The 144,179-nt window shown below is 31.6% G+C and overlaps 11 protein-coding genes and 2 pseudogenes across 18 annotated transcripts; 8 read left to right on the top strand and 5 right to left on the bottom strand.

The window, feature by feature from the left end:
- Positions 1–8,952: 8,952 nt before the first annotated feature.
- On the bottom strand, positions 8,953–10,229 carry LOC148572598 (uncharacterized). The gene is made up of 3 exons (XM_088507623.1): positions 9,885–10,229; positions 9,229–9,776; positions 8,953–9,022 (listed from the first exon to the last, which is right to left on the bottom strand). Exons 1-3 carry the CDS (start codon positions 10,227–10,229, stop codon positions 8,953–8,955), a joined length of 963 nt encoding a protein of 320 aa, XP_088363749.1.
- Positions 10,230–33,972: 23,743 nt separating this feature from the next.
- On the top strand, positions 33,973–34,761 carry LOC107633974 (uncharacterized). The gene has a single exon (XM_016337560.1). It carries the CDS (start codon positions 33,973–33,975, stop codon positions 34,759–34,761), a length of 789 nt encoding a protein of 262 aa, XP_016193046.1.
- A 6,609-nt stretch (positions 34,762–41,370) lies between these two features.
- LOC110270404 (DEAD-box ATP-dependent RNA helicase 17-like) lies at positions 41,371–44,907 on the top strand (annotated as a pseudogene).
- A 2,542-nt stretch (positions 44,908–47,449) lies between these two features.
- LOC107631914 (DEAD-box ATP-dependent RNA helicase 17-like) lies at positions 47,450–52,569 on the top strand (annotated as a pseudogene).
- Positions 52,570–58,954: 6,385 nt separating this feature from the next.
- Positions 58,955–60,205, bottom strand: LOC148572597 (uncharacterized). Its single transcript, XM_088507621.1, has 2 exons — positions 59,899–60,205; positions 58,955–59,046 (listed from the first exon to the last, which is right to left on the bottom strand). Exons 1-2 carry the CDS (start codon positions 60,203–60,205, stop codon positions 58,955–58,957), a joined length of 399 nt encoding a protein of 132 aa, XP_088363747.1.
- A 10,187-nt stretch (positions 60,206–70,392) lies between these two features.
- Positions 70,393–77,492, top strand: LOC107631913 (DEAD-box ATP-dependent RNA helicase 17). Of its 4 annotated transcripts, XR_015907247.1 has the most exons (13): positions 70,415–70,966; positions 71,050–71,199; positions 72,074–72,272; positions 72,443–72,515; positions 72,623–72,732; positions 73,412–73,555; positions 73,797–73,905; positions 74,047–74,399; positions 74,503–74,576; positions 74,957–75,261; positions 75,838–76,084; positions 76,450–76,616; positions 77,129–77,492. XR_015907247.1 is itself a non-coding variant. In XM_016335502.3 (12 exons), exons 3-12 carry the CDS (start codon positions 72,098–72,100, stop codon positions 77,375–77,377), a joined length of 1,839 nt encoding a protein of 612 aa, XP_016190988.2. In that variant the 5' UTR covers positions 70,415–70,966; positions 71,050–71,199; positions 72,074–72,097; the 3' UTR covers positions 77,378–77,492. The 4 variants fall into 4 exon arrangements, 2 of the variants coding, with proteins under 2 accessions (XP_016190986.2, XP_016190988.2); XR_015907246.1 differs by lacking the exon at positions 71,050–71,199 and having other exon boundaries at positions 70,412–70,966; XM_016335502.3 differs by lacking the exon at positions 76,450–76,616.
- A 6,682-nt stretch (positions 77,493–84,174) lies between these two features.
- On the bottom strand, positions 84,175–88,296 carry LOC107631915 (mitotic checkpoint serine/threonine-protein kinase BUB1). 4 transcript variants are annotated; one of them, XR_015907540.1, is made up of 12 exons: positions 88,195–88,296; positions 87,729–87,839; positions 87,549–87,636; positions 86,841–86,944; positions 86,687–86,758; positions 86,492–86,581; positions 86,255–86,412; positions 85,398–85,452; positions 85,180–85,314; positions 84,968–85,089; positions 84,512–84,603; positions 84,175–84,396 (listed from the first exon to the last, which is right to left on the bottom strand). XR_015907540.1 is itself a non-coding variant. In XM_088509526.1 (11 exons), exons 1-11 carry the CDS (start codon positions 88,294–88,296, stop codon positions 84,655–84,657), a joined length of 1,227 nt encoding a protein of 408 aa, XP_088365652.1. In that variant the 3' UTR covers positions 84,175–84,654. The 4 variants fall into 4 exon arrangements, 3 of the variants coding, with proteins under 3 accessions (XP_088365652.1, XP_088365653.1, XP_088365654.1); XM_088509526.1 differs by having other exon boundaries at positions 84,175–84,844; XM_088509527.1 differs by having other exon boundaries at positions 84,175–84,603.
- Positions 88,297–93,436: 5,140 nt separating this feature from the next.
- On the top strand, positions 93,437–99,297 carry LOC107633976 (putative protein NRT1/ PTR FAMILY 2.14). 2 transcript variants are annotated; one of them, XM_016337563.3, is made up of 5 exons: positions 93,437–93,583; positions 96,509–96,597; positions 96,716–96,933; positions 97,179–97,750; positions 98,268–99,248. In XM_016337563.3, the coding sequence occupies exons 1-5, from the start codon at positions 93,528–93,530 to the stop codon at positions 99,097–99,099; spliced, it is 1,767 nt and encodes a 588-aa protein (XP_016193049.2). In that variant the 5' UTR covers positions 93,437–93,527; the 3' UTR covers positions 99,100–99,248. The 2 variants fall into 2 exon arrangements, with proteins under 2 accessions (XP_016193049.2, XP_088365776.1); XM_088509650.1 differs by lacking the exon at positions 93,437–93,583 and having other exon boundaries at positions 96,138–96,597; positions 98,268–99,297.
- Positions 99,298–108,522: 9,225 nt separating this feature from the next.
- LOC107631916 (protein NRT1/ PTR FAMILY 2.13) lies at positions 108,523–114,814 on the top strand. Its single transcript, XM_016335505.3, has 4 exons — positions 108,523–108,921; positions 109,996–110,213; positions 112,753–113,339; positions 113,774–114,814. The coding sequence occupies exons 1-4, from the start codon at positions 108,834–108,836 to the stop codon at positions 114,642–114,644; spliced, it is 1,764 nt and encodes a 587-aa protein (XP_016190991.1). The 5' UTR covers positions 108,523–108,833; the 3' UTR covers positions 114,645–114,814.
- A 2,254-nt stretch (positions 114,815–117,068) lies between these two features.
- LOC107631917 (putative AMP deaminase) lies at positions 117,069–125,297 on the top strand. The gene is made up of 19 exons (XM_016335506.3): positions 117,069–117,794; positions 118,093–118,277; positions 118,786–118,999; positions 119,115–119,272; positions 119,409–119,460; positions 119,568–119,695; positions 119,780–119,959; positions 120,292–120,359; positions 120,475–120,617; positions 120,740–120,801; positions 120,892–121,005; positions 122,145–122,285; positions 122,987–123,139; positions 123,241–123,294; positions 123,380–123,490; positions 123,625–123,798; positions 123,907–123,987; positions 124,615–124,713; positions 124,798–125,297. The coding sequence occupies exons 1-19, from the start codon at positions 117,302–117,304 to the stop codon at positions 124,864–124,866; spliced, it is 2,679 nt and encodes an 892-aa protein (XP_016190992.1). The 5' UTR covers positions 117,069–117,301; the 3' UTR covers positions 124,867–125,297.
- Positions 125,298–129,048: 3,751 nt separating this feature from the next.
- Positions 129,049–130,047, bottom strand: LOC107634796 (thioredoxin H2). Its single transcript, XM_016338214.3, has 3 exons — positions 129,797–130,047; positions 129,531–129,653; positions 129,049–129,417 (listed from the first exon to the last, which is right to left on the bottom strand). The coding sequence occupies exons 1-3, from the start codon at positions 129,938–129,940 to the stop codon at positions 129,286–129,288; spliced, it is 399 nt and encodes a 132-aa protein (XP_016193700.1). The 5' UTR covers positions 129,941–130,047; the 3' UTR covers positions 129,049–129,285.
- A 5,808-nt stretch (positions 130,048–135,855) lies between these two features.
- LOC107633977 (uncharacterized) lies at positions 135,856–138,817 on the top strand. The gene is made up of 11 exons (XM_088510074.1): positions 135,856–135,959; positions 136,447–136,576; positions 136,696–137,184; positions 137,314–137,535; positions 137,626–137,726; positions 137,804–137,888; positions 137,989–138,066; positions 138,147–138,233; positions 138,339–138,476; positions 138,561–138,681; positions 138,777–138,817. Coding segments are annotated over exons 1-11 (1,494 nt in total). The 5' UTR covers positions 135,856–135,957.
- A 1,133-nt stretch (positions 138,818–139,950) lies between these two features.
- On the bottom strand, positions 139,951–142,967 carry LOC107633978 (protein FAR1-RELATED SEQUENCE 5-like). Its single transcript, XM_016337565.3, has 3 exons — positions 142,896–142,967; positions 140,158–142,515; positions 139,951–140,058 (listed from the first exon to the last, which is right to left on the bottom strand). Exons 1-3 carry the CDS (start codon positions 142,965–142,967, stop codon positions 139,951–139,953), a joined length of 2,538 nt encoding a protein of 845 aa, XP_016193051.1.
- Positions 142,968–144,179: the final 1,212 nt, after the last annotated feature.

Below are 144,179 nucleotides of genomic sequence, written 5' to 3'. Positions count from 1 at the left end.
ATGACGTTGCCGATCAAAGTGATGTCTCGTCTCTATGGGGTAAGGATTTTCCTTTTATGGTTGTGGCTGACGAAGTTTACCAATCGTCGGCAGATGTATCTTTGGCGAATGAGGTCGGGGATGTCGCCATTGACCAATATATGCAGGTATTTATTTGGTTGTGGATTGGGATTTTGTATTTAGTTTTTTTTTTATCGTTGTTTGTCTGGCTGTGTTAGGTGGTTGGTTTGCATTTGGCGAGCCTAGGGAGAAGCCAAGAAAGTAAGCATCAGAAACTTGCCGAGTAGAAGGAAGATCTGAAATTGAAAGAGGAGTTTGATTTAAAGAATGCTAGGGTAACCGAATTGGAAACCAAGTTGTCTGAGAGTGAGAAAGAGTTGAAGCTGATGAAAGAAAATTATGCAAAGGAGGTAGAGAATCTGAAGGAAAAGAAGCTGACCTTTCTAGTATGAGTGCTCAGATGATTGAAGTGACAACGAAGTTGAAGGAGATGGAGAAGAGTAAGGAAGCAGAGATTCTAGACTCCTTCGTTGAAGGTTTTGAACGAGCTTCGCTGCAAGCGAAGTTTCTAGCCCCTGAATTTGAGTTCTCCCAGATGGATCCAGGGAAGATTATCTGAGATGGAGCTATGGTGGAGGATGATGGCACGGCTGAAGAAAAAGATGAGAATTTTGAGTAATTTATATTTTTTTATGGGATTTGTATATTTGTTTCAACTGAATTATTTTGTTTGTTTGGAAGTTGGTGTGCTCTTGATGGAGCTATTGGGAACTTTATATTATTTTGATGCCTAAACATAATGTGAAGGTTTAGATGCGTTTGTGAAAATTGTCTTTGGTTGATGTGTGTCCGGTAAAGGCGTTTGCATGATCTGCCTGATAGTAGTACGTTTGAACGTATGTGTATTTGCTTGACCTTAGTCAATAGTTTGTTTGATTGTTATACCTTAGAAAGATATAATTAAGATAATAGGATTGTTTAACATAGATTAACATTTTGTAATTTAATCGGTGAAATCCGAGTATTATGATTTTGAATAGAAGTCGGTAGGATAACAACTTGAATTCGAAAGAAATTAAAGATGCTCAAAGCAAGATAGAGTTAATTAAAAATATAGGATTCTATATATATTGATAGACCTTTGATTACAAAGGTGCAGGTAAGCAAGCTTTGTTAAAACCTCTCCAAGCAAAATCCTTTTTAGGAAAAATCTTGTAAGTAGGAAAAAGAGTACCTGCCTGGCCCTGACTTTTAACTAAAATACTGTTTTAAGGAGGAAACATTCCAGGAGAGGGGTAAATTTGTACCGCCCAGAGATTAGAGCCGATAAGCTCCATTACTGAGCACTTCAACAACTCGAAAAGGGCCTTCCCAGTTTGCGACGAGCTTCCCATGTGTAGGTGGTTTTCTTGCTTGCTCTGTTTTTCGGAGCACCAAGTTGTAACATCCTAATTACCCTAAGTCTTACCTCTAGCCGTAAAGCAAAGCTTTATCAAAGGTTACAATAATTCTAAGACTTATACATATATATAGAAAGAAATAATATATTCTAGAAACCCAATGAAGGAGTAAAGCTCAAAGTCGCGTAAAGTAGAATTACGAAAACGTGAAGCGTTCACACACGAATACTAAACACGTAGGTACGAACGGAACAAGACATGATATATATAAAATCTTGTAGATAACTCTAGGATACACAAGGCGATACTCAAATTAACAAGATATATATATATATATATATATATATATATATATATATATATCTTGTTAAAAAGAACTAGTCACAACCTGCGAAGTTCAGGCCGACTAGTCAAAACTGAATACAATAGAGTTTGAAGTTTAAAACAGCAATAACCTATCTCTCAAAGTTTTTAGAAAATAAAGCCTCTAAGGCATCAAAGTTAAATATACAAAAGGTGAGAGAATACTACGACAAAAGTAAAATAGAAATAAACAAGGAAAGAATCATACTCCGCTCTATCACCATGTCCGTAATTTCACCAAGGTGAATTACGACTTGCATCTGAAAATCAACAACAAAGTATGGAATGAGGATCGGAGGTTCTCAGTATGGTAACAGTGCCCAATAATGTAAGATGCAAGGTTTTGGGACGCCGAAGGCAATCCTGAACTTCACACCAAACAGATATTCAAGCTTAACATAAATAAATAAATTAAATCATAAACCATAAGCAGGGTTATCTAAATTTAGGGGGGGTTTCTAACTAGAACTAGTCACACTGCTGTGTCCCACAGCCTTCACCAACCTAACCTCCGTGCGATCCCATCGCCACCGCCTACCTAACCTCCTCAGCAGCAGACAATCATAGATAATGCAAGCAAGTAAAACACAGGTAGTATTCATATATAAAAAGTAATTCAAGAAACAAGTAAGCATATTATATAATTAGGCAAAACCAAGTAATCAAAGCAAACAAGCACATAAGAGATGCATATGATGAATGCCTGTCCTATTGGCTCGTGATATCACTTGTCGGTCCGTAAATGCCAACCCGACACATCCTTCTGGATGTAGCTTTGCTGCCATGCCCACGGATATAGTGCCGGGCACACTCGTATGCGTAACCCAAGGATATAGTGCCTGGCACACTCTTGCAGCAGAAAAGGTTATTAATCATAATCCAACCCCAGGGACATAATACCCTGCACACTATCATACTTAACCCAAGGATATAGTGTCTGACACGCTTTCCACATTTAACAAGATCATCCTTCCTCTCTAAGTTCTCATCATACTTAACCAAAGGATATAGTGCGTGGCACACTCTCCACATTCAATAAGATCATCCTTCTTCTCTGAGTTCTCATCGTGCTTAACCCAAGGATATAGTGCCTGGCACACTCTCAACATTCAACAAGTTCATCATTCTTTTCCGAGTCCTCAACTCATCATAACCATCCTCAATTCATAATTTCCATTCCGAACTCATTAGTTCATCAATTTCTCAATTCGTTGTCAGTAATCACCAAGTTCACTACTCTTCCTTCTCTCTCAACCAACTCATATTCAATACACCAGAAACTTAAACCTCCATTCTCTAACTTTTCAAGGTAATACCCAAATAATTCCACCCAAGACATTCTCTATGTTCAACATCCAAAAACAAGCCAAAAAGTATTAAATAGGTGTCACAGAAGTTTACAAGCTTGTTGGGAAGGTGAAACAGTTAAAAACAAGATTTTAATTGAAAAACAGGGCATGTGCGTATGCACAAGGGTGTGCATGTGCACGCCCAAGAGGATTTTCAAGATGTGTGCGTACGCATAGAGGTGTACGTACGCACAGAAGTAAAAATTTCCAACTCTGCTCATTCGCACAATGCGTGCGAACGCCCTCAACAGAGTGCACCTTCCAACGTGTGCATGCGCACAGCTTGCAAAACTTCACTGGTTGTGTGCGCATGCATAGAGCGTGCTAGCGCTCCCAACAGCAGCCATATCCCTGTGTGTGCGTGCGCACAGTTTCAAAAATACACAAGGTGTGCATGCGCACAAGGCTGTGCGTGCGCACACAAACCAGAAATCACAAATTCTGCAGCATTCACAAAATTCAGATTTCGAACACCAACTTTCAACAATCTTTTCTTTCTCTACAAGATTCAGATTTCTACAAAATTGATATCGTTTTAAATCTTTTTGAATTATCTTTATTTTGATACAAAAATCATTCAATTTCAAAAACTGTAGCTCAAGATATGATCTGTCAAAGTTCACCAAAAATCCATTTTCACCAAAAATCTTAAAACCTTAATTTTACCAAAACTCCCAATTCAAAACTAGACTAATCACAACCCAAACAATACCAAAATAACATAAAAGTCCATACCATTCCTCTCCCAACTCAACCATCCATAATATCCCAATTACACCATTTAACACCATCAAAACCCTTAATCATCAACACCCAAAACCATCATAAACACTCATAATCATCATCAACCAACAACAAAATCAACAACCACTACAAATCCTCATCCATTTCAATAATCATCACCAAACAATATCTAACATTAACCAAATCAATCTAAATGTTTATTCCTCACATTATCCTCTTAAAACTCACATCCTTCACCAATTGTCATCAAAATCAATATTCATATTACCACAATCAATATACACACTCATCAACATCAACCAACATCATAATATATCATTAACACTAATAACCCTCATACCCCTTATCAACCTCCCACTCATCATCAATATCATAAAACCCTCATCAACAACAATAAATCACAACACTTATCATCCACTTCCATACAACTTATCATCAAGCATCAAATTTATATACAATTAAACATACATACAAACATTCAATCCTATCTTAAGGTCAACTAGCCTAAGAATCCAGAAACATTAGATATTACATAAAGGAAACCAAAACCAAACCTTGACCGATTTCCAATATGCGCAAAACACCAAAAGCTTGATTCCAACAAGATCAACAAGCCTCAAGCACCAACACCACTTCCAAGACTCACCAACTATCAAGCCATACACATATAACATACCAACATCAAGTTTAAGGTTCACAAAAACAACTAAACACAAGGGTTTAGTGAAATCTTACCTTACACAACGAGATTAGAAGGAAAATCCAATAATACTCAAATGCTAGATCACCCCTAAATAAACAAAATCACAAAATCTACTCAAAAACCAAACACAAAAATGTAGATATGTTAGGGCAGGAAATTGGAGCGTGAGCTTAGAGTTCTTATCAGGTTTTCTTAGATAGAAATGAAGAGCTTGATGAGAGCTTTGCGTGGCTGCAAACGACTCGTCAATCGGAGTTTTGTAGCTCAAGTTATGGCTCCCGCCAGGTGATGATAAATAGTAACATCACCTCTTCTCCCCTCTTCTCTCAAACCGCGCCTCTCTCTCTCTCTCTTTGTGATGAAAAATGAGCTCAAAGCTCATTAGTTAAGGCATATATATGTTGGACTTGGGTCCGGTCCAACCCGCTAAGTGTTTTTGGTCCGTTTGGCCCACTTTAGGCCAAAACCTTTAAGATTAGCGTCCAGTTTTCAATTCTAAATTATTTTTGTCCTTTCAAAACAATAAATTTAATTTTCCAAAATCTTATTTTCCAAAGTACGCGGTACTGGACAGACTAGAGCCGGTACTGCCAGCTTAAGCGCCAGTACGTATTTTTACAAAAACGTTTCGAAAAAAGATACATTTTCCAACTCAGAAAAATTTATTGAAATCAAATTTCACCTGTATATTTTCAAATTAAAACTTCTAAATTTCGAATCTACTCCGGGCACTTAAAAATTATTATTTTTACTAAAGCGATTAAGCCAGTTCCTACACAAGTCGTTTACTTGGAAGGATCTTGGGTGAAGCTTCTGGTTGTATCACCGAGCTATATGTTGTTGCATAGCTCGGCGTGTTATTGCTGCTAAAGATCAAGTTTCTTCGATTGTATCTAGATCATGTTGCCGAGCTATATCTGTTGTGCTATGATCGGTAAATTGTGTTCGGAGTGAGGCTTGGGAGACCTCGACAGGTATCATTGCGTCCGAACCATATACTAGACGGAAAGGTGTTTCCTTTGTTATTGGGTGGATGGTTGTGTTGTACCCCCCATATGACTTCCGATATTAATTCGGCCCAGAGACCCTTGGCATCGTCAAGCTTCTTTTGCAAAGCATGTAAGATAATTTTGTTTTCAGCCTCAGCCAAGCCATTCTTTTGTGGGTGTTCTACCGATGAAAAATGTTGTCTGATCTTTAAGTCCTGCAAAAAGGAGGTAAATTTATGATCGGCAAACTGGCGACCATTATCAGTGATAATGTGCTGAGGTATGTCAAATCTACAGATGATATTCTTCCATACAAAGGAGACCATTTGTTGTGATGTGATCTTTGCTAGGGGCTGTGCCTCAATCCATTTAGAGAAATAGTCAATTGCTACGATTAAAAATTTTACCTGTCCTGCCGCCAAAGAAAAAGGGCCGAGGATATCAAGCCCTCATTTATTGAAGGGCCAACTTACCTCAGAATTGTGAAGGACTTCGACTGGTAGGTGTGTAATCGGGCTGTGCTTTTGGCAATTGTCACAGCTTTTTAACTTTGTTTTACAGTCTTGTTGCAATGTCGGCCAAAAGAAACCAGCTTGGAGTATTTTTTAGGACAAACTTCGGGCTGCGAGGTGTGTTCCACATATTCCTTCGTGTGCCTTGGCAAATGCAATTTCGGCTTCTGATCTGGAAAGACATTTAAGCAGAGGACGAGAGAATCCTCATCTATATAGACAGTTGTTATATATGGTAAAAAATGAAGCTTGTCGGTGAAATTGCCGAGTATTATCAATGTTGTCTGGTATGATGCCAGTCCTGAGATATTTTATATAGGATGTACGCCAATCCGCATCCTGTGTTACACTTAGAACTTCGGTTAGATCTATGCTTGGTTTGAGCAATGTAAATTGGTGTAAGGAAGAAGTTGGTGTTTGTGTGCTGGCGAGCTTTGATAAAATATCAGCTCGGTGGTTATTTTCCCGGGGTATGTGATGTATTTCACATTTGGAAAACTTTGAAATTAGGGCTTTAACAATATCAAGGTACTTTGATAATAAAGGATCTTTTACCAGATAGAAGTTATTTACCTGTTGCACGACAAGCAAGGAGTCACAATATACCTTTAGTTCGGTAATATTTAGGTCGGCCACGAGTTTTAGTCCGGTGATTAGGGCTTCGTATTCAGTTTGATTGTTGCTCGCTTTGAAAGAAAGGTGTAAGGATTGCTCTATGACGTACCCATTACCATCCTCGAGTAAAACTCCAGCACCACATCCTTGAGGATTAGATGCCCTATCTACATACAAAGCCCATTGAGTTGAATCGTTAATGGAAATTGGGACCGTGAATTTAGCAATGAAATCTGCCAAATATTGAGACTTTATGGGACCTCGCCCCTAGTATCTGATGTCAAATTCGGATAACTCAACCTACCATTTTACTAGTCGGCCAGCTAATTCTAGTTTTTGGAGAACTTGTCGTAAATGTTGATCTGTGCGGACATAGATGACATGGCTTTAAAAATATGGCCGAAGACGCCGGGCTGAGAACACCAAAGCTAAGGCTAACTTCTCTATATTAGGATATCGAAGTTTGGCATGTTGCAGAGTCTTGCTAATAAAATAGATCGGTTGTTCTTGTTTCTGTCTTTCTGCAATAAGAACAAAGCTTATGTTCCAGTCAATAATAGATAAATATAAGTAGAGTGGTTTCCCTTGAAGGGGTGTTTGTAAAATAGGTGGTTTTGAAAGAGTATTTTTTTATAATTGTGAAAATATTTTCACATTCATCAGTCCAATAAAAATCTTTTTTCTCTTTTAGTGTTTGGAAAAAACAGAAAGATTTAGAAGCTAAAAAAGGCAGGAATCTAGAGAGTGCAGCAAGTCTCTCTGTTAACTGTTGGACTTCTTTGATTGTTTGTGGGCTCGCCATGTCCAACACAACTCGACATTTTTTTGGATTGGCTTCGATCCCACAGTTGGTGAGCATGAAACTGAGGAATTTGCCTCCTCGTACACCAAAGGCACACTTCTCAGGGTTAAGTCGTATATTGTATTTTTGTATTTGGTTGAATATTTCTGCAAGGTCGTCAAGATGATTGTCGCCGAGCTTTGTTTTGACTACCATGTCATCAACATAAACTTCTAGGTTTCTGCCAATCTGTGCTACAAATACCTTGTCCATAAGGCGTTGATATGTTGCTCCTGCATTCTTAAGTTCAAATGGTATAACTTTATAGCAGTAATTTTCGTATTTAGTAATAAATGCAGTTTTACTTTGATCAGATGGATGCATTAGAATTTGGTTATAGCCAAAATATGCATCCATGAAACTCACTTTTTATAACCTGAAGCATTGTCTACTAAGCAATCAATAGATGGTAAAGGATAGGAATTTTTTGGGCATGCTTTGTTGAGATCGGTTAAATCAACACACATGCACCATTTACTGTTATGTTTCTTTACCATGACGACGTTTGCCAACCATGTTGTGAATCTGATTTCTTGTATGAAGCCAGCACTGATTAGCTTCTTAGTCTCTTCCAAAGAAGCTTGCTTTCTTTCAAGGCCTAGGTTTCGCTTCTTCTGTGTTATAGGTCAGACAGAAGGGTCCAATGCCAGCTTATGAGAGATGACTGATGGGTCAATGCCAGATTGCCAGGCATGTCGGCAGGTGTCCAGGAAAATAAGTTGGCATTCTGTTGTAGGAATGTTTGAAATGAGGATTTCTGTTCCGAGCTAAGTGTAGTTCCTACATAAGTGAATTTTTTCGAGCGATCTGCAAAATAGATTTGAGAACATTTGAGAACATCCGCCCTTGGGTCAAGGTCGGCCAAAACTGGGAGTTTGTTCTGACTGCGGATGTTGTTTACTTGGACATTGACACCTCGGTTGGGTCTCTTCATACTATTGTTGTAACATTGTCAGGCGTCACGGGTGTCCCTGTGAATTGTCGCAATAGTATCATCCTGCACAGGGAACTTAACACAAAGATGAATTGTGGATACTATAGCGCCAAACTTATTCAAGAAAGGTCAGCCAAGTATCAAATTGTAAGGGCTAAAACATTCAACAACTAAATATTGAACATCTAAAGTTTTTTGTAAGGGAGTCTCACCGAGTGTGGTTTGTAACCACACAGATCCCAAAACCGGGACCCTTTCACCTGAAAATCCGACCAGGTTTTCATGGGAAGGTTGTAGTATGTTGTTACTTAATTTCATATTCTGGAATGTTGAATAGAAAAGAACATCAGCACTGCTTCCCAGATCCAGTAGTACATTTTTAATCAAAAGATCTCTTAACTGGATGGAGATTACAATGCGGACATCTAGATTTGTTGTGGTTGTATTGAAGTCGGAGGCTTGAAACATCATCTGAGGAAAATGTGAAGGCAATTGGATATTGTTAAGACTGGCCTCTGTCGATAACATAGCTCGGTAAGAGCGTTTTCTTGCCGAGCTTGTAGCGCCTCCACCTGCAAAACCTCAAGAAATACAGTTAATAACTCCTTTTGGTTGTTTATGATGACTTGTAGTCGCCCTTTCCTTGTCTCGGCTGTGCTGTCCTGCCGAGTTATGGTCATCAGAGGGAGGGGCACGCCTTTGTATATGGCCACCGATGTATTTATCTAAATGGCCTTGCCGAGCTAGTCACTCTAAGAGGTCTTTGGCAATGACTCACTTATCAGTGGTATGTCCATATTTCTGGTGAAAGGAGCAATACTTTGATTTGTCTACACCCTTTGAATCTGGATAGTTGCCGGCCTTCCGTGGTGGCTTGATTAATTTAGAATTCAGAATTTCCTTGATGATGTCGTCCTGCTTGGTATTGAACTGAATATAGGATTCATAGCAGGGGGTTAGTTTAAAACTTTTCTTAATATCCCGTGGTTTATCCTCTTCTTTGTGTTGGGGTTTTTCTGCTTTCCGAGCTTGTCGGAGTTCTTCAATATCGATCTGACCCTTTGCTTTCTTGCGAAATTTGGCCAAGCTCTTCAGCTTGGCGACAGCAATAGCCTCTTGAAATTGTCCTGGTCGGAGTCCGCTTTTGATGGCGTGCAGATGCACCTCGGGGTAGAGGTCGAGTATACTCATTGCCACCTTTGTGAAACGAGTCATGTAGTCTTTGAGGCTTTCATTCTGACCTTGTTTAATTGTGTTCAAGTAGTCAGAGTCGTGCAGGTAGATAGCTGAGCCAGCAAAATGCTCCTCAAAAAGCTTCGCTAGTTCCTGAAAACGAGAAATAGAATCTTCAGGCAAAGAAAAAAACCAATCAAGTGCAAGACCGTCTAAATAAGATGGAAAACGTCATAAAATTTTATCTGATGCACCGTTTACTATCATTATAGATTTGAACTTCTTGATATATTTCTTCGGATCTCCTAACCCGCCGTAGGGGATTAACGTAGTTGGTAAGGTGAACCTTCTGGGGAGCTTGAAATTCATCACCTCGGCCGTGAATGGCCCAGTAGAGTTGTCAGGCTCAGCATTTTCATTTTCTGGCGGAGCTTTTTCGTTTTGTTGAGGTTGGCCTTCTTCATTTCGAGCAGTTTTGGACACCTGTGTTGGACCATATTGGTGCTCGGCTTCTTCTGTTTGTTCGTAACGACTGTCATTGTTTTCAATCCGAGCATTAGTTAGCTCAGCAATTTGGTTCGCCATTCTTTGATTCTCCTCCGCCATGGTCAAAAGTGGAAGCGCTGAGGCCGATAAAAAGGAAAAGAATTATATCTTCGACCCCACGGTGGGCGCCAATTGTTCTTGTGTACGTAACCTGGACGTAACTCGGCTTCTAAGAGTCGACGCCGAGCTGTTTCCTTCAACGCCGAGCTACAGACTTGAAAGATCCGAGGTTTTTGTCTAGAGAGATATCACGTCGTGGAGAGTGTGAGCAAAGGGAGAGTATACCTGCAAAAGGCACTCCGATGCTTAAGTTAGTATTGGAAATTCAGTGTCCTTTGAGGATAAAATGTCATACCTTTATAGGCGAGGTAAAATAGGTTAGTTACGTTTCTATCGATTATCTGAATTGAGCAGTTATTAGATTTTAGTGGGTGATAATGTCTGGTGGGACGTTTTTATTCCAGAATGTAGTCCGTTAAGTCTGATTGTAACACATAGTGCCGAGCTATAACGTATATAGCCGAGTTATGGTGCATAATGTCGAGTTATGACTTCGGATTTGTAACAGCCGTATCAGTTGTAATTTACGTACCTCTAGCTATTATCAATAAAATTTTTTATTTAATTTGAAACTTTCAATTTTTGAATCACTAAATCAGATAGAATTAAAATGTGTTTGTTTTTGTTGTGTAATCAGAATTGGGGACCCAAACTTTATAAAGTTTATGATCAATCATATTCTTTCCATTAAAAAACATAGACCAATTGTCAATATAATTAATTAATAATTACAACACCACTCAAATTAATTTCTATATTAACAAATTTGATCACAATTAGAATAAAAATTCTAACACAGAACACTAAAAATATGTCCAAAAATCGTGGATCACCATTTATAATACCACGCAAAACAATTTCGTAAGTTATGATTTTCTTAGAAGATAAATAATAATGTCTTTACTTGTAAGTTTTTTAATAATAATAATAATAATAATAATAATAATAATAATAATCTCTTAACCGTAAACTTTTTTATAATAAACAATAACAATAATCATGATTGAAATAATACCTTTTAATAATAACAATAACAATATTAGTTAACTAAATAATAATAATAATAATAATAATAATAATAATAATAATAATAACTTGACCGTAACAGCTTTGTTCCAAAAAGCAATATTAATAACAAAGATAATAAATCTAAATAATAATAATAATAATAATAATAATAATAATAATAATAATAATATTTCATAAAAAAATAAAAAAACTATTAAAAATAATTAAAATAAATTAAGATGAGTGAGTGAGAGAGAATCGAGGATGAGAGGTAAAAGAGAATTAAAATAAGTGAGTGAAAATGAGATGAATCAATAATTGGAGGTGAGAGAAAATGAGTATTGGATAGGCATAGCTCCCTTCCCGTGTGAGGATAGAGGATAACTAATGCAATCAAACTTTGGCAAATATTTATTTTTTGGGTGGTATAGGACTTGGCATTTTTATTATTCCTATCTGTTGGAGTATAATGGAGCTAAAGAGAATAAGACTACTCTTCGTACACTTGAGTATGTAATCTCTAAATTTTAATATTCAATCAGATGGGATTCATTTTGCTTAGTTGGTATAAAACCCAACAATATCTTAAAGTGAGCTAATGATTTTTTAGATCATCTAGTAGAATAAAATGGTTTGTAAGGTATTGTTGGAGTGTTCAATGTTGGGTTTCAGGGAGAAGCTCCAACTACGTGTTTTTCTTTTTTATTATTATTTGCAAAAAATAGGGAGATTCAAATTGACAATTTTTAAATGAATATGAGAAGATTATGTCATTTAAGTTATAGTTTATTGGCAAGCTCCAACTACGATTAAAGCACACAAAATAAGAACGAACATTTCTTTAGTGAAAGTGAAGATTATAACTAATTTTTTAAAAAGAATATGTATTATATGTAATGTTTTTTTTTTTTAAATTATTCTTTACTCTTCATTAAAAAACCCTATTTACTAGTCATTATAGTATTATTTAATAAAAAAAAATACTGCATGCAGTTGAAAATCTAAAAATATTAAAATTTTTAATTTCTCATTTTATATATATTCACTTCTTTGTTTTTTTATTTTTGATGTGAGACTATTTTATTTTTCTCTATCACACTAATCCACATGTAATAACTAGTTTTTTCAAAAGTATTATAGAACATTTTCCTCTAATAAGATATACAAACACTAAATTGATACTAACATCCGGATGATAATATGTTAAACTATTATTATGCAATCATTATTTTCTTTTATCCAGACACCTATTTTTTTTTTTTTCAAATTACACCCTCAAACACGCACTCTTTTTTTTATGGATCGGATTCCATATATCAATTTTTTAGTGATGGCTAAAATTCGAACTGCATGTATTTTTTGACAAGACAAACATAATTATCATTGGATCAGGCTTTGCAGTGAGTCACCTATGTTAGTTGAAGGGGAGTCACCTATATATATTTTATTGGAAATTATAATTTCGAAGTGTAATTGAACAAACTACTTATTATTTTAGTAATTAAATTTAGAAAGTTTAATGATCACCTTAAATTAGACATAGAAAATTTTAGAAGTTGAGACTAATTAACCCATCAAATTAAAGTATATCTATAGCCAACCAAAAATTAATTGTCATGTTAGACATGTATACCATTTCCATAATCGCTATCCAAAGAAAACTTATTAGAACTTAATTAATTAATGTATTATAATTGTACTCACGGAATAAATAAAGAGAAAGTTTTGAGATTAGCATTTTTATTAAAATTTAATAAGTATTTAGTCAAACAAAAAGATGTGAATAATTTCACACTATTAAATATAATCTCATATCATTAAAAATATTAATAATAGTTAATTAATTATTACAAATTATAAAATTTATTAGTCTCTTAACACTCGTCATAAATAAATATATAGAATACCCAATTTTATTTCTTTCTTTGTCCACATATATTTTTTAATTATATAAAATAATTAATTATTAAATTAATTATATATACAAAATATTAAAATTTAAAATATATATTAAAAAATAAAAAAATATATATAAATATATTGTAATTAATTTGATGATTTATTTTTATAATTTTTTTTAAAAAAATCTTAAAAAATAAAATTTTTTACATTTATTTTATATTTGAATTAAGGCTAACTATTTTTTTTATTAAAAATATTAATTTTCTAATCATGTTTTATTTTATCTGTCCCTGGCCAGTCCCACCACCAACATTTCGATTCAGGAAAACGACAATTGCCACGTGTCCATCATGCCGTAGCCATCCACGTGTCAGATGCAGCCAGGTTCGAGAATCTTGACATGGAGAGGGGCCCATCATCTTCCGTTTTACGTGGCGGAATCTGGTGGAGGTAGTGGGCCCAAGCGACAATGAATGTGACCGTGAGGGCGACATGGGCCATGGGCTTTTTTTGATATGACACACGCGTCCATCTCGTTGTGTAAATGTTACTAGCAGAGTCAGGTTTATCTTGTTGGGTCCATGAATCACGTGCATAGCACGTGTGAATGTTCTTTTACTTTTTTGAGTTGTCAATTCTTGTTTCCCCAAAAAAACAACGAAACCTCACATTTGTTCCTGAGTTAAACGTCCCACCTAGATCAAATATTTAAGCGTGAAAATTGCGAGTGTAGTCTTATTCAGTATATAAAACTCATTCTTTAATTTTGGGTAACAAAATATTTAAGTAACCAACAAGATATAACTCAAATAATATAATTTTTCTATTCACATCTAGAGATTTTGGATTCCAGTCTTATTAGTCACTAATGAGATGTATCTGCAAAGATTTCAACGTTCAAATTAGACCCACAAGAGGTACTAGGTTACTAAAAGAATGGATGACAATTTCGTATCTTCTACTCTAATTTATAATTTTGTCCAGATAATTCTTATATTCGAAGGGTGTTGCTACTCAACAAGTGGCAAATTGAATTTGCCTCTACTAATGTTTGCCTTTTGTATTTGGACCAATTAATTGAACCATGATTCCATATAGGATAAGTTATCATTGTGGGCTTAGATAGTAGATTTACACTTACAAGTCCACCGTCACTTGCTTTGGCTGGGGTATTGAGTTAATTTGGGCTTTCATACAAAGAGAAAATGTTTTAACCTAAAACATGAAAAAAAACACGGAGGCTCAATAAAAGCCTTGGTTGCCAAAAATTGAACATAAAAGGAGGGAATGGCAGCTGAGGAATGGCATATTGGAGGAATTGTTGGCCTTCTAGAGAGCTGCATATGAATTCGAATCCTAGTTAACATCAGAAAGGTAGTATTTAGAAGAGAAATAGAAATGTGAAAGATTGAAATTGAAGATAAAGATTGAGAGATAGAAACTAAAATAAGTCTCAGTATTATATTTAGTATAAAGTGAAAGATAAAAGTTGAAATAAGAATAAAGTTCTAATTTAATTTGTATAAAGAATAAAGTTAAAATTAATTAATTAAAATAGAATATTTTAGATATAAAATATTATTAATATTTCAGTTTTCATTTTTAAAAATTTCAGTCACTTATATTTCTACTTTTTAGAAATACTGAAATATTAAAATTTTAAATTTTAGTATATGTATCAATCTCTAGACTAATAAATATGATACTAAATTTTAATCTTTTAGTATCTATCTCAATATTTCAAAACAAGAAGCTTTCTTAGATAAAGAAAGTATAATCTAAATCTTGATGGACCAAAGAATAAATACAAATAGTCAAAATTCAAGGACCAGTTTGTAAATAGTAAAATTTACTATATTTTTTTTTTGTCTATTATTATTATTATTATTATTATTATTATTATTATTATTATTATTATTATTATTATTATTATTATTATTGTAATAATAATATTATTATTATTACAATAATAATAATAATAATAATAATAATAATAATAATAATAATAATAATAATAATAATAGGACAGATTATAGGCCTAACAAAAATAATTTTAAAAAATTAAAATAAAAAACTGTATTTTAAGCCATAATTTAAAGACATATATTTAAATTTTTTTAATAAAAAATTGTTAATTTTATTATAATATGCTTATTATTTCCTTGATTGTTATATATTTATCTATTTAGCCAATATATTTAGAGCGGCTTTTAATTAAGATTCTTAAAGGATTAGTTTTCTTCTTATAATTACTATTTTGTTTCAAAACAAAATTAATTAATTTATTATTCACTATTATTTATTATTATTTCATTCCTTATTTTACTTAATTTAAAATAATTATAAAATCCTACTTAAAATTTTTGCAGATTTAATCATGTTTGATTATATTATACATTATAATTTTAATTTGAGTTTTAAAAAGGCTAAAATTTTAATTTTACTACAAAATGATAAAATATTCTTTAAGCATTCAAATAAAAATACTAAATTATCTATTTCAATGGTCATATTTTTATATGTATTATTTATATATATAATTTAATAAATAAAATTTATTAATGTTCATCTAAGATTATTATATAATTTTATTAATTTTTAAAAAAATAATGCTATATATCCAACTTTTTTTATGAATTAAGTTTAATCAAATTAAATAATAAAACTAGGAATAATGCTAGTCATAATTTATTTTTATTATGTTAGACTAATTTAATTAAAGTTGATTAAAAAAAATTTAATATGTAGTATTAATCTTATTAAAATTATCTAGTTATATTTATACAACTTAAACTTTTAGAAGAGATTATTAATAACATGTTATTGGCCAAAAACCTTATTATAATGACTCTAGAGTCTAGATAACTTGACGTGAATATATTTTTTTTTACATTAACTTTAGATAAAAAAAATTAGTTCTGTCATATAATTGAAAACTTAAAATACAATTAATAAGAAAATTTTATCTATAAAAAGAATTATTAATGAGATCTAATCTAGATATAATAAAAAATAAATCATATAAATAGAAATTTTGTATAAAATAGATAGAGTTAGATGCAAAATTAACAATATTTTTTAATTAATTTTTTAATTTATTCAATAATAATAATAATAATAATAATAATAATAATAATAATAATAATAATAATATATTTGTCTAACTTAATTTACAATATCTCTATGCATGTTAGTCATTCTATTCATAATTATATTATTAGATAAGTCACAAAAAAATTATATTATTAATAATTATTGTAAAATATTTAACAAAAAAATATATTAAACTTTCAAACAGGCATTGAATGTTTTTAATTCAGTATATTTCTTAGAAAAAATTTTTAAATACCATAAATAATAGTACGGCATCATTTTTCACCACTAATATGGAATCTGTAGCTTACTTTTTAAAGGTCCAATTTTTACTCTTCCCATTATAGACAATTCCTCAAAATAAATGCTATAATGTGTGTGTGTTGTAGACTAAAAAACAGGGTTAATGATCAAATTTGTTTCTGAAGATCACGTGATCTTCACTTTCGTTCTCGAATGATTTTTTAATCAAATTAGTCCCTAAAAAATAAACTGTAAGTCAAATTAGTCCTTCCGTCAGTTGGATGATAACGTGTTACGTTAAGTGCCACGTGGTACGCCACGTGGCAAGTCAGTGACACGTGACATCACTTAACATGTAAAAAAAATTTTTATTAGTCAAAATAGTTCTTAAAAATTCAGACATAAGTCATTTTCATTCCTCAAATTTAAAAAATTAGTTAAACTAGTCCTTATATAATTGACGATCTGACCCAAGGGGAGAAGACAAAACATTAACTGAGGAGTGGAGATATTAGTTTAGAAGTTTTTTTTATATACACACAACAGTAAAAAAAATTATATTATAAACTAATTCAATTTATTTATTTAAATAAATGTTCAACAAGTGTAAAATAAGTTGTTTTTGTTGTATTGATTATTAAATATTTAGGCAAAAATATTTTACATTATTAATATATTAAAATTAAATATAATTTTTATTTTCATTGATTTGGAAAAAAAATTTACGTAAATAAATTAAAAAATACATCTTATTACCAGATTCTCTTTAAGCAATTTTTGTTACACAATTTTTCTCTTTTTTATGTAAATCGTTACAAAATACAAGTTTAAAGCTATTAAAATTTATACACAATTACCTAATACGGTACAGTGATTTAGTAGTATGAATTGTTTGTGGATTGCTCTACCAAATTGCTACGGCGTTAATGATATTAATTTCCTTACTAAAACCCTGAGACCCACCAATAGTTTAGTAAGAAATGACCAAAAAACTTACAGTTTAAGATCCAACAGTGATTTGGTGGGAGAAGAACTAAACTAACTAAAATATTTATCAGGGATCATACAACCTGAGCTTTATTATAGTTTTGTCATTAACAAAAGTAGAATTGTAAAAAATATTTATAAAAACATTTGTATTAAGTCTCATGTGAAAAATAGAAGAAAATTTAATATATTTTAAAATATCAAAAATTTTAAATTTATGAAAAAAATGAGAAAAATTAATCTAAAGACTAATTTGATATGCATCTTTTAATTTTAAGGACTAAAATATTACGAGTAAAAATTAAATCACTTATAACAATGTTATGGATCGGAGATGATATATAGATAATAATTATATTAGATGCACATTAAAATTAATTATTAGTATAAAATATATATTAAAAATAAGTTAAGCAATATATATTTGTATATAAATATATAGTGCTGTAGATGATTTTAGTGTAAAATAGTATTTTTATATAATAAAATCATATCGCACAGACACACACCACATATTTAGGCCAGCAACCAATTTTTAAAAAAATAGAAACCATTAAAATCACAATGCCAATAAAGGTTTGGCTAGTTTTCATAAGCGGTATTATTTTGGAAAAGTTTAGGAGTCAGCAATTTTTTCAAATTCTAGCCAGTATGTAACCAGCAAAAAATAGTGAGTCATCGAATGAAATTTCACACTATTAAAATCATCATTGATAACTATTTAATGACTACAAATCACAAAAATTGCTGTCCCTCTAACACTCTTCTTTATAAAAATGTGTCATGGGGACGGGCTCTAGAATATGTTCTTAATATAATATGTAGAGACATATGGAGAGAATTTTTTTTATTTGTTTATTTATTTTGAGCTTCATCATTTCTAATTCCAAGACAGCATCTATTATTAGCTTTTAGGAAGAAACTAACAGATACGGAGAAAAAAGAACAACGTCTAAGGGTAACGTACGAGCTGAGTGAGCTTGCCAACCCCGAAAGTGGATGGAGGAAAAGAACACAGAAAGATTGGGGGGACAGGCCAACATTCCCATAAGATAATATTCGATATCTACTTAATATACTAAAACTGGTTTTTTCCCAATTACTAAAGGTGACATGTCGATTTCTCATGCCTCCGTTTTCCCTCCAAAACGAATAAATTTTTTTTTCTATTCTAAATTATTTTATTGTAATTATATTATAATTAATACTAAATGAATAATATATGATTATACTAATTTAACAACATATCTTCATTATAATTATATCAAATCAATATTTAATACACTATTAAACTATTTATCAATTATCAATTAAAAATACTTTTAATAATTTTAATGATAATAATAATATCAATACTAGTATTAATAATAATAAAAAATCTTTGTTACCCGTGATGTATATCAAATAATTTTTTTAAATTATTTTATAAAAAATATCTTTAATATAATTATATTGTAATTAATATTTAATGAATAATATATAATTATACTAATTTAAAAACATATCTTCATTATAATTGTATCAAATCAAAATTTAATACATTATTAAAAAATTACCTTAATAATAGGTAATTTACATATTTATTTTTGTTTTACTAAAGTCTATATATAGTATTTTTCTGTGCTACATGAATCTAAATTTGAGAGTCAATTCATAATTTTATATTTAGTGTTTTTTTTTTACTACTTCATAGAATAAGAATGTATTCTTCGTTTTTTATTGAAGTTGATCCTTTTAAGGTACAATTTATAATTTTTTATAATATTTTTCATATACTCATTCTATTATATTATTCTTTTGATACTTTTTTATTTGTTATTACTCTAAGTTATTCTTATCGTCTAATGTTCCAATTCGATTGTCTTTTGCCACAATCATTTACAATACATCACATCCATGAAATACCTCATCGAGTTGTCTTCACTGATTCGGGTTCCAACTACATGGATGTAAGCGTTCAAAGAAGAGGCAATAGTCTCTACTTTACCGAAGGATGGTTGGATCTACTCACCTATTATGACCAACCCAATGGAATGTGGTTAAAGTTAGATTTCTTAGGAGGAGCTCGATTTTTTATTGAGGAATTGCATCCACGGAACTTTATAGGGCAAGTTCAAGTTCCATCCCCTCCATGCTTTTTACGTCTGCCCGAAAATCTTCGAAGTGGAGCATATAATGAAATTGAATTCCCTCAGTTTCAATTTAGTTTTGCTAAATTCGTGACAAATTCAGATATGTAATTTCAACGATTGGCAATTCTATACCTTGCCGCATTGCATGAATAGCGGATGATGAAGCTTATCTAACAAGAGGATGGTCTGATTTTGCACGAATTCTAAATATTGAAACTTACGATGTTATTTCAATTGGTTGTCGTTACAAGAATGATTCTATACTATACGTGACTAAGGACTAGAATAGATTCAATATTGTTTAGGTAATTTGGTTTTACTATTAGCATTTAATTAAATTATAATTATAAAATTTTAAATTATTGCCTCAATTTATATATTACGATTATTTTTTGTGGATGTGCTATTTTTAAATAATTTAATAAAATGAAGTAGTGTCAAGATATTATTAAGTTTATTTTTATCCTTTATTTTTTTATTTGTATTTTTATTATATTTGACAAAAAATGAACCTACACATATATTAAATCGTTGACCTAAAGAAAATTTATTTGCCAATAGAAACAGATTTTATTTATAATTGGAATAAAATTTATTTGCCAATAATCGGTGGATAAAATTAAAATTACACCCGTGTCATATAATTATAATTGATTAATTGGTATAAAATGAAATTATACCCGTGCCATGAGTAATAATCTAAATAATTATATCTTAACAAAATATAATTTGAAATAATTTATAAATAATTTTCTTAACAAAAATAATTATTTAATAATTTATTTAAAAATCAATGCAAAAAATAATTATTAATAATAGTATTATTAACTGGATAAATAACATAATTTTAAATTATTACTTGAAATATAAATAATATATGGAAATCTATTGAGTAAATCAATGATTTTGCACCTTAATAATTTGACAATTATTACTCAATTAACCAGTTAATTGAATTAGTAATAACAATTTTCAATTTCAAATTTTGTATATTAAGTAGTTATTAAAAACTGGGTAATAACGATTTACACGGGAAAATCAGTGATAAATTCAATCAACCATATAAAAGATAATATACTAACAGTTTTAGTATATTATTTATGGCAAGCGAAATTATTTCCTCAGATTTTCTATTAAAATTGAAATTAGTAATAGTTTAAAAAAAGGTTTATTAATAAAATTATTAATAGTCACATTTTTATACACAGGATATATGTTTTCTATATATTATTTAAAAAATATAATGAAACATGAATAATGAATGAGTATGTTATTTCTTCGACTAGCTAATTAATGCAAAATCGAGTACCTTTTTTATTCAATTGAGGTCATATTCTGTTTGGTGAAAGTTTCAATCACCTTAATTAAATCCTGTCTTTTTTTTTTTTTTTTTTGGTGACTCATTAAATCCTGTCTTTGTACCTTAACTTATACAGGTAGTAATATGTTACATATTATTTGGTATATCTAAGTATTTATTTCCCATAACGGAGATGTAAAAAATCATATTAAGGTTTATTGTCAAATAATTAGTGGATGAATAATAGTAGATTATATTATTTTGAAAAAGTATTTTCATTATAATTATATCAAATCAATATTTAATTATGATAAAATATGTTAATTATAATTATATCATAGAATTATAATAATTACGATATTTATGTTATATATTTTAATCATTTATGTACGTAAATAATTAGAAATCAATTAAATCAAATTATCACGATAAATAATATGTTGTATATTATTACGGGAAATAATCCGTAGATAAAATTGAAATTACACCCGTGTCATATAATTATAATTGATTAATTGGTATAAAATGAAATTATACCCGTGTCATGAGTAATAATCTAAATAATTATATCTTAACAAAATATAATTTGAAATAATTTATAAACAATTATCTTAACAAAAATAATTATTTAATAATTGATTTAAAAATTAATGCAAAAAATAATTTTTAATAATAGTATTATTAACTGGGTAAATAATATAATTTTAAATTATTACTTGAAATATAAATAATATATGGAAATCAATTGAGTAAATCAATGATTTTGTACCTTAATAATTTGACAATTATTACTCAATTAACCAGTTAATTGAATTAGTAATAACAATTTTCAATTTCAAATTTTGTATATTAAGTAATTATTAAAAATTGGATAATAACTATTTAATGGAAAAATCATTGATAAATTTAATTAACCATAAAAAAAATAATATACTAACAGTTTTAGTATATTATTTATGGCAAAGAAAATTATTTTCTCAAATTAAATTTTATATAATTATAGTAAGTTTCTATAATTAAAGCAATATAAAACTGCTTCATATATAGCAATAATATTATATATATTTATATATCTCTTCTTTTATCTCTTTTTTTAAAATATTAGCATATAATTAATGTAAAAAATATATAATATTAAACTGTTTTGTTATGCATATATATGAATTTATATAATAACCCGTATAATTTATACGTATGTCATAATACATATGTCAAAAAAAGACTCCATAATTTTTTAAAATCACTGTTTTGTTATATGAAATTAAAATTGAAATTAAATAATTTCTATTTATATAATTTTTTTCTATTAGTATCAAGTATCTCCATTAAAAATTCATATCGTTTGTAATTAGTGTGTGTATATATATATATATAAGTCGTAATAGTCAATTGTTTCAATTATTTTTCATCTACAAAATTCGTACCTTATTCGTATTTCTTTTTCTCTTTATTATTTTTCATACCTAATGGCTACAAGCTATGATTCTATCAACAGTATTACCTGTAGTAGATTATGTAATGAAAAGGTTTGGAAAATAAAGGCAAGGATTATAAGGTTATGGAAAATTTCATCCAAATTTGACAAGAGTAAGACAGCTTATCTAGAAATGGTTCTCATGGATGATAAGGTAGGTTGATTATTCTACATGATTTCTTCGAGTGATGCTAAGTCCAGTTTATATATATTTACTGTTCACATTTTAACTTTATTTTGTGAGTAAACTTTTGGAGGAATCAACTACAGTGCGATTTAATAGAGTTGTAAGTGCTAATAGTCTTCGTTTTTAATTTATTTTATAGTGTGATAAAATTCATTATTCAGTGAAGAATTATTTGGCAAAGATATTTGAGAATGATCTGATCGAGGGGAAAGTTTATGTCTTCTCAAATTTTCTGATTGAAGAATCAAGCGAAATTTATCTTCCGACTACACATGTGTGTAGAATAACCTTTAAGAAGGAGTCACGTATAGTAAATACGATCGATGATCGTAACATTCCTGACAATCATTTCAATTTTCTCGATCATGCTGATATATTGAGACAAACAAATGAAAAAGCTAACTTATTTGGTGCGTAGTTAATTTGTATTATTATTATTATTATTATTATTATTATTATTATTATTATTATTATTATTATTTTGTTGTTTCATTTATTTGTCTTTAATTTCATGTTTTTAATTCGTCTTTTTTTTTTTAAATTAGATGTTATTGGACTCTTAACCGGAAAAGGAGAACTTATATCATGGTCAAAAGCAGGAAAAAGTGGCCATTACATTGTGGTTGATCTCCATGATTTGCAGTATGTGAAGATTTAAAATGTCACAATTTGTTTTGTAACAATTGTCTATTCATATGCAAATTTTTTTTATTATATATTATTACTTATTTGTTCTAATTTCCGTCTTTATTTAGAAATGAGGAAAAAATTAGATGCACACTATGGGATCAATTTGTAACTCAACTACTCAATTATTTACGTGATCACCAGGCAACCGAATATATAGTTATTATCCAATTTGCTGCACTTTTGTTGCCTAATGGAAGAACTGTACTTTCAAGGTTTAAAATTTCTTTGGCCATAAATGAGGATTTTTTGTGTAGCATTAAACAGGAAAGTCCTCTTGCAAGGTTAATATCTAAGGCCAAATTAATCATATGGGATGAAGCTCCAATGATAAGTAAGTATTGTTACGAAGCTTTAGACAAATGCCTCAGAGACATCTTAAGGTGCTCAGATTCGTATAATTCTCATTTGCCATTTGGAGGTAAAGTTGTTGTTCTCGGAGGAGATTTTAGACAAATTTTACCTGTGATTTCCAGAGGCTCAAGGCAAGATATAATTCAGTCTTTTATTAATTCTTCATATTTGTGGCATAACTGTAAGGTTTTGAAGCTTACAAAAAACATGAGATTGTCACTAGGTGAAAACAATAACATACAAGAACTCAGAAATTTTGCAGAATGGCTACTCAAAATTGGTGATGGTTTGGCTGGTGATACAACAGATGGTGAATCGATCGTTCATATACCATCTGACATTTTGATTAAGAACTCTGAGACAGCTTTGGATGACCTCATTGATTTCGTGTATCCAGATATGTTATCCAATTTATCCGTTAAAAATTATTTCAAGGATAGAGCAATTCTTGTACCAACTTTGGATTGTGTCACTGATGTCAACAACAAGATGACTACAGGGTTACCTGGACAAGAAAGAGTCTACTTAAGTTCAGACTCTGTGTGTGCTGAAGAGGGAAATATGGAATTTGAGTTAGATGCTTTCTCGCCGGAGATTCTAAATGGAATAAATTGTTCAGGTCTACCACCACACAAGTTGGTTCTGAAGGTTGGCGCTCCTGTTATGTTGCTGCGGAATATAAACCAAACTAATGGTTTGTGCAATGGAACGAGGATGCAAGTTAGAAGAATGGGAAATCATGTGATGGAATGCAAGACTTTAACTGGTAACAAAGCTGGAAGTATTGTTCTTATCCCAAGACTAAATCTAATTCCAAATAATGAAATATTGCCGGTCAAGTTTCAAAGAAGACAATTCCCAATTATCATGTCATTTGCAATGATAATAAATAAGTCCCAGGGACAAACTCTATCGAAAGTTGGAATTTACCTTCCAAGGCCAGTTTTCACCCATGGTCAATTGTATGTTGCGTTATCAAGGGTAACGAGTAAAGATGGTTTGCGAGTGCTGTTGCAAGATCATGGACACTTGGAAGATAACTGCACGATGAATGTGGTATATAGAGAAGTTTTTGAGAGCCTATAATAAAAAGGTAATAACAAAATGTCTTACTAAATCTATTTATTTATTAAAATTTATTACTATCACTTAAAAAAATTTAGAAATTCTAGGAACTAATAGATGAATTCTTATTGTACATTAATAGTTTGAGAATATTAAAATTATCATAAAAATTCGTATAATTTTATTCTCTTGACAAACAATTTTATTAATTACGTTAATCATATAATTTTATATACAAATATTGATACAGTGTTGTTTCATGTATATATTTTGCAAGTATCAAAGGATAGCATTGAATTGTTATTTAGTAGGTTTAAATTATTTATTGTTTATTACAAAACTTTCTGCATTAGGCTTCTCTATTAATTTGTTCTTCATTTTGAGCTGATTTTGATATTTTCTTAGTTCACAATAAACCAACATATAAAACTTTGTTGGTAGATTTAAGTATTACTAGATTATTTATGGTCATATTGAGTATATATGCCTGATTTATTGAAAAAAGTAGATTAAATAACTATTTTATAGTTAATATAATTAACGCTATATTAAGAAAAGAAAAACAACGCATACAAATTATTTTTTTATTAATTAAATTATTATAATTAAAATGAAATTTAATATAACAACTTAAAATTATAATTTCAATCTTATCAAACACGGGTGATTAAACTTGTTTAAAGGGATAAAGTTGGAAAGCAAATGTATAAAGGTAATTAGCCATTATTCTCCCTGTTTCAAAATATGCGTTGGTTTTTGCTTTTTGGATTATTAAAAAATATTATCTATCTATTCTATTATATAAAAATCGGATTTCTGCATTTAATGATGGAGTTGACGTGGCATGCTTTGGAGAGTGTTTCCCGATTTAATTATTTTAACTCATTCAATATAATTTATTGCAATAACTTAATTATTTCAACTAATTGATTTGATTAAATATTTAAATATAAATATAAATATAATTTATTATAATTTATATTACTTAATTAATTATACTACATTAATTGTAATTCGTTATATTAGTGAATTGGTTTTTTTCTTTATGAAGTCTAAAATAAAATAAATAATTTATTATTTATTCTAATTAAATTCATTAAATTTAATTATATATTATATATGAATTAATGTTAATTTATAAATTATTTTAGATTATAATATTCAATCAAATAAATTATAAATTACTTTAAATTATATACACACGGGAAAATGGATTTAAATGTGGTTTATATAGTATAGATAGTATTTAATTAAGAATGGTGTATTTTTAAATATTTTGATATGACTTAATTATATCAGCTAATTGATTTGATTAGATATTTAAATATCAATGTAATTTATTATGGTATATAATACTTGATTAATTTTACTACATTAATTGTAATTCCTTATATTGGTTAATTGGTTTATTCATTTCTAAAGTCTGAAATAAAATAAATAATTTATTGTTTATTCTAATTGAATTCATTAAATTTAATTATATTATATATAAATTAAAGATAATTTATAAATTATCTTATTTTCTTTTCTTTTTATATTCCGTGGATTGTTAAGTTTTAAGTTTTATATTTCTATAAGCAAAAGTAATATAAGGCAAAACTTTCTTCATTTTAAACGGAATTATTCTATGTATTATTAACTAATATCATTAGATTTGATTTATTAACAATCAGGGACAGATCCAGGAATCTAAGAGTGGAGGGGTCGAAAATTAAAATCTTGTATAATCAAATATAATGCTATATATTTAATAATAGATATAATTATAATTAATTTTTTGATTAAAAAAATTAATATATACTTGTCAAATAAAAGAATTATCTCAGTTTTTATAATTGTTTTTATAATTTTTCATAATTTTTTACATCTAATAAAATATAAAATTATATATTTTTAAATATTTTATTAATTAATTTATTTTATTAAGTATTTATGTGGTAGTAAGTTATATTTTTATATTTTATATCATTAAAAAATATAACATAAAATAATATAAGTTAATTGCACTAATAATTTTGTTACGTGAATTTAAAATATATTAAAGTATTTTTATATAATAATAGGGATAAAAATTAATTAAAAAATAATAAAAAAGAAACAACTAAATAAAATTAGAAAAAAATAATATTATCATAAATAATATTAAAGTATTTTTTATATGATTATAAATGTTAAAATTAATCTTAAAAAATATATAAAAATTCTAAATTAAATAAAAAATATAAATAATATAAATATATGTAGAAAAATTTAAACCCTAATACATAAAGAATAATAACTCTTTTTACTATCACTGCACTATTAAATTTTACTCTATACAATACATATATTATAATAGTATATGAGCTTTCAAAATTTGTTGGGGGGACCAAGGCCACTACTTGCCCCCCTTGAGTCCGTCCCTGTTAACAATATAAAATAATTTTATATAACAAATTATTAATTAAACTCATTCTAAAACGTAAGCAAAATAAATTAATTTCCTAGGCGGCCATGTAGATCCATGATTTATACAACAACTAGACAAAGCATAGAACTTGTGAATTGTGATAAAAAGGGAATAAAAAAGTAGGGCCCACATCATGTTGGCTTACTTGCCTCCATTGCATCTTAACAAAACATGGACCTACGGAGACTAATCCCAATTCCAAGTTGGGCAGATAGAAAACCTATCCGAATCTTATGCAATTAATTTCAACCTGCACCCAAAGTTCTCTTTTAGTCTTTTTGGGTCTTCTCTCTCCCAGCAAGCAAGCATATATGCCAGCAATGGAGAACGGCGTATATGCTTTTAAATTTTTGTTTTTAAATTTTAGAGTGTGATACTACATGTCGTGGAATCAAAAATATAAGTACTGTGTTTTGTGTTTTAATACTTTTGATCATGTGGAATTACAAGTGAAATTATAGAAAACAATAATAACAATTCTAGCAAATGGCTGGCATTCTAAAAATTAAAATTTGAAGTGATAAAAAATATTATTATATACACGTGGATAAATTGTATCACCAGGGATCATCCTTAAGTCCATACCTTTTCACATTAGTCTTGGAAGTACTCACAGAGCACATCCAAGAGCCTGTGCCATGGTGCATGCTTTTTGCCGATGATATCGTCCTTATGGGAGAGTCAAGGGAAGACCTAAATAAGAAGTTGGAGTTATGGAGAGAAGCTCTAGAAGTGTATGGTCTGCGCATAAGCCGTAGCAAGACGGAATATATGGAATGTAAGTTCAGTCTGAGAAGGAAAAATCCCAATATAGAGGTGAAGATTGGAGAAAACATCCTACGAAAAGTTAAAGTTTTAAGTATCTTGGGTGCATAATACAGGATAATGGAGAGATTGAACAGGATGTAAATCATAGGATCCAAGCAGGTTGGTCAAAATGGCGGAGTGCATCTGGTTTTATATGGGACAAAAAAGTACCTTTAAAACTTAAAGGTAAATTCTATCGAACCGCTATAAGACCGGCTATGCTGTATGGTACGGAGTGTTGGGCGGCTAAAGGGGAGCATGAACATAAGCTGAGTGTGGCAGAGATGAAGATGTTGAGATGGATGAGTGGTCATACGCGATTGGATAAAATAAGGAATGAAGATATAAGGGAGAGAGTTGGAGTAGCACCCATTGTGGAAAAGATGGTTGAATCGCGTCTCAGGTGGTTTGGATATGTGAGAAGAAGACCGATAGAACATCCAGTCAGGAGGGTGGATGAGATGGAAGATGGACAAAGGGCGAAAGACAGAGGAAGACCTAAGAAGACCATCCATGAGATGGTCAAACGAGATCTACATGTAAACGGTCTCTCTATAGACATGATACATGACAGAGTACAATGGCGTCGTTTGATTCATGTAGCCGACCCCAGTTAGTGGGACAATGCTTTGTTGTTGTTGTAGATTCTATGTTGAATTACTGAACAATTAATTAATCAATATATAATTTCAAGCTATATTTTTGTTATTATATAATACTTTTTATTATTTTATATTTGCAATAAATATTTTTTGTATAGCTCATTGCTAAAATAAAAAATTTTACTAATTAATTAGGTTCATAGTAGATTATAGTTATTTTTTTAAATCTAAGGACACTTTTTGTTAATTTCCATTCGATAATTTTTCTATCATGTATAATTATACAACTCATTTAAGCAATGATTATTGTACACAGGTACCAATATTTTACAGAACATTATGTATGGTACTAGACTCTTGATAAATCTAGATGTTCCTGAGGCTGTGATGCTTCGAAAAAGGTATTGTACTAATATTATGAATTATTTATGGTTGTGCATATTGACTATAATTTTATGGCGTTATAATTGATAAGTAGCATGTACTATAGAGAGATCTCGCAGTACCTGTCTGTGCTTTCTGGCAAATCGGCGTATGTTAATGAAGATGAAGTTTTATATTCCACTGAGACAATAAAGGAGTTACGTGCGGCTGCAGATGTGAGTGCCTTATAGAAAACTACTTTTTTATGTTTGGTTCATTGTTTGTTTTTTTGACTTTCAAACCGTTCATATGTAAGTTGGATTCTATGTTGTTCTGGCCACTGATGTTGAACCTGTTCTAAGTTGGTGGTATAAATCTTGTGTTTGCAGCGTGAAGGCAGAAGCTAATGCGGATACATACTTCTGCGATGGCTGTAATAAGGACGTGAATAATGTGGTTAATAGGTATGACTCTAATTAGACTTATTTGTGCAATCTTTTCATAAAAAAGCAATATAGTTATGTAATTGATTATGTCTCTTTTTAATTTATTTAGGAATATCTAGCTTAATACTAACAATTAGTAGACAATAAGAGAACAATTTATTAAAAACAAAAACTTCTTTGATTGATGGAAATATTGTCAATCCACAAAAAAAATGGCAAAATAAGATAGAGTGCATATAAAAAATTCATATACCTACAACAATTTTATACCAAAGTCTCTTCTGCTAGACCAAAATCTAGAAAACTGATAAGCCTAAAAATTTGTGTTTGAGCATTTAAATTGTGTTGAATATAATTTTTATGATTTTATTGTAACTAAAGGGTGACAGGCCAAGTGTTAATTGATGTTTTTGAATAAAAAAATAGGTATAAGTTGAATTTGTTGGTTTTTGATGATACTACTACAACAACTTTTGTTGTGTTCGATAAGGAAGCCACAGCTCTATTCGGACGGACCTGTACTGAGATGGTGAAAGAGTTGAATGTATGTGGTTTCTGCTGTTGAAACCATTTGAATGGTTATGATGATTCAATATTGGATGTGAATATAGAAGATAATTTTATACCATCTTCAGAAACTTTAGACGGTATGTAAAAATTTTATCTGTATGTTTATTTGCATCTTTGTGTACATCATGGACTAAATTGCATAGGTATGACAACTGAGTATCTAAAGAGAGTTTATTCGGCAGATGTGTGGGATATAGAAAATTCTATTTATCAATGTCAACACTGTAAAGCATGGATGTGGTCTGAAGAAAGGCTTGCTAAATTCAAATAGTCGCCCAAACCCAAGTTTTTATTATGTTGTATGGAAGGAAATATCAAGCTTTCTCTATTTTCTGTGCCTCCTGATGAGCTCATTCAGCTTCATACTAGAGGAGATCAAAGAAGTATTCATTTCCTAAAAAATATAAGGGCATTTAATTCAATACTTTGTTTTACATCAATGGCCAGAAAAATTGATCGTGGGGTGAACAATGGGACTGCTCCTCCAATTTTTAAGCCTGGGTTCAAAACTAGCATAGCATTGGTAGCTTACTTCCTCCGAATAGTCTCTGACCAACATTTGTCCAGCTATATATCTATGACACAGAAAATGAGATTGATAATTGGATAGGCACACTTCGGTAATTTTCATGCAACCAGTCAAATATTTTAGTTATTTTTTATCTGTGAGAGAAAATAACATAAAATTTATTGTGTTTTTTTTTTTTTTGTGTGTGCAGTTCCAATGAAGCTATAAATGAGCGGGATAAGAAAATTGTGGCAATATTAAGAAACATGCTAGACAAATATAATAGTTTGGCAAAGAGTTTTTGCTATGCGAGAGATAGGTACCAACAGAAAAATTGCACAAATATAAATCTTAAGTTGATTAGTAAAAGGACTACAGATAGCAGGACATACAACTTGCCATCTGCATCTGAAGTGGATGCATTGATTATTGGCGATGTCGAACAACTAAGCAAAGATAGAGATATTATTATAAAGAGTCAAACTAGAAAGCTCCGACAGATTGATATTTTTCACCCATCTTATTTAGCCTTGCAATATCCATTGTTATTTCCATATGGGGAGGATGTATTTCGTTTGGGTATTGCAACATCAGATTCTATCTCTGCTATGCCTACAAAGAAAAACAAAACAATCACTTTGTGATAATTCTTTGCTTTTCAACTACGTACAGAAAAGGACGGGTGAATCTCCGTTAATTCTGAGATCAAAGAGATTATTCCAACAGTTTCTGGTAGATGCCTACATAATGGTGAAATCAGAGAGGTTAAAATCCTTTAGGTATAAACAACCATAGTTGAGGGTTAATAAATACAAATGTCTGTATGAAAGTCTTATAAACGGGATGTAGATGCTGCAACGCTTGGCAAAAGAATCATTCTTTTCAGTACTTTTACCGGTGGACCTAGGTACATGATGAATAATTGTAAAGATACATGTGCAATTTGCAGATATTCAGGATATTCTAGCTATTTTATCACTATGACCTGTAACCCTGAATGGGATGAGATAAAAAGAGAAGTGACTCCCATTGGATTAAAGGCAAAAGATCGCCCTGATATATTGTGTCGAGTTTTCAAGATCAAACTTGATGGTTTGATTGATGACCTAAAAGAGGAAAAAATCTTTGGCAAAATTTTGGGATATAAGTCTGTGTTTATGCAACACCTTATTAAAATCTTATGTTGTAATGTTTTGCTCATTTGTCTTTTTCAATTTTCAGATGTTTGCACTATAGAGTTTCAAAAGAGAGGGCTTCCACATGCACATGCACTTTTATTCATGAGTAACGAGTTCAAGCCACAAACACCAGATGACATAGACAAACATATAACAGTTGAGATTCCTGATGAAAATGAAAGGCCAAATCTACATGGAACTGTTCAAAATTACATGGTACATGGTCCATGTAGTCCGTACAATAAGAATTCACCTTGCGTGAAGAATGGATGATGTTCAAAGTTTATCCCAAAGAGTTTAGACAACGAACACTCATTGATGAAGCTAGATTTCCCAAATATAGGCATACTGATAACGGTCGAACAGTGAAGAAAAGAAAATGTGTACTAGACAATAAGTTCATTGTTCCTTATAATCCAGAATTGTTGCTCATGTTCGGGTGTCACATAAATATGGAATACACATGCCAAATAAGTTCTATTAAGTATTTGTTTAAGTATGTACACAAAGGCAATGACCGTGTAACAACTACCCTATATAACACTGGTGATCCGTTAGAAGCCACACAAGTTGGTGACAAAATTAGGAATTACTACGATTGTAGGTACATTTCGGTATGTGAGGCAGTCTGGTTTATTTAGATATGAAATCCAAGAGAAAGAACCATCTGTGATTAGACTTCCATTCCATTTGGAGGATGAGAAACCCATGGTTTATAGTGAAACTTCTAATGTGAATGATATCGTCGAAAGAGCAATATCTCAAGTCCATGTTTTTGGGATGGATGGCGGCGAACATGTCATATCCCTATGCTCGAAGTCTGACTTATGCTGAATTTCTAACCAAGTTTGTTTGGAAGGACGATGCTTTAAAGTGATTTCCTTGAAAGCAAGGCTTCGCAATTGGAAGGTTGACTCATGTACCTGCAGGTAATGATAAGTTTATATTCAATTTTGATCTTATTTATTTGATGATTTAAATTTAAAATCTTAACAGCATGTACCCCACGCCCATTTTATTCAATTTATCTATACTAGAAAACAAATGTTCAAATAATTTTCAGCAGTTATAATCTCTAGATTATACAATTTTAGAATTGTTCTATATTTTTTAGAAAAATTAATCTTGTGCGGATGTGTAGCTACATAATAATTGAAATCGCATAGCCTAATCCATTTAGCAATTTAAAAGTGGGATTTTAACCAAGTTTTTTGCAGCAAATACCGAAGAATATTACCAACGACTTCTCTTGAATACTCAAAGAGGATGTATGAATATTTGAGATATAAGAATAGTACGAGGAACAATTTATGCTATGTATAGAGATGCATGCTTCGTCCTTGGACTCTTGCAAGATGACAGAGAATTCATGGATGCAATTAAGGAAGCAAGCTCGTGGGCCTCAGGATCATATGTTAGAAGGTTATTTGTCATTCTATTAACATCCAACAATATCTCAAGACCAGAACATATCTGGGATAGATGTTGGCATGAACTCTTAGATAATATTTTGTATCGATAGAGAACCATGATGAACATGAGGGGTAAGTTTTTATAATTGCAATTATAAAAGTTCTTCATTATTGATCATTTTTAGTTTGGTTGAATTTTTATAGTATCCTATAATATAGAGAGTTAACCATATCAGATGATGAAATTAATCAGTTGTGCTTAATAGATATAGACAAGATCTTACATTCCTATGGTAAAACCTTGAAAGACTATCCTCTTATGCCTTTAGCAACTGAAGTTGATAGTTATTTGTTAACCGAAAGGGTTATTAGGGAAGAGCTAAACTTTAACAGGGATGATTTAAAGAAAAATACCTCAGACATGTTAGCCATCGCAACACCTGAGCAGAAATATGCATTCGATAAAATTGTTACAGCTGTGTATTATGATGAAGGGGTTTTTTCTTTGTGTATGGTCATAGGGGTACTGGAAAAATATTTCTCTGGAACCTTATGTCTGCTGAGATTCACTCAAAGGGTGATGTTGTGTTAAACATTGCTTCAAGTGGTATTGCATCTTTACTTCTTTCCAATGGAAGAACAGCACACTCAAGGTTTAAAATACCACTGAATATAACTAAGGATTCTGTATGTAACATCAAACCAGGTTCCCCTCAAGCAATGCTGTTGTTGAAAGCCAAACTTATAATTTGGGATGAGGCTCCAATGGTTAGTAGGTACTGTTATGAAGCACTTGATAAATTCTTAGGTGATATCATGAGGTTTTCTCCAACATATAACAAAGATTTTCCCTTTGGAGGAAAAGTGGTTGTACTAGGGGAGACTTTAGACAAATTCTTTCTATCATTTTACAAGGATTGAGACAAATTAGTCTTACCTTTGGAAGTTTTGTCAGGTGCTCAAACTAATAAAAAATATGAGACTCTTTGTAGGGACGACTGCTTCAGATCAAGATGAGACAGAGAAATTTGGTGAGTGCTTATTGAAAGTTTGTGATGGTCTAATATGTGACAATATGGATGGTGAATCTGAGATATGTCTTCCAAGAGATATTGTTATTCCTTCTTCGAACCAGGCATTTGATGAGTTCGTTCATTTTTCTTATCAAAATATTTTGGATAACATGTCCTTAAAGGATTTTTTCAAAGCAAGAACTATACTGGCTCCCTCGCTGGACATCGTTGAAGAGATCAACGACCATCTGATGGCTGTCATTTCTGGAGGAAAAAAATTATATCTTAGTTCGGATTCGATTTGTATGAATGAAGGGAATATGGAGAGTCAAATAGATCTCTATGCTCTTGAATTACTGAATAGCATAAATTGCTCTGGTTTGCCTCCACATAAATTAATACTTAAAGTTGGTGTTCTGGTGATGTTATTGAGGAATATTGACCAATCCAGTGGTCTTTGTAATGGTACAAGGCTACAAGTTAGGATACTTGAAAATCATGTCATAGAATGTGAAGTCTTAACGGGTAACAATGTTGGTCATATTGCTTTGATTCCAAGAATGAATATGGTACCAACAAATGAAACCGTCCGAGTTAGATTCCAACGAAGACAGTTTCCCATAATAGTATCATTTGCCATGACAATTAATAAGTCTCAAGGACAAACTTTATCTCATGTTGGATTGTACTTGCCCAAACCAGTTTTTATACACGGCCAACTATATGTGGCACTTTCAAGAGTTAAGAGTTAGAGAGGTTTACAAGTTTTACTTATGAATCACGTAGGAATATCTGCAAATTCAACTATCAATGTTGTTTATAGAGAAGTTTTTGAAAAAATAGGATTCTAATATAAATATTTTAATTTTATTTTAAATATTGTATCAATGTATAATTATTTTACTTAAAAAAAGTGTAAAATAATTATTACTCACTATTTTTAAGTTAAACTTTGATTTTGATAATAATTTTATAAATTTTTAACATAATAATTATTTAGTGTTTTTTTGAAAAATATCTAAACATATAAATTTTTTTTTTACTTTTATAAATTTTTTCCGTGCTGAGCACGGGTTCATACACTAGTTATATCTAAAAAGTGAAGAGTATCCAATATTCAATATGATTGTAGATATGTAAATTCTATATAAATTTTTTTCTCAAACAAAAATGATTTTGATATAGAGTAGTTAATGTTTGTTATAAGATCTGATGTTTCGACAATTATATATCCTCTTTATTATGTTTGGTTTTCATAATTAAGGTTTTGAAAATCAAATGGGTCATTAAACTGTATTAGCTATTAATTTATTGATTTATTTAGTTTAATTGAAATAATTATTTTATAATAAAATAATAAATAGAATATAAATAAATATATTACAATATAATTATATTCTAACATAAATCTTAAAATATTATCCAAATTAAAAATATTACATCACTCAAAGTGTTATAATTAATCTCATTTAAATACAAACTAAATAAATATCAAAATATTAAAGATAAATATTAAAATTTGTTATTAATCATCAAAATCAAAAGAGAAGAACCATATTAAAAATCTTCAACTACTTATTGGAGTACACACTCTCAAATGTGATTTATTCATTTTTCTTAAACATCTCTTTTAACTTTGTTAAGAACAATTCTTTAATTAAATAGTCAAAGCACAATACAAAGAATGCAAAAAATTAAGCTACACAAAGCATAAGAATGCGAAAACAGCATAAAAAACAGCAACACAGCTTCCGTATACATATTCAAAATAGTTTTGAGCTGATAAAATTCTTTCTCACTATCTTTGGAGAAAATTATACAATCATCCACAAAGAAGAGGTCTGAGACAGCTGGTGCAGTAGGGGCAATTTTAACTCTAAAAATTCTGCCCTCTTTTCTAGCCTTGTCCATAAGGATGGGGAAAACCTCAGCCGCTATGATAAAAAGGTATGGCGATAAGGAATCCCCCTGCCCAAGTTCCCTCTGCGGCACAACGTTCCTTGACAAAAGTCTATTAATTTTAATCTTATAACTGACTTGTCTCACACACTTCATTATTATCTTGACCCAATGCGGGTTGAACCCAAAGGTCTTTAGAGTTGCTTCTAGGAATGACCACTCCAACCTATCATAAGCTTTATTCATGTCAACCTTAATGGCTAAATTCCTGGAAGCATTTGTTCCTTTTTTTTTTATTTAAAGCATGGAATATTTTTTACACAATTACCATGTTATCTTGAATCAGGCGTCCCCCCACAAAAGTATTTTGGATGGTGATATAATTTTATCTATTATTCTTCTAAGCCTAATAACCATCACCCTAGAGATAATCTTGTAAATGAAGTTGTAACAGCTAATCGGCCTAAGCTGATTAAGGGTTTTCGGGTAGTTAGTTTTAGGGACCAATACCAAAAAGGTTTCTCTAATACTGCTTGGTAAATTTCTGTCATGAAAAAAGCTATTAACAACTTCATAAACCTCTTTCTCAACAACTGTCCAATGCTTTTGAAAGAACAGACCATTTAATCCATCTGGTCCTAGTGCCTTGAGACTTCCAAGGCTAAAGGTAGCCTCTTTGATCTCCTGATCAGTAACCTCCTTCATGAGCTCCCCATTCATATCTTCAGTCACTCTAATAGGAATATTACTTATGCATTCAGTCATATTTAAATTCTCTGAAGCCTTAAAAAGATTTTGAAAAATATCTGCTGCCAACTTAAGAATATCATTCTCCCTACATACCCATTCTCCTCTGGAATCCTTTAATATGTCTATCCTATTTCTATCCCTTCTTTGGATGGTAGAGGCATGAAAAAAGATGTATTCTTGTCCCCAAATTTCAACCATTTCACCCTCGACCTTTGACCCCAATATTTTTCCTCTTGTCTCCATAATCTAGTAATCTCCATTTTTAGTCTGTTGATCTCCTGTTGCTGTGTCTCTGTACATTCTCCTTCTTGCGCTTGCTTGAGGCTGTACTTCAGTTTTTCTATTTCAACATATGCCCTCTTAAAATTTTCCCTACTTCATTTGATCATTTCCTTCTTACAATTTTGTATCCTTCGATATAAATTTGTCTAATGATTAACTCCACTATTACAATAAGAACTACTCCATCCCCTCATTATAATAGTGTCACAGTCGGCATGGTCAGCCCAATAGGCCTCAAATTTAAAACTTTTACTCCTCTTTCCTTACGGTTCAACATTGAGAACTAGAGGAGTATGATCCGAGCTTATAGCTGGTAAGGCTGAAAGCGTGGCATGTTGGAAATCTCTTCTCCATTCCCAATTAACGAGTACTCTATCTATCCTCTCTTTAGTAACAAAATCATTCCTTAGGTTAATAAACCACGTGTATTTCATCCCTTGTAGTTCCAAGTTCATGAGTGCATTTTCATCTACAAAAGTCCTAAAAGTTTCAATCTGACTAGTCGATTTTGGGTGCAATCCTACTTTTCTCCTCTTGGGAAATTACATCATTAAAGTTCCCAATAAACATTTTTGGCTCTTCCAAATTTTGATTAGCACAAGTTAACTCCTTTCATAACTCCTTTCTTCTCTTGTGATTTAGATGGCCATAAACAAAAGTTGCTTTCCAATCCTTATCATTGCCACTACTGATTTTAGTTTTTATAAAGTTGTCAAACCAAGCATAAACATGAATATTTACATTATTCTTCCAAAATAAACACAATCCCCCGGACAGCCCCTAGGATTCCACACAAAATATGTTGTCAAAACTTAACTTTCTCCTAATTTTATCACAACTTAGTTTGCTAGCTTTGGTCCCCATAAGGAACAAAAAGGACGGCCTGAAAGATTTATAGACACTTTTTAATTCATACACTATCGAGGGGGCCGCCATCCCTCGACAGTTCCAGCTGACGACAATCATGGCTGTTGGTGGGGCATGTCAAGGCCCGCCTCCTCGGCCGTGATTGTTCCATATTCTTTTTGAACTTCTTACTTGGTTCTTGCATACAAAGGTCTTTTGCTTCTTTCATATTTGCTTCATAATCTACCTTGTTGCTTATATCTCTTTTTCTTTTAAGGTTCAGAGTTATCCCTATGTTATAAGCCAACTCCAAAGCCCACTGATGATCATTCCTCTATTGTGGCATTGCAATATTATCCTCTTCCATTTCTAGCTGATCCTCAGCTAGTTCGACGTAATACTCATCCCCATTCTCCATTCTCTGAATCATGGTTCTGCTCTGCCACCTGTAGTAACAATTATTTTCATTTTTGGTTTTCTTCTGTAACTCCACAGCTACCCTGCATTATGCCTTATGATTTCTGTCTCCTTCTCTGCTTGTTTCAGCATTTCCTTGTTGTCATGTTGAATTTGTTAGGTATCCTTCTTGCCAAAAAACTTTTCTAGCTCTTCCCTTATTGTTAGACACATGTCACTCCCTGTCACCTTTCTCTACTTGCTGGTTTTTTGTTTGGCCCTCAGTTTCCTTCAGTCCAACTAGCTATAACTCATTCAACGTTGATTTCGTAGCGAAAGTTTGGGCATCGTTATTATCCATAACTTATATATAGTCCTCTTGCCCCCTCCTTGTCATCCTGATTTTGCACGGTCTAGATACTTCTTGATTCAAAGAGAAAATTACATTGGGCCTGGAAGCCCAATTCTCCTATTCTAATTCTTGAAGCCTATCTTTTCCTTTTCTCATCCTATTTATAAAGTCTGCTCTTTTCTCACCCATTCTTAATTCTTTCCTTTCTGAAATAACACACATGTTTAATAGATTTTCTGAAACCTCCTCGATTTGCTCTCTTGATCATTGGCTCTCCCTACCTCGAACCTTTTGTTGCTCTGAGTCAGCTTCGAAAGTTCTCTAAATCCCTCCTCCTACTCTCTTGCCTGTACCACTCTCTTTTGCTCGTTGCTCCCTTCATAGTGTCCATTGTTGCATGCTCTCCCTCACACGTTTGTTTATTGTCTATCCACTCCCTATTTTCGTCTTTCTCTTGCTACTCTGTTCCCCTGGCTAAAAGGGGCTTAGCTCTATTAACCCCTAATCTCAGTCCATATCTTGGTTTCATCGAGTCCCAGCTTGCTGTAGCCATTGGATTTTTACATTCCTTCTTACTATGACCAAGGATTCCATAGTTTAGATAGTAGCTATCCTGAATCCTTTCATATTTGAAATAAACCCAAAAAGTTTGATGATTTTCTATTGCTAGCCAGAAGCCAGTAGATAAAGGTTTAGTGATGTTCAACGTTACCTCCACCCTGAAAAAAGTTCTCTGTAGTATGTTATTCAATCGTGGATTCTCCATTTCTATCACGACTCCTATTTTCTTACCGATAGTCTCAACCGTTTTCCTTGTTATGTAATTAAGTGGAAGCCCATATGTTTGTACCCATAATTCCATATATTTGTGGTCCACATCGTATACTAACTGTCTTCCATTCCATATCTGTAGGTTAACAAGATTTTCTGCCGACATCCGAGATCGCTACTCCTTTCGGATTCTCCCAGATTCCCAAAAGTACCGCTTTGCAAGTCTTGAAGCTAACCTCTTTGTCCGAGAGAATCTTCCCTACCATAAGCAAATTTTCTTCAATAAATCTCTCATCATCCTCTGGTTTGATATGGACAACTTCACCTTCAACAGATTGTTCCTCTTTATGAACCATGTCTAGAATTGCAGAGTTAAAAGGAAAAAGTATACAGAAGAGTAAAGTATTATTTTTGTCCCCAACGTTTGGGATAAGTCCCAAAGTTGTCCTTAACATTTCAATCGTCCTATTTAAGTCCCTGACGTTTCAAAATTGACTCAATATTTTCTAGCCGTTAGGGATCCGTTAACAGAATTGACGGCGGGATAAAATTAAGACACTTTTGAAATGTTAGGGACTTAAATAGGACGAAAACATTGGGGACAAAAACGATACATAAAAATAAATTTTAATTTTATCTTTTAATAGTATCAACTTTTTATTGTACATAGTATTCAATTATTTTTTAATCACATCTAAGTAAGTTACATTTAATCACATTACTTTCATTCTAAATAAATAATGTAATCAGTGGCGGATCTTGAAAAAAATCACGCCTTTCTCCTAACGTGAACTACAATTGAGGAGAGAAACCAGCTAAGGTGTTTCGAGCTGTGAAGCGGTGAAGCCAGGCAAACTGCCGCCGCGTCAGTGCTCCCTCACCGTCGCCACCGCTAGTGAATGCACCACTACTTTGGTGCATTAACCGCCCCTTCTTTTGTGCGTGACTTCTCCCAAGAGGTAAGTTTTATGATCTTTTATATTTGTGCTCTTTATGGTGCAATTTGCTTGTGATTTTTTATTTCATGGTTCTCTTGAATTGGCTATTACATTACATTCTTACTTATGGTACCATAGCAGTTAATGTTATTAGCTTATTCTTCTTGAATCAATATCTACAGTAGTAATTGGTCTTTGTGTTGAATTCTCTTTTGCCAATATGTTTCATGCAGCACCTTTTGTGACTGAGCATCGAAGTCCTTTTCATGTTCGTTTTTCAACCAAAAAAAAAATAGAGAGTTTGTTATTGATGTTTGTCTTTGCCATATGGCTGATATATATAGCATATTTTTATTAAAATGAAAGATTTTTTTTTACAATTAAAAAAAATGGAACTGTCAATATGATAATCAATGAGGCATAATATGAAAATTATACTAATACTTGTGTTTGTTGCAGCTTCTATTGTAAACTATAATTGAGAATAAATTCACGAGTTGTATTAGGTCTCTACCAAGCTTTATGCTGTTTTGTCATCTGAGTTGGTATGGCATTGGATAAGGGTTTAGGGTTTTAGAGTTTGTAGAATTGCTTATTGAGACATTCTAGTTTTGATGATGGTGTGGCTCTTGAATCAAATATTGTTTGTTCTTTTACTATTCTCTAGTCAATAATGCACAACTCCTACATCGCAATTAAAGGATCTAAGAGGGGAGTGTATTATTTTTTAGTTATTATTGGATTCTGAACAAGGATAACTATAGGAATCCTGATTATTATTATTGTTGTTGTTGTTGTTGTTATTGTTGTTGTTGTGGCTCTTGAATCAAATATTGTTTGTTCTTTTACTATTCTATAGTCAATAATGCACAACTACTACAGTGCAATTAAAGAATCTAAGAGAGGAGTGTATTATTTTTTAGTTATTATTAGATTCTGAATAATGATAACTGTAGGAATCCTGATTATTGTTGTTGTTGTTGTTGTTGTTGTTATTATTGTTGTTGTTGTTATTGTAATTATTATTATTATTTTTATTATTATTGTTGTTGTTGTTATTGTTGTTGTTGTTGTTGTTATTGTTGTTGTTGTTGTTGTTGTTGTTGTTGTTGTTGTTATTATTGTTGTTATCGTTATTGTACACAAAATTGTGCTGAATAATTTTTTATGAAGCTGATAGGTATGGCTTGCATCTATTGATGCTATAGAAATTATCATGTGTTGGCATAGTAAATGTGATAATGATTCTACATATAGTTTTTTTTTTTGCCAAGTATTTTTTTTAAAAGTGTTAGCTGGATGTATGGTTTTTCTGCAGGATTTTGGAATTAGGATTTGGACAAGATATACAGGAAATACTACATCTTTTGGGTTCAAGGAAAGCAGAAAATGATAACAAGGACAGTACAGTTCCAAGAAATTCTGAATTTCAAAGGCAGAATTTACTTTTTTCTGCCACCTTAAATGAGAAAGTGAACCATCTTGCTAAATTAAGTTTACACAATCAAGTGATTATTGGTCTTGAGGGTAAAACAAGAAAACCAATATCAACAATTGAAAGCATTAATCCTTCAGAGTCTGATGAAGAAGACGAAGTCAAGTATTCCAGTAAAATACCAACAGCTGTAGATTATAAAATCCCCACACAGTTAATTCAAAGATACGTGAAAGGTACGTGAGAATCAGTTTCTTTTTTATCTTTCCTTCACTGCATTTTGCAGTTAATATTCTCAAGATGCTGAGTACCTAATTGGAATACAATTTTGCTAAGCAGTGCCTTGTGGTTCTCGGCTTGCTGTTTTTCTTTCAATTCTAAAGCATCTTTTTGAAAGAGACACTTCGCAAAAGGTTAGGCGTCACTTGCTCTAAAGATACTTTCCTTATCTATATTATATGTAGGTTGTTGGAGTTAGAAGATTTTTAACTCTCCGCATTCTCTCTTGCTTTTAGTAGCTGTATTTCTTATCATTGGCAAATATTGACATGACCGTAAACAATTTAATATTTCTAGTGTACTTGTGAAGTATTATGTGATGGGGACAACAAAAGCTTGTCGATATCCCTTGAAAATAGTTGACAAATGGAAGGCATTATTTTTTATTTATGCGACTGGAACTTATATTTGGCATGCATCGATCCTTAACTTTATTTTCCCCTTACCAATTGAACATGCTGTTATTCAAATATTATGCTTTAAGATTCACATAATTGACCTAGTGATTTTACAAGTTGTGGTATTCTTTTCGACATGTGATGCGGTAGACTTTCACCATTCGCTACTAAGTGAGTTCCACTTATCGACTGATCCTCAAAAAAAAGAAAGGGTCATACAGATGTTTCTTGGATGCCAAACTTTTCGATTGCATGGTAATATGGAACATGAAGACCGGAGATCTACTTTTCAGGCTTTTAAAACTGAGAAATATGCTTTGCTTTTGTCCACTGATGATTTTGCTAGAGGCTTGGATTTTCCAAAGGTTCGATGCATCATACAATATGATTCTCCTGGGGAAGCTACTGAATATGTGCACAGGTATGTATACCTATTTTTTGTTTTGGCTTCTTTTCCCATGTTTTTAGGGGTGGTTATGTGGAAGGCATTTTTTTCTGATTTTAATTCTAGTTTTTTATGCTAATTGTAGTCCAAACAAACCTCCCCGGACCATTTTATATCGATTGTATAACGTTATTTTATTTGATCTTTTATTTATAAAACAAGTGATCTCCGAGCTTCAATTAGTTAGATCAATGCTGTTAATGGAGAACTTTGTCACTCGTAAATATTCAGGGGCTAACAGCTATGCCACTCTAGCATCTTAAGAATGTCTTATCCATTCCATGAGGGATTTTAAAATCAATTAATATTATGAATAACTAAATGATTGTCATATCATTGTATCCAAATTTGCTGCAATAAATAGCCCTAGAAGGACCCACTTTGAAAATGAAAACATACATGATGTAATATCTATCAGGAAGTGGAATTTGTTTCATGGATATCTCTTCTTCTAGATTCAAAAGGATCCTCCCATGCTGTCTTTTATGTAATGTTAAAGTCTTAAAGCATGATGTTAATACTATGATTTGTGATCCTTGATGAATTCATGATGCAGAGTTGGTAGAACTGCTTGTCTGGGTGAAAGGGGAGAGTCCTTGTTATTTCTGCAACCAGTTGAAATAGATTATTTACAGGACTTGGAGAAACATGGTGTTTCACTAGCAGAGTATCCTCTTCTCAAAGTGATGGATAATTTTACATTACACGGACAGAACAAACAAGTAAAGAAGTCTATTTTCATGGACTTGCATCCTTGGGTCCTTTGTCTCCAGAAGGCACTTGAATCATTCATCATTTTCAAGGTGATACACTGCTGATCTTTCTGAATTCTGGTTTAATATAGATACTCCATTTCCATCTAAATGAATAATACATGAGAAACCTATATTTTAACATGTTAATCCTATTTTGATTTGGAAAAATGTGCCCAAATTTAACTCTAGAGTCATTATTGTTGTTTGGCTTAGAGCTTTTACAACAATGGAACATTTGGAGTTGCCAGTGTTGGTTTTATGCATATGCTAAGCAAGAGGACTTATGAACCGCTGACAATCTAAATTAATGCCAGATAGGTTTGAGTGAAAGGAAATGGAGGGTCTGACAGAGAAATGGGTCATGGTTCTCAAAATCACATGTCAACTCATAATGTTCTATGATTTCTGCTAGACTCTTCAATCCTAATCACAGCCACCAACTTGGTTTGGTGGAATTGATAAGGGAACTTTTTGAAGTGGTGGGATTGAATGATCCCTGTTGCTGTTGAGTCATTATTTATGGTGGCAGAATCTGGAGAAAATCCAACCTACTCCAAAACGATTAGACTTAGATAACGGTAACTATAAACAACTCTTCATCTATTTCCCCATATTATGTCTTTTTTCAAATCTCTGCATTGGCCTTGTTTTCCTTTGATCATCATTTGTGCTGAATGCCACCAAAAAAGGCCTTTGTGTTGCATCTTAGTTGTTCATGTGAGGTGAGCTGCTCTAGATAGGATGTTTGATCATTCACTATGCCTCGTTTTCCTGGGTGGTTATACATCTAATGTATTGACAGAGGTTAAATTAGACTTGCAGTTTGATCTTATGACTTGTAATAGTAAACATCAATAAAGAAGTTGTACTCTTGATATGTCAACTTGTCAAGTATACAAATACTTTTACTCTCAAATTGAGCCATTGAAATCATGTTACATCTAATAACGAAGAGGGGTGATGATTTTTGAAGCGCAATCATCCTTATTCCTCATGATTTCACTGACAATTTTTGTCTACAAATACGATTCTATATAGGGATCTTAGTTTCTGTGTATCATAAGCTAACTGTTGTGTTGTCATTTTTTCAGCCCAAGATGAATGAACTTGCTAGGAAGGGATTTTGCTCTTGGGTCCGTGCTTACACAGCACATCGTGGTGAGCTGAAAAGAATATTTATGATCAAGAAACTTCACTTGGGGCACGTGGCCGAAAGCTTTGCATTGAAACAACAACCATCCTTAGTTGGACAATCCTTCCAAAAGCAAAATAAGAAGAGAAAGAGATTTGAGAAGAAAAGTGGGCTATTGAAAAAGAGAAAAGTTGCTAGAGTGACTTAATGCAAACCATGACAATGGCTGATGATGCAGTTTTGATGAAGCAAATGATAATGAAAATGACAACTATGGATGGATACCGACATACTGTGTCACGGGAATCTGGATCATTATCCCCTAAAGCCATAGGATTCGATACAAAGCTGACACTAAGTGATCCGAGATAAAGTATCGTAAGGAGTCCTTCTTCCATTGGGGCACTGTTCTGTTGTCGACATGAGCTGAGTAAAGCTTTATATGCTTGATGCTTGGTACTTCCGTTGTGTATCATTTAACTTGTACTATATAATATACGGTAATTATGTAATTCAACTCATAGTATTGGGGCTAAAATAACTTTATTACAATTACACGTATGAGTTATCACATCGCTACATAGCCAGTCTTTTTGCATTGTCCTTACCGTAGTTTAATTCTTCTTTCGTGGACTTTTAGGGTATTACACAGCACACTAAACAACAATACTTTTATTGGCAACCGTCTATATATGGTATATTGTTACTCTAATAAAGTAGCTGAAACATGTGAAAATTTCTCTATCCTTTTGTGTTTAGAATTTCGCTTTTATGTTTTGAAATGTCAAAACATCCTTGTCTAAACTATAATATTCCAGAGTTGCTATTTTCTCTATATAACCCTATTTCTTTATCACGCCTTTCTCCTAACGTGAACTGCAACTGAGGAGAGAGACCAGCTGAGGTATTTCGAGCTGTGAAGCGGTGAAGCCAACCAAACTACCACCGCGTCAGTGCTCCCTCACCGTCGCCGCCGCTAGTGAATGCACCACTGCTTCGGTGCATTAACCGCCCCTTCTTTCGTGCGTGACTTCTCCCAATAGGTAAGTTTTGTGATCTTTTATATTTGTGCTCTTTATGGTGCAATTTGCTTGTGATTTTTTATTTCATGGTTCTCTTGAATTGGCTATTACATTACATTCTTACTTATGGTACCATAGCAGTTAATGTTATTAGCTTATACTTCTTGAATCAATATATACAGTAGTAATTAATCTTTGTGTTGAATTCTCTTTTGCCAATATGTTTCATGCAGCACCTTTTGTGACTGAGCATCGAAGTCCTTTTCATGTTCGTTTTTCAACCAAAAAAAAAAAGAAAAACAGAGAGTTTGTTATTGATGTTTGTCTTTGTCATATGGCTGGTATATATATATATATATATATATATATATATATATATATATATATATATATATATATATATATATATATATATATATATATAGCATATTTTTATTAAAATGAAAGCTTTTTTTTACAATTAAAAAAATGGAACTGTCAATATGATAATCAAGGAGGCATAATAAAAAATTTATACTAATACTTGTGTTTGTTGCAGCTTCGATTGTAAACTATAATTGAGAATAAATTCACGAGTTGTATTAGGTCTCTACCAAGCTTTATGCTGTTTTGTCATCTAAGTTGGTATGGCATTGGATAAAGGTTTAGGGTTTTAGAGTTTGTAGAATTGCTTGTTGAGTCATTCTAGTTTTGATGATGGCGTGACTCTTGAATCAAATATTGTTTGTTCTTTTACTATTCTCTAGTCAATAATACACAACTCCTACATCGCAATTAAAGAATCTAAGAGAGGAGTGTATTATTTTTTAGTTATTATTGGATTCTGAACAAGGATAACTGTAGGAATCCTGATTATTATTATTATTATTGTTGTTGTTGTTGTTGTTGTTGAGGTTGTTGTTGTTATTGTTATTATTATTCTTATTGTTGTTGTTGTTGTGGCTCTTGAATCAAATATTGTTTGTTCTTTTACTATTCTCTAGTCAATAAAGCACAACTACTACAGCGCAATTAAAGAATCTAAGAGGGGAGTGTATTATTTTTTAGTTATTATTGGATTCTGAACAATGATAATTGTAGGAATGCTGATTCTTATTATTATTGTTGTTGTTGTTGTTGTTGTTATTATTGTTATTATTGTTATTGTTATTGTTTATTGTTATTGTTCTTCTTCTTATTATTATTATTATTATTATTATTGTTGTTGTTGTTGTTGTTGTTGTTGTTATTGTATTGTTATTGTTATTGTTATTGTTGTTGTTGTTGTTCTTGTTATTGTTGTTGTCATTGTTGTTGCTGTTGTTATTGTTGTTCTTGTCATTGTTGTTGTTATTGTTGTTCTTGTCATTGTTGTTGTTGTTGTTCTAGTTATTGTTGTTGTTGTTGTTATTATTGTTGTTGTTGTTGTTGTTAAAGTCAAATAATCTATTGCAATATCTGTCATCTCTAATTTTTGTTAAACCCTTGGTGTAATAGTGCTATAGAGTTGAGAATTTGAAAGAAAAAAACGGGGATGAAGAAGAGCGAAAAAGGCAGCAAGAAAGTGATGGAAAATAAGATGAGAAGAAAGATATTGGCAGTGCTGCCAGCGATGCAACCATAGGGTATTTCCTCTCTTGCTCTCCCGCTTTCTTTGATTTTTATTTCTTTCATAAATTTTTATTCCTAGTGTCACAGAAGCATGCCTGGTTAGAATTGAGCTAAAGAGTAACCTACAATTTCCCCCTTTTTTTGTTTCAAATGGGAAAAGAGTTTATATGTTTTTTGTTGATAGAAAAATTGGGATTCGAGGTTCCAACTCTGGTGCAAGCTCAAGCCATTCCTGTTATTCTCGCTGGCCGTCATGCGTATCCTTTTTTTCTTTTCTCTGGATTTAGAAATCTTCCTTCATCTTCTTTTCTTTAGCACATGCTATATCTTCTTATTTCTGGGTTCCTTAATGATAAAATTTTAGACTTATTAATGCTGCCACAGGCACAGGGAAGACAGTTGCCTACTTAGCTCCACTTATTCATCACTTGCAGAATTATGATACTTGCATACAACGCTCTGATGGAACATTTGGTAAGTCTTTTTTTATACCTATTTGTTCAATTTCTCTCCATTTATTTGTCACAGACAAATAACAATTATGCATGCTTGTTGCTGTGTATCATGTCATATTGCCCTGGATTTGAGTATACTGCTATAGCTTGAAATAATGCTTTCAAATGGAAAAAGGTGAACATAGAAAGTTTCTCTTTTGGTTGGAGCACAATTGTCGCACCTTAAATTTAGACAAGCAAGTTTTATGGGATAAGATTAGACCTTCTAGCATCTATTTTGTATAAAGCTCATAATATAAGTCTTTCTCTCCCAGACATGTTGAGAGATTTTAAAGCTACACTACATCAATAGCTCTCCTTTGGATTGTTTTTGCTCTTATATGGAGGATCTCTTACCCTCCATCTTATAAATATTCTTCTCTCTGTCTCAATGATATTCTTCGTGATATAAATCTTGCTCGTAAGTTTTTGATACTTCATTGAATATAGAGTTTTTGCCCCTACTGCCTTTTCCTCCCCAATAATGTGTTGTGTGTTACTTCTATTGAGGAGCACATATGTGAAGTTTAATGATAATGCATCATCTGAAAGATTTGTGTTAATTTTTTATGGGAATATTATACTGACCGTTTGTTTTCCCCTTTTTGTAACACAAAATAGTATTGCATTTCTTTCTTTAATTTAGTCTGAATCAGTTACAGATTTAATTGATTTGTTGGAAATAGCGTTGTTCTTGTATCGACGTGTGAGCTATGTCTGCAGGTTTATGAAATTCGATTCCATTGGATTGTTCCAGGGTATGTTATGGGTGGTGAAAATAGATCAAAGGAGAAAGCTAGGCTACGCAAAGGTAGAAATCAAGTATATTTATCAATAACATTTTTAATAGGGAAAAAAAGAACAGCATTCCTATTATCTTTTCATATTTAAGATTTTGTCCCTTTTTAATCTTTTTCTTTTGTTCATGCGATGGAATTATCAAACTGATAGCAACAACATTATGAAATAAAGCTGTTTCATGATAACATTATTTAAAATATGCTTTAGCTTGTCAGAGGAACAAGATTGGACATTCATTGTACATGGTCAAATTTGTAACCTGTGGTTATTATTTTAGGCATATCAGTTCTTATAGCAACACCTGGGCGCCTTTTAGATCATTTGAAGAATACATCATCATTCTTGTACACAAAATTGTGTTGGATAATTTTTGATGAAGCTGATAGGTATGGCTTGCATCTATTGATGCTATAGACATTATCATGTGTTGGCATGGTAAATGTGATAATGATTATGCATATAGTTTTTTTTTACCAAGTATTTTTTTTAAAAGGGTTAGCTGGATGTATGGTTTTTCTGCAAGATTTTGGAATTAGGATTTGGACAAGATATACAGGAAATAATACATCTTTTGGGTTCAAGGAAAGTAGCAAATGATAACAAGGAGAGTACAGTTCCAAGAAACTATGAATTTCAAAGGCATAATTTGCTTTTTTTGCCACCTTAAATGAGAAAGTGAACCATCTTGCTAAAATAAGTTTACACAATCCAGTTATGATTGGTCTTGAGGGTAAAACAAGAAAACCAGTATCAACAATTGAAAGCATTGATCCTTTAGAGTCTGATGAAGAAGACGAAGTCAAGTATTCTAGTAAAATACCAACAGCTGTAGATTATAAAATCCCCACACAATTAATTCAGAGATACGTGAAAGGTATGTGATAATTAGTTTCTTTTTAATCTTTCCTTCACTGCATTTCCCAGTTAATATTCTCAAGATGCTGAGTACCTAATTGGAATACAATTTTGCTAAGCAGTGCCTTGTGGTTCTCGGCTTGCTGTTCTTCCTTCAATTCTAAAGCATTTTTTTGAAAGAGACACTTCACAAAAGGTTAGGCGTCACTTGCTCTAAAGATACTTTCCATATCTATATTATATGTAAGTTGTTGGAGTTAGAAGATTTTTAACTCTCCGCATTCTCTCTTGCTTTTAGTAGCTGTATTTCTTATCATTGGCAAATATTGACATGACCGTGAACAATTTAATATTTCTGGTGTACTTATGAAGAATTATGTGATGGGGACAACAAAAGCTTGTTGATATCCCTTGAAAACAGTTGACAAATGGAAGGCATTATATTTTTTTTATGCGACTGAAACTTATATTTGGCATGCATCGATCCTTAACTTTATTTCCCCCTTGCCAATTGAACATGTTGTTATTCAAATATTATGCTTTAAGATTCACATAATTGACCTAGTGATTTTACAGGTTGTGGTATTCTTTTCGACATGTGATGCGGTAGACTTTCACCATTCGCTACTAAGTGAGTTCCACTTCTCGACTGATCCTCAAACAAAAGAAAGGGTCATACAGTTGTTTTTTGGATGCCAAACTTTTCGATTGCATGGTAATATGGAACATGAAGACCGGAGATCTACTTTTCAGGCTTTTAAAACTGAGAAATCTGCTTTGCTTTTGTCCACTGATGTTTCTGCTAGAGGCCTGGATTTTCCTAAGGTTTGATGCATCATACAGTATGATTCTCCTGGTGAAGCTAATGAATATGTGCACAGGTATGTATATCTATTTTTTGTTTTGGCTTCTTTTACCATGTTTTTAGGGGTGGTTATGTGGAAGGCATTTTTTTCTGATTTTAATTCTAGTTTTTTATGCTAATTGCAGTCCAAACAAACCTCCCCGGACCATTTTATATCGATTGTATAACTTTATTTTATTTGATCTTTTATTTATAAAACAAGTGATCTCCGAGCTTCAATTAGTTAGATCAATGCTGTTAATGGAGAACTTTGTCACTCGTAAATATTCAGGGGCTAACAGCTATGCCACTCTAGCATCTTAAGAATGTCTTATCCATTCCATGAGGGATTTTAAAATCAATTAATATTATGAATGACTAAATGATTGTCATATCATTGTATCCAAATTTGCTGCAATAAATAGCCCTAGAAGGACCCACTTTGAAAATGAAAACATACATGATGTAATATCTATCAGGAAGTGGAATTTGTTTCATGGATATCTCTTCTTCTAGATTCAAAAGGATCCTCCCATGCTGTCTTTTATGTAATGTTAAAGTCTTAAAGCATGATGTTAAGACTATGATTTGTGATCCTTGATGAATTCATGATGCAGAGTTGGTAGAACTGCTCGTCTGGGTGAAAGGGGAGAGTCCTTGTTATTTCTGCAACCAGTTGAAATAGATTATTTATAGGACTTGGAGAAACATGGTGTTTCACTAGCAGAGTATCCTCTTCTCAAAGTGTTGGATAATTTTACATTACACAGACAAAACAAACAAGTAAAGAAGTCTGTTTTCATTGACTTACATCCTTGGGTCCTTTGTCTCCAGAAGGCACTTGAATCATTCATCATTTCCAAGGTGATACACTGCTGATCTTTCTGAATTCTGGTTTAATATAGATACTCCATTTCCATCTAACTGAATGATACATGAGAAACTTGTATTTTAACATGTTAATCCTATTTTGATTTGGAAAAATGTGCCCAAATTTAACTCTAGAGCCATTATTGTTGTTTGGCTTAGAGCTTTTACAACAATGAAACATTTGGAGTTGCCAGTGTTGGTTTTATGCATATGCTAAGCAAGAGGACTTATGAACCGCTGACAATCTAAATTAATGCCAGATAGGTTTGAGTGAAGGAAATGGAGGGTCTGACAGGGAAATGGGTCATGGTTGTCAAAATCACATGTCAACTCATAATATTCTATGATTTCTGCTAGGCTCTTCAATCCTAATCACAGCCACCAACTTGGTTTGGTGGAATTGATAAGGGAACTTTTTGAAGTGGTAGGATTGGATGATCCCTGCTGCTGTTGAGTCATTGTTTATGGTGGCAGAATCTGGAGAAAAATCCAACCTATTCCAAAATGACTAGACTTAGATAACGGTAACTATAAACCACTTTTCATCTATTTTCCCATATTTATGTCTCCTCCCAAATCTCTGCATTGGCCTTGTTTCCCTTTGATCATCATTTGTGCTGAATGCCACCAAAAAGGGCCTTTGTGCTGCATCTTAGTTGTTCATGTGAGGTGAGTTACTCTAGGTAAGATGTTTGATCATTCACTATGCCTCGTTTACCTGGGTGGTTATAGATTTAATGTATTGACAGAGGTTAAATTAGACTTGCAGGTTGATCTTATGACTTGTAATAGTAAACAGCAATAAAGAAGTTGTACTCTTGATATGTCAACTTGTCAAGTATACAAATACTATTTCTCTCGAAATTGAGCCATTGAAATCATGTTACATCTAATAACGAAGAGGGATGATGATTTTCGAAGCGCAATCATCCTTATTCCTCATGATTTCACTGACAATTTTTGTCTACAAATACGATTCTATATAGGGATCTTAGTTTCTGTGTATCATCAGCTAACTGTTGCGTTGTCATTTTTTTAGCCGAAGATGGATGAACTTGCTTGGAAGGGATTTTGCTCTTGGGTCCGTGCTTACACAGCACATCGTGGTGAGCTGAAAAGAATATTTATGATCAAGAAACTTCACTTGGGGCACGTGGCCAAAAGCTTTGCGTTGAAACAACAACCGTCTTTAGTTGGACAATCCTTCCAAAAGTAAAATAAGAAGAGCAAGAGATTTGAGAAGAAAAGTGGGCTATCGAAAAAGAGAAAAGTTGCTAGAGTGACTTAATGCAAACCATGACAATGGCTGATGATGCAGTTTTGATGAAGCAAATGATAATGAAAATGACAACTATGGATGGATACCGACATACTATGTCATGCAAATTTGGATCATTATCCCCTAAAACCATAGGATTCGATACAAAGCTGACACCAAGTGATCCGAGATAAAGTATCGTAAGGAGTCCTTCCTCCATTGGGGCACTGTTCTGTTGTCAACATGAGCTGAACAAAGCTTTATATGCTTGATGCTTGGTACTTCTGTTGTGTATCATTTAACTTGTACTATATAATATACGGTAATTATGTAATTCAACTTATAGCATTGAAGGAAAGTTTGAAAGGTGATGAAATGTATTCTTTTATTGGATCAATTTGGGATAAATTCCAAGAACTCAACAAGAATGAGGCTGATCATGTGGACTACAAACTGCTTTCTGGAAATGTAAGATATATAGGATTAAGTACTATTTTAGTCTCTAATGTTGAGGTCGAAATCTAATGTTTCAAACGTTCTATTTCAATTTCAAAATGTTTCAAACGGATTTAATGTTATCCTACCGTTAAATTTGATTTGAATAATTAACAAAAAAGTTTACATTAGTAATTATTGATGGGTCAATTTTATTTCTGTATTGAAATCAAACGTTATATTAGTTTTTAAATGTTAAATTTTTTTATGTTAAGTTTAATTGTAGGATAATATTGAACCCGTTTAAAACTTTTTTAGATTGAAATAAGACATTTACAATATTATGGACTAAATAAAAATCTGACTCAAATATTGGGACTAAAATAATACTTTATCCATATATATATTTTCTCATACTAATACCTTGTCTCATATTATTTGCGATTTGGACATTTGTCATTTGGTGTCCGAGAGTTTTTTGGCCAAAAAATTCTGATATGAAAATACTTTTGGAGTTATGCCCCGAGATAGGGCCGGAGGGTGTTATGTCTGGGTGTGGTGGTCTACTGGTCTTGGCCTTTTCATTCATCGCCAAAAGATTTAATATAATTTTTTGTTTGAATTTAACTTATCTGGCATAGAGTGAGATACATTTTTTTTAATTTTAAAATCCTTTTTTTAATTACAAGATGATTTTTAGGTGTTTTTTCTTTTTTTTTTAATTGTAAATTTTTTTTCCAATAACAAGATGCTTTTTAGGTGTTTTTTTAATTAAAAACACAACTTTTTAGTTGCAAAAAGTTAGAAGAAGGTATTTTTCGCAAAAGTGACTATGCACAACGATTCACAAAGAAAGAGAAACACTCTTTAGCAGATTAATTTGACAATTTTAGTTTCTAGTTGTATGTGAAATAGTAATAATATAATATTATTTGTAACTAAAGTTGACTATTTTATAGTAAAAACATTTTTTCTTTCTATATAAAATAGATAACCCAACAGATGAGAGGCATTCATACTTTTTTTTCTCTCATAATTGTGTTTTTCACCATTTCTTTCTTTTAACTTCAATGTCTCGGATATTTTTAGTTTTGACAGGTGTAACAAAATTTTCGTCAGAGTAATGGAAGGCAATGTGAGTTTATTAGTATATTTTGATGGTGACGTTATATCATATACAGCTGAAGGTGTAAAATTTATTTGTCGGAATCTGATAAATCTATATTTTATGATGTTTTTGAATTGAAAAGAGTAGAATTTATTAACTTGCACATATTCCTTGTGAATTCATGCTTTTGTGAATTTTCTCCTAGTTATGCTTAATTAATTGAAACATGCTTTTTAGGCCTTTAGAATTATCAAATAAATTCTACTTTTATTCTATTCAATTTCTTGGTATGTTTGTTTACGTTGTGTGAGGTTTAGGAGACAAGAACTTGGAAAGATGGAAGAAAAGCATACAAAAATGACGATTTCATGAAGAAATAAAGAATTGGCAAAGCTGCTGAGATGCGTACGCATGAGGTGTGATGCACCACATTTAGCACATGCCTCATTTAAAATGGCACGTGACTCGCAATTTGGGACCATTTGGCCTATTTCAAACCACTTTAAAACCATATTTGAAATAAGTCTTGAGGGGAACACACAACACACTCATTTTTTCTTTTTCTTTCTTTTTTAGGATTTAGGACCTTGAATTCTAGACAAAGAAGTTCCAACTTTTTTCTAGAATTCAAGGGTTTCTTGTGAATTTATCTCTTGTTTTTAGGTTTTAGTTTGTTTAATTGTAGTTCTTAGTTTATAATATCTTATTTTGCTACTGTAGTTTCTTAGAATTTCTTGTTACTTTTTCTAGTTTGCTATTTTAGTTTATGAACTCTAGTTGAATTTTCAATTCTCTTTAATGAATTTGATGTTTTATGCCACTAGCAAAAAAAATCATTTTTAGCAGCCATTTATTTTGTTTTTAGCAGCAATAAAAATAGCCGCTAATATATTTACCGGCAATTAAACATTAGTTGTCTTATGCTTCGTCGCTAAAAGATTTTAGCGGCAATTATAACATTTGCTGGTAAATATCTTTTTAATGGCCGCAAAAAGTATATAACTATTAGCGGCCATTTTCTTGGCAATTTATATGGCCACCAAAAGTAATTCCAAAATTGCAATTTTATTCATTTTAGCAACCATTACTATTGCCGCCAAAACTCATTTTACCGTCAATTTATATGACCACTAAAAATAATTCTAAAATTGGAATGTTATTTACTTTTAGTTGCTATTACTTTTAGTTATATTATACTCATTTTCTTAGAAGCAACGAATTTTCATTTTTTTTTTCTAAAATCTCAATTATTTGTGCCAACAATTATTATTATTATGCATAATATAAATATACTGAAATTAATTTCTACAAAATGAGATATTTCATTAAACTCAAAATATTAATACATAAATTTTTCTTGAAAAATAATAAATCATGTTACAAATCTAAACATAAAATGCTACAAGCCTATAACTATGTTACATCAAGTTAGACTATAAACCAATCCCAATGAAAGATCACAAGAAGCATTGCCATGATATGAGGGGTTGTTGCAAGCATTCCCAACCAGCAGTATCATTAATCTTAGAAAATTAAGAATGTGTTGAATCAGAGAGCAAAGTGATTTGCTTCTGCTAGGATTTTGCATGGTTGTGTTTGGTGCTTTAAGAGTTGCCAATGAGCTCTCTATTTATTGTTTTGCTACTATTTGCTACTACTCCATTCACCACCATCGACGTGGTACTATTTTCCTATTGATTGCTTTTATCCTCTTCAGCTGCAACCTTTGCCTCATCTTGCTTACTTTCAATAAGGTCCTCTTCAGCAGGGAGAATATCCGCATCTTGTTTAAGCTCAAGCTCTTCATTGACCTTAGCCTTTGATCCGTTACTGCTATATAAAGATTCACGAATTCTGACGTATATAATGGATCCCCCAATGCCTTGCTCAATTCTTCTTCACCATGGCTCATCATAGAAGCCATAGTCTGCATCAAAATGAAGGTAATGATGATGATAATTAAAGAATCCACAGGGTAGATGATTTGGTCATAGAATATATTAGATGATACACATTTTATTAACTTATACTTCTTTGTTATAGAATGAACTACTATGGATAACATAAAGTAGTAACAAAGTAAATATCAGTCCAATCCAAAATAAAAGAAATTGATATCTGGAGAAACTCTACGACCTTCTTGTAAAGCCTGAAACCATTGCCAATCAACTGCCTCGAAATGAAGTTTATGAGAGATGGAGGCACAAAATCCAGCTTTATGTCCATATTTGCTGCTAATTGTTATTGTCCTGCAAAATTTGAAGTCTTTCAATCAGGTTTCCTTAATTAAAAATACATTTTCATTTCGGTAGTTTCCTTAAACCAATTAGATAACAAGGCAAGTTTAACATTCAAATTTCTACTATAAAGTACTAAAGTTGGAAACAAAAGCAAGCTACGAACAGGAACCAATGGCATCACTTAAATTAAGTAATTTCTTATGTTTGAGCATATTTAAAACTCACCGAAAGTAACTTTTTTCTGATGTCACCTTCTGCAATGCAAATCCTCCTTTGCTTCAGGAATCACCTCATTCAAACCGTTGATGATCGAATTGACACCATTTGACTCAGGAACCTGAAACCAAAGTAAGTACAAATTCCTTAAAGCTTAGAACTAGTTTAGAATTAACATTTTCCAAAAGAAGTGAAAAAGAAGAAGAGCTAGTTAGTTGCCTACTGAATTTGTAAGAACGACTATTAAGTCATCTTGAAAGTACTCAAACAGATAGTAGTGCGCTATAGCCTCCCTCATAGACAGTGGCCAAGAAACCTTCATCCTTTCTTCCAAAATTCAGAATAAAATCAACATTCGAAAGTGAAGCTTTTCGTCACAGTAAAGGGAAATTAAAATGGCTAATCGTGACAAACCTCACTAGTGATATTTGTTCCCCAATTTGGACCTTGTGCAAACATTCACATGCTAGGATTTTGAAAGTTGGAACAATAGATTGAGGCCACCTGATGAATGAAATTTGCGAAAAAAATAAAGTATTAGTTAGATTTGTATACTGATTACATTACTCAGATTTGAGAGAAAGCATTCTGGAGTATAAAAAACAACCCCCCATATCTAGCTCATAACAAAAAATCGATACTAGTGCTGACTGTTGCATTGAGACTAACACAAAGAAAACTAGAGGCACATATTACAATAATATGCCTCATGAGTCATGATTTATGGTTTCTTTTTCAAATAAGTCCTTACAGCCAGAAAAGAAACATAGATGAATAGAAATGATAGAAAGAAACAAGTACCAACTGTTGAGGAGTGAAGATCCACTTGGCACGGTGGGTAGAGGTTAGAAAATTCGTCATATCCAATTAGAAAATTGTTGGCCAAATGCTTTAGTATGCATATTTATGATATTAGTAAGCACATTTATAAGGGGAAAAAACCATAAATTATGTTAGTGATAGACAAAAAACATCAATAAAAGAAATAGTAGCCATGATTTTCCCTAATAACGGCATCTAGGTTCAAGTGTAGCAATGGTTCCTTGATGTACTGATCATTATAAATGTGTTTGCATAAATAAAGAATTTTAAAATTTGAGAGAATTTTAAATGCTATTAAATTTAATTCATCAATTGAACTTGCTTCATTTACAAAGTTCCATTTCCCAAAAATTACACCTAGTAAACATAAACAAGGAGAAAACTATAAAATTCAAAGAACTTATATTCCTTGGAGGCATTTCATCAAACACCTTTATTACACAAAAACATTCCTTCCTCACAATCCCTTCACACTACATCTTTAAACTATCAATCAAGTAGAAAGTCTAAGGGTTAATGCTAGAAGTAGTAAGCAAATTGATTTAGCATATTTGACATCTCAAATAAACACTTTCCTTTCTGATATAAGCACATTACATTCACAGAAACATGAACTAGAAGAGCAGAGAATTTTAACAAATAGTGAAGATTTATATATATCAAAAATCACCATAATGAAACTTGATTCATAATTTCTAAAGGCATACATTTTGTAGGATTTTGAATTTATTATTAGTACCCTTAATCTGCCACATACACAAGTATAGAATCATTACAGGAAAGACGAGAAAACAATTCAAATTTTGATACAAAAGTTTAAGCTACTGCATAGAGATGCATACATGGTTGAAAATGTTAATGTCGAATGAAGTAAAGAGGAAGATAGCATACCCCTTGAAGCTCCTGCAAACACTTGTTTTCTCTATCTACAGCCTCGTCATACCTTAGCCTTCACTCAGCAGATTTGTCCATTGCTTCCCCGTTAGCAATGTCAAACTGTCGCCTGCAAACATCATGAATTGGCAAACAAAACAAGGGGATATTATGATCACAAATCTATCTGCTCTATCAAACTAGAACCGCAAATTACAATCAAAGTGCCATAAATCTTAAATTATGAGAAAGGGGTTAGAAGGTAAGCTTAGGAGGTCAGAGTCATCAGAGAAGATGCTATAGTGAATGGCCCAAAGCCTGAAATAGACAGCAACGCCCATTAACATTAGAAAACCCAAGCTTGCTATGATTCTTCTTCTCTTCATTCTTACCATAACCATATCACACACTCTTTCTTCTGAAAAAGAGTGCAGTGAGAGAGAGAGAGAGAGAGGGTTTCTTATTGATTTCACATTTTGAGGTCTCATACACACCTTATGGTACTATCTTAGTTCACCATGGCAGTTCATCATCGATATATCATTCTTCTTTGTTCTTCATCACTGAAAACAGAGAGAGCAAGTAAGGTAGAGTGAGATAGAGATAACAAGCGAGAAAGAGCGTATTGAATGTAGAATCAACAAACCCTAACAAATCTCAAATAAGATTTATTACTAAGAAAAAACTTCGATTTCATCTTGATCTGCCAGATTGATTAGGATCAAGCAAGCAAACAGAGAAAAAGTAATAACAGAGAGAGAATCACATACTTCTGAATATTCAAACCAAAATCGAAAAGATAAATGGAGAAGACCTACCACGGCGACGATCTTGTGCGTCTACACGCAAGAACGGAGGCGGTGCAAGCGGCGGAGGTGTGGTGTTGCGACAAGAGCAACAACGGTGGCTGGAAGACCTTGGCGACGTAGATCTGAGACACGAACAAACAATGACAGCGATGTAGATCTGAGGCGGATCGGATCGAAATGAAGTCCAAGGAATCATTCCCGGAGGAGATGTGTTGACGAAAAAAGTGCTTTCTCTCGATCTCATAGGCGGAAGAGGAGCCTTTGCTTGATTCCAGAAGCCTCTGGAACTGCAGCAGCGACGGCGACAAGTTTAGAGTTGCGGCAGTGAGCTCTCTCTTCACTTTGTTTCACCCAATCTCTCCTTCTGTTTGTTAATTGGTCCATTGTTATGAAAAATATATTTTAGTAAAAATACTAGTAGCCATAACATTATGGCCACTAAAATCTTTAAAAAAAAAATATTTTTTATGTATTTTTTAGTGGCAATAATAATAATTGCCATTATAATATATAGTATTAATGGTAAATATATAATTGCCACAAAAACATAATTTAAATAAAACAAACAGCAGCCATTAAGCTATTGCCACTAAAAGTTAGTCGCTAAAACTAATATTTCTTGTAGTGTCCTTTATTCTTGCTTACTTAAGATGTTATTGTTGCTTTCTTGAATTTGATAGTTGTAGATTTTATAAATTCTTATAATTTATGAAGTTTTATGTTTATGCACTCTAGGTGTGTTTCATAAAATACTTGAACTAGTTATAGAGTAGATTTTGCATTCTTGACTTGGGTTAAAAACTTGGGTGAACTTGAGTCATTATATGTCCAAGTTGATTGATAATGTAGATATATTAAATAATCTTGTTTCCACTAATGCTAATCTTTTACTAACTCAAGCCTTAGGCATTTTTCTCCTCTTTTCTCATATGCTTCTAGCCTAGGACATTCTAACTCCTCTAATTGGAGCTTACGCTCCATTCCTGCTCCCTTTAAATCCGGATCGTACTGCTTCACCGCCCAGTATGCCTTGTATTGAATTTCAAATGGAAGATGACAAGGCTTCCCAAAGACAATGCGGAAGGGGCTCATTCCAATTGGGGTCTTGTAGGCAGTCCTATTTGCCCATAATGCATCTCCCAATCTGGAACTCCAATCCTTTCTTTGTGGATTAACCACTTCCAAGATTTTTTTGATCTCCCTGTTTGATACTTCCGCTTGCCCATTGGTTTGGGGGTGATAGGCTGTGAAAACTTTGTGAAGAACCCCATACTTCTTCATCAATGCCTCAATTTTTATGTTGCAAAAGTGGGTTCCTTGGTCGCTCACGATTGCTCGTGGTGACCCAAATCTACAAATGATATTGTTTCTTAAAAATGAAGCAACGGTATTAGCGTCATCACAATGGGTAGGAATTGCTTCCACCCATTTTGAGACGTAATCCACGGCTAGTAAAATGTAAACAAATCCATTGGAATTTGGAAATAGTCCCATGAATCTATGCGCCAAACATAAAAAATTTCACAAAAAATCATCGGTTGTTAGGGCATTTCATCTCTTTGTGAGGTATTTCCAGATTTTTGGCATTGATGATAAGATTTTCAAAATTGGTTGACATCCCTAAATAAAGTGGGCCACCAGAATCCACAGTCTAGCACCTTTCTTGCTGTTCGTTGTAGGCCAAAGTGACCCCCACTCTCAGATGAGTGGCAAAATTAAAAGATAGATTGAAACTCGGATTCCGGCACACACTTCCTAATTACTTGGTCCGCCCCACGTCTCCACAGATGTGGATCATCCCAAAGGTAATACTTAGCATCACTCTTTAATTTATCCTTTGATGCTTCGAAAATTGTGGGGGAAAACGCGGGCGACCAAATAATTAGCAATCGGAGCGAACCAGGGAGCACTTTGGGATATTGCTTGCAAGGTATCTAAGGGGAATGAGTCATTGATAGGAGTAGGGTCCAAAGTTAAATGTTCAAGCCGACTCAAATGATCCGCTACCAAATTTTGGGACCCACTTCTATCTTTGATCTCCAAGTCAAATTCTTGCAAAAGCAATATCCACCTAATTAGCCTAGGCTTTGACTCTTTTTTCTTCAGCAAATATTTCAAAGCGGTATTGACCGAATACACTACTACTTTAGAGCCTAGCAAATAAGGTCAAAACTTATCTAGCACAAAGACAATGGCTAAAAGCTCTTTTTCGGTAGTGGTGTAATTCGACTGGGCCGAATCTAAGGTTTTTGAAGCATATGCTATAGTGTAAGGAGCGTTACTATCGTGCTGTGCTAGCGCGGCACCTACGGCGTGATTCGAGGCATCACACATGATCTCGAAAGGTTGGTTCCAATTCGGGCCTCGCACAATAGGGGTTGTGGTCAACGCTTACTTCAATTTGTCAAAAGCCTTTTTGCAATCCTTATCAAAATGGAACTCCACATCCTTTTGAAGTAGGCAGGAGAGGGGTAAGACAACTTGGTTAAAATTCTTGATAAACCGACGGTAAAAACTTGTATGACCAAGAAAGGAACGGATCTCCCTCACGGAGGAGGGGTAAGATAAACTCGAAATGACATCAATCTTAACGGGGTCGACAAAAATTCCGTCTCTATATACAATATGACCCAATACTATGCCTTGCTTCGCCATAAAATGACATTTCTCAAAGTTCAATACAAGGTTGGTATTGGTGCATCATTCTAGTACCCTAGCTAAGTTCACTAAACAATCATCAAATGAGCTACCATAAACACTGAAATCGTCCATGAATACTTCCATGCAATTCTCTAAAAGATCTGAGAAAACGCTTGTCATGTACCTTTGGAACGTTGCCGGTGTATTGCATAAGCCAAACGTCATTCTTTTATATGCAAACATTCCAAAGGGACAAGTGAAGGTAGTTTTCTCCTAATCTTCAGGAGCTATGTGAATTTGGAAGTATCCAGTATATCCATCCAAGAAGCAATAATGGAATTTACCTGCTAAGCGATCCAACATTTGATCAATAAACGGCAACAGGTAATGGTCCTTCCGCGTTGCTTGATTCAGACGGCAGTAATCTATGCACACCCGCCAAGCATTTTGAATTCGGGTTGCAACAAGCTCTCCACTTTCTGTTTTTACCATGGTTACCCCGGATTTCTTTGGCACCACTTGGACCGGACTCACCTACTCACTGTCGGAGATGGGATAGATGATGTCCGCTTCCAATAGGCGAGTTACTTCTTTCTTGACTACATCAAGGATTGTGGGGTTTAATCGTCTTTGCGGTTGATGGATTGGCTTAGCACCCTCTTCTAAGAAAATTCAATGAAGGCACAATTGAGGGCTTATTCCCACAATGTCACTTAGGCTCCATCCAATCGCCTTCTTGTACTTCAAGATAACCTCAAGGAGTTGTTGTTCCTCTTGATTAGAAAGATCGTTTGCAGCTATCACCGGAAATTTATGTTCCTCATCAAGAAATGCATATTTAACATGAGGTGGAAGAGGCTTCAAATCTTCCCTTGCTTCTTGGTGTGGTAGTCTATCCTCTTGGTCATGAGGGATTGGTGAGGTACTTTCATCATTGTCATCAAATTCTCTCACTCTTGAGCTCCCCTCAACAATTAAACCTTCTCGGAGCTCATGTTGGGTGTCTACTATGAGTTTTCCCTTTTCTCCGTCTTCAACGGAGTTCTCTTCCCCATCAATCAATTCATCATTAGGCTCCTCTTTGGCAAGAGTGGATTGAGGGTTTATCTTCTCAAGTGGCTCGCCTCCTTTTGAAATTATAGTATCGATGTTAGACTTGAAAGTTGAAGAAGGTGGCAATAGTGGACCATTGGGTGTCACAAGTTGTGGAGGAGTAAGGTTATTAGAGGTAGAGGGAAGTGTTAAATGGGACAAGACCTTGGCAAGAGTTGTCATGCAATTGTCTTGTTTCCTTTGAAATTCCTGTTGTTCTTGAATGTAGGCTTGAAGATTGTTCTCCTCATGAGGAAGGTTGAAGTGAGTGGGATGATGGTGAAGGTTAGGTTGCTTCAAGTGCGGTGATTGGTAAGATAAATGAAGAGGAGTTGGTGGTGGGAATAGCAAAGGGACTTGAGAGTATAGTGGTTATGTCTCATGTAGGGGATCTGGAGCATGTACATGTGAGGGGCAAAATTGTAATGATGGTGGGTTCCTCTAGGTATGAGAGGTTGATAGGAATTAGGATCATAGGGTCCATGTGAAGGTCCTTGTTGCCAAGAATTGCTTGCTTGCGACTCTCCCTCAAATTGGCATCCCATATTTTGATGCGACCCGATGTCGGTATTGTCATCCCCTACAACATGATAACAACCAAACTCCAAGCCAAAAGGGTGATAGCTCATGGTGAAAAGAAAAGATAAGACTCAATGATATTAACGAAAGTAATAAACAGATGAATATATACCCTAACTATCTCTATTTACCTAGGACTAAACAAATAAAAACGTTAGTTATTACTACTAGTTAGATAGAGGCGCCATCTACCAATTAGGTCAAGTAACAAACAAAAATCAAGTATTCACACTATTCACATATTCACAACAACCAAAACTATAGCACTCATTGCACTTAGTATCCCTGGCAACAACGCCAAAAACTTGGTAGGAGGATGATCGTCGGTTAAGAATTCTTACAAAAATAATTACGTTGATAGCATAGTTCTCAACCAACAAAAATCTTCCCCCAAAGTTTGGAAGTACAAAGGTTGTCACTCTTCAAAACAAATATAAACCGAGAGTTTTAATTCCCGGATCGTCTCCCAAGGACTAGTGATCAATGAGTGCGCAATTTCGGTTGTGAAGGCAACAAGATTTCAATGAAGAGATAAACAATTAAAGGAATAAAAGAACATTCAAAATTGCAAATAATGAACTAATAAAAGAATTAAAGAACTAGCTATGTAATATGAACAAGTAAGCTATAAAAGTGATTGATGTATGTATGTGTGTGTGTGATTCAAAACATAAGTGGAATCTTGGCTTGGGATGAGCTAGGGAATCCTTTCCTTGTTGGAACCACAACTATGACAATTGTAATAGATTAATCTCACTTAGTTAACCCTCACATCAGAGAGTAGGTTAAGTGAGCATAGTTGTTCCTAATCCACAAATCCTAACTCACTTGTTAATTACCTTAGAAACAAATTAACGTTAGTGAAAACAAGAACAATTAACAATCCAAGAATTATCACTAAATGTTGGACATTCCAACTCTAGCATCCCAATTGCTCATGTTTCCCAAGTCTAAGAGGTGGAAATTAGGCCCATAACCAAAATTGACATTTCCACAAATACTTGGTGGGCAAAAACATAAATCGTGACAAAATTGAGAAAATGCTTGAAACTATAAGCAATAAATGATCAAAAGCAACAATAACAACTCAACCAAGCATATAACAATCATCAATCATCAAAATCATCAATAAGAAAGCAAAATTGCAAAAATTATATATATTAACACTATGACTTTAATTACAAGAAAGAGTATCAAAATTGTAACTATAAAGAGTAGTAATTAAGAGATACTTACAATGGAGGCTAGCACAAACCAAGATAAAAAATAGAAATGGCACTTAAAATGTAAAACCCTAATATAAACCCTAATAGTGATGAGAGAAAACTTAGAGAAAATTAAACTAAAGCCTCCTACTACTATTCTAAAAACTACCCTAATGATATGCTATGCCTCTTTAATGTTTGCCCCCTCCAATAGGAGCTCTTAGCATCAGAATTGGGCCTCCAAGCCCCTTAAAACGCGAGTCACATGCATTTTTAATGAAGGCATGTGTGGGCACCTGTGCGTATGCACAAGGGATTGTGCGCACGCACACTTTGCGCTGCTCTGCTGCCTATGCGTACGCACAAGGTGTTGTGCGCACGCACACAACGCTTTGCTCTTCTCCTTTGTTTCTTCATGCTTCCTCCTCCTTGCATGCTCTTCTTCCATCCTCACCAAACCATTCCTATGTTATACATCTGAAATCACTCACAAACAACATCAAGGTATTGAATAGAAAGCAATTGGAATAAAATAAATTAATTAGGCACAAAAGAGAATGTTTTTATAATCAAGCACAATTTAGGAGGAAAGCTCAAAAGCATGCTATTTAATGGAATAAGTGTAGGTTTATATGATGAAATCCTCTCAATTCTAACAAAAAATTATCGGAAAATATGGATTCATCAATATCCTAAATAGCACGAAAGAAAAAATGACCTAGAAAAGAAGTAATAGTACTAGAAGCCTGATGAAAGAATAAAAGCTCAAAGTCGCATAAAGCAGAATTACAAAGCACGAAGCGTTCAGACACGATAACCAAACGCGTTGGCACGAGAGGAACAACACATAATATACAATAAAACCTTGTAAATAGCTCCAGGATACACAAGGTAATAATATCAAAGTACACAAGGGTTTTGAAGAGACTTACCCTACCCAACGATATTAGGGGCAAAACCCAACAATATTCTAATGCTAGATCACCCCTAAATAACCAAAACCACAAAAACAAAACCCAAAAATGTGAAACTGTTAGGGATAGAAACTGGAGCATGGATTTCGAAAATATTACCACCTTGTTTAGGTTGAAACGAAGAGCTCGACGAGAGTTTTGCGTGGCCGCAAACGGTACACAAATCTGAGCACTATAGCTCAAGATATGGCGAGAACAAGGAGAAGGTGAATAATGTTTCTTCTTCCCTCTTCTCTCACCTCCCGCCCCTTTCTTTATGTTAGGGTAAAAATGAGTTGAAATGCTCATTAGTTGTACTTATATATGTTGGACTTGGGCACAATTTGGGCCTGGTCCAACCGCTTTACGTTTTATGTTTGTTTGGCCCAACTTTGGGTCAAAACCTTTAAGATTAGCGTCCTGTTTTCAATTCTAAATTATTTTTGTCTTTCTAAATTAGTAAATTCAATTTTTAAAATATTCTTTTTTCTTATACGTGGTACCGGATATACTAGAGCCGGTACTACCGGCATACGTAATAGTACGCATTTTTACGAAAAATTTTCGCAAAAAGATACATTTTTCCACTCAGAAAAATCTACTGAATTCAAATTTTACTTTTAAATCTTTAAGTTAAGATGTCTAATTTTTTGAAGTTATTCCGAACAATTAAATTGTTATTTTATTTTATCTACACACTTAGTTCGATTCTGGTTCTTACTCTCCCCAAGTACGTCACCATTACGTTAACCTAGCTGCCTCATCGTACGAACACTAACTTAAGCATCAGAGTGTCCTTGCAGGTGACTTCACCCGCCGACTGACCGACTACTCACTAGCGCAACTCCCCACCTCAGAACCCATACTCAGCTCTTGATCCACCTCGTTACACCCCATAGCTAACCGACTCAACGAACCAATAAACAATTTAAGACTATACTTGATGGTGAAGTAAAAATAAAAAATTCATTACATCATAAAACCTAAAGTCCAACAAATTCAGACATGAGATAAAGAGAATTATTTATCTGATGCCTTAATTTGTAAAGAAGATGAAATATACGTATATATTGATGTGTAATGGTAATGTGGTATAATAAATATTTAACAATTCCCAATCAATGTAACAGTAACATATAACTTTAAAGTAAATGGAGGAAGAAAACAAAACAAGAAAATTATATTGACAGCAATTGCAGAATTAAGAGGATAGTTATGAAGTCAAACTATAGGGTTAATTGTGAATTTTGGACACCTAAAAAGAAAAAGAAGAAAAAAAATTAAGAAGGAGAATAAAAAATTGAAAGGAGAAAAGCATAACAGAATTATCAAAGAAAAGAAAAATATCACATTATGCCCTACTCATAGCCTTCCAAATCAATATTTATAATTCTAATTCTCTCGCTTCTTTTTAAGGAATCCTTAATGTAACGGGTCATTCTCTGCGTATTCTATTTCTATAATTAATTTTTTTCAATTAAAATACTTGTATTTTCTATTCCGTCATAATTTTGTGTTGCGTGACCTGATATGGATGTTGCTCCTTTATTCATACACCTAACATAATTATTCTAACTATATGTTAGCATGTATCAAAACAATCCATTGGCTCCAAACTGTTTAGAGTCTATTCTAAAATAACTTGATTACAATTACACTTATGAGTTATCACATCGCTACATAGCCAGTCTTTTTGCACTGTCTTTACCGTCGTTTAATTCTTCTTTCATGGACCTTTAGAGTATTACACAGCACACTAAACAACAATACTTTTATTGGCAACCGTCTGTATATGGTATATTGTTACTCTAATAAAGTAGCTGGAACATGTGAAAATTTCTCTATCCTTTTGTGTTTAGAATTTTGCTTTTATGTTTTGAAATGTCAAAACATCTCTCTCTAAACTCTAATATTACAGAGTTGCTCTTTTCGCTATATAACCCTATTTCTTTATCACGCCTTTCTCCTAACGTGAACTGCAATTGAGGAGAGAGACCAGTTGAGTGTTTCGAGCTGTGAAACGGTGAAGCCAACCAAACTGCCGCCGCGTCAGTGCTCCCCCGCCGTCGTTGCCGCTAGTGAATGCACCAATGCTTCGGTGCATTAACCGCCCCTTCTTTCGTGCGTGACTTCTCCCAAGAGGCAAGTTTTGTGATCTTTTATATTTGTACTCTTTATGGTGCTATTTGCTTGTGATTTATGATTTCATGGTTCTCTTGAATTGGCTATTACATTACATTCTTACTTATGGTACCATAGCAGTTAATGTTATTAGCTTATTCTTCTTTAATCAATATCTACAGTAGTAATTGATCTTTGTGTTAAATTCTCTTTTGCCAATATGTTTCATGCAGTACCTTTTGTGATTGAGCATCGAAGTCTTTTTTATGTTCGTTTTTCAACCAAAAAAAAAAGAAAAACAGAGAGTTTGTTATTGATGTTTGTCTTTGTCATATGGCTAATATATATAATATATTTTTATTAAAATAAAAGATTTTTTTTTACAATTAAAAGAAATGGAACTGTCAATATGATAATCAATGAGGCATAATCAGAAAATTATACTAATACTTGTGTTTGTTGCAGCTTCAATTGTAAACTATAATTGAGAATAAATTCACGAGTTGTATTAGGTCTGTACCAAGTTTTATGCTGTTTTGTCATCTGAGTTGGTATGGCATTGGATAACGGTTTAGGGTTTTAGAGTTTGTAGAATTGCTTATTGAGTCATTCTAGTTTTGATGATGGTGTGGCTCTTGAATCAAATATTGTTTGTTCATTTACTATTCTCTAGTCAATAATGCACAACTCCTGCAGCACAATTAAAGAATCTACGAGGGGAGTGTGTTATTTTTTAGTTATTATTGGATTCTGAACAATGATAACGGTAGGAATCCTTATTATTATTATTATTAGGGTTAAGTACTGAAATCGTCCCTAAGGCCTGGGGTGAAAATCAAAATCGTCTCCGACCTTTTTTTGTTATTAAAATCATCCTCAACGTTACAAAACGTTATAAAATCGTCATTTTCTATTTTTTTGGACCAAATTACCCTTAACTATTAATAAAAATAATATTAAAAAAAATAAAACCCCACCCCACCCACACCCAGCATCCTTTCGTCACTCCCTCCACCCCCAAACCCACCCCCAATTCCATCTTCATCAGTTCCCACTCCCTCACCCCTCACCCCACTCCCTCACCCCTGCGTAACCCGCGCGCCGCCCCTGCGTCCAACCCGCGCGCCGCCCCTTCGTTCTTCCTATTTTTCTTTTTTATTTTTTTTTATTTTTGAAGAACATATACATGATTGATGATGGATTGTTGCTAATTTTGTGATTATTCTGTGATTGATGTTGTTGCTGAATTTTTTATTTATTTTGCTGATGCAGAAGGGAATTGGGGGTTACTGGGTTAGTGGTGATGAAGAAGGAGGTGAGGGGGTGAAGAGTGGGGGGTTACGGTGAGGAGTTTTGTGACTGCCTCTACTTCTTCTTCTGCTCTGCTTGAACTTCTGCTTCTGAAATTATAACGTGATGATTATTGAACTTTTGGATCTGAAAACTGAAATTGTAGTTGATGATTATTGAATTATTGTTTATTGAAATTGATGTGATTATTGAAATTGTTATGCTTCTTCTGCTTCTGATTTTTTTGTTGATTTATTTTGTTTTGTGAATGTTGCTGTTAATTTGTTTTGTTATGAGTAATGAATGGTGAGAAAAGGGAGAGGAAGGAAGTGGAAGGAGATTGGGTGAGGGGTGAGGGGTGAGGGGTGAGGGGTGGGGGGTGGGGGGGGTGAGGGAGTGGGCTGAGGGAGTTACGGGAGGGTGAGTGAGGGAGTGGGGTGAGGGAGTTACGGGATGGGAGGGAAAGGGAGGGGGCGGAGTTTGTTTTAATTTTTTAATATTATTTTTAATTATTTTTATTAATAATGAAGGGTAATATGGTAAAAAAAATAAAATTGAAGTGGAAAAATGACGATTTTATAACGTTTTGTAACGTTGAGGATGATTTTAATAACAAAAAAAGGTTGGGAACGATTTTGATTTTCACCCCAGACCTTAAGGACGATTTCAATACTTAACCCTTATTATTATTATTATTATTATTGTAACATCCCACATTTTTTAAAATCTAAATATGAATAAATTGTAATATTATCTTATTATATTTAAACTTTATATTATTCTATTAGAAATAATTAAATAGATTCAGAGATAAATTCATTCTAAACCAATTAATATTTTTAGGTAATTTTATTATAATAGAATATTTTGCATAATTTTAGTAATTAAAAAAAATAAGAAAGAATTGTATAGTTTAATTTAAGTGATTTCTATTACGAATAAGCTATGACTTATTATTAATTTGAACTCCTTATTTTGTAAACTAATCTAGTAAGAGTAATCAAATTAGTTTTATTAACATTTGGAGTTAAGTTAATTAATACTATTGTGTAATTTTATAATTGATATTTCGTATAATTCGAAATTAAAATTTAGTAATGGAAGTATTATATAATTTTATTTAAGAAATTTCTATTATAAATAAATTATAGTTTATTTTATTAGTTTGAGTTCTTAGAAATTAATTTATTAGAAATGATTACATTGTTTTTTATAAATACTTAGAGTTTAAGTTAATTAATTTTTATGTAAAACTTTTATTATAATAAATTATTTTATATAAATTAAAATTAAAGTCTCGATAATAGAAAAATAATGGAAGGTCATATAATTTAATTGAGGTAATTGATATTTCAAGTTTAACCGTATTTTATAAAATGTGATTAATATGTTTACTTTATAATTTAAATTAAAAATAATTATTTGAGCTCGTTAATAGATTGATAGATAAAATCTTATACATTTTAAAAATAATCTTTATAGTAATATATTTGAATTCTAAATTATTATTCTATTATAAATATTTTATAAAATTGTTATATTATTCATAAATATTTTACCCTAACCCTAAATCCCCAAATAAAACCCTAATTCCCAATTTGATTTCAATTAAAACACAACGCGCACCACGTTCAGAAACGGAAGGGAAAAGAGCGAAGAAGACAGGGGAAGAAAGGAGAGGAACGAGGGAGAAGAGGAGAGCGAGGGACCCAGGTTGTCACCGTCGAACCCGCCAACCGCGTCGCCGTTGTTCGTCCTCATCACTGCCAGAGACGTCGCTAGGGAGCTCGCGCAAGTTGAACGTGCTGTCTTCCCGCACCATCGCTGCCACCGTCGAGCCTTGTCGTCGTCACGCAAGACGCCACCACTGCCGTTAATCGAAGCCGCCGCTCGCAAAGCCAAACCGCTGTGGAGCCTGAAGCCGAAGGGGGTTGTTACCACTGCTGTTCCTAGGGCACGTTGCTGCTGCTGTTGGGTTCGTCGCAGGGAGGAATCCGAGCAAGGAAAGGAAGAAGGTGGCGATAGAGACCTCCGCTGCTGCTGCTGTTACTATCGGTGTTCCGGAGCTCGCGGTTACTGTCGTTGTTGGTGATGAACCAGGTTGTGTCCTTGCTGCTGATTGATTGTAGTGAGAGACGTTGTAGCCACCACTTTTCATTTTGGTAAGTTCATGGGTAAGACCGCCTTGATTCTTCTCTGTGCCATTTTATTTAGGCAGTTAGTGTTGATCCGTTTAATTTACCAGAGTCATTATTGTCATTGCTCGGTGCCGCTGCCCTTAGTTAGAACTACTGAATGTTGTTGCTGCGGGATTACGTTGAAATTGTCTATGATGCTGTGAATTCAAAATTAGCGGGCTTATCGTGGTTAATTCGTGTGAGTTCAGCTAATCGAGGTAGGGGGTTTAACTTAAACGATTTTAATTTAAGAATGCCCATAAAGTTTATTGAGTAATTGCAAATAGTTTTAATTGTTGTGATTAGTTGATTGGCTATATGGATGTTGAATTGTGGCTGGGGATTGATTGAATTTGTGGATTTTGTGAAGTTGATTGATTGTGTGAATTGTGAATTGTTGATGAGTGATTGCTGAGAACTCTGGGTTTGATGGATTATATTGAATTTGTTACTGTTGAGCTGGTTATTTCTTTATTGTAATGGTGGTGGACTTGGTGATTGATTGGAATTGAGTTTAGAGAATATTTGAAGGATTGAATCTTAAAATGTTGAAGACGCAATATGAAGCTGCGAGTGATTTGTGGGTTTTCTTTATGGTTTTAATTACTTTCATAGAGTCCCTTCGCTTGTCCCTTGAGATTTTATTTTACATAGAGGGGTAGGTTTGGTATATTGTATTTGAGTTTCATTTGGTTTCTTCTGTATAAGAACTATTATTAATAATATTTATGTGATTATTATTTGTTGGAAATCTTTGAAACATGACTTTAATGAATAAAAACAAAATTTTTTGGCATTTTCTTAAAACTGAAACGCGAACTCGATACAAAGGCTCCATAATTAAGTAGTTAATACTAGAAAAGGTTATGTAATGTTCTTTCTAGCAGAAATACCTTGACTTAAGCAAGGTATTTTGCTGGACGGGACGTTACAATTATTATTATTATTATTATTATTATTATTATTATTATTATTATTATTATTATTATTATTATTATTATTATTGTTGTTGTTGTTGTTAAAGTCAAATAATCTATTGCAATATCTGCCATCTCTAATTTTTGTTAAACTCTTGGTGTAATGGTGCTATAGAGTTGAGAATTTGAAAGAAAAGAAATGGGGATGAAGAAGAGTGAAAAAGACAGCAAAAAAGTGATGGAAAATAAGAAGAATGAGAAGAAAGATGTTGGCAGTGCTGCCAGCAATGCAACCATAGAAAATGACAGCGTTTTTGCTTCTTGCTCCTTCTCTAGCCTTGGCCTTCGCCCTTCCTTATGCGATGAACTGCGTGGTATTTCCACTCTTGCTCTCCCGCTTTCTTTGATTTTTATTTCTTTCATAAATTTTCATTCCTAGCGTCACAGAAGCATGCCTGGTTAGAATTGAGCTTAAGAGTAACCTACAATTTTCCCTTTTTTTTGTTCCAAATGGGAAAAGAGTTTATATGTTTTTTGTTGATAGAAAAATTGGGATTCGAGGTTCCAACTCTGGTGCAAGCTCAAGCCATTCCTGTTATTCTCGCTGGCCGTCATGCGTATCCTTTTTTCCTTCTCTCTGGATTTAGAAATCTTCCTTCATCTTCTTTTCTTTAGCACATGCTATATCTTCTTATTTCTGGGTTCCTTAATGATAAAATTTTAGACTTATTAATGCTGCCACAGGCACAGGGAAGACAGTTGCCTACTTAGCTCCACTTATTCATCACTTGCAGAATTATGATACTTGCATACAACGCTCTGATGGAACATTTGGTAAGTCTTTTTTTGATACCTATTTGTTCAATTTCTCTCCATTTATTTGTCACAGACAGATAACAATTATGCATGCTTGTTACTGTGTATCATGTCATATTGCCCTGGATTTGAGTATACTGCTATAGCTTGAAATAATGCTTTCAAATGAGAAAAGGTGAACATAGAAAGTTTCTCGACAAGCAAGTTTTATGGGATAAGATTAGACCTTCTAGCATCTATTTTGTATAAAGCTCATAATATAAGTCTTTTCCTCCCAGACATGTTGAGAGATTTTAAAGCTACACTACATCGATAGCTCTCCTTTGGATTGTTTTTGCTCTTATATGGAGGATCTCTTACGCTCCATCTTGTAAATATTCTTCTATCTGTCTCAATGATATTCTTCGTGATATATATCTTGCTCGTAAGTTTTTGATACTTCACTGAATATAGAGTTTTTGCCCCCCCTCCCCCCCTGCCTTTTCCTCACCAATAATGTGTTGTTTGTTACTACTATTGAGGAGCACATATGTGAAGTTTAATGATAATGCATCATCTAAAAGTTGTGTTAATTTTTTTTATGGGAATATTGTACTGACCGTTTGTTTTCCCCTTTTTGTAACACAAATTAATATTGCATTTCTTTCTTTAATTTAGTCTGAATCAGTTACAGATTTAATTGATTTGTTGGAAATAGCGTTGGTTCTTGTACCGACGCGTGAGCTATGTTTGCAGGTTTATGAAATTCTTCAAAAGCTATTGCATCGATTCCATTGGATTGTTCCCGGGTATGTTATGGGTGGTGAAAATAGATCAAAGGAGAAAGCTAGGCTACGCAAAGGTAGAAATCAAGTATATTTATCAATAACATTTTTAATAGGGAAAAAAAGAACAGCATTCCTATTATCTTTTCATATTTAAGGTTTTGTCCCTTTTTAATTTTTTTCTTTTGTTCATGCGATGGAATTATCAAACTGATAGCAACAACATTATGAAATAAAATATGCTTTAGCTTGTTAGAGGAACAAGGTTGGACATTCACTGTACCTGGTCAAATTTGTAACCTGTGGTTATTATTATAGGCATATCAATTCTTATAGCAACACCTGGGCGCCTTTTAGATCATTTGAAGAATACATCATCATTCTTGTACACAAAATTGCGCTGGATAATTTTTGATGAAGCTGATAGGTATGGCTTGCTTCTATTGATGCTATAGAAATTATCATGTGTTGGCATAGGAAGTGTGATAATGATTCTGCATATAGTGTTTTTTTTTTTTTGCCAAGTATTTTTTTTAAAAGGGTTAGCTGGATGTATGGTTTTCTGCAGGATTTTGGAATTAGGATTTGGACAAGATATACAGGAAATACTACATCTTTTGGGTTCAAGGAAAGCAGCAAATGATAACAAGGAGAGTACAGTTCCAAGAAACTCTGAATTTCAAAGGCAGAATTTGCTTTTTTCTGCCACCTTAAATGAGAAAGTGAACCATCTTGCTAAAATAAGTTTACACAATCCAGTGATGATTGGTCTTGAGGGTAAAACAAGAAAACCAGTATCAACAATTGAAAGCATTGATCCTTCAGAGTCTGATGAAGAAGACGAAGTCAAGTATTCCAGTAAAATACCAACAATTGTAGATTATAAAATCCCCACACAGTTAATTCAGAGATACGTGAGAGGTATGTGATAATTAGTTTCTTTTTTATCTTTCCTTCACTGCATTTCGCGGTTAATATTCTCAAGATGCTAAGTACCTAATTGGAATACAATTTTGCTAAGCAGTGCCTTGTGGTTCTCGGCTTGCTGTTCTTCTTTCAATTCTAAAGCATCTTTTTGAAAGAGACACTTCACAAAAGGTTAGGCGTCACTTGCTCTAAAGATACTTTCCTTATCTATATTATATGTAGGATGTTGGAGTTAGAAGATTTTTAACTCTCCGCATTCTCTCTTTCTTTTAGTAGCTGTATTTCTTATCATTGGCAAATATTGACATGACCGTGAACAATTTAATATTTCTGGTGTACTTATGAAGAATTATGTGATGGGGACAACAAAAGCTTGTCGATATCCCTTGAAAACAGTTGACAAATGGAAGGCATTATTTTTTATTTATACGACTGGAACTTATATTTGGCATGCATCGATCCTTAACTTTATTTTTCCCTTGCCGATTGAACATGCTGTTATTCAAATATTATGCTTTAAGATTCACATAATTGACCTAGTGATTTTACAGGTTGTGGTATTCTTTTCGACATGTGATGCGGTAGACTTTCACCATTCGCTACTAAGTGAGTTCCACTTCTCGACTGATCCTCAAACAAAAGAAAGGGTCATACAGATGTTTCTTGGATGCCAAACTTTTCGATTGCATGGTAATATGGAACATGAAGACCGGAGATCTACTTTTCAGGCTTTTAAAACTGAGAAATCTGCTTTGCTTTTGTCCACTGATGTTTCTGCTAGAGGCCTGGATTTTCCTAAGGTTCGATGCATCATACAGTATGATTCTCCTGGGGAAGCTACTGAATATGTGCACAGGTATGTATACCTATTTTTTGTTTTGGCTTCTTTTACCATGTTTTTAGGGGTGGTTATGTGGAAGGCATTTTTTTTTATTTTAATTTTAGTTTTTTATGCTAATTGCAGTCCAAACAAACCTCCCCGGATCATTTTATATCGATTGTATAATTTTATTTTATTTGATCTTTTATTTATAAAACAAGTGATCTCCGAGCTTCAATTAGTTAGATCAATGCTGTTAATGGAGAACTTTGTCACTCGTAAATATTCAGGGGCTAACAGCTATGCCACTCTAGCATCTTAAGAATGTCTTATCCATTCCATGAGGGATTTTAAAATCAATTAATATTATGAATAACTAAATGATTGTCATATCATTGTATCCAAATTTGCTGCAATAAATAGCCCTAGAAGGACTCACTTTGAAAATGAAAACATACATAATGTAATATCTATCAGGAAGTGGAATTTGTTTCATGGATATCTCTTCTAGATTCAAAAGGATCCTCCCATGCTGTCTTTTATGTTATGTTAAAGTCTTAAAGCATGATGTTAAGACTATGATTTGTGATCCTTGATGAATTCATGATGCAGAGTTGGTAGAACTGCTCGTCTGGGTGAAAGGGGAGAGTCCTTGTTATTTCTGCAACCAGTTGAAATAGATTATTTACAGGACTTGGAGAAACATGGTGTTTCACTAGCAGAGTATCCTCTTCTCAAAGTGTTGGATAATTTTACATTACACGGACATAACAAACAAGTAAAGAAGTCTATTTTCATTGACTTGCATCCTTGGGTCCTTTGTCTCCAGAAGGCACTCGAGTCATTCATCATTTCCAAGGTGATACACTGCTGATCTTTCTGAATTCTGGTTTAATATAGATACTCCATTTCCATCTAACTGAATGATACATGAGAAACCTGTATTTTAACATGTTAATCCTATTTTGATTTGGAAAAATGTGCCCAAATTTAACTCTAGAGCCATTATTGTTGTTTGGCTTAGAGCTTTTACAACAATGAAACATTTGGAGTTGCTAGTGTTGGTTTTATGCATATGCTAAGCAAGAGGACTTATGAACTGCTGACGATCTAAATTAATGCCAGATAGGTTTGAGTTAAAGGAAATGGAGGGTCTTGACAGGGAAATGGGTCATGGTTGTCAAAATCACATGTCAACTCATAATGTTCTATGATTTCTGCTAGGCTCTTCAATCCTAATCACAGCCACCAACTTAGTTTGGTGGAATTGATAAGGGAACTTTTTGAAGTGGTGGGATTGGATGATCCCTGCTGCTGTTGAGTCATTGTTTATGGTGGCAGATTCTGGAGAAAAATCTAACCTACTCCAAAACGATTAGACTTAGATAACGGTAACTACAAACCACTCTTCATCTATTTCCCCATATTTATGTCTCTTCCCGAATCTCTGCATTGGCCTTGTTTCCCTTTGATCATCGTTTGTGCTGAATGCCACCAAAAAGGGCCTTTGTGCTGCATCTTAGTTGTTCATGTGAGGTGAGCTGCTCTAGGTAGGATGTTTGATCATTCACTATGCCGCGTTTACCTAGGTGGTTATACATCTAATGTATTCACAGAGGTTAAATTAGACTTGCAGGTTGATCTTATGACTTGTAACAGTAAACATCAATAAAGTTGTACTCTTCATATGTCAACTTGTCAAGTATACAAATACTATTTCTCTCGAAATTGAGCCATTGAAATCATGTTACATCTAATAACGAAGAGGGATGATAATTTCCAAAACGCAATCATCCTTGTTCCTCATGATTTCACTGACAATTTTTGTTTACAAATACGATTCTATATAGAGATCTTAGTTTCTGTGTATCATAAGCTAACTGTTGTGTTGTCATTTTTTCAGCCCAAGATGGATGAACTTGCTAGGAAGGGATTTTGCTCTTGGGTCCGTGCTTACACAGCACATCGTGGTGAGCTGAAAAGAATATTTATGATCAAGAAACTTCACTTGGGGCACGTGGCCAAAAGCTTTGCGTTGAAACAACAACCATCCTTAGTTGGACAATCCTTCCAAAAGCAAAATAAGAAGAGAAAGAGATTTGAGAAAAAAAATGGGCTATCGAAAAAGAGAAAAGTTGCTAGAGTGACTTAGGCCCAGTTTTGATAAATAATTTAAATAAGTTCTTTTTAAGGAGTTTTATTAATAGCAGCTTATAAATAAGTTATTTTGTGTTTGGATTTTTAGTTATAAAAGTACTTATTTTAAAGTTATAGCGTTTGGATAAATAACTCAAAAAATAATTTTTTTTACAGAAGAGAATGAATATTAAAATAACGATGATAACAAATACTTTCCAATATTGAATGTTGATTTTACATAACCTAATCACTAATATTGTGTATGATATGGTAGGTGAAAATAAAAAATAAATATAAAATGTATGTTAATGTATATTTTGTTGTTTTTTATTTTTTTTTACTCTTATTAGAATTTCTTTCTCTTTTATTGAAGTAAAAAACTTGCTATAATTAACTATGAAAATGATAGCAAGCTATAAAATCACATGTGAAAAAAAATAAAATTAAAACTGAAATTTATACCACAGTTAAATACAAAATAATAAAAATAAAGTGATAAAATGATAAAAAAAATAATTAAAACTGAAATTTATACCACAGTTAAATACAAAATAATAAAAATAAAGTGATAAAATGATAAAAAAAAATACTTAGAAGGAATATATAGGTTGTTCAGAAGCAATGAAGATGATGAGGTTTGAAACATTGTGTGAGAATGATGGTGGAAGGCCAGTGCTTTCAGTAGGCCTTGCGTGAAAATGGTGGTGAATGGTCAGTATTTTTCTGAGTCAAGAAGGAAAGTATATTTTTTTTTTGTTTTGAAATTAAATTTTTTTTAAGGAAGTGGTAAAATGACTTATCAAAAAGTAAAGAAGTCATATATTTCTACTTTTTCAAAAAGCTGTAAATTAACTTTTCAAAAAGTTAAAAGCTTTTTTTAAATTGGTGCCAAACACGTAAATTGTGACTTTCCATAATCCAAAAAAAAAAAAAAAAAAAAAAAAAAAAAAAGAGTAGCTTTTGCTACTTCCCAAAGAAGCTACTTCCCAAACGGGCTGCAAACTATGACAATGGCTGATGGAGTTTTGATGAAGCAAATGATAATGAAAATGACAACTATAGATGGATACCGATATACTTAGTCACGCGAATCTGGATCATTATCCCCTAAAGCCATAGTATTCGATACAAAGCATGCTTGATGCTTGGTACTTTCGATGTGTATCATTTAACTTGTATTATATAAAATACGGTAATTATGTAATTCAACTCATAGTATTGCAGGAAAGTTTGAAAGGTGATGAAATGTGTTCTTTTATTGGATCAATTTGGGATAAATTCCAAGAACTCAACAAGAATGAGACTGATCATGTGGAGTATAACTGCTTTCTGAAAATGTAAGATATATAGGATTAAGTACTATTTTAGTTTCTAATATTGAGATCGAAATCTAATGTTTCAAATGGATTTAATGTTATCCTACCATTAAATTTGATTCGAATAATTAACAAAAAAAGTTTACATTAGTAATTATTGATGGGTCAATTTTATTTCTGTATTGAAATCAAATGTTATATTAGTTTTTAAATGTTAATTTTTTTATGTTAAGTTTAATTGTGGGATAATATTGAAACCGTTTACAACTTTTTTAGATTGAAATAAGACATTTACAATATTATGGACTAAATAAAAATCTAACTCATATTGGGACTAAAATAATACTTTATCCATATATATATTTTCTCATACTAATACCTTGTCTTAGATTATTTGGGATTTGGACATTTGTTATTTGGTGTCCGAAAATTTTTTGGCCAAAAAATTTTGATATGAAAATACTTTTGTAGTTATGCCCCAAGATAGGATCGGAGGGTGTTATGTCTGAGTGTAGTGGTCTTGGCCTTCTCATTTATCGCCAAAAGACTTAATATAATTTTTTGTTTGAATTCAACTTATTTGACATAGAGTGAGATGTTTTTTTTAAATTGTAAAATCCTTTTTTTGCTAATTACAAAGATGATTTTTAGGTGTTTTTTTTTTAATTGTAAATTTTTTTTTCTAATAACAAGATGCTTTTTAGGTGTTTTTTTTTTTTAAATTAAAAACGCAACTTTTTAGTTGCAAAAAGTTAGAAGAAAGTATTTTTCGCAAAAGTGACTATGCACAACGATTTGCAAAAAAAGAGAAACACTCTTTAGCAGATTAATTTGACAATTTTAGTTTCTAGTTGTATGTGAAATAGTAATAATATAATATTATTTGTAACTAAAGTTGACTATTTTATAGTAAAAATTTTTTTTTCTTTCTATATAAAATAAATAATCCAACAGATGAGAGACATTCATATTTTTTTTTCTCTCATAATTGTGTTTTTCATCATTTCTTTCTTTTAACTTCAATATCTCGAATATTTTTAGTTTTGACAGGTATATATATATATATATATATATATATATATATATATATATATGTGTGTATTATATAAGAGTATTTATATTCAATTTAAATATATTAATTTTTATTTTTTAAATTATTATAAATTTATAATTATAAAAATAAATTATTAAAAAATTATAATTAACATAATAGCATCTAAAACTACACTAAATATATAATTTTTTTTGTCCAAATAAATTTTTTTTAAAAATATTGAAGATCAATAAAAAATATATAAAATGACAAACTTAAAATATAATAAGACTTTTTTTTATTTAATATTATGATACCAATTACTATATTGTGCAATATATTAAAGATAGTAGTGATATAAAAAAATTAAAATATTAGACTAATTTTAATAAATACTTATATATAGTTTATCTATTGTATAATTTAGCTGAAAAATAATTTTGTTTTATAAAACATTAAAATTAATAAAATAGTATGAAATCATTTATTTGTATTATTTATTATTTAATAGTTGAATTTTATTTAGTTCATTATACTTTAAAATAATAAGATTATCTTTTTATTATAAACATAACAAACAAAAATGAAAAAATGAAAATTTGTTGACCTTAAAAGTAAAAAGAAAAGAATATATATACACACTGTAACACCCTAACGTTTAACACGTCATGATCGTACCAAAAGTAGGGAGTTACTAACCTGTTCTCCTTATTTATTATTTAATATTGAGCCTTTAGGTCAATATCGCGTTTCAGTTTATAAGAAAATACCAGAAAATTTTTTGTAGTAATTAAAATCACACAATTATTAATAGTAATAAATGCTATACAAATGAATTTAATATAAAACTCAAATACAATACCTATCCCTCTGGATAAAATAAAACTTAAAGCAACAAGGGCGAGGGAACTCTATAAAAATAACAGGAATCACAAGTAAAACTACTAGTCGTCTGCATCTTCTAACTGAATCTTCGAACCTGTGTCACTGAAAGGGTGGAAGATTTTGGGGTGAGAACAAACCACACGTTCTCAGTAGGGAATGGGAATGTCGTAAAAGTAATGAATTTAATGCAAATAATTAACTTACTTAGTAAAACTATTTTGTTAACCCTTTGGAAATACTTTTATTTCTACTTTAGATAAATAATTACTTTTCTTTAAATTTATAAACTCAAAACAAATTTTAAATATAAAACTAGTCACATTTTCTGTCTCTCAGCCACATAGTTAATCCTCAGTCAAATGTCAACTCGTAATCACTTTAATACACTCACAAACAAATACTCACAAACAAATAGTGCAAGCAAGAGATTCAATTCAATGTACAAGCAAGTCACAACAAGACAAACAATACAATCACAAAGTAATAAAACAGGCAAGCGCAATCAAATGCAAATGCGCAATCAATATGATGCATGTCTATCCCTAACACAGGCCATGAGCTCATGTGTCGGTTGCCTACCCGCTCCCAACATTATCCGGGCACAAGTCCCATATATGGTTTTCCAGATGCATCAGTGTGCTTATAAGTCGTACGGCCAGGCCGCATCAGTGTGACTTTAAGTCGTACGGCTAGGCCGCATCAGTGTGACTTTCCAAATCAATAAGCGTACATCTGAAAAACAGTTCTCAGTGTGTGGGCGTCCCCACTTTACATTTGGCACTAAGGCCCAAACAATGTCACATCTGCTCTCCTGTGGCAGACACTTTATTAATTAATATATTCTTTAAATCCTTGTTCTCTGCTCTCTTGTGGCAGAGATTCATTTTCTTAATAAACCGAGCTCAAATCTTTACTTAAAACAAAATCTCTCCTTAAAAGATTGGGTTTAAAACATTATATTTTTCTTAATAAATCAAACTTTAAAATAGAATAAATCTTTTCTTAACTAAATATATTTTAAATAATTTAATTTTCCAAAACCAAATCTTTTAAAATAACTTTTCAAATAAAACCTCAGATTTTATAAAATTTCGGCGGCATTTTCTCTAAAATTCGAACTAAACCACCCTTACGGGTTCCCTATTCCTCAACAATCACATTTTTACAACCTCAATCCAAACTTAATTCGACCAATTAAACTCTCATAACAACCAAACCAGTCACATTCACAGCAATAATCCATACTCAATATCATTACTATTATATATATATTTGCAATTATCCAATTAACTTTGTAGGCATTCTAAATTAAAAACTTAACTTTAAAAACAAACTCCCTACCTCCGTATGAAATTAAAATCAACGAAAATTCTAGAAAAACTTTTTGACTGAGCTGCTGAAGAGGAAAGCGTCAGAAATCATCTGTGCCTCCTAAAAATCTAGTTAGCCGAACTCAAGAGGAAGAAGAGCTACGTCACCGTCAGCCTCCATCGAACAAAAATGATGCCAATATGTAGAAGAGAAGAATACGAACACTTTTATCGAATTAAATTTTTTATTGGATTTACGGATTTCAAGAAATCAAGGCCGGAAGATCAAAGGAGCTTCGGTTCTCTTTCTTTCTCTCTCGGTCAATTTTCTTTCTCTTATTCCCTCATATTAATTCGGTGATACAAAGAAGCAAATGAAGTAAAGATGATTAATGAATACAATGATATGAATATGTGTCATGATTTTATATATATAAGTTTACATGCAAGCCACGTTTGCTTTCTTTATCTTTACTTTTTTAATCCTCAACTCCCTTAAGGCTTCGGCCAAGGGATAATAATAATAATAATAATAATAATAATAATAATAATAATAATTATTATTATTATTATTATTATTATTATTATAAAATTTTATTTAATTATTTTTGTTAAAAAAAAATAATTTTCTTAAAAATTACATTTTAATATAATATATTAATTTATAAATAGTTAATTATTTAATTTTAAAAAAATACGGGTCTTACACACACAAAAAGGAGTTTGTGAAAAATTTACAACAAAAATAATAATTAATTGAACAACTTATACCAAATAAAATAAATAGTCAAAGTTTTAGTTTTATAAAATATTTGGGGGATTATGGCCCCATTGTCTTAATGAAGTTCTGGTACTGAATGTAATGTGATTAGAATGAAAGTGTAAAATTATAAAAAAAAAAAATATAAGTAATGTGATTAAGTAATGAAAGTAAAATTACATTATTTACAATGAAAGTGTAAAATTTATTTATTTATAAAAAAAATTATATTACTTTAAGAGTAAAATTATAAAAAAATTAATTTATTTAGAATGAAAGTATAAAATTAAAAAAAAAATTATAAGCAATGTGACTAAGTAATGAAAGTAAAATTACATTATTTTGAATGAAAGTGTAAAAGTTATTTATTTATAAAAAAATTACATTACTTTAAGTATAAAATTATAAAAAAATTAATTTATTTAGAATGAAAGTAATGTGATTAACTATAATTTACTTAGATATGATTAAAAAATAATTGAATACTATGTACAGTAAAAAATTGATATTATTGAAGGATAAAATTAAAATTTATATCTATGTATCGTTTTTGTCCCCAACATTTCCGTCCTATTTAAATCCCTAAGGTTTCAAAATCATCTCAATTTTGTTCCACCGTCAATCCTGTTAACGGATCCCTTAACGGTAGGATAACATTGAATCAATTTTAAAACGTTAAGGACTTATATATAACGATTGAAACGTTAGAGATAACTTTGGAACTTATCTCAAACGTCGAAGATAAAAACGATACTTTTCTCTATAAAAAAATTACTTAGACACGTCATATTCTAATTCACCAATTATTTCACATATAATTTTAAAAAATAAAAACAACCAAAATTGTTTCTGTTTTGATATGACTTGATGAGATATCTTACTTTCGTATATTTAACAAATATGTATCTGATATAAATTAAAAATATAAAGTAACATGTCTTTAAGCATTTAACTTATTTTGTTGATGTGTAACCTACTAAAAACGTAAAAAATTGTATACTATTATCTACAAATTCACATATTTAAATGTTTCAAGTATTAAAGGTCCGCCGCTAGTCAATGAGTTGCTGCATACATAAGAGAAAATTCAAACTCTCGACACTTGCTTAAACGGACAAATGACTGACCATTCGACCAACCCAAGTTGGTTTGTTCATGGAACAATTATATTTGCAAGCTTTTTTATATTGAGTATGAAAATAATTCTTTGTATATAATCACTCCAACTTATAAGTTAATAACCTGAACTTACTCGAGTTCAACCCTTATCATTTAATATATAAATTCAAATTAATACTCAAATTCGACTTACAAGTTCATAAATCCGGTTTACTAAACTATTAATGAGTTAAACTTGAATCGACATGTGAGCCGACTCTGGTGGTCCGGCCCTATCCAGAGCTTGGTGGTACTCATCAACGAAACTAAGTATATTTGGGCTTTTACGTGAAGCCTATGTCTCTCTTAATATATTTTAATATTCATCTATTTTCTAAACAAAAAAAAAAACAAAAAATAATATTCATCTATTTTTTTTGTCTCTATTCCTCTTCAGAGCTAAAATCCACTATCTAAACAAGGAAAACTATTTAGATATTACAAACAGTTCACACCCAATTACAACAAACAATTATCATATACAACATTAGACCTGCTAAGTGCTAACAGCACTCAGTTCATCCATGTATCTACATGAGTACTTGAAAAGTCAAATTCAGACAACTCAAACTACAAAGGACAATAAATATTAGCATTAAAGAGGCAAATGTAAGTGGATAAGTGCATTAAAGAGCAGTTGTTAGCATGCAAATCAGAATCAGAAGAAAAATGAATCGATGTTCACCTTCCGAACCTGTCTGGGATTGCTTGCATTTTGCATTTGTTTCTATATTCCTTCAAATATACATACACATATATATATATAGCCTCCTGCAGCTGAAGACAGTTAAGTAAAACGAAACAGGTTCAGAAAAGAATTTTGAAACTCTAAGCACAACACATAGAAGTCCTTTGCTTTGCAAGTAACTCCCTTAGTGTCTTTATCATCTTTGGATCGGAACTTATATAGTCCTGGAAGGACTTCTTCAACTCCTGCAGCAACCTTCTATCATCATTGCCAGGGTATTGATTTAACATCTTGGTGAAGAAATTCTTCCAGAGCGCAACGTTCCAGTAACTATTTGATTCGACAAGCAAATTAAGGGTGCTTCAAATGTAGAATCATGTTTCCAAATTGACTTCACCAACATTACAGTGAATCACATGACTAAAGATAAACAAAAAGTAAATGGACATATACCGTTTAAAGCGTTGTTTGGGAAGATACATGTAGCCTCCATCAGATGATTCTTCTTTGGCAATCTCCATATAGCAATTATGCAACATCATATGGACAACAACGCAAAGGCCGTATGCGTCTACCTGTTGGTAAGTGATGGAGAAGAACAACTTCAAAGACAGTAAATCATGAAGTTAATTACATTTGTAGTGTAGTTTTAAGAAGTGGTTTGCCTGAAATTTCCATGGCTTATCCTCTTGCATCTCAATGCAGCGAAATCCAGAAGTTCCGCAATCACCCTTAAATACTATGTCATCTGGAAAGAGATCCAGAACAATCCCTCTTCCCCAGTCTACAAGGCAAAGACCCTATGGATAGAACAACTTTCAACAACAGAAAGTACTAAAACCAGAAACGGTTTAGTTGTATCATCATCTGGAGAAAAACTGACCTGATCACACCAAGGACCACTTCGGTCCAAGAACCCTTCTTCAGTAAGGTCATCCCTGCAAAGTAGCAAAACCAGGAATGAGCACTGTCTACAAAAGCAAAGCATTTACAAAGTACTTATTTGGAACATGCATAATATAAACACTAAACAACAAGAAACTCTCTCAGCTCGTATTTGCTCGCATTTGCATGTCAGTTTTATCTCAATCAATATCTAAAAAGTAAAAACGTCATGGTCTGGATCTTCAGTGGTAAACATAACAAGGTTGTTTTATCTAAGTGGTAGTTTTAATTTTACTATATATTTGTAGGACTTGTGGTTTTTTGAGACTGAAAATCGCAGTAACAATAACTTCAACGCTGCCATAAAACAGAATATAGCACTGGAAAAGTGTTACACTAGACAATATAAAATTAGAATGGAAAAACATCATCTCAGGTGGTTTGGCCATGCATTAAAAAAAAAAAAGTATGTAAAAGTCATGAACTCCTTCAGGTAAACTAAAACAAAACTACTGCTGAAGCCATAAAAAAAGAATATAGATTAAGATTATTTATATATACACATAATTCCAATAAAATGTCATTTTTTTGTTTGTATAACTCGTCTACTTAGTAGGAAGAGTTGATTGTTGTTTTATTTATACTACATAAGTTGATGCTTTGCCAGAGATAAAGGGCAATTCTACACCCAAAGTCCTCCTTAGATATAGAAGTATATAATAACAAGACGATGTACTTAGTCATGTCATCATAATCATTAATTAAGAATGAGAAACCAGCTTTACAATGACATTCTGCAAGTAATAAGGTGCAAGCGAACCAACTAATGGTAACGAAGGAGAAGCTTAATTTTACCTAGCATAGCGAATAAGCAGATTATCAGGCTTGAAATCACCATGAATCAAGCCAACATCATGCAAAGTTTCAACCATGTGTAACATTTCTATCGTGTAATAAATACATAAAACTTCTTCCATGGGTTTCCCTTGGACCGCATATCTGTTTATGACATCCTGCATAGTATGTTCATCTTGAATTAACACTATATAACATTGAACAAGATAATAAGGGATATCAGTAGAAATAACTGACCTGTAGCGTTCCATGAGCTAAATAGTCACAGATGAGTATGCTACAGTCTGCATACAGATGAATTCTCTGAGCCAAACCATAGCTTGACCTCTGATATAGTTAGATATCAGACAATTCAGTATATGTGGATGTTTATAGAAAAGGCAGGTTGATGGTATAAATATTGAATTTGATATTGATATTAATATCACATACTTCTCTGCCAGTGATCCGCATATCAAGCTGACGATACATGTAAAATTCCCAAGGGAAAGCTGGCTTTTGTATCTAACATTTAAGGTTCAAAGTACAATCAAATGAGACAAATATCACATTTTAAGAGGAAATGATTCTGAAAGACCATCAGCACCTTTAGCGCAACAACATCATTTGGATCACTGTTGACAAAGGCCTTGTATACTTGAGCAAAACCACCTTGTCCAGCGCAACCTTTGATATGGTACTTCCTCCCGCCTTTGGATATCATGATACGGACCATCAAGAGAATGAATGAAGCCAGTAAAGAAAAAGAATAAAGACTATGAAACTATATGAAATACACTGATATGATCATGTTGTGGTGTCTTACAAGAGATGAACACTAACTGCTGTTGATAATAGGAAAAACCCTTGTCCTAGACAAATAAGGAAATGATGATGTAATAATAGAAAGAACCAAAACTACTCCTAAGATTTTTTATTGAGATCCAAAAAGATATACACTCTTTATTTCTAACAATAGATAAATCTAGTTTTGTAGAAACTATCTGCAACAACATTGTCTTTGGAAGACAAGCTAACAACTCTGGGGAGACATCATAAACTAAGATTCAATGGAAATTTCGTTGCAGGGTCAATTTTTAGCACATATCATGAACTCACAATTTTTTAGCATCTCCTATGAAATTTATGGTATTAATTTATATATGATACAACTGTTCCTATTCCGTCAGAAATACAAGAAGATAAAGCAACTAAATTCATATATAAATGAATTCTTCAGAGTGATCATAAAGCTAGGAGCAGTCAGACAATTACGTCCCAATGATGAAGACAAGAGTAAGGATATGAATATTACCTATCTCTATAACTTTGTTCCTTGATGCATTCTTCAAAGTAGATAAGGCCACTTTTCCTGTATAAGATTTAGTGCTCAAGTGATACCCCTGAAATGCATTTATACAAGCATAAAGCACCTGAATCCTTGTCAGTTGCAGTAAATCAAACATGTATATAACAAAGCATATAAATATCTCACATAAAATTTTTTAATTGTAGGATTTATCTTCTTCATCAGGTCTTCCAAAATGGAGGAATCCCATGGATTAATGCCAATGTTTCCCAACTCTGTGGATCCCTTATAATCAATCTGAAATTAAAAAATAAAATGAAATATATACAAAAGAATTCTTAAACTGTAAACGCAGTCAGTGTTAGTAAATCTCAATTCAGGAAACACAACATTGAGGAAATATGTCAATGTGAGAAATAAAATAAATAAATAATGTGTTTTGCAAAGGCAGTGTTTGATTCATCTACTACTTGAACAAACCTTTGGCTAATTGGGAAGCAATAAATTGCCTACCAACGATCACAAAGCACAAAGCCTATTCAATAAAAGAGTACAAGGAAGTTGGTGTTTTCTCTATTTTTATTTATCTTTCCTTTCCTACTAGTTTGGCTCATTTTGCCTAAAGGACTAACTTTTTTGTGAATAGGCATACCCTCTGCCTTTCAGCAGCCTTCCAAATTTCAGATATTCTCTGGTGACATAATGCCTGTGCCTTCTTCAACCACTCAATTGGCTCTGCATTCCTATTGAACATTGACCCAAATAACTAAAATTACAGTCAAGGCACCCCAACTTGAAATATCAAAACAACCAAGTATTGAAGATTCGACTTAACACAGCACTGACCTGGAAATACCAAGGTGATAGATTGTGAGGGCATCATGGAGCCTCCCTTTCAACTCAAATAAACTGCAATAAACCATCGATAAAACCGTTTTCATAAACCACTAACACTAACATAAACCATTATCATAAACCATTAACAAAAACCACTAACATAAACCACTATTATAAACCGCTGTCATCAACCACTATCATAAAACACTATCAAAAAAACAATATCAGAAACCACTAACCTCGTCGTTGATCACCCCGGCGATATGAGCAACTTCATCCAAACGATACAGTATCCCCGGATCGTCCCCCATCGCCTGAATATGTCGCTCCAGTCTTTGTCGGCCCGATTCTTGGTCGTTTTCTCTGGAATTTTGTGGGGTATGAGAATGTAAAAGTGATTCGAATGACCTTGGTTCGAACTCCTTATATAGGCGAAACCCTTGTAATTCGAATCAACTCGATTCGAATTACCTAATGAAACGAAAAATGAGTAATTCGAATCAATATGACTATGTGTCACGTGTTCCATGTAATTCGAATTGATATAATTCGAACTATGATAGTGTAATTCGATGGAACTTGATTCGAATTACTTACAAGCAGTGCCATGCATGATTCGACATAGGTCGATTCGAATTACGTTGAAGTGAAGTTCGAATTTTATTGATTCGAATTACATAATAATTCCCTTTGGTTGATACCTGAACGAGAATCTCATTTGGCTGATTTGGGTAATTATACTCTCCCTTTTGCTTATAACCGTTTTTTACCCGCTGATTTTAGTAGATAATTTTAGTGTAAAATAGTATTTTTATATAGTAAAATCATGTCGCACAGACGCACACCACATATTTAGGCCAGCAACCAATTTTTTAAAAAATAGAAACCATTAAAATCACAATGCCAATAAAGGTTTGGCTAGTTTTCATAAGCGGTATTATTTATAAAAATGTGTCATGGGGACGGGCTCTAGAATATGTTCTTAGACCATCTCCAGTAGGGAACTCATCCCAGTTGCTGTTTATGGCCCACCTGTCATAAAAAGTAATTTCACATCAGCTTTTACGTCATAAACAATAAATAGGAACTCAAAGCATCTCTCTCTTCTCCATTAGGAGGAACTAACTTTAGTCCCTATTGTGATCCCACTTAATTAATTAATTAAAATACTTAAAATTAATATAATTATTTTTTTTCAATAATATTATTTAAATTTATAAATTTAAAAATAATTCATTATTAAAAGATATTAATATTAAATAAATTCATATATAATAATAATACACAATATATAATTCAAGATTATACTAATTTATAGTTTTGTGTTTACAACTGCTAATTTTAATAATATCATTAGCATTTTAAATTTTAAAAATAAAAATAACCAACTCAACTAAAAATTATTTTATAAGGTATAAAAATTAAATTTATTTTTTAATATAAATAAATTTAATTAATTATAATTTAATATAATAATATAAATAATATTTAATATTAATTATAATATAAATAATTAATTAAATAAAAACTTAATTATTTAATCTAATTAATTATTTAAATAATTAATATAAATTATTAATTAAATAAAAATATAATTATTTAATATAATTTTTATTATAATTATTATTAATTTAATTATTATTTAATTATTTAATTATTTCAAATTTTATATTATTATTTTTTTATAATAACTTGCCAAATGGCAAGTTGTTATTGGTTAATTTGAGTCCCTGCTTAGAGGGACTCCTTTACCTTGATCTTTGTGCGGGAACTCACTCCTTCTCTCCTCCAATGGTTAGAGTTCCTATATGTTAGAAAAAAGTCAAAAAGGAACTCACCATTGGAGGTGCTCTTAATATATATATGCAGAGACATATGGAGAGATTTTTTTTTATTTGTTTATTTATTTTGAGGTTCATCAGTTCCAATTCCAAGACAGCATCTATTATTATCGAAAAAAGAACAACGTCTAAGGGTAACGTAGGAGCTGAGTGAGCTTGCCAACCCCGAAAGTGGATGGAGGAAAAGAACACAGAAAGATTGGGGGGACAGGCCAACATTCCCCATAAGATAATATTCGATATTTAAATGGATAAAGTCGGAAAGCAAATGTATAAAGGTAATTAGCCATTATTTGAAACGCATAACACAGAAAATGACATCCCAAGTTCCCAACAAAACTCATAGGCAAAAACAATGGAGCAGATAAATTACTTCTTGATATTGCCACGCTCCACTACAAGTATGTTTGGCTTAAAAATAGTAAGTCATGATACCATCTAATTTTATAATAATAATAATAATGATGATGATGTTCAGAGATGCCATTTTTATTTGGAAACTTTGGATGCCTCATTTTGTTCCTGCCACACAGTGGTAATTAAGAAATAAATTCAATTTTCTTTTCTCTTTGTTATTTGTTTGTGCATTTAGCAAATGTAATGCAAGGATATAGGAGTGGAAGTAGGTCGGGTTTATGGGTTATCTATCGGAAGTTCATGGTTAGGTTTATTTTAGGTTTGATTTGGTTTAATTTGTTTTATTAAATAAGTTAAGTTTTGATTTTTTGTAAAGTCTATTAGTTAAAAAAAGTTAAATAATAAGCTTTAAAAAAATCCTACAAAATTTGTTGAATCGGCTCGTTAAAATATTTTTTTATAAAAATAAATTATTCTTATGTTAGATTTTTAAGTTTCAACTTTTTCTTAAAAAAGTTTTTGGATTGTAAATATAGTTATGATACGTGATTAATGATTGATATTTAAACAAATTATGCTTTACAAATTTTTGAGTTATAATTAACGAAACAGACTTTTTAAATAGGTTCGTAGGTTTGCGGGCTTTAACCAGGCCAGACTCGACCCTAGAAAAAAGTCTATGAGAGATAACAAACCTAGATTTGAGTTAGGGGTATCCATGGATTGGATCCAATCCGCATTATCCATGGTGTTTATTCGAATCCGATCCGAAAATTGCGGATATGAATCCGATCCGCACACTAATAGAATCGGATTGCGGATTTTATGTAGGTATCCGCATATCCGCGTATTCGCAAAAATAAAAAAAAATAAATATTCTTTTTATGTTTTATTTCAACTACTAATTATTATATATGTTTTATTCTTTTAATTTATTATTTAAAAAAAGTATGTTTAATATTATTTTAAGAATAAACATATTTAAAAGAATAAAAAAATAAATTTTATTGATTTTTTTAATAAAAATAACCTTTTAAAAATATTTTTGTGTTTTACGGATATATCCGACATCCGATATCCGATATCCGATCCGATGATTTTAGTGTGGATTGAATCAAAATTTTGATCATATCCAATTTGATCCGCGTTCACCCCTAACTTGAGCCATCTATTTACGATATAGTCAAACTCGTTAAAGGTAAAGCTCGACTTGGCTCAACCGATTTCCACCCCCTACATATATAACAAGACAATATGTGAGAGTGAGACAATAATAGGTATGTGTATAGAAAATAATAATAAGAGAAAATAATAGTTTATGATACAATGAAAAGATATAATAGAAGTATAAATTAATAATTTTAAATAAGTAACAAAATTAAAGATAATTTAATAAATTTAATATAAAATTATAAAAATAAAATATTTTTTATCTGTTAAAATTATGCACGAAGATAAAAAATATTTTGAATATAAATATTTGTCTTTGTTTTAAATTAAATATTATTAAAAAATAAATAAAGAAATTTATATAATATTTATAAATAATTATTTTATAAATATTTATCTTAATTTTATTATACATAATAATAATTTAATAAATTTTTTAATATTTATTTTTAAATATTTTTATTTTTTATTTTTAAATTATTTTATTAAATTTATAATTTTAAAAATAAAAATATAAAAATTAATCTCTTAAAAATAATAAAAAAATAACTTAATAGCCTATTGAGCCTTACATACAACAACGGGTATTTAGAAGAATAGGTTGTCATGCATCTTCCATATATTACTGCTAATTAATAACATATCCTTGTGTGATTACACATAAACGTTAAATTCAATTCTTTCAGACAAATAAAATGAATAATAATACATATTTAAATTTTTTGTTAATTAAATTTAATTAAATTAATTTAATTTAATATTAACAAAAATTAGTTAAGAGTAATATTATTTTAAATTTTATTATTTAACTTGATCGAACTTGATTCCTAATAAAAAAAAATTAATGTGTAACATTACTCAAAGAAAATAAATTAAATAACCTTCGTATATAATTTTGGCTATGCATTTCATTAATAATATGGATTATCAATATATCTTTCGTTGCCTATACCCTAATTAATTTCCTTATATTATGTCTCTCTTTTAGAATCCCATTCCAATTTTTTTTAAATACTTTATCAAACATAATATATATTATGAATTTAATTTTTTTACGACATATTAGAGAATGCACAAAAATAATTATATTATATATTTAATATACTCTTTTTAACAAGAGTATTTTTTTATTTGTTTAAATTTTTTTGTATAGGTTTTCTTTTTGTATGTCTTCTGTTTATATTCTTTTTTTTTTTTGGGTATAAGAGAGATCCAACTCTTGAACTTTTAGTCATAAAAACTTTGATATTATAATATAGCACAACTTTTTTTTTTAACTTAAATTGATAAAAAAATATATAAATGATTATATCTCGAATAATTTTAATATACGAATTATTATAAAAAAAAATTTATACAATCATTCAAGCAACTTTATATGATTAGATAATTTTTTAAGTAATGAATTTATAAATTAATTAATTTTACTTAGCTGGCAATATATGATTAGATTACTATTAAAACTCTTTCAGATTTAAATTAAATAAAATTGATATATTATAGTTGTGACATTTTTTCCTTTAATAAGGTTGAATACATATATAGATGACAAAGCAATGTTAATCGAGATGTTGGACTATGAATTAACATGGAGTAAAATAAATTTAATTGGAAGGGAATGATACGGATGACAGGTTAGCAACATTTGAAATGCAAGCAAACTTCATGGTGTACTTGATGAGCATTATTTATAAGATGGATCAAGTACCTACTGCAAACATCATTAACACATGGAATGCTGTCTCCAATGTTGTCCCAGTAATTGGTGCTTTTGTTGCTGATGCCTGTTTTGGGAAATTTCGAACCATTGCCTTTGCATCTCTTGCTAGTCTTACGGTATGTTTAATTGTTTTTCTCGTTAATTAACATTATATAGTGCTAAATAGTTAGGATTATCCGATTATTTATTTGTTAGAACAATTTTATCAGAAGAATATGCTCTAATTACATTCTGATTTATGTTAGAGAATATATATCTATTTGAAAAATATAACTGTGATATGATAGATGATGTTTGGAATATAAAAATATCATTTATATATAAAAAATTACCTACTAAATTAGTTATTAATTTATTATATATTTTTGTATAAATATATTATTTAACTTATTTTTAATATATATATATATATATTAAAATATATTCTATTTATTTGTTGAAATATAATTTGAAATAGAGATCACATGAACTTGCTTATTCGTTTTTTATGTTTTAATAATTTGAAAAAAATACTATTTGTATATTAAAAGTAGACACTAAAATTAATTACTATATATTTGTGTGTAAATATATATATTATATAACTTATGTTTAATGCCTATTTTATATTTTAGTATATATATTATACTAATAGTTAATTTTGATAGCTAATTTTAGTGTACATTTAATATAATTATTTTAATAATTTAAAAATAAATAAATCTCATTATATTTTTTTATTTTTATTTAGCCACGACATTACGTGTGGGTAATAACATATAAATCGTGACTCTTCGAAGATCTCCATAATATTTAAAACCGTGGCTAATAACTCAAAAATCGTAGCAAATTAAAAATTAAATCCTTGGACACAAATATTTTTTCGTGCCCTATAGTTATTACCGTTATCTTTAGTCACGATTTTTCCGTGGCTACACCCTTTGTTTCTTGTAGTGAACCAAGTGCTTCAATGTACACCACGCAGGCTTTAATTTGATCATGCTCTTCAACCAAACCCTACTTGTTTATCTCCTAGACACTGTTAGCTGGACTCTTGGTTATGGTTACCGGTTTTGTTTATGTCGGAATCGATTATTGTGTTTGTTTCTGGAGCTAGGGTTTATGCATTTGTTAAGCCAGAGGGAAGCATATTCTCTAAGGTGGCTCAGTTGATAGTTGCGGCGGTTCACAAGCGCCACGTTTATCTGCCCACTGATGTTGAGGCTAAGGAGAAGGACAATGAGGAGGAAGACACACATGGTGAAGCTTTTTATTATGATCCTCCATTTGATTCAAACGATGAAATCAAGCTGCCTCTTACAAATCGGTGTCTTTCTCCCTCTCTACTACCAACTCATCGCCCCCAAAATCGAAAAGATCAGCGGACAAGAAGGCAGTCTGACCCTCCTCCAGAGGGTCTCGGCCGGACACTTGTCCGCGATCATGTCAATGGTCGCTAGACGGCATTGCGGCCATGTCGGTGTTGTGGCTAGCACCACAATTCATGTTGACAGGGTTTATTCATGTTTTTGCCGATGTTGGACACATTGCATTCTTTAACAGAGAATCCCCGGTTGCAATGAGAAGCATTGGAAACTCTTTGCTTTATCTGAACCAATTATCAGTTGCCAGTAACCTTTAAACATTGTTCATAATTTCACCGGGAAGAAAAGGAAACCTGATTGGCTTCATAGCGTGATATCAACAAGGGAAGATTGGAGTACTTCTATTTCATCATTGCAGGGTTGATAAATCTAGAGACAATAGATTTATACGAAATATAATATATCTAAAAAACTTGATAGTAGTAGAACTGATTATTGCAGAAAATTTTATTTTTTTATAACAAGTACATTTTAGGAAAATTTTGTTATAATACATAGATTAAATATACACAAGAAAAACAGTCAATCTTATAATAATTTTAATATTTAAGTTACTACATAAATATCAATATAAACTATAAAGTCATTCATAAAGTACGGACAAATTTAAATGGTCAAAGAAAAAAAACACAAATTGGTCAAAGTTAAAACTAAATAAATAAACAAATAATATATTTTATTTTGTCCATGCATAATGTAATGAATTATAAAGTAACGTTCACTTTGGAAGATCAAGTCAATGCATAGTATTATATTCTAAGTAATTTTATATGGCTAATAAATATTATTATTTTTTATTAGTATTTGATTAGTAATAATTTGTTTTTATATTTATAAATATTCTGCACATAACAAGTATATAATTTGTAATTATATTTATTGAATTTTATATACATAAACTAATATAGTTTAATACCTATATTTTTCAAAATTTATACATAAGAATTAATAAAATTTATTTATTAAAAGTAATTTAATATTTAGAGAAAAAGACAAATAGGTTCTTAACCTTTTGATCTGCAGATATTTAAGTCTTCAAGAATTTGAAAATACATTTAAGTTTCTGACATTTTCATAACCTAAACATATTGTCCTTTATGTTTACTTGGCTACTATCAGACTCAACAGAAAAATCAAATGTGACTTCCGTTTTATTGACCAGGTTGATATAGATGCACATGTGAGAGATTTTTTAAAATTGAACAAATTAGTCTCAGGAATTGATATATCCAGATTTTGAAGAGGTCAATAACTTAAATGTATTTTAAAATTTTTAGGGACTTAAATGTCCGTGGACTAAAAAATCAGAGATCGATTTGTCATTTTCTCTAGTATTTATATCGATTAAATGATGACAAAAAAATTCTAAAAATAATTGATCTCTAAGTTTCTCTTACACTCTGGATGAACATTATTCAAAAGGATCAGTTAAATGGACATTATTGTTGAGGTCATCAATCTCCCTGAAAACAAGCTATTTATATGAGATATTTTGCCATCCCCATTATTTTAATTAGATATTTTTACTATAAAAGAATGTATAGAGCTTTCAATGTTTTCTGCCCAAGCATTCTTATTTCATCACCACAAACAAGAAAAAGAAACAAACAATATAATGGGGCTACTTAGAGAGAACGGTAGAAGAGTGTGCTCACTACTCTGTTCAACAAAATGCAGGTCAAAATCGTCATTGCAAGAGAAATTGCTAGACGAAGAAAGACAGATGGCAAAGAAGCCTGGATGGAAAGCAATGCCTTATATCTTAGGTAAGCAATGCCTCATAAAATTTGTCACAGTTTTGATATGTCTCTATATTGATAAAGATACATAATCTGAAATTAATATAGTTAGCATTATTACTGACATATGTGTATGTGTGTATAGGGAATGACACTGTTGAGAGGTTGGCAACATTTGGAATGCAAGCAAACCTGACAATATATTTGATGAAAGTTTATAACATGGATCAAGTGTTTGCTGCAAACATCATTAACAATTGGTATGCCATCACCAATGTTCTTCCAGTCCTTGGTGGCTTTCTTGCTGATGCCTATTTAGGAAAATTCCCAACAATTGCCATTGCATCCTTTGCCAGTCTTACGGTATTTATTTATTTAATATTTACTAATTTACTATTATCATAATAATATAATATAAAAAATTTTATTCTTACATTATGATAGTAAATTTTGATTTTGATGCACATCATCTAATTTCATCCATTGTTTTAAATGATTATACACTGATGGCGCATCAAAATTAAATTCACAATAATATATAATTTTTGTCGATTCAAATTTTCTACATCCGTCGCTAATTATAAGATTTGGCGATAAAAATTGATTAGGGCATGGTGGTAGTAATGCTAACAACATGGGTGCCACACATTCATCCAACAACATGCACTCTCCAACAACAACTCGATGGTGTTTGCAAAGGGCACACAACATTGCAACTAACCGTCCTACTCATAGGCCTATTCCTCCTGTCGATAGGAACAGGAGGAATCAGGCCTTGCAGCATTCCGTTCGCCATCGACCAATTCGACTTGACAACGGTCGATGGACGGCGCGGAACGACACGGTTCTTTAATGTGTATTACACCACACAAACATTGATCATGCTGATGAACCAGACTCTGTTGGTTTACATCATGGATTCTGTTAGTTGGACTCTTGGTTATGGTTTGCCAGTTATGTTTATGTTGGTTTCCATTTTTGTTTTCTTTGCGGGGACTAGGGTTTATGATTTTGTTAAGCCACAGGGAAGTATATTCTCTAAGATTGCTCAGGTGGTGGTTGCGGCGGTGCACAAGCGCCACCTTTCTTTGCCTCCTAATTTGGAAACTCAGGAAGCTTTTTATGATCGTCCGCTTCAGAACGATGGAGAACCAAACCTACCTCTTACATATAACTTCAGGTAGGTCAAATATTTTTTTTCCATGTTAATAAAAAAATATTTATTTTAAATTTTGAACTAATTTAACAACCCAATTTTAATTTTGAAGTTTGCCTTGGTATTAGTTGTGTGTTACATTATTTTTTTTTAAATATTATTCGTATACCAAAATCAACTAATATATTTATGTATAAATACATATGTAGTTTAATTTATTTTTAATATGTATTTATATTTCAACTTGTATTTTATATTGATGATTAACTTTAATAGCTAATTTTGATGTATACTTAGCATAAAATTAGAAAAAATTACTCTAATCCTAAATTGGTTTTAATTTGAGTTTGGATTTGGTCTAATTCTGTTTTTCATGCACATATACTCCAATCAACAATTGCTACTTATTAATATGACTCATCTATTCACTCAACAATTACTAATTAGATCTATACCATAATAATAATAATAATAATTCAGGGTTAGTTGCACATGCAATTGGTATTGTCATTGATTTGCTTTGAATTTGTTTCATTATTAGGTGGCTAAACAAGGCTGCTCTTATTGGTGGAGATGAAATGAACATGGATGAATCAAGAAGAGATCCATGGAGACTATGCAGCATCCAACAAGTAGAAGAGCTGAAATGCTTGCTCAAAATGATACCAATATGGATATCCACCATCATAATCTTCCTTCCAGTGGTACAACAATCAATATTCCCAGTCTCACAAGCCCTCAAAATGGACAGGCACCTATCACACAACTTTGAAATGCACCCTGCCTCAGTATCCGTCATAACAATGCTAACAATCGGCGTATGCCTCCCTATCTATGACCAACTCCTCGCGCCGGCCCTCGAGAAACTCACTAAACAAGAAGGAGGCCTCACGGTCCTCCAGAGAGTCTCGCTGGGACACGGCGCGGGGATATTGGCCATGATAGTAGCCGGATTTGTAGAAATCCGGAGGAGGCGTCTCGCGATAGCCCTAGACGCGCCGGACGGGGTTGCACCAATGTCAGTCCTGTGGCTTGCACCTCAATCAATGCTAATTGGATGCATTCATGTGTTCGGAGAAGTTGGCAACACTACATTTTTCAATAGAGAATCACCTGAGGGAATGAGAAGCATAAGCAACTCTTTGCTTTGTCTAAATTTGTCATTTACTAGTAACCTTAGCAATGTTATAATAAATGTTGTGCATAACTTCACTGGCAAGAAAGGAGGTCAACATGGTTGGCTTTATAGTGATATTAATAAGGGTAGGTTGGAGTATTTCTATTTCATCATTGCAGGGTTCATGATGTTGAATATGTGCTATTTCATCTTCTGTGCTCGTCGCTATACTTACAAAGTTACAAGGTCAATGTGAGAGGACCAAGAAAGAGAATTTAACAATCAACATAAACATATATGGTAGTGTGTGTTTGTTTAATTAAGTTTATCTTATTATATTATTATGCTTAATAATTAGTAGGCATTCACATGTGAGAATGTTCAATATGTATGTGTTCTCTATAAATTTTGAGTGGACTAATTTATGTAATAATAAAGTGCTCTTTTTTTATTAGGTGATACTACAATGAAGATTTTATATTTGTCTTTATGTGAATATATTTTTTTTTTATCTTTGGATGATGCATTGTATGGTTAGATTTTGATATTTATAAAAGTGTTATTTTTATTTAAAGTGTGGCTAAATAAATAAACCACACTTTTAAACAAAACATCTTCATAAGAAGATATTTTTGCCATCTTCATTTAAATAATTGCCTTTTTATTATTATACTTGAGATTTAAGGATTTTTTTGGGGTCATGCATAAAACTAAAAAGATCTTTTCGACCCTTGGGCCACTGTTTTTTTTTTTTTTTTTTTGACACAACAAATGCAATATAACTCAGTTATCAAACGTTTGGAAAGTTAAGAGAATTATGTCTGATTTTTCACTAAAAATAGTTTTAGTAAATACTAGAAATCAGTATTTTTAGCCAAAAAAAATGGAAGAGTTAGTATTGATATACATTTGTAATTTTTTTTTAAAAATTGTCAGAAATAAAAAACTATATAAATTAAAAATTATTAAAAAGTAATTATTAAAATACAAACATTCTGATCTTCTTTATCATCTTTATAATTTATAATACGTATAGACAGATGTAGAAATATTATTATGGAGAGTCAATAACATATATAATATTAAAAATTATGCAAAAAAATTATATAATGTAAGATGTATTACAAAAATATACCGATAGAGAATATATTTTAAAGTGCAAAAAATTATGTGTACTTTTTACTAATGAAGTGGTCGATTCTTCGTATCATAAAATTTATCGATAATAGAATCTGTGTCAAATTTTTCAGCAATTTTCTTTTCAATATAATTAAAAGACAATTAATAAGAAATTTATCTTTTATTTTGTTTTTGAGTCATTTTTCACAATATTCATATTTGAAAAAGATTTTTCAGTTGTAGCAGTTGAAATAGAAAAAATTAATATCAAATAAATCAAGAAATAAATTAAGAAAAACGGTCACAAAAAAATTCATTTTATAAAATTAAAAAATTTTATTTAATTAAAAAATATTAGTAATAATATTTTTTAAATTTTTTAATATTATTATTATTTATTTTTTAAATATTAGAAATTATTAATATTTAAGTTAGACTTAAATTAGACTAAATTTTTATTTATATTAGATTAAATATTAAATAAATTTTTAAAAAAATTAAATTATATTTAATAATTTATTATTATTAAATTTTTCTTAAAAAAACTGGAAGGGACCGACGCCTCCACTTGTTTCCTGATATGCCCGTCCCTGCATATAGATAACTTGTAAATTTGTAATTTAAAGTCATACTTAAGTACTTAACTACTTATCTATAAGACGTTTTAGTGTTTCTTCTTTTATTGTTTTATTTATTTATTTTAATTTATCAGTGGTTTACCCTGACCCGGCCACTCAAACATGGGAAGGAGAGTAGCACCAATTCAACATAAAAATGAAAACGTTGACGTCAAAACCAACACTACTAAGCCGAACGAAAGCAAAAGTTTATACAACATTGATCATCTTAACATTTAACCCCCAAAATTAATGAGCAGTAAGAGTTATCTCATTTATAGAGTTAAACTCTAAAATAGTCGTTGAAATTACTAAAAGAATAATGCTAGGGAATCGAAAGGGTATTAGCTAAAAACCAACCAAAATATCTTTAGGTGAATTCGAAATCTCTATGAGTTAATATATATGGATGTTTTTTCTGTTAAGTATCAGAATGTTTCTTTTTCATACTAAATGAATGTTCTTTTATATATTTTTCGAATTTTTTTATATTACAAATGTAAATGTCTCTATTTCTTTAAAAATTTCATATATTTTTTTAAATTTTATAGATATTTAATTATTTTTGCTAAAATATAACTAATATTTCTTTTGTTAAGTATTAGGATATTTTTTTTTCATATTAAATGAATATTTTTTTTTTATATTTGGGATTGAGTATTATGGTAGAACTGTTAGTATCAAGATTCTTCTGGTTGGGATTCACTTGGAACAGCTTCAATAAGTTTTAAGCATGTCCAAGACTGAAGAGAAAGTTTCTGAGCTCATTACAGAGTTTACTAATGAAGGCAAGATAATGTTACTTGGTGTTGATGACATGAATATCTTTAAGGGAATAAGTTTGAAGCTATTGGCAATGGAGCAGCTCCTGATTCAGCACCCTGAGTGGCAAGGAAAGGTTGTGTTGGTTCAGATAGCCAATCCTGCAAGGGGAAGAGGGAAGGATGCGAAGGAAGTGCAGGCTGAGTCCAAGGCGACCGCAAAACGAATAAACGAAACCTTTGGGAAGCCAGGTATGATCCTGTTATTCTTATTGAAGAGCCACTGAAGTTTTATGAGAGAGTTGCACACTATGTTGTTGCTCAAGTTTAACTCCAACTGCAACGGCGGCTCCGATAACACATCTGGTTCACGAAAGGAAGCGATTCTTGTCGACGGTGGCGAATCCGACGAGTCAGATGTCGGTGATAGAAGAGGAGTGGGTCGCGGTGGGGAGGCGGAGAGGACCGGACGGTGAGAGAGAGAGAGGTCTGTATGTGATTGTTGGAGGTGGGTAGGTTAATGTGAGAGAGAAAAGGAAGGTTTTTATAGGTTTTAATTAGGTTTACTTAATCAATTTAAAATTTTTTAATTATTAATATAAATTAATGTGGTTTTGTTTAGTTTTTTGCTGGTAACTTCTTGGTTCCATATACTTTTCTTTACAAAAATCGTTTTATAATTTTAATTGTATTAATTACGTCATTGAGATTGACAAAAGTCTATCATATTAGTTCTTGACCTATTTTTTGTTAACAGCATGTTGACATAGCTCGATGATGTGAATTGTTAGTGACACGTATCACTTTATAATTTGACCACGTGTAATGGTATAATAATGTGTTGATCAATGACAAGTGATATGCTGACGTGGATAGTTGTGTCACGTGTCGTAATAATATTCTTCCACGTGTCATCTGTTATGTCCTCATTGTACATGCACTAAATTAGTCTCTCATTTTATATTAAGTGACTCATTTTAATCCATAAAATTAAATGACGTACACCGAACTAGACCATTCACTAGTCTTTTCTCATTTTTTAAAAGATTCAAAATTCTCAAAATCTTTGATTCAGTAATTTTAATTCTATTTTTTGATATATCATTTAAATACAATTATTTTTATAAAATTTTTAAGATTTTAATTTTAATTATATAATTTTTTTACAATAATTTAACATTAATAAATTTTGTAATATATAAATATGTTGTTATAAAAAAAAACAATTATATGATTAGTTAGATACTTTTTTCATCTAAAAATACATATTTTTAAGGAAAAATTAAGAATCAAAATATTTTTTATCGATTCTTATAAAATACACGTTTCAGTAATATGTAAATGGGTTAGATTGAAGAACTTGCAATTAAATGACAGTGAGGATACTTAAAATGTTTTCACATCAGCTCCAAGACGGCGATTAAGAGTACTGTAAGAGAAAAAAAATATTTATAAAAATATTTATATTTAAACAACATATAAAAAATAGAGTTAAAATTAATGCATTTAAATATATTGAGAATTTTAAATTTATATATAAAAAAGAAAAAGTTAATAAAAGGACTAATTTAGTGCACGACATTTAATTTCATAGACTAAAATGAGTCACTTAATGTAAAATGAAGAACTAATTTAGCGCATCTACAATGATGATATAGCGAATGACACGTGGACGAATATTGTTGCGACACATGGCACAACCGTCCACATCAGTAATGTCATATGTAACTGATCAACACATCATCGTACCATTACACATGGTCAAACCATAAAGTGATATCTCACTAACAATCCACGTTATTATATCATGTCATCACGCCGTTAACAAAAAATGGTCCAAAAATTAACGTGGTACACTTTTATCAATTTCATAGATATAATTTATGCAATTAAAATTTCAAAAACAATTTTAATGCACGACGCCAATTTTAAAAATATTTTGAGATTTAACTCTATATTTATAATATTTTCAGATTACATAAAGATTTGAAATATCAAATTTAACAACGTAACCTAAGCTTGTATATGTTGGGGTAACAATTTTTATTTTTTAGTCTAATATCATATTAGAATTGGATACATTTAAATTAATCCAAAAATAAACTAAAAATCATCTTGGCATTTGTAGAAAAATCAAATTTTTATTGTTAGACGTACAATACCGAAGGCTAAAATAGTAAAATTTACAATTGATAATACATTTCGGTGATTATATTTTGATGTGAATATGATAATTGCTCGAAAAATATTAAATAAATTAATATATTAAATTATTTAATATAATATCCATTGACATATATCTTAGAGTATTAGTCATTTTAGTTTTTAAAGAATTTTAGATTAGATACTTTAATATAATTCTCAACTAAAATTAATTATTTAATATAATTTTTAACTAAAATTTAGGGGTGTCCATGGATCGGATCCTATCCGCAGATCCGCGGTAAATATCCGCATTCGATCCGCAAATTGATCGGATCCGATCCGATCCGATCCGCACCCTTTGTGGATCGAATCGCAGATATCTGCTCTACATCCACGTATCCGATCCGCGGATCCGCAGATCCGCACTATAATAATTAAAAAATAAATAAATATATATATGTTTGGTATTATATTTACTTGTTTGTATGTTTTAGTTAGTAATTATTATTCATATATTGTATTATTTTATTTTTGTTATTTAGAGAGAGTTTGATTAAAAATATTTTAGGAATAAATAAGTTTAAAAGTATAAAAGAAATATTTTTATCGAATTCTTTTATATAGAAATATGATTAAAAAGAGAATGTTTAATTATGCGGATATATCCGATATCGGATCCGATCGGATCCGCAAATGTGCGGATCGGATCTGATCGGATCCGACACTAAAATGTGCGGATATCATATCCGATCTGATTCGATGGAAATTGTGCGGATCGGATCGAATTTTCGGCCATATCCGATCCGATCCGATCCGCGGACACCCCTACTAAAATTAATTATTTAGTTGGTTCCTAATAATTAATTCTGTCAGCAGTTATTTAGGTCTTTTATTCCATCAACTCTAATGGAGGACAAAATGGTTCCTGGCAACTCTAACGAGAGACAAAATGGTCTCTGACTCCCTCTACTCGAAAACGATATTGTTCTCCCCCTAATTTTCATCATATCTCGCATAACCTCAGCAGCCTAACACTGCAACTTCAAGCTATACAATGTACACTCTGCAACTTCAATGTTCACCAGAAAAAAAATTCTCAACTTGTTCTCAACCAATTCATACTCAGAAAACTAATGACTATATCTCTCAAGTACTTGTCGTCTTCGCGATGGATCCCATGAATTTAGACAGCAAAGTCTGATTTGTTAAAACCCGGCGTCGTAGTCGTCATCTTCCTCCTCGCGTCTGCCCTATCATCTCCATAGCCACATTGTCCACTACTCTTATCGCTTCCGTCAACTTCTTCTCTAAACCAATGTCCAGTAATCGCTTTAGTTTTCATATGAGCGGCGACAGCGGTATTGCTCGTTGTACTAATAGCTTGGATGCGAGATCGAAACTGTCTGCCAGCTTGGACTTCGGGAGAGAAGGAATGAAGCACTCGGGGTCCATTCTAAATGAGATTTTGCATATGATGTCGAAGGATAATCTTTTGATGATGTTCTAATGTCCAACAATCTATATTGCTTGCCGGAAAGTGAAGAAAGGCGTGCCTTTGGAATACTTGTGGAACTTGATCTTAAGGATATGGTGGACGTTGTCGGGGTTGGAGGTGATATTGTTATCGAGGACGTGGAGGTGGATGTTTATAGTGGGTAAAGTGTAGAGGAGGTGGGTGTACTAGTCAAAGTCACAGAGATTTGGAAAGTTTGTGGTACATGACATATTGAGGTAGGTGCGACATGCATGACAGTTACACCATAGCTTGATCTTAGAGTTGAAGAAGAAATAGGAGAAGATGGAGAAGAAGACTATAAAGGTGAAGAAGGTGAGAGTATAAATATTAGAGTTATGCAAAATACGATAAAAATTGGAGGAGATTAGCGTCGTTTTCGAACAAATGAGATATGAACCATTTTATCCGCGTTATTTTATCAGGCATTATTTTATCTCCTATTAAAATTAATCGAGTAAAAATTCAAATAACTAACAAAATTAATTGTTAAAAATTAATCGAATAATTAATTTTAGTTAAAAAATAAAATATTTGGTCCAAAATTTATTGAAAACAAAAATAAATAAATACTCTACATCTTAACTATTATTTTTTGTATATTGTATATATCGCATGTCTCATTACTCATTGGTCACGTCATCGTAACCGCGCCTGTCTAATTAATTTCATGTCCCCCCTCCGTATCCTGTATATATTTAGTCATAATCGAAATCATGGCTAAATTAAAGACGGTGTTTTAATTTTGGTAGTGTGGACATACAAATTAAACTTAAACTAACCAATTTTGTTATGTTACTAATATTATTTTTGTCAATTTCTGCTATTTTTTATTTATAATTATATTTAATAAAAATATTTTTGTAGATGTATCTAATAAAAATATTTTTTTATAACTATATTTAATAAAAATATTTTTATAGATATATTTTTTAGATATATCTCTTTAAATATATATTTAAAATATAATAATTAATTATTATTATTAATAAATTAACAGATAATATATTAAGATTTGTTTCACATCTATATCCATCTGATTAAGATCAGAGAAAAGTAATGTAAAGAATGGTCACAATTCATTTGCGTCAATTATTGTTAATAGGGACAACATCATAGTGATGGTTAGATTAATATATAGATTCGTGTACCTTAAATTTGTTTGTCTTGTTACGTTTGGATTTCAATGGCAAAGAGCTGTGAACACATGCAAATACATCTTTGTACTTTAGTTGGTCCAATAATGGTTGTCATCATTACGAATTGGTTTATTAGACAAGTATACGCACGTTGAAATATTTATCAAAATTAAAACAAATTGGAAGAAAATAGAGATAGAAACACAAATGGATCAAACTCATTGGATTAGTCCGTGTTTCCGTTTAAACGGGACTACTTTTAAAAATAACATTTTTTAAATATTTCATCTATTCCGTTCTGAAGACCCGCCCATTGAAACAATTTTATTTGTTTACGATTTTTATTCCAAAAGTAGTCTTTTTGTCCAACATTTTTTTGGAACCCAAAATTAAATTATTTATTTATTTTTTTATTATAAAAATAAATAGATAGTCCGTATAATTCGTTAAACTAGTTATTATATATAAATGTTCCAAAACTGAAAATGAAGTCCCATGAATAAATAAAAATAAGCAAATCAATCCGTATACAAACTATAAATTTAAAGAAAATTTTCAAGTGTGTCGTCATACCGGCGTTTCAGTGATTTTTAATCGTTGATCTTAATTATAAAAAATATATATAATATATATAATTAAGATCAACTGTTAAAAATCACTGATACACCAGTATAACAGTACACTTGAAAATCTTTCTAAATTTAATAGACCAAATTTAAATTGACCGACCTAGCCTGGTTCAGTGGTTCACCACACTAAGAAAGTAAGAAACACATAGATCGATCTAGAAAAGGAGCATAGGGTCCCCACTGTTCCACGCACTATTAATGAATGTATGAGCATGGCAAACGCACCACGCAATTACTATCATTTTTACAAGGAATAACATTTACAAGATAATAAAAAAATAGTTTAAATAATTTAAAATTATTTTATTTAATATATATTAATTATTGTTAGAATAATTTGTAATATAATAAATATGTAATTATAGATGTTATGTATATGAGATTATGAATATTATTTTATATAAAATAATTTTAGATTTTTTTTAACATAATTATTATACAAAATGCCATTTATATTAAAATTAACTACTACATATATTTAATTATTTATATATAAATATATGTATCATTTAACTTATTTTTAATATGTTATATTTTAATATATATTTTATATTAGTGATTAATTTTAGAAAAAATGACAAATCGGTCTCTAACTTCTTGGTCCGTAAACATTTAAATTTTTAAAGATTTAAAAATATATTTAAGTTCTTGATCTTTTTAAATTTGGACACATTGATTTTTATATCTAATTTGTTCCATTTTAAAAATTATTTTACGTGTGCATCCATACCAACTAAATCAGTACAACAAGAGTCACGTTTAATTTTTCTATTAGGTCGGTCTAACAGATCCAAGTGAATATAAAAGATTGATATATCTAAATTTTAAAAAAATTAAGAATTTAAATGTATTTTTAAATTATCGAAAATTTAAATATCTACAAATAAAAAAATTAAAAATCTATTTATCTTTTTCTTTTAATTTTAATATACACTTTATTTTTATGGTCTAATAGACTAAAAAGTTTTACGCATATTGTTGGTAATAATTCGGATGTTTTCCATAAAATGGAAGGGTTTCTCCATTAGGAAGGAAATAAATATTTTTGGTAGATATAGTGTCATGGGAATATTATTCATTTAGGGATTTATGATTTGACTATAAATTATAAAATACTACTTGCTATTCAAAGTGCGATGACCATATATATGTCAATTATTTAATATTATTAATTGAAGCTTACACTTATTTACTATTTTAAACTGGGATTACTAGCTATAGCTGTTGATTATTGACGTTTTCTGACTCACTAGTCACTAGGACAAGCAAGGGTGTAAATAATAAAGATATTTTAAAAAAAAAATATAGATAGACAATGAAAATATTAAACAATATGAATAATATGAATATATTAAATTTTTATTTTATTAAGTATGCAGATAATTATTCTAATATTAAAATTTAGATAAATAATTTAAAAAATATAATATATTTTAATTTAATTAGTGATTATTTATGTTATTCAAAAAAAATTATTGGTTACCTAGCATAATCTTATTTTATATTTTGCTATACCTTGGGAACTCAGTAGACTACTACAGCACATACATACATACGTGCCCAAAAACAAAGCTTGGCCATTCAATAATATTCATTATATATATATATATATATATATATATATATATATATATATATATTTTTTACTAAAGATAGGAGACTCAAACCCGCAACCTCTTAATTGAGTATAGGGAGACTATGCCATTTGAGCTATTACTCATTGGCTAATATTCATTATATATAATCTTTGTTTTTTGTGCATATAAATGCAAGAGGTTGTTGGGCACATGATATTGTGTGCCTTAGCTCAGAAAATCTTTAATTCCAACGCCTGAAGCATATTACTCTCTCTCGTTCCCTCTCTCTCTGCTCTAGCCTTTAATAATATGGCTATGATCATATAATATATGATGAATAAGTGCTCAGTTATCTTATATTGATTGTTGATACGACCAATACACATAGAACTGCTTCTGCTTCTCTCATCACTATTCTTAATTACTTAGAGAAACTGTTTGCATTTCATTGAGTTCATCACAGGCGGCACAAATAAGAAAACTTGCAACAATGATTGAAAAAATATCTTCTTCAGAATCTTCAGCTACCAAAACCAACAAGAAATATGGAGGCTGGAAGGCTGTACCTTTTATTTTAGGTCAATTTCTCTCTTCTTCAATCAACTCTGCTACTTCTTCTTCTCCTTATAATTCTCATTCTTTTTCATCTATCAGATCGAGTTATCAATTCACAATCACCCATTTATATAAAACTAACTGATTAGTTTATTAAAAAAAAACGTTTTTTTTTGTCAAAATGATATCACTAAGGTGATCATGATCCGGTCCACGAATATTTTAAAGGCTATTTTAGTATGATTTTATCATGTTTATAGTTGAGTCTGGATCAAAACGAACTCGATTTTACCTGTCCCATGTACACCATAAAAAAAATTAAAAAAAGTATATATATTTTAAATTAACTCCAATATTATGTTATATTAATTATAAATTTATTATTTTATTTTTAATCACACTTGTTGAATTAGAAAATAAAACAAAGAAACATCAAATTAGAATTTATAAACAAATTCAAATTTAAATATGGTTATCAACTTCTCGACAATAAGTTTTTTCTTTATAAATAAGTGTATCATAAATAAGTTTTTTTATAAATTATTGTTAAAGTTTCAAAAGCCCGATTTTCACCCGTTTTAGACCAGGTATAATTATAGCCCAAAAATATTTAAGTTTCATCATTAGAATCTAAAAAATAGACTCGGTGTACATTTAGAATCGAGTCTAGATTAAGACAAATTCGATTTCACCCGGCCATATATATTCCTAAACATTACATGTTTTTATATATATATATATATATATATATATATTATTTGTTATTTTTATGAAAATAAAAAATAATATATCACAATTGTGCCGGTAGTGCTGTGCTGGGGTGACCGTCTTTTTTTATTTTTTAAAATTTGTTTCCCTTATATATAAAAGCTTGAAATTAAAGAATAATCCTCTATGAGCGATGGTTGACAAATTCTGTGTTGTGTCTCATCATATATAGCTCTATTATTACAAGTTGCAAGTGCTCTTAATGTCCGTTTTTATAAGCTATACTAAGATTGCTTATATATTATTATATATGTAACTATCTAAGTGGTGCATGCTTAATATTATATGTTTGGTAAGCTAATTTATTTGCATTGCAATAATGAGTGCAGGGAATGAAACGTTTGAGAGGTTGGCAGTGTTTGGGTTACTTCTGAACTTTATGGTGTATTTGACAACACAGCTTCATCTAAACCAAGTCAGCGCTTCAAATGTTTTGAATATTTGGTTTGGGTTGACCAACTTTGGTCCCTTGCTCGGTGCCTTCATTTCTGATGCCTTTTTTGGTCGCTTCAGGACTATTGCTTTTGCTTCCTTTGCTTCTCTTTTGGTACTCTCTCTCTCTTGCTAGATCAATTTTTAATCGAAAGATAAAATATATTGTTAAATTATTGGACTAAGAGAATTGAATGGATGACTAAATAATAATAAAAAAAATAAAGTATGATTATTTTTTATTATTTTTTGTAAAATAATTAGAGTAGTACTATATGGTTGGGTTAGGGTTTATATATTAGGAGAATTAACTTTGGGAAAAAATTAATTTTGAAAAAATATTTCTTAATAAAAATGAGAGTATATATGTATATTGAAAGTATCGGATATATTTGTGTTTGGTTCTATTTTAAAATTAAATAATTCTTTTTTTTAAATGTTTTTATTTTGTTTGGGTGATGTGTACAATAAAAGTAAACTTATTATTAAATCATGTTTACTTATTTATATAGGAATAATAATATGCTCAGCTTAGATTTTTAACTCAAAATAATTTTTGCCAAATATATAAAAGTAAATTTAAATTACTTCTAAAATTAATTTTAAGTACCTCTCAAAATATTTTTGAAGAGATATATGATGTTAGATAAAAATAAATAATAATAAGGTGTCACTAATTAGTTGTTTAATTTGTTATACAATTATTATTGCCCCTGTGGTTGAGACAATGGAGAAGATGGTTTGGGCAGACATCAATGGAGGAAAACGGAAATGTTTGTAAATAAAAAAAATTTAATAAAAAAAATAAAAATTTATTTTATTTAATATTTATTAATTTTAGTAATAATTAATGAATAATAAATAAAATAAATTTTGTCTTTTTTTTAGTATTACAGAAAAAAATACAAGTAGACCCTGAGCTACAGTTTTCACATTAAATGTGGCACATGCATGAGTCTAGGCATTATTTGATTTCTTTCTTTTTTACTACAAAGTTTTTAATATTATTAAGTGCAAAAATAGGTATACTAAGTGGGGATAGTTTCAGATTGTTGTCACTGCATGCATATATATACACACTCAGTTTTACTAGTGAAACCATGAAAACTAACCGAAACAAAATGAAATTTAAAATTTTATATTAATTAATTAATATTGTATATATACTTATTGTTTTTTTGTATTTATTCACATATATAGCATGCCTAGTGCTTACAATTTTGGTCGTCGAATCTAACAAGTTAGGTTAAGGACAACAAGAACATCTCAATTGGTTTAAAGACAGACATATAATGGGGATTTTTTATTTTAATATGGAAGAGGGAAGTGAGTTTTACGTTAATGTTACAAAAAATAGAGTTTTACAGTGTTATGGAGGCGCTGTTCTAGGCAAACACAATACGCAGACTGCGTATTGTAATTTAATATTAACATAATACAATAGGCAGTTTGCGTATTGTAATTTAATATTAAAATAATACAATACGCAGTCTGTGTATTGTCTTTATAAATTAAAAATAAATTAATTTGGTAATTCGCACTCTGCAAATTCTATAACTTCTAGAATTTTGTAAAACACCATAACTTCCAATATTAAAAGATTACACCAATTTTTATCCAATATCCAAAAAAATTAATCATATAATGGATTTGAGCAAAAAGTAAATAAATAAATACATAAAGAACAAATTACTAAAAGAGGAATAATGGACTTGATCGATGAAAATGACATGAAAGAAATGAATGGTCACTTCTATCCCTAGTCCGTTCCAAATGATCTGAAATTATTAACTTATCCTAAAAATTTAAATTAACAGAAAATATATATAATTAGATCTCTAATTAAAATATATTATTACTCCAACACAAACTATTTTAGTTAACTATTTGTCTTACGTCCTTTTTTATTTCTTAATTTTTTTTATCTTACATTATTATTAGAAAATTATTTCTTTTCAAAATAATTGTCAATTTAAAATACATCACATACATTGTCTAATTTTTTTTCCCACATGGATAGAATTTCATTGCTTCAGTCTTTTAAAAAGAATAATCGTCAATTAATTAATCTTTTACTACTTATACAAATATAAATTAATTCTGTGACTATATATATAAGACACACAAAAAAAAAGAAGATTGATGAATATAAAATTATTATAAGCTAATCTAATGAAAATATTTTTGGGAGGGAGAAATAAATAAATATTAACCTTTTATTATTATCCCTCCAAAAGAGAAACTGTAATTTTTCATTAACTTACTATTTTCATATAATATAAATACATTAAAATCAATTATCTTACATATATAAAAAAAAATTAGTCACTCTTATAAATTATATATAAAAATAAATTAAATAATACACATATTTATATATAAATATTATTTTTTATATCCACATCACATTTTTGTATAACAATAATATATGAAGATACAAAAAATATCTTTTTACAAAGATTCTTATGTTAAAAGTGTGCTTCGTTTATTAGCCACACTTAAAAAAAAATAACACTTTTATAACGTATCAAAATTAAATCTTATAATTTATCATCTAATAATAAAAAAGAAACATCTTTATATAAAAACCAATTATAAAATCTTCGTAATAGTATCCACCTTTGTTTAATTGATATTTTGAAACATGATGTTAGGGAATGGTGTTGGTGAGTTTAACATCATGGTTACCAGAATTGCACCCTCCAAGTTGCTCAGCTCAAGAACTGGCAAAGGGTGAATGTGTTAAAGCAAGCAATTCTCAAATGGGTGTTGTGATCTTAGGACTTTGCTTCTTAACAATAGGTTCGGCCGGAATAAGGCCGTGTAGCATACCGTTCGGCGTCGACCAATTCGACCAGACAACGGAAGAAGGGAAGAAAGGGATGGCCAGCTACTTCAATTGGTACTACACAACATTCACATTGGTCTTGTTGCTGTCTCAAACACTTGTTATCTATGTCCAAACCTCTATTAGCTGGAAAATAGGTTTTGCAATACCAACTGTGTGCATGTTTTTGTCCATAATCATGTTGTTTGTTGGAACAAGGCTTTATGTGTATGTGAAGCCTGAAGGGAGCACTTTTCCTGGAATTGGACATGTTCTTGTTGCTGCTTATAGGAAAAGAAAACTCATGCTTCCAATGATTGAAGACAAAGTTGATGGTGTTTTCTATGATCCCCCATTGATCTGTGCTAGTACTGATTCTTTGCCATTAAAGCTCCCTTTAACCAATCAGTTTAGGTAACATCTTTATAATAATTATCTTCAATCATCTTATTATTTCTATTATGTTTTTTCTTAGCTTACTCCCAATTCTATCTACTATAGACAACAAATTAAACATGAGAAAATGACAAATAGGTCCCTGACCTTTTGCCTCGCGGACATTATCGTCCATAACCATTGAAAAATATTTTTAAGTTCCTGACCTTTACAAAACTTGGACGAATCAGTCCCTCTGTCTAAATGCCTCTGTCAGGGACTGATCTGTCCAAATGTCTTTGTCAAGGACTAATCTGTCCAAGTTTTATGAAGGTCAGGGACTTAAAAGTATTTTTCAATGATCAAGGACAAAAATGTCCACAGGACAAAAGATCAATGACCTATTTGTCCTTTTCTCATTAAAACAATTGAGAAAACCATGAAATTAAACAGATATTACTTTTTTAAACTAGGGCCTTGAACAAAGCTGCTCTAATAATGGAGGGGGATCTAAACGAAGATAAGAGCATAGTGAATAAGTGGAGACTTACAAGCATTCAGCAAGTAGAAGAGGTTAAATGCATAGCAAGAGTTTTACCAATCTTATTCACTAGTATCATTCCTCTCATTGCCTTGTTACAACAAGGAACATTCAATGTATCACAAGCCCTGAAAATGGACAGAAACCTAGGACCCAAATTCCAAGTCCCAGCTGGTTCAATTGGAGTCATATCATACATTACCATAGCTTTGTGGCTCCCATTCTATGACCGGATCCTAGTACCAAGGCTAAGAAAAATGACCAACCAAGAAGGTGGCATCACACTACTACTAAGAATTGGAATTGGCAATGTCTTCTCTATTTTCTCTATGGTTGTTGCTGGTTTGGTAGAAAAATTGAGAAGGGATTCAGCAAATTCACATCAAAATCCACTAGGAATTGCTCCTATTTCAGTTTTTTACCTAGCACCACAATTGGTCCTAATGGGTCTCTGTGAAGCCTTTAGTGCAATAGGGCTAATTGAGATTTTTAACAGAGAGTTTCCTGAGAATATGAGAAGTGTTGGCAATTCATTGTTTCCATTTGCTTTTGGATGTGCTAGCTATGTGAGTGCTATAATTGTTAACATTGTTCATCATGTTACTGCAACACATAGCCATCCAGATTGGTTAACAAATGACATAAATGCTGGTAGGATAGATTATTTTTACTACATTATTGCAGGACTAGGCGTTATAAACATGGTTTATTTTATACATGTTGCTACAAGATATCAATACAAACAGGTCCAAGTTATTGATCCATTGCCACAAGACATGGAGATGGGATCACACAAAACCTAGAAAGAACCTAAGTTGGTGGTTTTATTTTTACTTCACTTCTCTTATTAGGATTTTAAGCTATTATTATTATGATCATGATGATGTAATAGTTAGATTATATTACTTGTCTTATTGGAAATGTAATGTAAGCTATTGAGAGTGAAATAATAGTATAATAACAGGTTTAATTACTCTCTATTTTTTAAACTTTTAAAAGTTTCTTTGTGTAGCCTTCTCTAAACTTAGCTTTCAGATAGACATGATAGATAGCAACTATATATAGAAAAGAACAATGTATATATTTTGCTTTTTCTATTAATTAAGCCAATAATTTTTGGAAGAAAATTGTGAAACGTAACTAATCACAGAAATAATTGAACTGATTATGGGTAGTCTTAATCAAATTTATTGTGCATTTATTGGATATACACAAGATTATTCCCCGGACGGTAAGTTAATACTCTACATATGAGATATTCATTTAATTTGGAGGCATCTTTTTAATTCATGATCCGAAATCAATCACAAGACAACTATATATTTTCATTTATAATTTATAATTATTAAAAATTTGTACAACAAGAATTAGAATTTATATATATGAAAAGTAAGAAGGAATACAGAGTAATTGTGGTTGATATTAAAATATGTATTAAATATATTCTAATATTATATAAAATGTTGTCTTTTAACTAAAAGCTTGCAAGTTGAAATATCTTTTTGAGCATGAAAAACATCTTATAGCTAACCATTTGTCTTTAAAAATATCAAAAATATTATTTGTATACTAAAATCAACCATTTTACTAAAATTAGTCATTAATATATCTGTCTATAAATATATATGTAATTTAATTTAATTTATTTTTAATGTATATTTATATTCTAACATATATTTTATATTGGTGATTAACTTTGATGATTAATTTTAGTATATACGTAACATATTGGTATATAATTACGACAAAAGAAATACATATTACATATCATATATGATAATTAATGCGTTTGAGATATAATAATTATTTTTATTGTCTTTTTTTTATTAGTTTAAACTTTTAGGATGAATAATTTTGTGACATAGTATAGAGTTTTATATTTAAAAGATTTAGAATTTAATTGTGGGTGAACCCAAAAATAGAAAAAAAAAGCATATATAAGACAAATATAAAAAAAAAAGATCTATAAAAAAATCAAACAAATCCAAAAAAAGTTTTTACTTAAAAATAATATTAAATATATAACCATTTATATTATATTTTTTTATTAATTTAAATTATTGTTTAGGATGAATTGTTTGATGATATAAAAATATTCTTAAAAACTTTAAAAAATATTATTCAAGAACTTTTCCTCTACGAATATACAGTATTGCATGTCTCAATCATACAGATCAGGCTCGTCACAGAATGATTAACTTTAGTAGTATGATTTTTGACAATAAAACAAGATGGGAATTAATGTGGTTGTTCATTACTCATGAGTGGAAAATATTGCTTTTGTCGTTGTCTTCTAGTCAAAGGCGAATAACTAAAAGATAACCATTTTAAAAATTTGAAAGGGAAATCTTAGCATACATTATTATTACTACTCTTCAACATTTCAAAAGTAAATTCAAATGCATGTAAGTATAGATAGAGCTTCTGACCAGCAGGTTGATCAAATCCCAGTAGTAAAGAAGACATAATCTATCCATATGCAATGCAACTTGCCACCGGCCTCGCCATCATATCACTAGGACCAACGTGGTTAGAATGTTGACATTGTCAGGTGATGGACCATTAATGAAGGTCCTCATTTTGTTAATGATGATGTCATTTATATTAACTTGTGTTTCTAAAACATATATTAATTAAATATTTATTATTATTATTATTATTAGAATTTAGTAGATAACTATAATATAAACCTGAACTTTTAATAACAAAATCTGACTTGGTTTAATCTGTTTCTATCCCTAAAATTTAATTAACATGTGTTTTAAAAGTATATGTTAGTTTTTTTATTAATAGAAGTTTTAAAAATTTTATTTTAATTAATATATAAAAATATATTAAAATTTAAAATTTAATTTTTATGAAATAATTTTCTATAAGCCCTCCAATAAAATTGGAACGATTAATACAGATTTCATTGGTATTACTGCTTTTTTTGGACGTGGTACTACTACTTATTTTGGTATTTTTTTTTATTCGTCGGGCTATATGTTTTGGTCTAGTTAGGTCCAGTGAAAGTCTTTTTGGCGAGAAACCTTTTGCAATTTGAAGGACAACCAAAACGGTGTTAACATAGCCCACTTAATTTTTATTCTTTTGTACACTTATTTTTTTGGGCTTAGATTATTTTGTACACTAATCAACCTATTACGGCTCGTCAAAAAGAAAATATCTTTTAATAGATATTCTCCAAAGCCCCACAAAAAGGGTAGGGGTTAACAGCAAATAACAACGAGCCACGTGGCATTAACGGGTGGGTCCCACTTAGGGATCTCTCTAGTCACCTCTGAGCAGTATTGAGGTGGAGCAAATGAAGCATTAGCTGAGTTTCGCATTTCTTCTTCGCTCTTAGCTCTGCAGCCTTCACTGTATCCGACTCCGTTTTAGTGAGTGACTCAGCTACCGAGTTCGAGTTCTTGTAGTTGAATGTGATCACCACCACCATCATCAATCAGTTGCTACAATGGATCCTTCATCTTCCATGTCGCTTCCACCTTCTATGCACCTCGCAATGGCGGCTCTGCTCGGAGCCTCCTTCATGGCCATCTCCGCCTTCTACATCCACCGCCGCACCGTTGACCACGTCCTCCACCGCCTCGTCGAGGTCCGCCGCCGGCCACCTCGCACTTCCTCTACCGGCGCCGTCGATGCCGACACCGACGACTACGATGACTTCGAAGAAGAAGAATACGAAGACGGCGACGATCGGAGTGGCTTCGGCGGAGAATTCGACGCCGATTCGACACACTATCAGGGAAGCCTGACAAGGTCCGTGGACGAAAGCTTGCTTCGGAGCTATAGGATTTCGTCTTCTATGCCGAACGTGGCTTCTGCGGCGGATTGGTTCCCGGAGGACCCTAGGCTCGGGAACACTGCGCAGAACCGTGTCTCGTCGCTTGATAATCTCAAGTTTGCGCCGCTAGGTCTTCCTTCTCTTCGAACGCGATCCACCACCGGTGCGAATTCGAACTCTCGAGCTTGAATTTGTTTCAAGTTTATCTAAGGTTTTTTCAACTTTCCGTGAAGTTGAAGTCGTTTTGATTCAATTCTCAATTAGTTATTCATTTATTTTTCTGTCTGTTTTCGTTTGAGAGGATGCTTATATTATGTGTTCGTATCTGTAATTTGATGATTCATTTCACGCTATCGAAGTAGAAACTAGTGTGAGGTAGAAGTCGAGTTTCTTTCTTTTTTTTTTTTTTTTTTTCGTGGATTCTAGATTAAATTATGTTTATGTTTTTTGGGTTCGTGAAGGAGAGAATGCTCAGCTTTCGAGTTCTTATAAGAGAATAGCATCTGTCGGTAGAATCATGACCCCAAGGTCGCCGGGGCGAACTGCTTTTGAAAGTACTGAAGATTCTGACGAGGAGGGAACACAGCTGGGTGATGACAGTCGGATTCCTTTCTACCCTGGGACTAGAGATTCTTCGAATAATTATGTGAGAATATGTTTTCTTACCTTTTGGAATTGTGAATGTTGATTATTTTCAATCCGACCCCCCTTCTTCCCCCCAGTTTAGGGGCCTAGTTTGGGAACATGCTTGTGATTTCAGTTACATACTTACATATGAAAATTGTTGCCTACCTTATATTGAAATGTGAAGGGGACATATCCTTCATGCATGCCTTTGGGTCAAAGGTAACCAAGTGAGTTGCCAAATATTTATGGCTGTTATTAATTTAATGAATCTTTTAAAAATTTATAACTCATCCATAACAAAACCAGAAGTCTCCTGATGTTTAACAAACTCTCACATCAGGTAATGGAACCCTTGTAGTAAGCATTGAAACTGCCAGATTTTAATTTGGTCCAAACAATCTGTTCATGGTTGAAAAATCGTAGGCTATAAATTGTGGTGGATGACCATCAATTATCCTTCCTTGCTTGATTTTGGTATGCTATTGTTCATTGTACATTGTTTTAAATGGTTTGCTATGTTGTTGCAGGGACTGAATCCAAACATGTGCAATTTATCCGGTGTTGCTTTCAGGCTCGATGATGCAAACTCTGCACACCAGATGTCTGGAGAGGTTTCAAAAGAAGGGAAAGCAAGTGGCGATATGAATACTGATGGAACAGTGGATTCAAATTCAGCACATGCTGCTGAAAAAGACCTTGCATTTATCAGTAATGTTTTCCCTAAAAGAAACACAGTGAACGGTAATGTCATATTTGTAACAGAATCTGTACTATGATTCTTATGTTTGGCATTTTTCTAATTTTATTCTTTTCACAGTGATTTGATGCATTTTTTCTCCTTTATAAAAATGTTCAGAGCCAATAAACATAGAAGAAGAGGAAGTGTGCAAGATGATTAGAGAGTGCTTAGATTTGCGTAAGCAATATGTTTACAAGGAAAACCTTCCATGGAAGGCTGAACCTGTGGAGGCTGACTCTGACCCATTTCATTTTGAACCAGTTGAAGCAACACCAGTAAGTTAGTTGTTTTCCATTATTCCCCTCAGATATTTTTGTTCCCATCTGCTAGAGATACTAACAGTAACCTTTTTCTTTCCCCCTTGAAGTGGTTTTCAAAATTGTTATACTGATGTTTTGATGTTTCTAACAGCATCACTTTAGAATGGAAGATGGAGTCATACATGTCTATGCAAATAAAACTGGTGAGCACACAGTTGTAAAAACAAGGCAATGCAATGATCATTTTCAGCTTTTTTATTTCTTTCTGTTAAGCATAGAATGACTGAGCTTCGTGTGAAACTGTGTGCAGACACTGAAGAGCTCTTCCCTGTTGCAAGCTCAACAACATTTTTTACAGATATGCATTACATTCTTAAAGTTATGTCTGTTGGAAATGTTCGCTCTGCATGCTATCATAGGCTTCGGTTTCTGGAGGAAGTATGTTTATACAACCTTTGCATATGTGATCTATTTGTGTTTTGCCTCTGGCTTTTGGTTAACATGCATCTGATCATTATACAGAAATTCCGCCTTCATCTATTACTAAATGCAGATAGGGAGTTTCTAGCCCAGAAAGGTGCACCACATCGAGATTTTTACAACATCCGAAAAGTTGATACTCACATTCACCATTCGGCTTGCATGAATCAGAAGCATCTCCTCCGCTTCATTAAGTCAAAACTAAGAAAAGAACCTGATGAGGTGATAATCTACTTTCGGACTGATTTAGGGGTTTAACTGATGAGTGCCCGCACTTAAGGCACTTGTTAAGGTACTAGAAGTAGATAATTTTAATTTTAAAAAAAAATATTTTTTAAAAATTTTCAGTGCATTAAATGTATTAGAAGGATAAAGGCTTTCTAGGTTTATTTCCCTAACAAGTGCTTTAAGGGCATTCTTAAGCAAATCCGTTTTTTGTTTTTTTATTTTTTGAGACCATGATAATGTAGGTTGTTTTCGCATCCTTTTTCTTCATCTAATTTTAGTTGTTATTTCCTCTTAATTTTGCTAATAGTATTCATACATGTTGGCAGGTTGTTATATTTAGAGATGGAAAGTATATGACACTTAAGGAGGTTTTTGAGAGTTTGGATTTAACTGGGTATGAATTATTTTTCTGCTGAATTTTCATCTAATGACTTGTAGAAAGATGCTTGCTATATTTATGAGCTTTTATCTTGTCTGCATGTTTCTAATAGCAGGCAATCATAATGCAGGTATGATCTGAATGTCGATTTGTTGGACGTCCATGCAGATAAGAGTACATTTCATAGATTTGACAAATTCAACCTCAAGTACAATCCTTGCGGGCAAAGCAGACTCAGAGAGATATTTTTAAAGCAGGATAATCTTATCCAGGGTTTGTTTAAGATTATGAAATATGCCTATTGTATACTTTTTTAAGCTGTAGGAACTCTGAATGTATTAAAAGTGTTGATGCTTTATTGTTTCACAATAGCTTAAACGTACCCACATTCACAGGAAGGTTTCTGGCTGAAGTAACAAAGCAAGTTTTAACCGATCTTGAAGCTAGCAAATTTCAGGTAACTTATTCACATGGCATAGACTTTTTTCTGTTAATGTTTTTTGTGTCTTATATATTAATTCATTTCTATTTATAAATCAAATTTCAGATGGCTGAGTACAGGATCTCTGTTTATGGAAGAAAACAGAGTGAATGGGACCAGCTGGCAAGTTGGTTTGTTAACAATGCTATTTATAACAAGAATGCTGTATGGCTAATCCAGGTGTGTTATTCTGTCTTGAGGCATAATTTTTAACATCTATTCTTTGATATGCATAGTCTGATGATAAACCATTGAGCCCCGGATATGATCCATCTGACCTCATAAAAGTCTGTCCTAACTGATTGACTCTTCTGGTGATACTAATTTGATATTTATACCAAGATTCTTATAGACTATAGACCAACTTCCCATAACTTTACAGTCATTTATTTACTTATTTATTTATTGTGACTGTTTATAGGTCTTTTTAATACTAAAATGGGGTTCCTTAGTTTGAGTTTTAGGATTGTTTTGTTTTTCAGCCTGAACTTGTAATGGACAGTGGTAAATATTTGGAGAGAATATTTTATCCAAAAGAAAAAGAGATAAAAAAAAAAAGAAGAAAAAGAAAGAAGGAAATACTCATGATTAGTACCCTTTGAAAAGTGATTGAAGTAAGTAACTTCAAAATTGTATGCAGTCTTCAACGAGTGCTGTAATATTCCTGTATCCTGTTGTTGAAAGTGAATCTTCTTAATTCTTGCAAATTATAGCATCAACTCACGGGTGTTATCACTCAAACATATGCACAGCAAGTCTGTAACCACAATTCTTTGATGTAAAATGTCTTTGTTGCATGAGCATTTTCAGGTCTTTATATTACTTTTACAGTGCTATGTTTGTTGGAACTACGAGAACTCTGCTTGTTGTCAACAGCATCATTACTTTAGTCTCCACATGAATTCCTGCTTCACTACCATAAGTTGTTAAGTGGGTTTAACTTCTAGATTAGCAAGTGGCAACTAACCTTGCACTGCATTGCTTCTTCCCAAAAGAAAAGAACTGTAAAAGAGAAAATAAGAGAGAAGTCACTTGATATTTGTTGGAATGTGTCATGTTAATTATACGGATCCTTACATAGATAATGGACATATGCAATTTTGTCTACAAGCAAAGAAAGATGAGGCTTAGATTTGATCATGTTGAAGAAACACCATTTGCAACATTTTAATGCATGCTCTTTGTGATGTGATATAATATTTCTAACTTCATACATCATACGTCTTAATCATTTATTCAGAATTGTGTTTGGTGCGTTTACTTGTATAGGATTTTGACTTTGACTATCATCTTTTTTTATGAAACTTCCATTTGCACAGTTACCACGACTATACAACGTATACAAGAATATGGGAATTGTTACCTCCTTCCAGAATATTTTGGATAATGTGTTTATTCCTCTATTTGAAGTCACAATTGATCCAAACTCTCATCCTCAATTACATTTGTTTTTGAAGCAGGTTAGTCAATTTGACCCTTCCTTTGTGCTCATAGCTCTATTATGTATGTTCAAAGTAGAAGTCATAAAGTTAAATGACGTTCAGTATGTATCATTTGATTATAGCAGTGAACATTTCTTGTGTAACTATGTCATGTTGTGACAATGATACACCAAGCAACTTTGTGGTGCTTTACCGGTGCCACTATGTAAATTGCTCATTGCTACTGTGTGGCTACTAATGACTGACTTTCTATATTGGATTTGAGTGTGCCTGTTCAGCTAGTTGAAAGGCATACTCAATTATAATGGAGCTAAATATTCATGAGCTTCAGTTTATTTGAGTACTTTGCAAACTGCTTTTTTTATTCATCTTGCAAATACCTTGTTATCCAATAACAGTTATGTAATCAACCCTATATATTTAAAATCAAGCTGTTTTTCTTCTTTTGTTCAAAGATTTTTTTTAAGTAGCTACCATCTGTGCAGTGTTGCTTTGTAGTAATAAAGGCGTGCTTTTATGAACATTAAGTTTTACTTCACAGTTCATATGTCAGCAGTAGAGGATGAAGTTCGCTTTGAGAGCTGGCATTCGATTCTTTATAATGTCATTGTTACAATTGTGTAGAGTTCAATTATTAAAATCATGAAAAAAGGAAGCACCATTTTTAATTCTTGTCTTCATAATTTACTAGGTATAACATGTTACTTTTTTGAAAGCAGGTGGTGGGATTTGACCTTGTAGATGATGAAAGTAAACCTGAAAGGCGTCCAACTAAGCACATGCCTACACCAGCAGAGTGGACTAATGAATTCAATCCAGCATACTCTTACTATCTTTATTACTGTTATGCAAACCTGTACACCCTCAACAAGGTTAATGTTATTTCCCTCTGCATACACGTCTTCAGCTTCTAGTTATTGTCTTCTCTTTCTTTTTCCAACATATTTAATATCTTACTTTCTATTGGTTTCAGCTCCGTGAATCTAAAGGAATGACCACTATTAAGTTGCGGCCCCATTGCGGAGAGGTTGTTTTCTGTGTGCTATAGTAGCTGTATGATTTGATTATTTATTTTATTTAAGATGGTTAATATATTTTACTTGCTTATGCAGGCAGGCGATAGTGATCATTTGGCTGCTGCTTTCCTCCTATGCCATAATATTTCCCATGGGATTAATCTACGGAAAACTCCTGTGTTGCAATATTTATATTACCTCGCACAGGTTAGCCCCACGTGAATAGTCAGTCATTTGGTCAACATACCAATATCTATCATGCTGCAATTGTAGTTTGCGTTTGTTGTAAATCTTGAAAAATTTGTGATAAAATTTTAATGGCAGTCATGTTATCTTTTTAGGTTGGATTGGCAATGTCACCACTTAGCAATAATTCACTTTTCTTGGACTATTCTCGCAATCCATTGCCCATGTTTTTCCAGCGAGGTCTGAATGTCTCTCTTTCTACTGATGATCCTTTGCAAATTCATTTGACAAAAGAGCCCTTGCTTGAGGAATATAGCGTCGCAGCAAAGGTTTGCTCTCTGTTAAAACACCTAGGCTCCTTTTTCTTGGCTGACAACAGTTAAATATTTTGTTCCATCATTTCTTCTAGGGGTCAATAATTTTCACATGCACTGCAGGTATGGAAACTCTCTGCGTGTGATATGTGCGAAATTGCCAGAAATTCTGTCTACCAGTCTGGATTTTCACATCAGACCAAGGTAAATGAGATGGTGTAGGAATTTTATGCACTGGATTACCTGTTTTTCTTTTCTTTTATTTTTTTATTATTAGGGTAAAGTATGTTTTTTGTCCCTAACGTTTGTGATTTTCTTCAAAAATACCTTTAACGTTTAATTGTATTCAATTTTGTCCCTAAAGTTTTCGGTTTGTATCAAAACTACCCGAGTGTTAACTCCATCTGAAATGTTGGGAACAAAGTTGAAAATGTTTGCGGATATTTTTGAAACAAATCGAAAATGTTAAGGGTAAAATTGAATGAAATCGAAAACGTTAGGGACAAAATTGAATAAAATTAAACGTTAGGGATATTTTTGGAAAAAATTGCAAACCTTAGAGACGAAAATTATACTTTACCCTTATTATTATTATTATTATTATTATTTGCATTTTCTTTGAGCTCTTCCATCCTTTTGGTCTGTATTCTCTCTTGATGTTTGATCCACAACTTTAGCTGTGAAAAGTGAAAACTGATAGCTATCCACATGCTGTTATAGTTAGAGTATTATTGCATGGACGTTTATAAAATATTGTTTACCTGGCTCTTTCCTGATTTATAAATGTCTTGATTTTTTATTTAATTTATTTATTTTCCCTTCGTTTTACAGTTACGTTGGCTTGGGGACAAGTATTTCCTTAGGGGTCCGGAAGGAAATGATATTCACAAGACAAATGTTCCCAGTTTGAGAATTGCATTCCGATATGAGGTGGAACATTTGTCATAAACCCTATACAGAATGCAGTTTGATTATAATTATTCTATCTTGATAACGATTGTGTGTTTTGTGCAGACATGGAAGGATGAAATGCAATACATATACGCTGGTCAAGCCACCTTTCCTGAAGATGTAGACCCATGAAATGAAGTAACGAAAAATGAAATCAACCTGTTATGTGACTCTATTGTCAGTGCATTTACCACTGATGTTGAATAGCAGCTTCGGCGCTGACAACTTATTGTAACAACAATGTAACCTTTATGGTAGGCCTTAGTTACAACTTACATGGTTCAGAATCGAAGTTAAAAAATAAACATAATAGAGAACTGAGAAGGCAGAAGAAGAGCTAGTATCTAACACTGGCATTTTCTGCGGCAGGAACAGGAACACCTCTCTCTCTCTCTCTCGTTAATCACTAGTAGACTAGAAATAGTAAATTAATAATGGCCACTATGTGAATTTTGTTCTGCATGTGTAGGCCGTTAAAATATATTCTGTTTGGAAACATCAGAAAAAGCCCCCCCCCCCCAACAACACAATCAAAATATCTACAAATTCTATTCCTGTTCGGTTACTTTTTAGTTCAGATGACTAAGAGTACAATTAGAACTTAAAAGAGTTTAAGGTGCCTTTGGCCAAATAATCATTAGCTGATTAGGCTCAAGTTCGAGCATTATTTAGAAAAACTTTTTATTTTTACAATATACACGGTGGGAGACTGGGAGTTATAAATGACGTTAACAACTAAATATTGCATAATAGAAATAAATATTCCAAATCTTTTAGTAAATTTTATCATGCAGAAGCAGTTTCTGTATACAATTATAGAAGCTTTTCATTTAAAATATTTTGATAAATTATTTTTAGCTCATTGATCATATTATCAGGAAATATTAAATATTTTTACCTTGTAAATCTTTTTTAAACACCTTAAGATTGATAGCCAATGTATAAAAAGGAGGTAGAATGATATCCGTTTCCTTTTTCCATGTTTTTTCTAAAGTAAAAAGGCCGAGGATAAAGTTGAAATAGGTGAAAATAATATCGAATAAAATCTTATTTAAAATAAATTGTGACAAAAAGTTTCTTTAACCAAGCATCTAATCACTAATTAATATTTGCTTTATTGAAAATCTGTATTATACATAGTAGCACCCTTTGCATACCTTTTTGACTCTTGCCACTCACTGCTATACCAAGAGGTATGATATGGATTCTTTCTCTCTGAAGCAAAGTATGATTGGAATTTCGATTCCAGTGCTGGTTTTTCTCGTTACTGATTGCGTTGCTCTAGATGCTGCTAGGGTCATAGGGTGAACCAAAATGAGCGAATCCAACTGGTAGTTTGATTTGGTTGATATTTCCTTCCAACTTGACGAACGGTTTATAAAGTGCATTACACAAATGGTAATGGAGAATTTTAGTGCACGTAATCACTTTTATCGGATCACTTATTATGAATTAATTAACTAATGGTGTAGAATAAAACCCCTCTACTTTTAGTTTCAGCTGGCCACGGTCTGGTTATGTTTTAGTTATTAGAAAGATACATGAAGTGTATAGTTGGGTGGGGATAAAAATCTAATATATTTTTTTATGAATGAACTTGATACGAAAATTATATAGAATTTATCCGCTAAGAGTTCAAAGGCTGAGTTTTATGCCAGATTTCATGCTAAAAGGGCCGAATAAATGTGCCATAAAAATTGAATAGCTAATTAAGCCAAAGAATTGTCTGATCTGGACTTTATGATTTGCAACGAATAAAAGAGTTTTGAGAAGTGCTTGGAGGGTGTTCATATGTGTAGTATTGAAATGTCAAGTGTGACTTTGTAAGAGGTGAAGTAGCATATTGATTGATGATATGATTAATTCAGTGAAAACTGAAGAGTTACATAACGTGGAGGGTCTATAGATTTATTGTCTTAATGTTTTAACTGACTGGATGGCTAGCAAAGAAAAGTACAAGGAAAGAAGCAGGATATCACTTTGTAGATTTATCTTATCGAGATGTCAAAGGAATGGTAGCTGATCATGGAAGAGGGATCCCGTTACCCCGTCTAATTAGAGTGCAATCTTTGTCTCTTTTTTCTTCTTCGGGTTTTAAGCTCCCTCCAAGCACAAAAAAAAAGTAGTTGACACCATTTTAATTTATGTGAAAATTCATATGCAATTTCACGTGTAGTTAATAGTTAAGAATAGTTACATAATTTATATGTTTGATTAATTAAGTATCTAATAATTTTCTGGTCTATTTATGGATAATATATATAATTGGTTACGATCACATTAGCTATTTCATATTATATGACTTATATATAGATGATCTCATCTATTATTATAAATATTAAATATAATACATTATTATTACTTTTAATTTGAATTTAAACAAGAATAAAACTAAATATTTTATTTTGAGGGATTAATGAAAACTAATAGCCACATATAAATAGAACTCTAGAGTTTTGGTCTTTAACATACTAAAATCACTTTGCGACTCTTATTCCATCGGAGAGTTACTGTTAAGCCTAAAATAAGAATCTGGTAGATTTTGGTTGATAGAGATCAAAGAATTATAAAATCAAACTCTTTCAATTATACTCATAAATTTAGGTTAATAATTTAACATGGATGGTGTTGGGTTAAGAAATTTAAAAATGTCTAATATTTTCAGCCATTAACTTCACATAAAAATAACTATATGAGCATTTTCATCTTTAATTTATTTTGGATTGTTTCATAAATAATTTTGAATTGTAATAATTAAATATTGAATAATTATCAATAATAAATTAGAATTTTCTATACACCGTACCATTAAAACATAATATATATTTTTTTCTTAGAAACAAAATTTCATCAATAGCAATTGAATTACCCAATAGCAGATATAGGTGATTTTCTAAGTGCTATAGGTGCGTTTGTTTTTAGGGACGGGACACTGAAACAGAAATACGGAGATATAAAATTGTATTTGACATATGAGATATAGATAAAGATATTGTGTTCAGAGATACTGAATTAATGTCTTTTGTATCCATTTTGACAAAAAGGACACAAAGACACTAACAAATGACACAACTTATTTTTTATTTTTTTCATTATTTTTGTTAATTTTTTATAATTATATTTTTTTATTATTATATTTTTTTTCTCAAATTTTTTAAATGAAAAAAATAAGAATAAGATAAAATAAAATAAAATAAAAGAATAAAATTTTGTATCTCTATCTTTTTTTATCTTATTTTCAATATCTTGTCTTATCCTCTTCTAAAAAACAAACGGAGCCATATGGAACAAATTCTTAAGTAATAGTTGTCACCGGATCCAACCATGCACCCAAATATTTTATAACTTCAAAAACATAACTTCTGAGTAGCACTTCGTGAATTTACTTATACGAATTTTTTTTCAAAATTCGACTTATTAATAATAATAATAATAATAATAATAATAATAATAATAATAAGTATTGTTTTGGTCTCTAATATTTATGGTCAGAATTGAAATCGTTCCTGACATAATTTATGATTTAGAATCGTCCCAAACATTTAAGAGGGGAAGGGGGACGGGGACGGGGACGGGGACGGAGACGGCGCCGGTGAAACTTGGAGCCGCCGTCGTCATCGCCGTCGGAAATTAGAGCTCGCGAGGGAGAGAGGAGATGCGAGCCAGGGAGAGAGCTCGTTGTCGTGCTCCGCCACTGCCGCCGCTGCTCCCGACCTTGTCGCCACTTCGCGTTTTCGCCACTGCACCTTGCCGCTACTCTTCGCCCCTGCACCTCCCCGCTTCTGCTTCTGCTTCTTGCTTCGACTTTTGCTTCTTGCTTCGGCTTCTGCTTCTGATTTGGCTTCTACTTCTGCTTCTGCTTGAGCTTTTGTTCCCAATTCTATTTCTGCATTTGCTTCTATGTCTGCTTCTGCTTATGTTTTTGTTTCTGTTTCTGCTTCTAATTCTGATTTTGATTTGTTATTTTCTAATTTTATTGTTGTTGTGGGTTAATTTTGTTGTTGAATTTGATGTTGTTTCTGAATTTGAATAATATGTTATTGTTGGTGTTCTTGAATCTGATAATTGGTATTTGGTAGGAGTAAGGGAGGCGATAGTGGTGATAAAGGTGATGGTGGTGGAGAATATTTTTGTCCGTGAAAAGTCAAAAGGACGATTTTAAAATCAAATATAACATTATGGACGATTCTAAATAAAAAAATTACATCAGGGTCGATTTCGATTCTGATCCTAAACATTAAAGAACAAAACAATACTTACCCCTAATAATAATAATAATAATAATAATAATAATAATAATAATAATAATAATAATAATAATAATATAGTAGTTTCACATTCACAAAATAATGCAATGCATGGATACTGAAAAAAGGTGTAGATTCACATACATATAAGTACATACTATTACACACTGACGTAACGCTCAAGCAATACTATTAGAGGGCACCAACCTAGTATAATTAGTTGGGGGTATTATTTCACAAGTTCTATATATAGATAATGATTGCTTGAGGGTACCATTAACTAGTAAGATCATAATATCATTATTCATTTCCTGTGTTTCTCAATAAGCTTCTGCAACTCCTCCTTTCTTGCACCAACCACCTTATCAACAATTTTTCCTTTCTTAACTAATACGAATGTTGGCATTGCTTGCACCTGGAATTCTTGGGCCACTCCCTGATTCAATATCCCAACACGTACGTTAATTAGTAAACAAATTAAATTAAAATAATGTTGAATATATAAATAATCACATATATATAATAACTAATAAGTTCGAACAAACGTACCATTAACTCATCCACATCAAGTTTAATGAACTCAACCTCTGTGTATTTGGCAGAAAAATCTTTGAAAATTGGGTCCATGTATTTGCAAGGTCCACACCATGTTGCCGTGAAGTCAATCACCATCTTTAGCAAACAAATTCATATAAATTATATATCTCTCAAAAATAATTTTAATGACAACAATAATAATAAAATACTATTATATGATACTAATTAATAATTAATAATTAATAACTAATTGTATATATAGGTTTGTCAAAGCTTACCAGCTTATTTGTTTGTTTGGAAGCATCAAAGTGAGCCTTCCATTTAGCAGAGGAATGGAAGGTGAGGATTCGAGAAGTAGCTACTGATGATAATGGCTTTGGTGCTCTTTGAACATATTCCAAATTTGAATAGTTGGCTCCCATAATTAAATGCTTCTTCCTTTTACAAAAAACCCAAAAGATTATTTCAGGCACTATATATACTTTAATTTGGGGTTTAATTACTCAACTTTTGTTTGGTTGCTATACCATTTGGTTGCAAAATTCAAGCCCTTTATATAGAGTAGCAAAGTATAATTGCAATACTATTTTATCGTTTAATATGAGAACTAGCTACTTAGTATCGGATTCTCTTGCAAGATAAGCTGCTAATTTTGACAATATTTACTGCTCGTACCCAAACAAATTAAATATCCTTAGCATGTGTTTAAAAGAGTTTTAAAAAAAATGAAAACCCTACATTTTTGTATAAAATACTAATATTCATCTTGAGAAATATTAGATGATTAATTTTTGTTTTTTGTTTTTTTGTTTTTTTTTTTATACATTTGAACCAACTTTTTCTAATAAAAATATTAGCTCCTTATTATTCTCCATTCATTTTGTCACTTTAAAGTTTAAACTCAATTTAATATGATTCACACTATATATAGTCATTTTTGAAAAAAAAAAACAATTATTAAAAAAAAACAATTCACCCTTGAATAATGAAGATGTCTAGTACCCATTTTTAAAACTATTTAACTTTCAAATATTTAAATAAAATTTTTGTCTAACACCTTATTTTTATACTATTAAAATTTAAAATTTAAGTTTAAGATTTAAAATTTAAAATTGGTTAAATATTAGTCAAAAATAATAAATTTTATTAGTCATATGATATTATTTTTTTTATTAGAGTAATGCTATCTAGTCAAAAATCACAAATAATAAATAAAAATATATACTTAATAACATTCTCACTTACCAAAGAGTGTTAATTACTCTCCTTAATTAATTAACGCAATTAGTTTTTCTATAAATATCTCCTTTCATTTACACCAAAAATCAATTCAAATTTTATGAGAATCAAATTCGAAAAAACTAACCCTCACTATAAACTTATTACTTTCATAATTATACAATCTTTATTTCAAATAAAAGTCCTAAATTATTATGTTATTAACCCTAAAAAATATTTTTAAATTATCACAACACATTTTATAAAAAAAATCCAAGACCTCAAATTCATTTGTCTCAATTAATTGAAAATAAAAAACATAAAAAAATATTAGTTTATGACCTGCAAAATAAAAAATAATAATAACAAATCAATTTTAATTATCAATTTTAATTTTTGAGTTATGGATGTTATATGTTTAAAGTTATGAATGCTATACATATAAAATTATGGATGTTAAATTACAAATATTTTAATAACTTCTACAATACAACTCATGTTTATATATATAGATTATATATTATAAAATAAAAATAAAAATAAAAATAAAAATAAAAATAAAAATAAAATATAAAAGAAAATTATAAAATAAATTATTAAATATAATTATTAACTGACTAAATTAAAATCAGTAAATAAATACACATATAAATATCAACTAAAAAATATTAAAATAATTTAAAATTATGATTTATTGATGCACATATAAGATCATTTAAAAAATACATATCTTAAAATTAGATAATATTATAATCATAAATATTCGTAAATTATAAATATTATATGTATGAATATATAGAGGTTATGCGTATAAATTATAAATATTATTTATGTAAAATTGATATTAAATTAAAAATATTTTGACTATCTTCACTATATAGAACAAGAATAGAAAAAAATTAAAGAAAATAGATTATTAAAAAAATCACATGCATAATAGATTAAAAATTAGCACAGACAAAAAATATAATAGAAAAAATCTACTATACTTAATAAAATTGTTAATAATAGATAATATCTTTGTCATAATAGTTGATAAAATAATTTGAATGTTATTAATGTACTTTCTATTATTATTATTATTATTATTATTATTATTATTATTATTATTATTATTATTATTATTATTATTAAATTACTATTTTTACTCATAAAAATTTAGAACACTAACAAATCTATCCACAAATAAATAAAATTACCATTTTTACTCATAAAAGATGAATTTTTGCTAACAAAATTATTCAAACTCTAAAAATCTTTTAAAATTTTTAAAATACCCTCTAATATAATCTAACTCTAGCTTCTTTTTACTCCAAATCATCACTCTTACCCAAATCCTTCCTCACCACCACTTTCATCTTCAACCACCACCAACACTATCATCATCACCATCCCTAAATTCTTCTCTTTACCACTACCATAAAGCAAGCAAGAAAAAAAGAGTGACAGAGAAAATCGAAACAAAGAGAGTGAGAGAATGACTAAAAAAAGAAGTTATTCATCACTGCTGAAAAATTAATTTTAAAGAGGAAGAGCATTTAAATTTAGAATTTTACATTCAAATTCAAATAATAATATCTCAACAGAATTATATTATTACAAATTCAGCAACAGAACCAATAGAACTGGAAACACAAATTTAAATTCTAACAATAGAAGTGGAGCATTAAAATTCAATAATTACAGATTTATAGTTGGGTAAGTATACTTTTTGTACCTAAAGTTTGACAAAAATTTTAAAAATACCTCCAAGTTTTATTTTGTTTCAATTTTGTCCTAAAAGTTTTCGATTTGGATCAAGTATACCACTTACAGCTAATTTTTCAAAAAATTTAAGACCAATTCAATAACAATTTCATAAAAACAACCCTCAACATAAGCAAATCAAGCATAATTTTCATGCATTATTGTTATATTGGTCTTAAATTTTTTGAAAATTTAGCGGTCGAGGGTATATTTGATGCAAATCGAAAACTTCTGTGACAAAATTGAAATAAAATAAAACTTATGGAGTATTTTTGAAATTTTTGCCAAACTTCAGGGACAAAAAATATACTTTACCCTTTATAGTTCAATAATAAATCAGATTATAGAGATGTAGAATTAGAGAATAAAGTAACAAAAATTAAAAAAAAAAAAAAAAAAAAAGCCACGACGATGACGTATTGCCAAATCTTCGAACCCTTCAGTCCCTAACTTCGAAGCTCTATGAGCAGTGCTTCAAGGTCAAAATGCTGGTGCGGAGGATGTTGTCATAGATGGTCCTAATCAGAATCTACGACGTTTTTATAAAAGGCAACACGAAGACAATGATCGGGTCATCGAAGCGAAGCTTAAGGGAATTAAGAGTGCCACCACCATGCAGGATCTCGTGCGTGCTTGCGAAGGGAAGACAGAGAACGTTCACGACCCTCGTTGGTGGAGCAGCAACGATGACGAACATAGATCTTCAGACAAGGGCGGCAATGATACGCAGATCATGTCACCGCTGGTGCTGGAGATCATTGGAATCGTTACTACCAAGTCACTATTGTTGTCACTCTATTTCTGCCTTTGTTGTGGTATTAGAGAAGGAGGCGGTGATGGCAGTGGTGATGATGGCGGTAGTATAGTGGTGGTAGTTGGGGATGATGAGAGTGGTGGTGAGAAAGGATTTGCGTGATAGTGGAGTTTAGGATTGAGGGCATGGTGGTGTGGGGGGGCTAATTTGTTGGTCCTAACCATCTTTAGGACTAACGTTAGTCCTTTAGGCTAATTTTTAATTTAAACCGTTAGATCATTTTAATATTATATCTAATGGTGTAGATTAAATATAAATTTATACATTTAATTTTATTAAATACTCCCTAATATTTAATGTTTTTACAAATAAACATTTTCATCTTTCTCTTATTTTTTTTTTTTTTTTGCAGATGGGTCTCTTCTTCTTCTTCTTCTTCTTCACCATTGCAATGAACCCCGACACTAACAGCAACTACCAGGGTCTGGATTTGTCTTCCTCTTATTATTTGTTTTGCAGATGGGGTCTCTTCCTCTTCTGATTTTCTTCTTCTTTTTCTTCTTATTCACCATTGTAATGAACCCTTCTTCACCACTGCAATGAACCCCGGTACTAACAGCAACTACCAAGGTCTGGATCGAGACTACCCATGAACGCATGCAAGTGTCAGATCCTGGATCGACATTATTCCGCACCCCTGCTCACCCCGCCACTAAAATTTGTGATGTTCTTCTCGTCTATATGGTCATCGACGTCGTGTGGTGTTTTCCGAGGAGGAGGTATTTTTTATCGAAGGTGCCTCACATACATACACAGAGACCCAAAAAAGAAAAAACGTGAAAAAAAAGGGAAAAAAGTGTTTGCTGAAGAGAATGGCCTCAAAGGAGACCCACGACTTCCAACCATTTGTCAAGCATCAGAGTTGTTCCTTACTTCCCCAAATAAGGTTTTCATTTTTTTTTTCTTTTTTTCTTACAATGTTTTTATTTTTATATTTTTTAGAATAACATAAAAAAATATTTTATTGTAATTTCTTTAATTTTTTAACCTTCTTCATCAACAGATTTATGGCTGTGGCTGTTTGGGTTCATAAGATGCTTAGAAATCTGAAATTGATGGTGTGCCGCACAAAAGATCAATGAAAAGACATGCATGAGACCAACTATAAGCTAATAGAATAAATCTAGCCATAGAACAAAAAAGGTCAGTAAATAATCTTGCATTTTTCTTAATGTTGTTGAAACTTATGGTTGAGCAGGACATAATTGAACTTTGTTAATTGGAGGGAGTGAGTGAAGGATTATTGATGAATTTTTTTTTAATAGCTAATTGGTGTTAAAAATACATTCATGAAAATACTCATATCTCTCTAAAAAGAGTTACTTAATGATAATAATTGAACTTATTTAACAGGGTAAATATGTATGATGTCAATTTTTACTCAATTTAATGTCAAGTATGGCATATATTGTCTTATTTTATGCATCGAATAGCTTGTATTCACTCATAGATATTGTTTGTATGCTTACGGAGAAAATGATTGTGAAACTAATGGAAAAAATCAAGCAAATAGAATCTTAAGAAGATTATTTATAGCTCAAAATATGTTCATACCACATAGAAAATAATGTTAGCACTATGGTTAGGACAACAATAAAGAAAAAGTGATTTTACTAGAATTGAGTGAGAAAATTTGTATTAAAAATTTGAATGCCTCTGAAAATAGTTGTGATAAATATAACATGTGCTTGTATAATAAGGAAACTGTCAGAGTTCTTTCTAAAGAGTTCATTAATGAGAAGAATCAAATCTCCTTATTTATGAGTGAAGGGTGTTTTCTTATATGGTAACTGGGTTAATTTTAATAGTTAATTCATGTCTTCATGAAAAGTCCTAGAAATATCCCTGATTGCTTTAAAATTTAGCTTATAAAAAATATAGAGTTGGTTTAAACTTAAGAAATGGCTCAAATATGATGAAGATAACATATATTAGCTCAAATAAGTAATACACATGCATATATACATTAAGTCAAGTTATGATCCAACCGGTTAAACTAGTATTTATTCAAATTTCACTTATTAATATATGGATCCAATTTTTTAAACTATTAATGAGTTTAGCTCAAAGGAGCTCACAGAGGCAGTTCCAATAAATTAAACTTACGAGTTAGCCAAACTTATTAGAATAAATGTGTTAAAGTAGTTTTATATTTTATAGTAGAGTAAAATATTTTTTACATATGTGAGTTGAATTTATACTTGAGTTTAAAGTAGAAAAAAGAAATTACAATATTCATAAATTTAGTGTGTTGTGTTGAATTTATACTTGAGATTAAAGAAATTTTTTTTATATATATGTGATGCCTTGGTGTGAGATGGAGCAATTTATGCCGATGAGGCATGAGTTCTTTGATAATTGGGATGTCAATAAAAGCATGGAACCATGAGTTAAGCTTAGGCATTGACTCTGCATCAATAAGGTTGATGGCCACAACTTCCTCAGCTATTCCAATCCAATATGGAAGTCACCCATAGAAATGTCCGCAAAGCCAATGTTATCACTTCCAAAGAAGCATTTTCCCTCAAGTCCAACTTCAAGCCTCTTCAGATTCTCTCGAGCTTCTTCTGCTGCCTTCTGTTGCTCTTCTCCTACCTTGGAAAACGCTGCCACAACCGTTGAATTTATACTTGAGATTAAAGTAAACTTTTTTTTATATATATGTGAGTTGAATTTATACTGCAACTTTCGTAACCACCCTTTTTTTTCAGTATTCTAAATTTGAATTTTAAAATTGGACATATTAAAATTTGAAATTTAAAGTATAAATTTTAACAGTTAGAGTAACGTCCAGGTATTTTAAAAAATTGAATGCTCATTAATGTGATAGCAAGTTTCTGTATTTGATATTGAATTAAATGTTTTCTGAATTAAATGTAATAAAATCTCGGGATATCTCAATTAATTTCACTCGATTTGTTTCCTGTAATTGTTCCTTTATAAAATCCATAACGGTCAGCCAGTTGTAAACCCTATTTGTTGTCAACCAACCTAACCTTGTCGGCAATACGTTTTACAATTTCAATGGCCACTGCAGAGAATGTCACTGCAGTTGCACTTGATTCGGTCTCAAATTCCAAGTAAATAAATTTACTTTTCATCAATTTCAATATTTACGTGATAGTAAATGTTTCTAATATTTGGTTGCAGGTTTGAAGCTGACCCTTTTATGCGTATAAATGGTGTGGAATTTGTTGCAACAAGTGCAACCCCTACGCAAGATCCGACATCGCCGCAACTGCAGAATGTTTCTATAGATGAGTTATTTCGTGCAATTGAAGTATGTTAGCCATTAGATTATATTAATCCAATAATCCAAAGGAATAAAATCATTTAAATAAGTCTCCACTTCCAACTTGATTAGCCATTAACGTAGACCTTGGTGCTGTTTATTTACAGGACTTGAGGAGAGATGTGAAGGAGCTAGGAGAGCTAAAGAAGTCTATGGAAGAACTAACCAAGGCTTCTGGCAACATAGAGAGATCACTCAAGGTGATGGAGTTTAAGCTGTACCATAATGAAGATAAGTGCAAAGACCATGATGAGTACAATACAAACCTACCTCCCAAAGATTCAGTCAGCAACGTTGATTTTACTCAGCAAAGTGTAGACAAGAACCCAATGATGACACCAGTCGCTGATCCACCATTGAGCAAAAGGTTGAGATGCAGCCCCGCACAACTCGACAATGATGTCACCATTGATATCTCTGATGCCAAAGATGATGCCACTATATTAGATAAGCATGAATCGGGGTTGTCTCGGGCATCACAATCTTCACGACTTGACAGCATTAAAGGAAAGTGCATTATCAACCCTCAACTTAGAACCAAGGCTAAGTCTACAACTTTCCTTGCCAGCAATTACTACAGGACATTGCCGACTAAGGTAATAGAACCTTGGTTATTGAAACTTTGTCTTCAACTATTTTTTACTTGCCAGCTTAACCTCAAACCTCATTGCATTATTTTTACCTAAAAATTGGATGGATTTCATATTCTAATGGTTATTTCACAGGTTGAATCCTCATTGACTCGAGGAAAATTGCTCACCTCCCCTTCTTCTAATATGCGAGTTGCTAAGATGACAAAGACAGGGGATGCCACATTATTTTCTGTTCCACGTCGACTTCCTGCTCAATCTGCTGGTGTGCCTTGCCTCCAAGGTGAGAGGTCACTGCCACAAGGCTCTAACTCTAACCAAATGGAGAAATCACGTTACTATAATGCAATGATTAAGGTGACAATCATTGATTACTGTTTTTGAATGGTCATAATATGCCACTTTGACTTAATAAACCCTAAAATGGAGAAGTCTCTTTTTTTTTAGGCTTTTAGGTGCAAATTCAGACCATGTGCTAAAATGCAGCTAAAGTCTGTTCAACTTGAAGGATTAGCATATACATTTTGTGCAAGCATTGAAGATCCAAGGTGGGTTCCTCTTTTTCAGCTCACACTTGTAGGATTAGTGTTGTTGAACTATCTTATATGAAACATCTGAATTTCAGTGAGACCATGATTAATGTGGATGACACGATAGTAACTAGGGAAGAACTTGTTTGTCTAGCTCCCGGAAGAACAATCTCGGACAAGGTACCTACACGGCTACACAAGCTGTTTTTTGCATGTATTTTTTTTTTTTTGGCTATGAATATTTGTCTCCAGCCATAAATTGCTTTACTCTCATTTGTAGATAATCAAGCTTGTGGTAATGAAGGCCACATGGGACCAAGCAAATAAGACTTTTTGGATGCTTCCGCCATCTTTTGCGGTAAATATCATGTTTACTTATATTACTTTTCTTTGAATTATGCGTAATTCATTAGAATGAAATCTCTTTAATCCTTTTAGGTGGAATATTTTATGGGACATTCACTGGATAAAATGAATGCTACCTATATATATCGCTTTATGTCTGTCGCACCGGATCTTAAATTTGTGAGTGCATGTGAATTCTTTAATGGATTAATTTATGCAAAACCTCATTAAATCTAAATTTACGAGTTTAATGTAAAATGACCCACACATAACTATCCGCTGTAGATTTATGTGCCAATTAAGGAAGAAGGTGACCACTGGTATCTTATGGTCATTAGCTTATTGGATGGAAAATTATATCAGTTTGATTCTAATCTAAATGATGATCAAGTTGAGCCAAGACAAGAAATTATGAAATCCTTGGTGAGGTGTCCTTAATCCATTTCTTTATACACATGTAAAATAATACATGAACCTTAACAGTCTTGTCATGAATATAATTTTCAGGCTTTAAAATTATCAGATATGGTAACTTCTGGTCATTACCTAAAAGGTGACATTCCTGAAAGAAAAGATTTCATGAACTTTGATGTGAAAGAGGCTAGGGGGTGCCCAAATGTCCTCAAAGGTACACATAATTGCAATGAATCTTTTATATTCATCTTTAATTAAAGCGATCTTTTATTGACACTAACATCTTTAATATTGCCACTGAACTTTTAGTCGCGACTCTGGTCTCTGGGTTCTTCAATGGTTATCTATGAGAGAGAAGTTTAATCCCACAGTGTCGGGCATTGTAAGTTAGCCAAAGACATATTGATTAATTATATGCATGCTGAACATATTATTTAACTAATTAATCCATATTTGCAGCTAAATGAGCAATATATCCGTACATCTGTTGTGGTAGATCTTTTGTTGGGGATGTTCAATGACCACAAATACGAGTTTCAGAAGAAGAGCAATGAGTTCTGGGCTACGCTTTAGCGTGAACAGCATGGAGAGCAACATTTTTGCATATTCAGTTATTATTTTCAAAATTTGCTTTAATCCTCAATTGTGAACGAGATTAGTGACATTTATAATTTATTTGTTGAATTATTATTTTAAAGGAGAAAGTTTGTCTGGTCTGAAAATTTTGTTATATTATTATATTCATAATAAATACAAAGATCAATAATATTTTGCTATTTTTAATTTAGGAGTTTGTTGGAACATGTGTGTGAGTTTTACATGTGTGTGAGTTTGTTGTAACGTTATGCTCACCTATATTCATCATGTGTTCTTTGCCATTCCAAATTGAAAATGATTAGTTAAAGATTCACACATAATTTTTTTTATTCCAGGTTCAGATACATGTCTCAACAAATACATAACCATACTATCATGCCATAGAAAGGATGCCTTTCATGCATCAAGCTTATATTCCCCCGAAATCTTGGTCTAACTGTTACTGCAACCATACATTAAATATAAGCTATCTACTTTCATGCACATATTCCTCAATAAAATTCATACAAAAGCTAAGAAGAACAGAGAGTAATGTCAGTATACAAAAGCGCAAGCAACAACCTTTCTGAAGGGTCCTCAAACCGTATTGAACCTTCTTCACAATTAACCCAACTGCACTTCTTTTACAATCTTTCACGCTTTAACTAATCATAATAAGATTCTTCTTGCTGAGTTCTGCATCTTACAATTACAGGATCACAAAACCGTCTCTTGTAAGCCGTAACTCAAAATGTACTCATTATTGTAAATATACCAATCTTGTCTCAAATCTCACTTTTTTCATAGCAATTAAGCAAATAACACCAAGTTCATCATAAAAATTCATACACAAAGTTCAATTACTCAACTTTTATTCAAATATCACATAATAATAATTTATATAATACTACATCGAGAACTCTTCACTAAGTTCCATGTCGGCACTTGCATCAGAATCTCCTGCCCAAAACTCTTGTTCTTCATAATCTTCTTCAAGATCAGATGCCCAAAATTCCTGCAATATCAAATAAAATATTGATCAATTTTCACTCTTATTAATGAAAATTATATAATTAATATATTGTGGTACGTAAATCATTAAAGTAAGTATTACCATTTCTGCATCTGCATCCAAACCTTCCTCAACATGGTTCCTATTTATACCATAAGAAGTTGCATTGGTCTGCTGCTGAATGTCCTTTGCCAATGGACAAGATTTTTTATTGTGCCCTTCCATGCGACAAATACTACATCGTTGTGGTTTTCGTTTTACCTTCTCACCAGGACGACACTTAGACCTACAATTTTGTGGATTCTTAGGAAAAATACCATCTGAATAATCAGCTTCAGCACCAACTTGCTTTTCTTGTTCATCTTCAATCTTGAAATCTTCGATTAGGCTCATAACAATATCTCGAACAAGGTGGAATCTCTCCTGCCTTCGACTAGCGACATAGGACAACTGCCGACACCAATCCATCAAGCAACCATATTGACTCAATATTATAGACTCCCAAGTAACGCCACTTGAATCGAAAGTGCTTGTCTTGGCATTCTTCGACCATCTTGTCAACACAAGAGACTTTGGCAGCTCAAGGATGTTAAAAAACACCAGCACACAAACTATATGCTCACACGGAATTCCAAAAGAATCCATCCTTAAGCATGAACAATTAAATTTCGTCCTTTCATTATCTACAGACACCTCCCATGAACTATTTAGACTTCCATATTTAGATATTGTATAAAGTACAAATGAATCAAATGCCACATCTTGCACAACCTTCATTCTTGCAGCCCTAACAAGCATGCCTCGAAATATAAAAAATATCTCTCGTGTATAGAAATTTGATGCAGACCTTTCTAGAGGTTCTAATGCTATTTTAAGTACTGGAAGACCAGATATGGAAACATAGTCAGCTTCAACCTCCTTATATCTTAGGTAGGTAAGACACCGCTTAAAATGCTTTATGAAATCAACCAAATTGTATTGAGATTTAACATATTTTGCAATAATAGAGTGCAAACCTTCGCATCGAGAAGTTGTCCTAAATCCTGCAAAAAACTTACCTCCAATATGTGCAGTGGCCCACATATGCCTTTTCTCGTACATGTCAATAATCCAATTCTTTTCAGCTACACCAAACTCCTCAACCATTCCAAACCACTTCTGCTCAAACACACTAATTTCATAATCTCCTAGCATGCACTTCTTAAACATAGATGTAAATTTTGGGTTTCCAACATTACTTGTGGCGTTCCGAATGAGGTGCCAAGCACATAATCTATGATGGGCATTTGGGAATACCGTCTCAATTGCAAATCTCATTGATGGAGCACCATCTGTAATCACAGATACAGGTGCTTTTCCCTTCATGGCTGCCAATAATTGCTGTAATAACCACACGTAGACCTCTTTACTCTCATCGGTAACTAGAGCACTTCCAAATACCACTGTTTGGTTGTGATGATTCACACTGGAAAACACTACTACCGGACACAAGTACTTGTTCTTCTTGTATGTCGCATCAAAGGCAAGCACATCTCCAAATACTTCATAATCTAATTGGCTTCTTCCATCACACCAAAATAAAGCTCGCAATACCCCTTTAGCATCAACTATGTGCTCATAATAGAGGTTTGTATCTTCAGATTTCTGGTTTTTGAGGTATCGCAATGCCGCTCTAGCATCACCCAGGACATGACGCCTTCGCCTAACAATCTCATTATACATATCCCTTAAGGTATAATTAACATTTTCATAACCACCTGCTTGATTAGCTAACATAGCATATATATGGGGTGTGCTAATACCTGCATCCTTCATGTTGTTCATTTGACTAGCATCAGCTTCTGCCATTTTTCTATGTGTAGGAAGGAAACCAACTAACTTAGGATCAAGGCAATCATGATTGTGCGATTCAACAAACAAAGCCACATGCCATCTTCCAGTGTAAGCCACAAAACGAACTACAAACCTAGCCAGGCAACCACAACGAGTCTCAGATTTTGGCTCTCTTTTTCTGTTTTCCATATTATAATATTTCTCTGGTCTAAATCCCTCACGAGAACACACAAACAATTGCTTCACATATTCTCCTTTGCTATTTTTCCAAGTCTTACTTTTTCTAGCACCAAAACCAACAGATTTTGCATAATGGTTATAGAAATCAAATGCTATCTGAAGATTAGGAAAATGAAAACATTCCATCTCATGAGCACCTATGTTCAGAAAATCAACCATGGCAATATTTTCAATATCTTCTATTCGATATAATTCATCCACCTCATGTGAAAAATCATTCCCATCAAACATTGCTTGAAATTCTTGCTCCCCTAAATCCTCAGAATTCACAGCTTCCTGCTCAATTTCATCTTGATACATTCCTTGAAATTCCTCTGTATCATCTGACTCTTCTATCATCTCATCAAAGAATACTCTTTCTTCCATTTTATCATCCACTTCAAGATCCTACTTAGCAATTTTATTTGCAACCGGAAAAACATAAAACAAATAGTATTCTAATAAATCAAAGTGTAGAGACCACTAACATGAAAATAATAGCACTGTTCTGGTTGTATATTTTTTTTTTAACTTATTAAATTCTAAAATAAGTAAAATAGAAGAAAGCGTTGAAAATATAGAAAACAATCTCCCTTATGCTATTAAACTCAATATCGATTAAACAAACAAAAGGAAGAAAAAACATCAATGGCCAAGCAGAAAATATCAACAACTATGTACAAGAAACGGATTTAAATTTATGAAAAAATGAACAGGGAACCATTAATGTGGAAGGAAGAAGAAACTATGTGATAAAATACAATATTCATGCAATAGAGAGGACTTACCGGTGGTCGCACTTCTCTTGTGCCACTGTTAAAACCGCCATTGCTGCCTCCATTATCAGGTGCATGCTCCATATGAACCCTAAGAGGTTTCAGAGTTTCTAGTATTTTGTTAAATTAGTCATTAATATAATTTTAGTTGGCCCAACAAAGAAATAGGGATATGATGGTAAATGATTAATATTGGGTTATTCTTGTAATAAATAAGAGATATAGTACTAATGTTATAATAATTGACTAAGGGTGTTTTTGCAAAAAAAAAAAATATAATTGTGTTAGATAAACATTAAGAGGGACCAAGGTAAATGCCACCGTGGTGTGGAGTCAAAAGAGAAGTTAGAGTTAAGTTATATTAGAAGGTATTTTAAAAATTTTAAATAATTTTTTAAAGTTTAAATAATTTTGTTAACAAAAATCTATCTTTAATAGATAGAAATGATAGTTTTGTCAATTTTTTGAACTTTTATGAATAAAAATGATAATTTAGTTTATTATTATTAATACATTTAATGCATATCTTATTCAATTATTATTGTTTGTGACTTGTGAAAATAATAATAATAATAATAATAATAATAATAATAATAATAATAATAATAATAATTAAAAATTTTAATAAAGAAAAATTTAAACTAATTTAAACTAATTTTGTTTGTTTATCAAATATTTCTGTTTTTATTATTTCCTTATTTGATTCCAAAATATGTAACTACTATTATTGCACTCTCTTGATTTGAAAATTAACTGCTTAATAACGAATTGCTTGTAATACCAATTCTTATTAGCATACGCATCTAGATATATAAAACATGTATGATTATCAGAAGATAGCAAATTAATTTTGGGCCCCAGAAATTTAAAAAATATAAATATGGACCTAGATAACAATAAATTAAAGAATGGTGTATAGAAGTTGCATACGTTACTTTTTTTTTTTTTCTCACAGTTCTGTTACACATTTTAACGGTTTAATTAAGTTGGCTTAAATTTTAAAAAAAAATTATTTATATAATATATACGTAAATCATAATTTTTTTAACATTTTTTTTGGATATTTTTTTTATTATTTTTTTTTTGTTGTTGTTTTATTTCTTCATCTTTTCTTTCTCTTTTTGATTATTTTAGCATTTTTTATTTTTTATTTTTATTTTTTATTAAAAAAATATTCGTATGTAAAAAAAAAAGATAAAAAAATGAAAAAAAAAAGAATAGAAAGTTTTAAATTATACAAAAATTTATTTTAAAAAATATCACAAAATTAAATTTTTTAATTGTGACACAAAAAAT

This window comes from Arachis ipaensis, chromosome B3 (genome assembly GCF_059453495.1).
Source record: "Arachis ipaensis isolate K30076 ecotype BB chromosome B3, ASM5945349v1, whole genome shotgun sequence".
NCBI classification, from domain to species: Eukaryota; Viridiplantae; Streptophyta; class Magnoliopsida; order Fabales; family Fabaceae; genus Arachis; species Arachis ipaensis.
Note: the sequence above shows the minus strand (reverse complement) of the source record. Positions and strands in the feature narration are given on the sequence as shown.

Excerpts from the sequence above, each read along its gene's own strand:
- LOC148572598 (XM_088507623.1), bottom strand. The coding sequence starts at position 10,229 with ATGGCGGAGGAGAATCAAAGAATGGCGAACCAAATTGCTGAGCTAACT. Across the intron at positions 9,777-9,884 it reads AGTTCAAATCTATAATGATA|GAACTAGCGAAGCTTTTTGA; the intron begins GTAAACGGTGCA and ends TCTCGTTTTCAG. Across the intron at positions 9,023-9,228 it reads TATGGACATACCACTGATAA|GTGGAGGCGCTACAAGCTCG; the intron begins GTGAGTCATTGC and ends GAGGTTTTGCAG.
- LOC107633974 (XM_016337560.1), top strand. The coding sequence starts at position 33,973 with ATGAGACTCTTTGTAGGGACGACTGCTTCAGATCAAGATGAGACAGAG.
- LOC148572597 (XM_088507621.1), bottom strand. The coding sequence starts at position 60,205 with ATGAAGAAGTATGGGGTTCTTCACAAAGTTTTCACAGCCTATCACCCC. Across the intron at positions 59,047-59,898 it reads AAAGGGAGCAGGAATGGAGC|ATCTACGTCGCCAAGGTCTT; the intron begins GTAAGCTCCAAT and ends TTCGTGTCTCAG.
- LOC107631913 (XM_016335500.3), top strand. The coding sequence starts at position 72,098 with ATGGGGATGAAGAAGAGTGAAAAAGACAGCAAAAAAGTGATGGAAAAT. Across the intron at positions 72,273-72,442 it reads CTTATGCGATGAACTGCGTG|AAAAATTGGGATTCGAGGTT; the intron begins GTATTTCCACTC and ends TTTTGTTGATAG. Across the intron at positions 75,262-75,837 it reads GCTACTGAATATGTGCACAG|AGTTGGTAGAACTGCTCGTC; the intron begins GTATGTATACCT and ends TTCATGATGCAG.
- LOC107631915 (XM_088509526.1), bottom strand. The coding sequence starts at position 88,296 with ATGTTCAATAGGAATGCAGAGCCAATTGAGTGGTTGAAGAAGGCACAG. Across the intron at positions 87,840-88,194 it reads AGGCTGCTGAAAGGCAGAGG|ATTGATTATAAGGGATCCAC; the intron begins GTATGCCTATTC and ends TTTTAATTTCAG. Across the intron at positions 85,453-86,254 it reads CTGCTTATTCGCTATGCTAG|GGATGACCTTACTGAAGAAG; the intron begins GTAAAATTAAGC and ends GCTACTTTGCAG.
- LOC107633976 (XM_088509650.1), top strand. The coding sequence starts at position 96,384 with ATGTTTTCTGCCCAAGCATTCTTATTTCATCACCACAAACAAGAAAAA. Across the intron at positions 96,598-96,715 it reads AGCAATGCCTTATATCTTAG|GGAATGACACTGTTGAGAGG; the intron begins GTAAGCAATGCC and ends ATGTGTGTATAG. Across the intron at positions 96,934-97,178 it reads CATCCTTTGCCAGTCTTACG|GGCATGGTGGTAGTAATGCT; the intron begins GTATTTATTTAT and ends AAAATTGATTAG.
- LOC107631916 (XM_016335505.3), top strand. The coding sequence starts at position 108,834 with ATGATTGAAAAAATATCTTCTTCAGAATCTTCAGCTACCAAAACCAAC. Across the intron at positions 110,214-112,752 it reads CTTCCTTTGCTTCTCTTTTG|GGAATGGTGTTGGTGAGTTT; the intron begins GTACTCTCTCTC and ends ACATGATGTTAG. Across the intron at positions 113,340-113,773 it reads CCTTTAACCAATCAGTTTAG|GGCCTTGAACAAAGCTGCTC; the intron begins GTAACATCTTTA and ends TTTTTAAACTAG.
- LOC107631917 (XM_016335506.3), top strand. The coding sequence starts at position 117,302 with ATGGATCCTTCATCTTCCATGTCGCTTCCACCTTCTATGCACCTCGCA. Across the intron at positions 117,795-118,092 it reads TCGAACGCGATCCACCACCG|GAGAGAATGCTCAGCTTTCG; the intron begins GTGCGAATTCGA and ends GGGTTCGTGAAG. Across the intron at positions 123,799-123,906 it reads AATATAGCGTCGCAGCAAAG|GTATGGAAACTCTCTGCGTG; the intron begins GTTTGCTCTCTG and ends CATGCACTGCAG.
- LOC107634796 (XM_016338214.3), bottom strand. The coding sequence starts at position 129,940 with ATGGGAGCCAACTATTCAAATTTGGAATATGTTCAAAGAGCACCAAAG. Across the intron at positions 129,654-129,796 it reads CCAAACAAACAAATAAGCTG|ATGGTGATTGACTTCACGGC; the intron begins GTAAGCTTTGAC and ends TGTTTGCTAAAG. Across the intron at positions 129,418-129,530 it reads TTGATGTGGATGAGTTAATG|GGAGTGGCCCAAGAATTCCA; the intron begins GTACGTTTGTTC and ends ATATTGAATCAG.
- LOC107633977 (XM_088510074.1), top strand. Across the intron at positions 137,889-137,988 it reads GAAGAACAATCTCGGACAAG|ATAATCAAGCTTGTGGTAAT; the intron begins GTACCTACACGG and ends TCTCATTTGTAG. Across the intron at positions 138,682-138,776 it reads GTGCCCAAATGTCCTCAAAG|TCGCGACTCTGGTCTCTGGG; the intron begins GTACACATAATT and ends CTGAACTTTTAG.
- LOC107633978 (XM_016337565.3), bottom strand. The coding sequence starts at position 142,967 with ATGGAGCATGCACCTGATAATGGAGGCAGCAATGGCGGTTTTAACAGT. Across the intron at positions 142,516-142,895 it reads CAAGAGAAGTGCGACCACCG|GATCTTGAAGTGGATGATAA; the intron begins GTAAGTCCTCTC and ends ATTGCTAAGTAG. Across the intron at positions 140,059-140,157 it reads TGGATGCAGATGCAGAAATG|GAATTTTGGGCATCTGATCT; the intron begins GTAATACTTACT and ends TTGATATTGCAG.